Source organism: Podarcis filfolensis (assembly GCF_964270895.1).
Source record: "Podarcis filfolensis genome assembly, chromosome: 6".
Taxonomy (NCBI): Eukaryota; Metazoa; Chordata; class Lepidosauria; order Squamata; family Lacertidae; genus Podarcis; species Podarcis filfolensis.
The window spans coordinates 97,878,508-98,019,702 of NC_139609.1; the positions used below are offsets into that span (position 1 = coordinate 97,878,508).

The 141,195-nt window shown below is 48.9% G+C and overlaps 1 protein-coding gene across 2 annotated transcripts; it reads right to left on the reverse strand.

The window, feature by feature from the left end:
* Positions 1 to 5,067: 5,067 nt before the first annotated feature.
* On the reverse strand, positions 5,068 to 98,333 carry VSTM2L (V-set and transmembrane domain containing 2 like). Of its 2 annotated transcripts, XM_083619208.1 has the most exons (5): positions 97,847 to 98,333; positions 32,313 to 32,482; positions 24,629 to 24,679; positions 7,458 to 7,743; positions 5,068 to 6,571 (listed from the first exon to the last, which is right to left on the reverse strand). In XM_083619208.1, the coding sequence occupies exons 1-5, from the start codon at positions 97,956 to 97,958 to the stop codon at positions 6,564 to 6,566; spliced, it is 627 nt and encodes a 208-aa protein (XP_083475334.1). In that variant the 5' UTR covers positions 97,959 to 98,333; the 3' UTR covers positions 5,068 to 6,563. The 2 variants fall into 2 exon arrangements, with proteins under 2 accessions (XP_083475334.1, XP_083475333.1); XM_083619207.1 differs by having other exon boundaries at positions 5,068 to 7,743; positions 97,847 to 98,331.
* Positions 98,334 to 141,195: the final 42,862 nt, after the last annotated feature.

A 141,195-nucleotide genomic window follows, 5' to 3' on the forward strand; every position in this document is an offset into this window, starting at 1 on the left:
TTTGTGTTGCCGCTTCCTCAGTGCTGTCAACTGTGTGCTGCTGAACTCCCTTCAGAGAGTATCTCTTGGCATCTGGAAAAGAACGATGGAAACATAGAACTGCAGAGTTGGAAGGGACCCCACGAGTCATCTAGTCCACCCCCTGCAGTGCAGGAATCTCAGCTAAATAATCCCTGACAGGTGGCCATCCAGCCTCTGCTTAAGAACCTCCAAGGAAGGGAGTCCTTTCCACTGTCAAACAGCTCTTACCATCTCCTTTCTCGGAAGTTGAACCCGTTGCTCCTGGTCCTAACCTCCGGAGCAGCAGAAAACAAGCTTCCATGTTATAGATGGATGGATGGACAAGCCAGAAAGTACAAACTGCCCTATGATTTTCTGATGAAGGATGGCAGCTGCGTAATAGTCATGTGTTTTGGGCTATGACCTGGGAGACCTGGGTTCAAATCCCCGCTCAGGCATGCTGCTCACTGGGTGACCTCAGGCAGCCTCCCCTACCTCCCAGGGTCACTGTGAGGATGAAGTGGGTAGGAGAACGATTTGCTCCACCTTGAGCTCCTGGGGAAAATAGGGGGTATATAAATGTAATAAATAAAGTAATAATAAAAAAATATATGTATGTAAACTTAATAAGTAAATTATGATGAACAATGTGGTCTGCGTTGCCATACCTTGGGTTACGAACTTAATTTGTTCCAGAGGTCCGTTCTTAACCTGAGCCCTGCTTTCGCTCATGGGGCCTCCTGCTGCCACCGCACATTTCCATTCTCGTCCTGGGGCAAAGTTTGCAACCTGGAGCAACTACTTCCGGGTTAGCGGAGTTTGTAACCCAAAGCATTTGCAACCCGAGGTGCCACTGTGTTTGGGGAGTCTTATACCAAATCAGGTCATTGGTCCATCTAGCTTGGTATTGTCTACACTGGCTGGCAGCAGCAATGGCTCTCCAGGGTTTCAGGCAGAGAGTGAGAACTGAACCCGGGACCTTTTGCATGCATGGGAAGCAGACGCTCTTCCACCTTCCCAGGCTGCACAGGCTGGAACCTGCAACAGTTCCATTTCCCCGGCAGTCAGACTCCCTTCCGAGAGCATCTCCTGGTGCCTGGATTCCAGAGCAGAATCATGGAACTAGAAGGGACCACGAGGGTCATCTAGTCCAACCCACGGCAATGCAGGAATCCTTTTGCCCAACGTGGGGCTCGAACCCACGACCCATGAGATTAGAGAGTCCCGTGCTCTACCAAACAGAAGCGGGAGCAGCCCCACGTTCAGAGAGTGAAGGTGAATAAAGAATGGACAGTACTTCAAGAGTATTAAAAAAATTATTGTGATAACAAAAATCTCCTGGCAGACCTTGTAATCTATAGGTGATAAATAACAGAACATCTTGAAAAGAAGTGGGAGAACAAAAAACAACAACAAGGGAGTGTGTGTAAAATAACAAAATGAGAAACAGTACAATGAGAATAATCAGAAGTTTATTTTATGTATTCCGTGTTTCATTCTTTTCTTTTCTTTTTCTGTATAATATGTGTATGTAGTTTGTATATATTGTATTATTGTGTACTGTTGTGTAAGTTAATGTTGATTGTTTAATAAAGATTTTGAAAAGAGAGAGAGAGAGAGAGCAAGATTCTGCCGAACAGAAGCAGGAGCAGCCCCAAGTTCAGAGCTGCAGTGTGTGGGTGAGAGAGGTCAGCCAAGAGTGCTGTGCATTGTCCGCACCATGTGCCAGCGGTGTGCAATGCTTCTGCACGCGCAGGCTCTTCTCTGTCCGGTTTCCCCCTCCTTGGTCCAGCCAGGGCTGCTGCACCTTGACAGCTACAAGTTCAGGCAGAAATCAAGCGCTCCCCCAGCCCAGAGATGTGGTGAAGTGGGAGGGGGCTTTGCAAAGTCCCTTGCTAGCCTGAGGCTCTGCTTTTATTTGCATCTCCTCACTGGCCAGGCTCCTGTGTCTGGAATGCATCACGGAATTGCTTATTTATTCCTCTTCATTTGGGGGGGGGGTTCCATCAGCCTTGGGCAAACCTCAGCCGGCCCCCACTTTCCACTCTTCCGCCTCTTGCTGGGTGAGACATAAGTTTGCTTGACAGGAGGCATAAGAAGGGCAGACAAAGCGAGAAATCACCATCCGGGGAAGATAGACAAGCGAGGCCTGGGGACGGTTGCAGAGAGGCTGTGTATTTCTTTCCTGACAAGACCGTCAGGGCTACTTATGGAGCTGTGCACAAGTTCACCCCCCCCCTTCTCTCTGTGAGTAACGGGGTGATTGTGGGGCAGAGGAGAAGGAAGAGAGATGGTACTGGTCTACGAGGTCTGAGCCTCTGCCTCTCTTTGGGACATCTGGGGAAATGAAAAATGGTCTGGAGACAAAGCCTCCATCATCATCATCATCATCTTATATTATTTTTATTATTGTTATTATTAATGAATTAATTTAAATTGGAGCGTATGAGGTGTGGGGACATGTTGTGCTCCTTCTGGGGTCCTTTGTCCACCTTTGGTCCCCATCTGTGATGGCTTGGGAATTGGATTCAGAGGCTGAACCTGAGGGATCCCAGCCTGCACAGGAGTCCCCGCCTCCAGAACCATCTGAGCCGGAGCAGGGGCATGAGCCTGAAGGGTCCTCACCTGTGCCAGATCCTCAGGAGCAGACACCAGCTGAATCCGCTCTGGCTCCGGAGGTGATGGAGGACCCATTGCCTGCAGGTGCTCCACTCTCAGCCCCGTCAGAGGAAGCTGAGGTTGCCTCTGGGTCTGGTAACCCTCCAGCCTCTCCTGAGCTGCAGAGGCTCAGGGCAGAGAGGCGGAGGGAACTAAGTTCCCGCAGGAGGAGTGCTCACCTCCAGGCCAGGAGAGGCGAGTCACCTGTGTACCGGGGCCGCCCTATGCCTCGGAGGAGATAAAGGCCAGCCCGCCCAGTCCCAAGTTGTGGGAGCAACATCGTTGGTTACCTGTTCCTGCCGGCACCCTGTCCTGCCTTCTGCCAGAGTTCCTGACCACGCCCGACTCCCTGCCTTGGACCCCGCTTCAGCCTTGGACCAGACACGGACCCCCCCCCCCGAACCAGCACACCATCCTGCACTCAGGTCTCACCTGTGGCTCCTAGAAGCTGTCAGCATACGGCAGCAAACACACCCCAGGAATGGCTTTGACTGGCTGAGGGGATCCAATGGGTCTCAAACTATCTGGGAGTTAAGAACTTCCCCTGCATGCGAAGACAGGCTCCGGAGGATGGGCGAGGCCAATAGTGGGCCCAACTGCCAGGAAGGTGGGTTCTGCCTGTGCTACAGAGGGAAGTGAGGGACACCTGGAAAGGTAGCTCATCTAGGAGAAGGAATACTCTGATCCTAAACTTCCCCTGCCTTTGGGTGATACTTGTGGGAAAGACTTTGGGAGTAAACCCTGAGGGAAAGTCTGTACCCTCAGCCTTGTGGGGAATCTTTGGGAGAAGAAAAAGCTAAGGTTTAAACCCTACACAGGGGCGTGGGTGGCACTGTGGGTTAAACCACTGAGCCTAGGACTTGCTGATCAGAAGGTCGGCGGTTCGAATCCCCGCAACGGGGTGAGCTCCCATTGCTCGGTCCCTGCTCCTGCCAACCTAGCAGTTCAAAAGCACGTCAAAGTGCAAGTAGATAAATAGGTACTGCTCCAGCGGGAAGGTAAACGGTGTTTCCGTGCGCTGCTCTGGTTCGCCAGAAGCGGCTTAGTCCTGCTGGCCACATGACCCAGAAGCTGTACGCCGGCTCCCTCAGCCAATAAAGCGAGATGAGCGCCGCAACCCCAGAGTCGGCCATGACTGGACCTAATGGTCAGGGGAGCCATTACATTTTTAAACCCTACACAAATCCAGAGGGGATTCCCTAAGATGGATGGGTGGCACCTTGTACGCCTCCTCCTGGCAGCTCCTGCAGCCAAAAGTAATTCAGAAGCATTGCTATGTCCAACTGTGGAGGCAGCGCACAGTCATCATGGCCAGTCACCGCTGATAGCCCTCTCCTCCTTGAATTGCTCTAATCCTCCTTTTAAGTTATCCACAGTGCAGACCCACCAACTGTCCTGTTTTAAGCGGGACGTCCCAGATCACAGCAGCCAATCCTGGCTTCTGTTTTTGGTTTGGCTCTCTGGCGTGAGTACCAGACCAAATATGAGTGTTAAGTTGTGGGTGAACATATCAGACGACACAGCGATTCTTCAAACAGCTCTTGTTTATTCACAGGCCAGAACAGAACTGAACTGAAGGGTTCAGCCAGCCTGCTTATATAGAGCTCCAGTACAACGGAACAGTAACCATTTTCTGTAACTATCCAATCACTGAATGTCACTTTCGATCCCTTATTTGCATAACTATCTACAGTATCCCACTGCTGGCCCAGGGTGAGAACTTCAGTACATAACAATGATCACTCTGGCGATCGTCATCATCATCAGCGTGCCAAAACGCCTTCCGGTTCAGGGCTCTGGCATGACTCTGTTGATGATCGACAGAGGCACAGAGGCTTGCCTTACTCTGTGCTTAACCCAAAGCTGTAATGGAAAAGCAAGATCTTGGGGGGGGGGGGGTTAATTCTGCAAGTCCCTCCATTCTATGCTCAGGTTGTGTGTGTATAAAACTATAAATCCTAAAGACGCCGCAGTCTCCACTGAGCTGCATTCCCACACTCCTGGAGTCTCCTGGCCTCAGCAATTTCTGTGCACGCAACACTGGTGTCAGAAGTAGGCTTGTGTTTCCTGGAGAAGGAAATGCAAACCCTTCCATCCCCAACTCAGGTTGTACATACGCATAAAGAAAACCGCAAATCCTAAATGCACCACAGTCTCCGCTGACCTTCTTTCCAAGGAAACTGAACCCTGGGTAAAAGCTGGAGCTGCTGGAAACCCTCACCACTTGGAGATTAGCGAGCACACGGCAGTATATTTGCCTCCTTCCCCAAACCACACACCCACAGACCCACCCCAGTCATGCCTGATGGGCTCCCAGGCTCCCGGTCACTGCTTTCACTTCTTTTCCATGACACTTCAGAGTGTGCCCCAGGCGCGTTTTGACACGAATGAAGACTCGGAGATGGCAAGCCCATTTAAAGAACTTTATTCGCTTCAGCTGGTTACAGACTGGTTTTTGTGGTGCAGGTAAGGGCAGGGCATTGTGGGAAAGCTGCTTGCCTCCCCTCTTAGTGCAGCATAGGGGGCTCCTACCCTGGGCCTGGAGTCACAGAGCTGTAAGGAAGGGGTCATCTCTCGTAGCCAGCTAGGCTGACCCTCTGCCCAGAGGCAGCAGCAGCAGGAAACTGTATTCTTGATGAGACACACATTGACCTCCCTTGGCTGACTACCTTTCCCTGCACCAGTCTTGCCTGCTTCTGCAAACAACCTCCCCCGAGACATAGCAAATAGAAATATATACAAGAGGAATAGGACTGGGGAGGGGGACGAAAGGGGCTTGTGGAACCGGGTGGTTTGGGCGTCTGGTTTTGAAACCCAGAAAATTGGTATTTCTTGTGCAATCTGCATTTTATGCTCTCGTTTTGGGGGACCAGAATTGTTTCAATCAGGAGCCTTGCCATCCCCAGACCCCACTCTAAGGACTGGTTTTGCAGGGCACTGGACTAGATGCTCTTTTGGGTCCCTGCCACTTCTATGTGCCCATGAGTTTTTGCCAAGGCTGGAGTGGCAGCCACCTGTGGGCGTCCACTCCCACAGGGGTGGGGTCCCATTCCCCCCAAAGAAGTATCCACCCAGGTGGGTCTATATTCCTAGGTTGCCCACAAATTTGACTCTACTGGTTCTCCGGCGTGGCCTCCACATCCAACTAAGGTCTGCTTCTTAAGAGATTTATTGTTCTCACTTCCAGCGACTGAGATACAGAGGCTGAGATACAGTTGTGTCCGTGCCACTGCTCCAGGGAGTACATAAAAAAGAGGATCCCAACCTGATCCCAAACTTTTCCCAAATTAAAAAAAAAAATCATAAGAAGCAGTGCTGAGAATTTAATCCGCCACCCACCATTTGTGTGCTCAATAGCCGGTGATTGACAGCTGTTGGACCTGAGCTCCATATCAACTTTTCCAGCTGGCAAATTGTCACCATATTATTGTGCTCTAGAACCAGATTGCAGCATCGCTCTAGAATAGTATCCGGGACATAGATTGGAGTGGAGCGTTTAAAAAAGAACACAGCAATGCATGAAATCACTGTGCAAATTGGGCGTCGTAAGAGACAACCAGTTTTATAATGGTGGCCTCCCATGTTTTTTTTGAAGAAGAAGAGGAGTTTGGATTTGATATCCTGCTTTATCACTACCCGAAGGAGTCTTAAAGCGGCTAACATTCTCCTTTCCCTTCCTCCCCCACAACAAACACTCTGTGAGGTGAGTGGGGCTGAGAGACTTCAGAGAAGTGTGACTGGCCCAAGGTCTCCCAGCAGCTGCATGTGGAGGAGCGGAGACGCGAACCCGGTTCCCCAGATTACGAATCTACCACTCTTAACGGCTAGCACCCCCAAAAATGCATCCTGCTGGTTCTCCACACAGCTACAAAGAGGTGCCACTTGGAAAACTCATGGGGGCTGGGTCAGTGTCCTGGGAATGCAGGAGGGAGAAACAGTCGGTTATATTTACAATATACAGTCATCAACTTCATAGTTACACAGTTTGATACTAGTGAATTAAAACGGATGGTCTAAACGGCATCCCTCCGGCGTCTCATTTTACAAAGCAAGGCGGAGCATCTCCGGGGGGTTCACAAATGGCATAAGAAGCTAGCAATGCAAAGGTGAGGAGGGTCAGGCCCAGGTGTGGCTTAAAGTGTCCCCAGAGCTGGGGGAAGGTCCAGCTTTGAATTAAACCTCCTCACAGCAAGGCAGGTGGCCCCAGGCCCACGTTCGGACACCCTAAACACTTCCAAAAAGACAATCAGAGAAGACAGTCCTGCTTGGACGCCCGCAAAGGTGCCAGGGGGCATCCACAGCTGTGTTCCTTGGGGAAGATGCCCTCTCCTACCCATGTGGACATAGGCAGTCAGCAGGACAGTGTAACCCGGCCAACTGGGCTCCCTCCGTTTAAATCCACCCTGGAGCGGCTCCGTGTCGTCTCCGGAGTCCCGGAAGCAGCCCATTGTCCATTCAAGGGGAGAAATTCATAGTTAGAAAGGAATGTTAAAAATACATATCTATATGACCGAGTGGAAGGGATGCTGACAATGAGGTTCATGCGGACGGGGTGACTCTAGTTTGTGGCATTCGTTTTACATCGGTTCCTCAGCAACCTGGCCCAAATACGGGCTGGCCACTAGGATGTCATGTTCCCACCACCCAGTGGGATGGGGCAGGTGTGTGTGTGTGTGGAAGAGTGGGGGGTGGAGGAGGGAGAAACCCCATTTAGGCCATTCAGTACCACAACTCGCGACGCAACCCAGTCTAGAGGGCACAGGACGCATCGTCCACGGAGCGTTTCTTGAGCTCCTTGCCTGGCTTGTGGTGCTGGTGGTGTGGGTGGGAGCCGCTCAGTTTGCTGTGGTCGGAGAGCTGCAAGCCCAGCAGCTGGGTGTCTTGCAGGTGCCCGGTGGGGGAGCTGTGGCGATGGAGCTCGTTGGTCTCCTCTGGTTCCACCCGCAGGTAGGCCTTCACTTTGTGGTGGCGGGCTTTGCTGTCGCTGAAGTCGATGACGCGACACTCATAGGTGCCTTCGTCCGTCGGTTTGACCCGAGAGAGCCGCAGCTTGTGGGAGATGTTACTGCCGACCACTTTCACGACCTGGAGGAGGTTTCAGGGGTTGGGCAGGGCAAGGGAGAGAGAGCACAGGAATGAATCGACCGCAGATATTCAGGTCCCGACACCAGACTATTCCCAGACTCATCCCTACCCAGCAACCATTTTTATCCACAGCAGTGACAATACTGCAAAAGTCATGTCGGGTTGTATCCAACAAACATCTGCTCAGAATAGACCCAATGAAATTAATAAACCTCACTTCATTAATTCCAATGGGTCTACTATGTGTTGCACTAATATTGCATACAACACAGACTTTAATTGCCTCCAAAAGTCAAGAGGAGACCTTGTTGATGTTTCTATATGCAGAAAAGGCTTTTGACAATAAAGAATGGCATTTCCTTTTTGGATATTCTTAAAGCTTTTGATTTCAGATTTGCAACAGACAATGGATTTAAGCCATTTATTCAGATTCAAAAGAAAGAATTCACACTAATGGGAGTTTATCAAAAAAGGTTAATCTGGCAAAAGGCAAAAGGAAAGGATGTCTGTTTAACATTTCTCTTAGCTTTAGATGCCTAAGCAAGTAAAATAAGAGGAAATAGTGTATAACTGGGGTAAAAATCGAAAAGTAAATAAATATGTGTGGCCAGTGTCACTGTGACGCTAACTAAACCAGGGCAATCCTTTAATGAAATGAAATTAGTAATAACTGAATCTGGTCCCTTAGCTGGAAGGGAAAAACTGAAAAATGTCAAATCAATGTAACTGCTAATTGAGGAGTCGAAATAAAAGAAAAGATGGAATATAGTTGGTGGGTGAGAGCCAGTAAGATATGCGGGAATAAAAACAACAAGACAGAAAATATTTGGAATTATTTATGTGTTTCTAGACAATGTACTGCCCCACAACGGGGAAAAGTTACATTTTTCTTTCCTAGGCAGGATTTCTATAATAAAAATTGTATTGTTGCCGACTAAATTTTCTTTTTCAGCCTTTGCCAATAAAAACATCCAACCAGCAAATAACAAAATGGCAATGATTATTCTTAAAATTTATTTGGAAGAATGGGAAGAAAGAAAGGTTTAACAGCCATATTTTATACGCGGATGGGAAGAATAGGGGAGAACTATCAGCACCAAGCTTAGAGCTGAGCTGCAGCATAAGAGCAAGTTGTGCAAATACAGCCAGTTGCACCAGGTCTGCAATATGGCAGGAAACGAAAGGGTGAAGCAGCCCCCATCGTGGATGGAGGAGCCCCTTCTGCTCAAGAATGTAGTTTCTGTAGCTGCTTTGGGCTGAAGTAAAACCAGGAGACTGAACATCATGTGTGCATATGAACACAGGCAGCTGCCTCACACCAACGAGTCAGATCACTGCTCCTTCCAACTCAGTATGGTCTACTCTGACTGGCAGGATCTCTCTGGGATTGCAGCTGGAAGACATTCCCAGCCTCACCTGGAGATGCCAGCGGGATGGAACCTTCTGCATGCAGAGCACACGCCCGACTTCTTTCCTCTAAAGAAAACAGCACACCGCGGCAAGATAGTGCAATCACAACTTGCGCCGCTTTAACCATGTGTGCTTGAAGGTCGGCTGGTTGAAATAGCTCAACTTAAACCCAAGCGAGGTGTAGAACTTCAAAGCTCATTTTGCACTTGCCAAAGGAAAGAGCTTTTAAGCTCTCTGCATTGCTGGTGTGTGCGTGGGGCGGGAGGCAAGTCCTGCTCAGTGTGCCGGCTCTGGGATGCTCGCACAAAATCTGGCAGGACAACCGAGTTGCCACAAGATCTCGTGTGAGCATCCCTAGCCAGCCAGAGCCTGCACACTGAGCAGGCCTTGCCCAGAAAACAAGGTGCAGAGCTTAAAACCTCTTTTGCAGCAGGCCGGTCAGTGCAAAAGAAGAGCTCTCTGCCTTGCTGGCTGGGAAAGACACACTCTGTGCATGGGCTGTGGGAACATGGGACTTTCTCTTTCTCCCCTACACTCAACCAGTAGCCATGGGGTGGCTCCAAGGATTCTGGAATATGCAATTTTCATGTATGCATAGAATCCTTGGAGCCAAACCCTATATAAGATTCGAACAAGATATAAGATAAAAGGACCCCTGACAGTTAAGTCCAGACTCTGGGGTTGCAGCGCTCATCTCACTTTACTGGCCGAGGGAGCTGACGTTTGTCCGCAGACAGCTTCCGGGTCATGTGGCCAGCATGACTCAGCCACTTCTGATGAAACCAGAGCAGCGCATGGAAACCCCGTTTACCTTCCCGCCAGAGTGGTACCTATTTATCTACTTGCACTGTGTGCTTTCGAACTGCTAGGTTGGCAGGAGCAGGGGCCGAGCAACGGGAGCTCACCTTGTCGCGGGGATTCGAACCGCCGACCTTCCAATCGGCAAGCCCCCCCCCCGCAAGTCTTCCCACACACTAAGGCCTCACGTAACCAATAGCCAATACCTCCACCTGACACCTTCTTACACATTTGTCTCACCTTGATATGACCGGCATTATGGCCAGCCCTCCTAAGGTCTAAGTTTGCCATTAGGGAGCACGCCTCAAATTAAACGATCCTTATAAACAGGATATCCTGTTTATAAGGCTCTGGAGGGCGTGGTTTTCTTTATTGAAGAAAAATATTTTCCCCTGTGTTTTTCTATCTCACACTTCATAATTTTAGCCAGTCCCTCCTTGGTGCAATTTGTGAATTTTCAGGTTTCTTCCATTTGCTTGTTTGCTTAAAGCCATGCTGCTTTAATTGATTTTAAGCCACCTCGAGTGGTCCGAGGCACAGAGGTTATAAATAATAAGCCAGAAAAACCCTAATCACAGGCATTCAGCTAAAGCAAGCCCTAGGCAGGACTCAGCAAACCAGCCCAAGGATTTCTGCTTGCACCGGACTAGATGACTTCCCTCTCTGCCATTCTCTGCTCTCCAGCAGTCTCTTCCCAAATGGTATTGGGGCCCCCACCCCGTGATTCCACCCCGGGGCCCTTCCCCCCTTGCCCCCCTCCATCGCCAGAAGATGAGATCCAGCCCCCTCCAATGCGAGGCGCCCCGAGATCGATGCAGAATCGCGGGAGCTAATTAGCTTTCCTACCAAATTGATTCGCTCTCAGTATTTATCACCTAATGAAATTTAAGACTTACTCACTAGCCCGAGCTGCTGCTGCTGCTGCTGCTGTTATTGGGCTGGGTCAATAAATCAGATTTTATTACCCGCCCGGAGGCTGCTGGCTCTGCTCCCTTTAATCACGCGGGATGCTAAAGGCCGCCCACCCCCTCTCCCCACTGCCCTTGTCTCCATCACCTTTGTTAGCTCAAGATTTTATAGCATCTAGGTAATGGGATCGGGGTCACACAAAAACCCACCGTGTTTCTGATGGGCTAAGGATGTGGAAAGAAGGAAAGATGGGCTGGACTGATCTGAGCACTGGGCAGGTTTATTTGGAAAAGGCCTTTCTTGAAATCAGAGCGGTCAACAGGGGATGGAGAGGAGAACGGCTTTTGGTTCTAATCCTGCAACCGGCCTCAGATACTTTGGCACAACTTTCCTTGCAAGGGGTCGGACTACATGGCCCTGTGGGGCCCTTCTCTGGTATCATTTGATGGTTCAATGCCTCAAGCATCTGTGCCGCATCGGTGAGAGGGAAGCACGTGCATCACAAGCTGGATTGCCGCAATGTGCTCTACATGGGGCTGCCCTTGAAGACGACGCAGAAACTTCAGCTGGTCAAAAATTCAGCGTCCTGATTACCGGCTCGGGTTCCATTTAGATCTCAGACAACCCCTGTTTTAAAAGAACTGCACCGGTTGCCATTTAGTTCCTGGGCCCAATTCCAGGTGCTCACGTTGGTGTTTAGAGCCCTAAACATCTCAGACACCAAATAGCTGAAGGACTACCTCCTTCCCTACAGACCATTAACAGGTAACCTGCCAGACAGGAGATAAACAAAGCACTCAGATTTCTGCTGTAGACTGCCCTTTCTGTGATGGTCTGTGGGGATGGTCTTGGACTGCAGGGCGGGCAATTTAAAATGTCTATATAAGGGCGAACACACCTTGGTTCTGGGTTCCTCCTCTCTCCTGCGGGTGAGGGGAGCACCCTGTTGCAACAGTCAATAAAGATCAGGCTTACGAGCTGCTTTCCTTCTCAATATTCTCTGGTTGGCCTCTGTTATTTTCTCCGACCGATGGAGAACCTACAAAGGACTCTATAAGGGCTCTTGTGTCCCCCATAAGGGAAGAAGGGCAGGTTTTACAGGTATTACAGAGGCTATGTGGCACCTCTAACAGAGCCAGTTCCGTCAAACCCATTATAGGGGGATGGACTAGATGACTCTGTGGTGACTTCCCGTTCTATGATTCATGGGTCCCCCAGTCCAGCAATCATGGGGGTGGGAGGAGGAAACAGGTGGGGGATGAATGGTCTTGGAAGGGGAGGGGGTCCCCCCATTGTGCCTGGACTGCAGCCACTTTGGAAGGGGGGGGACCAAGATTCTGGCTCCTTTGCTCCTTCCAGTGGAGCCACGGGCCTTGGTGGAGACTAGAGAGGGCTATAGTGTGGAGAGCCAGTGTGGTGTAGTCTCCTACCCAGTTCAGGGCTGGACAGTTTAACATTTGTAACAGAACTGCATCATGTACCAGAGCCAGTGTGGTGTAGTGGTTAAGATCGGTAGTCTCGTAATCTGGGGAACCGGGTTCGCTTCCCTGCTCCTCCACATGCAGCTGCTGGGTGACCTTGGGCCAGTCACACTTCTCTGAAGTCTCTCAGCCCCCCTCACCTCACAGAGTGTTTGTTGTGGGGGAGGAAGGGAAAGGAGAATGTGAGCCGCTTTGAGACTCCTTTGGGCAGTGATAATGCAGGATATCAAATCCAAACTCTTCTTCTTCTCTTCTATAGGCAACCGAGGGGGGTGGCAGTCACAGCCTACCTAAAGCTGGAACAGGAAGGCGAAGTCTTGCTGCCTAGACCCAGGCTCCAAAGGTGGGAGCAAACCCACCCGCCTGCCTGCTCTGACAGCAGGCTGCATGTCTGCAATCCTGACAACCACGTGAGCGAGTCTCACAAGTCAACAGTTGTCATTCAGCAGCCAAAAAAAAAAGGTTAACGCAATTCTAGGCTGCATCCGCAGATGTGTAGGAAATAACTGTACTGCTCTATTCCGCCTTGGTCAGACCCCAACGGGAGTCCTGTGTCCAATTCTAGGCACCCCAGATCAGGAAGGGTGCTGACAAGGAGAAGGTGCAGAGAAGAGGGCGCCCAAGACGATGGAGGGTTGGGGCTCTGTGGCGCCTGGAAGCACAACCCCTCAGCTGGCAGGACCTGCTGTGCTCAGCCTGCTGCCCTTCTTGGCCTGCCTGTGCTCTGGAGCCCTCCTCTGCTCCCAGGACCAGGAGGGCCAGGAGGAGAGGGGAGAGAGAGCAAGAGCAAGAGAGAGGAGAGGCCGGGTCCCAGCTGCTTCCCTGCTCAGCCTCGGGAGGAAGGGAGTGAAGGCCCATTGCTGGCTCTATAAATCAGATATATTGCCCATCCCCGAGGTCCCAGGAGCTGCTCTGCTATATAATCACCTCTAGAAGTTTAAGGCCATTTGTCTACTTGCCCCTGCCTTTGTGAGCAGACAGTTTTATGGCATTTTGGTAAGGGGACGATAACAGCACATGCAAAAGAAGGAGAGGGAGGGGGAGGGAGAGAGACGCCAAACTAGACACAGGGCTAAATGCATCACATTAAATGTCGTGGCTGCAATAATGAGTATTTGGCACATGTGCACATGGGGTCAACATTTTCCTCCCCTGCTGCAGTACAGACGAAATTCAAATATGCCCCTGTGTGAAAGCTCTCAGTGGCAGCTTGCATTCTGGGGCTAACAGCTGCTGTGAGGTTGATTTTGGTTTGGGTGATGCAGAGAAGGGTTAACCCCTCCCTCCCTGCATGCAACAGTCCTGATTAAAGCAGGGTGGTGGTGTGGCCTGCTCAGATTGCTATATATAAGAATCTAAGGCTGTTGTCACGCTGCACTTCACAAGACCACCAGCAGGGGGCCACACTGGCTCCAGCATAAGGAATGGCAGGCAGGTGAGAAAGAAAGCAGCATGGATGGCAGGCAGCCAAGGCAAGCTGTGCTACCGGGGGGTGGGGGAGGTGTTTCACATAGCCATCTGTTCTGGGACTACAATTCCCATCATCCCTGACCACTGGTCCTGTTAGCTAGGGATGATGGGAGTTGTAGTCCCAAAACAGCTGGAGGGCCAAGTTTGACCACCACTGAAGCGGTTTAGCCAACTGCTGCCTGAAGAATCTCCCTTTCTTTTAAAAGGGAGGGGCTTCACATAGGGGGAGGGGTTTGAGATGAGCTGTGGGGGGGGGGTTGATCAGGTGGTTGACAAATGTGCAGGCAGAGTTGCTTTGCACAGCAAGCATGGGTGGAAGCTCCTAGTATGAACATACACACAAATAACCCCAACTGCAGTACAGCATCACATCTAGAAGTCTGATGTGTTAGGTCTGTATAGTTCAAGCTATGGTTTTCCCAGTAGTGATGTATGGAAGTGAGAGCTGGACCATAAAGAAGGCTGATCGCCGAAGAAAGGATGCTTTTGAATTCTGGTGCTGGAGGAGACTCTTGAGAGTCCCGTGGACTGCAAGAAGATCAAACCTCTCCATTCTGAAGGAAATCAGCCCTGAGCGCTCACTGGAAGGACAGATCCTGAAGCTGAGGCTCCAATACTTTGGCCACCTCATGAGAAGAGAAGACTCCCTGGAAAAGACCCTGATGTTGGGAAAGACGGAGGGCACAAGGAGAAGGGGACGACAGAGGATGAGATGGTGGGACAGTGTTCTCGAAGAGACCAGCAGGAGTTTGACCAAACTGTGGGAGGCAATGGAAGACAGGAGGGCCTGGTGTGCTCTGGTCCAGGGGGGTCATGTAGAGGCAGACATGACTAAACGACTAAACAACAGCCACCCCAATAGCCTTTGCTGGCTCTTGGGAAGGACTGCAGACCAGTGTAGACAAGCGTTTTCTACTGGGTCAGAGGACTGCTCCATCTTGCTCAGTATTACCTACACGGACTGGCAGTGGCTGCCCAGGGTTTCAAATGGGGGACATTCCAGAACGTGGGACCTTCTGCATGCGAAGCCCTCCTGCATGTGATGGGGTTTGACCCCGGTTCAAATGCTTGCGTCTGCTGCAGCTTGGCCCTGCAAGGCAATGCGTCCTCAGGGCACAGAGCAAAACCTCTTGGGCAGCCTCTGCATGCTGTGTGCCAGTGAGCTAAGGGGCAAAGCACCCCTTACATCCCGTTTTCTCCTTCTATTCCCATCCGTCTTCTGGCTAGCTGAAGGACCGAAGGGTGGGTGGGGGAGAGGAATCAGGCCCCCGTGTTAACTCCATCATACGAGAACAAGGAGTCACTTAGAGAAATTAACAGCCGGCAAATTCGGAGCCCATAAAAGGAAACGCAACTTTGCACAACTCGCAGCTCAGAAAGGGGGTTCCTCCAAGCCGGAGGATTATAAAAGGGCTGAGTAACTTTATGGCCCTTAATAATGTTTGCAGTTATTCAGGCTGGGAGGAAAAAGCAGAACGGAGTTTTATGCTCCATCACAGGGGTCAGGAAGGAATATTCTTGTTATCTTGATGGCACTGTGTGTGTGTGAGACTGTGTTCTTTGGGGTGCAGCGCCCGTCCACATGTGACGAGAAGGCTGGAAGCATTTGCTTATCACTGTTGAGGCACAGCACATCTAAGGGGCCTCCCAGGCTGATGAGGGGTTGCCTTTTGTAGTCTGCAACCCGTCACTGATGCAATCAGACTGCGTTCGTGGTGCATTTATACTGGGCCGTCCGCACCCGGTTCCACTTTGCTAGTTGCTCCCAGTGTTCCTGCAGTATTGCCCAGCAGAGAACATTTGAGGCACGATAAGTCACAGGATAGTAGTAGGAAACTTGGGGACGTGGAGACGGAGCAGATACAACCGTGACGGAAACAGAAGACTTATTTGTAGAGAAAGGCCTTTTCTCCCTCTCTCAAAACACTCAAACTCACGGGGATCCACTGAAGCCGAACATTAGGGGATTCAGAACAGATAGAAGAAAGCCTTTCTTCACGCACAGGGCTGCCATACATCCGGAATTGATGTCCAGGGGGAATTTTCGAAAGGTGGCTCTTTGTCCTGGATCTTAGGTAAGTCAATCGAAAAATTGTGGGCATTCTCAACGACTTTTGGGGTGTCCTGGTTTTTACTTTTTGAAACATGGCGACCCTATTCATGCAGCGCATAGTTAAACTATGGAACTCACCGCTGCAGGAGGCAGGGACTGCCACCAATATGAAAAAAAAGGATTGGAGAAATTCATGGACTTGGCTACCAATGTGTATAGGCTACAATAGTTCTGCTCTGCCTCCATAGTTAGAGTTAGCACTGCTTCTGAAGATCCGTTACTGCTGTGGTTCCCTATTTGATTTTTAAGGGGGGCAATCTGTGAACAAGTTATTAACAGTTAATGGCCTTTTAGGCTTTCTACAAGTGAACGGGATGCGGGTGGCGCTGGGGGTTAAACCACAGAGCCTAGGGCTTGCCGATCAGAAGGTCGGCGGTTCGAATCCCCGCAATGACGGGGTGCGCTCCTGTTGCTCGGTCCCTGCTCCTGCCAACCTAGCAGCTCGAAAGCATGTCAAAGTGCAAGTAGATAAGTAGGTACCGCTCTGGCGGGAAGGTAAACAACATTTCCGTGCGCTGCTCTGGTTCGCCAGAAGCGGCTTAGTCCTGCTGGCCACATGACCCGGAAGCTGTACGCCGGCTCCCTTGGCCAATAAAGTGAGATGAGCGCCGCAACCCCACTGGACTTAACTGTCAGGGGTCCCTTTACACGTGAATAGGAGTTCAATTTTTGAATAATAAGAATTATATGTCACAGGGGATGGGCATCAGGATTTTAGAGATGCTTAGGTGGGGCATGGCCAAAAAAAGTTTGGGAACCACTGCGTTATTGGAAACCACAGGAGGGATAAAGGCTCTTGTGTTCAGGTCCTGCTTGCAGGTTTTGCACAGGAATCTGATCAGTCACTGTGAAAAGAGAATGTTGGGCTGCTTGGGCCACTGACCTGATCCAGGAGGCATTTGTTACGTTCTTACGTTCTGAAATATACTCGGAGTCGAGAGTGGATTTCATGCTCTTTATTCAGCTCACAGTGGTGAGGAGGAATGGAAGTTCCCCCTGAGATGTCTGCTTTATATACATTATTTACACAATGGGCCCCACATGATTGGCTAATTCCAGGATTTTCTTGTAGGCCAATCAGGTTGCGGATTCACTCCCACCTGGAGCTGGATTGGGTGGCTCCTGTGGACTAATCAGACTGCTGCATTCTGGGTCCTATTGTTCTAGGACCAATCAGACTGCTGCATTTTGGATCCTATTCAACTCAGTACATAACACGTTCTTAACCTGAGAAGCAATACCACTAAGAAGCGATTCCTTTCAAGCATGTGCCGCCATCTTCCAAGGTCCATCATGCAGGCACAACCAGTTCACACACTTCTGGGATTTGGGGAAAGGGCTTCTGGGCCAGAGAATGAAGTTTCTCTTCAGCGGCAGCTTGCCATGGTTCCCTGTCATTTCTCCGGAATATGTGCATTTGCATGGATGCATCAGGAGTCCTGCAACGTCTCCCAAATTACTTTAATGGCTATTTGCCTTCTGAGCCCCTTTAAGCGGGAGACGGGCCTGGCAGGCGGATCGTAAGTCTTTCTGAAATGGAGGCATCATTAAAAGACTGGTTTAAATAAATTCCCCTCGTGTCTCTCAAAGCACCTCCTTCATCTCTTTTTACAGCTTCCGGTCCTCTTCAGACTGACAAAAATCTATGTTCCCGAGTCCCTCTTAAACAGGATGGTGCTCAGAAATGGGTCTTGGGGGACGTCAGAGTCTTTTCCAGCACAATTGGCACAAAAGTTAATTTCACCCTTGGCAAGAATTTATGGGTTACTTATCTCCAAGAAGGTTCTGTGTCTCACTCCCCTGGGTCTAGTAAGGCATTTCTGAATCTGAATTTAGGTCTTCTCCAAGAAGGGGGAACATTGATGATTACACGGTTGGCATTTAGACATGTGGCCACACGTCTCTCCACAGCTGCTTGCTCAGTCTCCTCCAACTTTTAAAAGAGCCCAGGAGTTTGGGAAAGTGTTGTGACTCCCAGAATCAAGCACACCAACTCTAGGGGGCCGAAGACACCCCGGCCCCCCCAATGTGTGTTGGAAGGGGCCCAGGGCCCCACATCCTGTGCTGTCCTAAAAGCATAGGAAGAGCTGGCTGCTGGATCAGGCCAGTGGCCCATCGAGTCCAGCATCCTGTTCTCCCAGTGGCCAACCAGATGCCCCCCCAAGGGAAGCCCCCAAGCAGGAGGGGAGAGCAACAGCCTTCTCCCACTCTTGTTCTTGTTCTAAGGTAGACTGGCTCTGTCCATAGAGGCTCCATTGAGGAATAATAAGAAACTAAGAAGATCCCTGACGCCTGCTTCTTGGGAGAAAAGCCATGACAAACCCAGACAGTATCTTAGAAAGCAGATACATCACCTTGCCAACAAATATAGTTAAAGCTCTGGTTTTCCCAGTAGTGATGTATGGAAGTGAGAGCTGGACCATAAAGAAGGCTGATCGCCAAAGAATGGATGCTTTTGAATTCTGGTGCTGGAGGAGACTCTTGAGAGTCCCATGGACTGCAAGAAGATCAAACCTCTCCATTTGGAAGGAAATCAGCCCTGAGTGCTCACTGGAAGGACAGATCCTGAAGCTGAGGCTCCAATCCTTTGGCCACCTCATGAGAAGAGGAGAAGACTCCCTGGAAAAGACCCTGATGTTGGGAAAGATGGAGGGCACAAGGAGAAGGGGACGACAGAGGACGAGATGGTTGGACAGTGTTCTCGAAGCTACCAGCATGAGTTTCACCAAACTGCGGGAGGCAGTGGAAGACAGGAGTGCCTGGCGCGCTCTGGTCCAGGGGGTCACGAAGAGGCGGACACGACTAAACAACAACAAAGAAGAATGCTGCAGCAGCAGCAGGATTAGGCCAAAGGAGGCCTACCTAGTTGAACATCCTCTTCTCACAGTGGCCAATCGGATGCCTGTGGGAAAACTAGTGAGCAGGATCTGAGCACCAGGACTTTCCCTCCTCCTGTGGTTTCCAGCAGCTGGGATTCAGAAGTATTGCACCCTCCAACTGAGGTTGGCTGGCTCTGAAGGCAATATCGGTGTGCCACCCCCCCCCCCCCGGTCGAGGGAACTGATGCCTGCCGAGAATGATTAAAATGAGACAATGTCAGAGGAGCTGCAATTAGAATAAATGCTTTTTAAATATTATTCCGTTTTTAGCATGGGCAAAACCTTCTGCTGTAATGAGCTGGAAGATAATTGACGATACAACTCCTGCAAACCTAACACACACACCCCCCCACACAAATTGGAATGGGAATGGCAAGAGACAGGGAGGCCAAGGCACTGGGGGGGAGGGCGGGCAGAGACACGAGGGGCCGCGGAGATTTGTTTTATTTAACTAATTAGCATATCTCCTCATTCCGTTCACGTGAGCCTAAATGGGGTTTTGGAATTCTAATCTGCTCAGCAAATTAGATTATTACCTCCTTAGCGTCAACTTGTTCTTTAGACGCTGGCAGAAATCGAAGGAGATGTTTCCAGGGATGAGAGGCAGCCGCTTTGCAATGTGGCCTCGGTGGCAAGTGTGTCGTGGGAAGATGAAGTGGCTGGGGAATGTCTCAAAACAGCTGGATCAGGCCAGAGAGGGCACATCACATCCAGCCAACCAGATGCCTCTCATTGGCTGGGCCAAAACTCTCAAGCAAATGGGCATCTCAGTAGAAAAATATTATCTATTCTGCATTGGTCAGACCCCACTGGAGTCCTTTGTCCTGTTCTGGGCACCTTAGTTTAAGAAGGGTATTGACAAGCTGGGAGGTGTGCAAAGGAGGGTGGCCAAGATGACCAAGGGCCTCAAAACGAAGCCTGATGAGGAATGGTTGAAGGAGTTGGGCAGGTTTAGCGTGGAAAAGAGGAGACAGGTGATATGGGGAAGGGAAGATGGAGCAAGCTTGTTTTCTGCTCCCCCAGAGGATTCGAATGACAAGAAAGTCCTCTCTGACAGTTCAAAGATGGGTTTTTGTATTGAAATGGGATGGTCTTTGTGTAGTTCGGCAAGCCTAAATCTGACCTGGCGCTCGCCTTTGTATACCTCTCCTTGTGTTCCTTCCACCCCTTTCACTTTTGGAGCTTACCCCCTTTTCATCGCAACAGGATATTTAGCATCTCTATATGCCACATATTTCAAATCACACAAAATGCAGAGCAACCCTGCAACCCACGGTTTGTGCTGGTCTCCCAGTCCTAAAAATAACAGCCAGTGGGTTCAGACTCAAAGTTTACTTCAGAAGGTGGTGGGCTCTCCTTCCTTGCATGTTTTTTAAGCATCCCTCAGGGATTCCTTAGCTGCGACCCTTGCATTGCAGGATGTTGGACTAGATGGCCCTGTGGGGTCTCGTCTAACTAGTTCTATGATTCCATGACACTTGGAACAACAGGCATCTGGGCAGGAGATGGGAAAACAGGCCGGGCAGCTGATCCAGGAAGAGGAAGCCCCTCTCAGAGAGAGTTTTACTGTGGGCAACCTCGCCAGAGACAGCTACATCTATCAGCGTAAATGGAAGTCAAAGGAAAAGCAGAAGACCTTGGCCCCAGCAATTTATTTCTCACGCCGTCCTTCCTCTGGCAGAGGACTTGGCTATAATTTATCAGCTGGCCACAGGAGGTAAAAAATAGTTGTGGATCCAGCAGGGCCTTGGATAGGACACGCCAGGAAATTTAAAATCCCCACGGCAGCTCTCAGGCACCATCCTTCAGGCGGTTGCAAACGGAGGCTTCTCCAGCTGCCTTGAGACGCTTCCATGGCCAGCCGCTGTCTTAAAAAGGTAAAGGGACCCCTGACCATTAGGTCCAGTCATGGGTGACTCTGGGGTTGCGGCGCTCATCTCGCTTTACTGGCCGAGGGAGCCGGCATACAGCTTCCGGGTCATGTGGCAGCAGGACTAAGCCACTTCTGGCGAACCAGGGCAGCGCATGGAAACGCCGTTTACCTTCCCACCAGAGGGGTACCTATTTATCTACTTGCACTTTGACACGCTTTCGAACTGCTAGGTGGGCAGGAGCAGGGACTGAGCAACGGGAGCTCACCCTGTCGCGGGGATTCGAACTGCTGACCTTCTGATCAGCAAGTCCTAGGCTCTGTGGTTTAGACCTAAAGGTAAAGGTAAAGGGACCCCTGACCATTAGGTCCAGTCGTGGCCGACTCTGGGGTTGCGGCGCTCATCTCGCTTTATTGGCCGAGGGAGCTGGTGTACAGCTTCCGGGTCATGTGGCCAGCAGGACTAAGCCGCTTCTGGCCAACCAGAGCAGCACACGGAAACACCGTTTACCTTCCCGCCAGAGCGGTACCTATTTATCTACTTGCATTTTGACGCGCTTTCGAACTGCTAGGTTGGCAGGAGCAGGGACCGGCAACGGGTGCTCACCCTGTCGCGGGGATTCGAACCACCGACCTTCTAATCGGCAAGTCCTTGGCTCAGTGGTTTAACCCACAGCACCACCCGCATCCCAGCCACTGTCTTAGGTGGGAAATAATGTGAGTCACAGCGCTGGGGGTGGGGGGAGCAAGTGCCAATCAATCCGAAAGGGGAGGGGCTTCCCAGGGCCCCTCTGGAATGATCAGTGCATTCTCAGTGGAAGGATCCCAAGGGTCATCTAGTCCAACCCCCTACAATGCAGGGATCTCCTTGGCAAAACTGACACATAAATTACATGACAAGGACAACTGTGATTTTAAAGACAAACGGGAACCCTTCACAAAGTACTTAAAGAAACAACCAAATGAACTGGTCTCCTTGGCAGGTTTTGAATAACATACACAAACTTTTTATTGGTGATATTTAGATAGATAAATTAAGGATCTGTACAATTCTGGGACATGCAGAGAAAAACCAGAGAGAGGAGCTGAGGGAAGTCTGGAGGTGGGGGTGGGAAGGGGAAGGGGAAGGGGGGGTTCTTTTTTGGGAAGGGTGGAGGGAAAAATGGGGAGGGGGGAAAATGAAGATGATGTATTTTTGATAATTTGTAATGTTAAAATTCTTAATAAAAAATATTCCAACCCCCCCCCCAACCACAATGCAGGGATCTCCAGCAAAGTATCCCTGACAGGTGGCCACCTGACCCTTGCTTAAAAACCTCCACGGAAGGAGAATTCACTACCTTCCAAGGAAGGCAGTTCCAATGTTGAACAGCTCTTCATATCATAAAGTTCTTCCTGGTGTTTAAATTGGAATCTCTTTTCTTGTAACATGAAGCCATGGGTTCGAATCCTGCCCTCCAGATCAGGAGAGAACAAGCTTGCTCCATCTTCTATGTGACATCCCTTGAGATATTTGAACATGGCTCTCATATCTCCTCTCAGTTTCCTCTTTTCTAGGCTAAACATACCCAGTTCCTTCAACCGTTCCTCATCAGGCTTGGTTTCCAGACCCCTGTTCATCTTGGTCACCCTCCTCTGCACACCTTCCAGCTGGCCAACATCCTTCTTAAATTGTGGTGCCCACTCAGAACTGGACACGGTAGTCCAAGTGAGGTCTGACCAAAGCGGAATAGAGTTGGACTATTACTATGATTTCTGGGCAGGTTTTGGCGCCTGAGGTGGACCACAGAGCAATGCCCCCCCTTCCCTGCTGGGGAAGGAGGAGGTCAGAGAAGGTCTAAGTAAGGGACAAAGGGGCTGAGAGAGAGATAATAATAATAATAATAATAATAATAATAATAATAATAATAAAAAAAAATAAAATTTATTTATTTATACCCCGCCCTTCCCGGTTCAAAAGCCGGGCTCAGGGCATCTAACAACAAATTTTAAACACTTAATTGTAAAAGCAGCATAAAATACAGTATAAAAACATGAATAACAATAAAATTCAAAATTCAGAAATCAATTTAGGGGAAATAAGCATTAGATCAACATTGGGGTCTGCTGTCCAGGGGGACGGACCCTGCCGCCTGAGACGGTCACCCCACCTTGTCAGCCCTGCTTCTGGGGTACCATTCTGCAACCCCAACAAAGAATGCAAATGACCGGTGGGAGGAAAGGGCGAAAAGTCGCCATAGGGAGTGCAAGTTGCTCAGAGGCAAATTGCCTTGTGGGATCAAAACGGATAAAGGGACCTGGAAAAAACCAAGAATGCATATTTTTCCTAGTTCCAGAAGCCGCACGGCAATATAAGTGGAGCAGAGACCCTTTTGGGTTTTGGCCAGGCTCACTGTGGGGCCCCCCTTGCTACCCCGGCTGCCTCCTTGCCAGCCCCCCAAGTCCCAGCGCCCCTTCCCTTCCCTCAAATGCACCTGCTAGTACTCGTATTCCTGGGAATTCCTGGGGGGCCCCTGGCAGTAAGCGGAAGCAGCTCCTGGCTAGGCAGATTCAGCAGCAGACGCTTTGTCTGGTCCCAGCTCCTCAAAGCAGATTTTGCCAACCTGGTGCCCTGGAGATGCTTTGGATGCCAGTTCCTTCCAGCCGCACAACGTTGGGGCTGATGGAAGTTGTTATGTACTGAGTTGAATAGGATCCAGAATGCAGCAGTCTGATTGGTCCTAGAACAATAGGATCCAGAATGCAGCAGTCTGATTGGTCCTAGAACAATAGGATCCAGAATGCAGCAGTCTGATTGGTCCTAGAACAATAGGATCCAGAATGCAGCAGTCTGATTGGTCCTAGAACAATAGGATCCAGAATGCAGCAGTCTGATTGGTCCTAGAACAATAGGATCCAGAATGCAGCAGTCTGATTGGTCCTAGAACAATAGGATTCAGAATGCAGCAGTCTGATTGGTCCTAGAACAATAGGATCCAGAATGCAGCAGTCTGATTGGTCCTAGAACAATAGGATCCAGAATGCAGCAGTCTGATTGGTCCTAGAACAATAGGATCCAGAATGCAGCAGTCTGATTGGTCCTAGAACAATAGGATTCAGAATGCAGCAGTCTGATTGGTCCTAGAACAGTAGGATCCAGAATGCAGCAGTCTGATTGGTCCACAGGAGCCACCCAATCCAGCTCCAGGTGGAAGTGAATCCGCAACCTGATTGGCCTACAGGAGAATCCCGGAATTAGCCAATCATGGGGGGCCCATTGTGTAAATTATGTATATAAAGCAGACATTCTGGGGGAACTTCCATTCCTCCTCACCACTATGAGCTGAATAAAGAGCATGAAATCTGCTCTTGACTCCGAGTATATTTCCTAAGTCTTAGTCCCAAACATCTGGAGGGCGTCAGGTTGGCAATGGCTACCTTGTGAGCAGTGGCGTAGCGTGGGTTGTCAGCACCCGGGGCAAGGCAAGTAATTTGCGCCCCCTAACCCGTGGATTTGCGCCCCCTAACCCATGGATTTGCGCCCCCTAACCCATGGATTTGCCCTAACCCCAGATGTTGCGCCCGGTGCGGCCGGCCCCCCCTGCACCCCCCACGCTACGCCACTGCTTGTGAGTGTCCTGGGTTCAGTCCCTGCTGACATCTCCTGGTGGAGCTGGGAGCGACTTCTGCCTGGAACCCTCTAGAGCTGCTGGCAGTCAGTGCAGACAATATTGAGATAGATGGAGCAATGCAAGGCTGCTTCTTCCTGCGTTCTTGGTGCCGCTTCCTTCCCTGGCAAACGGGCAGCCAGGGCAAAGGACTCTCTCAGAACTTCCCAACTCCTTAGCTCTGCACTTCATCACATTTTATTTTTGCTGAAAAACCCCGGGCGCTCCCCACATCACAAGGGAAAAGCTGCAGCTGCCGTGCCCTTGATTTAAAGCCTTCCTGAGAAGTCATTATCGGAAAAACTCACGCTTATTTTTGTCGCCTCCTTCCCGGGTTCTTCCTGTGGAGATGCTTTTAGCTGTCGGGAATGGAAGGGAAAGAGGGAGGGAGAGAGAAGGGGAGAGAAGAACCCATTAGTTCAGCCTGATACAAAAAGGAAAAAAGGGGGGGAAAGGAGGGGGGCCACAGAAAGCCCATCAAAATAATTCACACCTTGGCCTTTAATGCAGTCTTCAAAGGCAAAACTGGGCTGGGAGGGAGAGAGGGAATGAATTGGGGGGGGAATATATTTAGAGAGAAGAAATCCAAAGCATGAAAGCAGAATCAAGGAAAAGAAGTGGTCCAGAAGAGGCAGGTGGCCAGACAGAGCAAGGTGCATGGGATCGTGTGCTTTCCCAGGGGTAACTCAAATAATTTGCGCAGCCCCAGTTCACTGCCTCAATAATATTGCGTGTTTAAAAGCGCTTTCCCCCAAAAACCTCAGAGTCCTTTCTGCTGAGGATAATCCAGACTGAAATTCCCAGGTGTCAGAAAAAGCTATTTATGTACGCTACAACTGTGGCCTGTGTTTCGTTATCCCCAAAATGGAAAACAAGCGAGGTCCCAACCAAAGAAGAATGGCAACTTAAGTTGACGGAATACGCACAACTTGCAGACTTAACATCTAGAATAAGAGAACAAAAAGAACACATGTTTAAAGAAGATTGGAAGATGTTTATTGAATATGCAGGGAATAATTGTGTACACTTGAAAACGTTGGCAGCATTAAGATAAATTCAGTGGTGTGTAAATACGTAAGTTTTGATGGGTGCGATAATGGAATGCTGAATGGTTTAGTTTTTGTTAAAAATGCAGGGATTTATGATATTCAAAAAAAATGAAAACAGGAGAAGGGAAGTCATTGATATTTTAAGGATGCAAAATGAGTAGTTTAAATTGTAAAACGGAATATTAATAAAAAGTATATACACAAAAAACAACAACACAACAAACTTAACATTGCACAGCCCAACACATTTCATAGATATCAACTTAGTGATCCTTGCAAGAGCCTACTGGATGAGGCCAGTGGTCCATTGAATCCAGCATCCTGTTCTCACAGAGGCCAAGCAGATGCCTTAATGGGAAACCTGTAAGCAGGAACTGACCACAAGAACATCTCTCCCCTCCTGGGGTTTTCAGCAACTGGGATTCAGAAACATTGCTGCCTGAGAGACAGCTGTGGAGACAAAGCAGAGCCATCCTGGCTAGCAGCCCTTGATAGCCCTCTCCTCTTCCCTGAACCTGTCCAATCTTCTTTGAAAGCCATCCAGGCTGGTGGTTGTCACTTCCTCCTGTGGCAGGGAGTTCCACAGTTTAACACCGTGCTTTTGCCTGTTGTGAATCCTCCAACGTTCTGCTTTGTTGAATGTTCACAATTTCTAGCGTTCTGAGACAGGGTGGAAAACTTTTCTCTGTCCACTTTCTCCACTGAGAGGGGAGAGACTCCATCAGGCAAGGCCTCCATCCACCTGCCTTGCCCCACCCTCCGGCCCTAGGAGTCCTCATAAGGGAGTTGTTCCTGAAGGAAGAACTGTAAGGGGAGAGACTGCACCAGGCAAGGCGTCTTTCCACCTGCCTTGCTCTACCCTCTAGTCTCTGCTTCTCGATGTGTATTGTATTGTTTTATGTACTGTGGCTTGCCATTGTCTTATTGGTTATAGTTTAAATATAAAAGCAAATAAAACAAAAATCCACACCATTCAAATATATGAAACAGGGTCAAATCACGGAATTGTAGAGCTGCGAGGGATCCCCAGGGGTCATCTATTCCAACCCCCTGCAACAGGTCTTCTGGGTCAGGAAAAGCCTGGGCAAAAAGACGTCTGAAGCCACTGATGGATGACGTATCCGTCAGAGGGAAGGACTGATTTGCATTGTGTGATTGAGGGTCATTCAAATCTGTTTTTTTCAAATAAAGGAATTTAAAAGGAAGAAGAGCTGCAAGGCGCCCGGCGGCAAATATTTAGAACTCGCTAAAATGAAATGATATGTGGACATTTCTTGTCCTTATATTCTTAAGGAACTGTGTTTGTTCTCTTATTTAACATTTACTTTAAAAATCAATAAAGGTATTGAACAAACCAAGACGAAGACGTGGTCTTGGGATGAGATTGCTTTCGTGGGGAAATGTATTTGCAAGGAAGCTATTTTGATGCACTGGTTTGACCCCCACCTGGCACCTCGTCCCTGGGACTGAAAGGGGGCAGGAGAGCCCAGCTGCCCTCCTCCTTCCCTCCAGCCAGTTTGCAAAAGTAGGTATAGCATGTTCTGTTAGCAGTGCTGTACAAGCCCTCCATGCTCAGAGAAATCAGATTCATAGCCCAGAAAAATGGAATAAAATTTGCACATTAAGATCCCTATATCCTTGCTTATTTTGCATGCATTTGCTCTGCTTCTAGACACAAAAGTGCCCTGAATCTCACCTTTCATCAATGCAGTGCATACGGAGGCAGCTAATCTTAGCAGGTAGGTAGCCGTGTCAGTCTGCCGTAGTCGAAACAACATAAAAAAATTCCTTCCAGTAGCACCTTAGAGACCAAATAAGTTTGTTATTGTTATGAGCTTCCGTGTGCATGCAAACTTCTTCAGATACACTCTGAATCTGAAAAACTGTGCATGCACACGGAAGCTCATACCAATAATAAACTTAGTTGGTCTCTAAGGTGCTACTGGAAGGAATTTTTTTATTTTGTTCCGACTAATCTTAGCAGTGAGCTGAGCTCTCTCCATTTGGTTCAGACACCAATCTATTCTGCCTCGGTCAGACTCCGCTTTGAGTCCCATGCCCAGTTGTGGGGGCCTCAATTTAAGGAGGATATTGACAAGCTGGGAGGTGTGCAGAGGAGGGGGACCAGGATGATCATGGATCTGGAAACCAAGCCTTGTGAGGAACGGTTGAGGCAGTTGGGGATTGCTGCAGAGTTTGTTGCCTGGCCAGGCAGCCTTTTATGGGGTGAGCTGGGTACATTTTTAAAATTGGGCACGTTTATCTTGGAGAAGAGAAGACTGAGAGGTGACATGATAGCCATCTTTCAGTATTCGATGGGCTGCCGCATGGAAGAGGGACCAACCTTGTTTTCTCCTGCTCTAGGTAGGACTCAAACCAGTGGCTTCAAGTTATAAGAAAGGAGACTTCAACTAAACACCTGGATAAACTTTCTGGCAGTAAGAGCTGTATGGCAGTGGAAGAGACTCCCTCAGGAGGCGGCGGACACTCCTTCCTTGGAGGTTTCTAAGCAGAGGTTAGATGGCTATCCATCAGGGATGCTTGAGCTGAGATTCCTGCATTGCAGGGGGCTGGACTAGATGACCACTGAGGGTCCCTTCCAACTCTACGATTCTGTGACTAGAAGGGCCATCAGCCTGATCCAGCCAGCTCATCTTATGCTCTTATTGGGGAAAGAAGGTGCATGTGCGGAATGAAGACGAGATAGGATTTCTTCCATGAATCCAGAGAGAGAGAGAGATGCTGGACTGAACGGAGCTACTGGCTGGATCTCTTCTTACGCTCTTACTGTCGGGGGAAAGGTCCTTTAGCAGAAAGAAACGACGTGTGCAACAGGCTTGGCTTCTCCATTCGCACTTGAGCAAGCAGGATCTGGAACACAATGACTCCATGGCCACCTCTCTCCCTATAAACTGACTGACGTCACCATCTGAGGGCCAGAGGCTGTGAGGTCTGGAGGGCGGCAACACGAGAACGGGGCCTTTTCTGCGGTGGCTCCCTGTTTGTGGGGTGTTCTCCCCAGGGAGTCTCATCTGGTGCTTTCACCACATAGTTGTTTTCTCCTTCTCTGGAGGGTAGGACTCGAACCAATGGCTTCAAGTTATAAGAAAGGAGATTCCGACTAAACATTTGGGAAAACTTTCTGACAGGAAGAGCTGTTTGACAGTGGAACAGACTCCTTCGGGAAGTTGTGGACTCTCCTTCTTTGGAGGTTTTTAAGCAGAGGTTGGATGGCCATTTGTCATGGATGCTTGAGCTGAGATTTCCTTCCAACTCTACAATTCTATGACTCTTCTCTGCATTTAAAACAGGTTGCCTTTAAAAACAACAACCTGGTTTCATTGCAGCAACTTCTCTCAAAGAATCTGGGGACTGTCCTTTGGTGAGGGCAGTGAGAATCGTCTGCAGGAGAAGCCCGCCCCCCCCCCACATTCCAGCCCTGCAGGCGTGCAGGTCCTTGGGAGAAAGAACAGGGAAATTAAACCTTCAGCCAATTAGTTCTTGGCTCTGGCAGGAGGATTCCTGTGTGAAGGAGATGGTTCCATTATGCATGCTCCGTAGATTAAAATTGCATTTTAAAAAAGGTGAGAATTAAAACTAACGGAACATATTCTGATAACTGAAGCATGAAACAATGTGCATGTGCCTTATGCGGTCAAATGGGGGATAATAAAAGCTTTCTGCACCCACGGCCAGGCCTGGAGGAGCACAACCAGACTGACCAATGCATTGTACTCCGTAAGTCGCCAGGCAGAGCGGGGCTCCCTGAGGTGGCCCTAGCATACGAGGGTGGGGTGTGGATGAGAGACAGAGATCAGCATTCAGAAAATCATTTCTCCAATGCAGTGATCACTGCTAGAGAATCCCTGACAGGTGGCCATCCAGCTTCTGTTTAAACACTTTCAACAAAGGTGAGTCCACTACCTTCCAAAGGAGTCCGTTTCACTGTCAAATAACTCTTCCTGGTTTAAAGTTCTTCTTATATTTGAAGATGGCTATATCCACATTATGGGACGTGGGTGGCGCTGTGGGTTAAACCACAGAGCCTAGGACTTGCCGATCAGAAGGTCGGCGGTTCGAATCCCCGCAGGGTGAGCTCCCGTTGCTCAGTCCCTGCTCCTGCCAACATAGCAGTTTGAAAGCAAGTCAAAGTGCAAGTAGATCAATAGGTACCGCTCCGGCGGGAAGGTAAACGGTGTTTCCGTGCGCTGCTCTGGTTCGCCAGAAGCAGCTTAGTCATGCTGGCCACATGACCCGGAAGCTGTACGCTGGCTCTCTCAGCCAGTAAAGCGAGATGAGCGCTGCAACCCCAGAGTCGTCTGCTACTGGACCTAACAGTCAGGGGTCCCTTTACCTTTACCTTACAACTTAAGCCTATGATGGAGGAGCCCACAGCACTGACACCCCATGAGGGGCTTGCTTCGCCCATAACTGCAGCTTAGGATTCAAACAGATGTCCCATGCCATGGCCCTCTCTCCAGCTTTCCGCCTTTACCAGAGTGCAACCTGTTTTTCTCCAGATCGTATTCCAGCCAACTCTTTTGAACTGCTAGGTTGGCAGGAGAGGCTTAAGTTGTACAAATGTGCTAATATTGATCTATCCGAAAGACTCCACAGTCTTTGCTGTGCCTTATTTGCCAAAGGAAACACGGACACTGAGTAAATGCGCCTGGAACCTGTGGAATCTTGCACGGCTCGGCTGGGGTGCAACCCTGTGTTCTCATGTGCACCCCCAATGTCACTCTGGAGCAATGGGGCTCAAGCTTGGAGAGCCCTCTCCCTCCCTCCTTCCTCCTTTCGCCTCTCAGGGCCATCGGCTGATGGGACGAGCGCAGGCAGCAGCTGAGTTGCCCAAGCACAAAATCATCACGAAGCCCCATTACCACGGAGGGAGGCCCTCGCCATTGTTTGGCCCTTATCTCTGTGTGAGCAGCGAGAGTGAAAGAAAGAGACAGGTGTTTGCGGAGTCTGATAGCACGGGAGAGAAAGGAGGGAGCGGGAGATGGAAGGGAGGATACGGAGGAGAAGAGCCAGGAGCAGCTGAGAACATTGTGGTGGCAGAGCTGGGGGGGGGGCGGGCGATACACCCCCTGATGGTATCAGGTGCCAGAAGGCAGGGAGGCAAGGAGGCCACTGGGCAACCTGTTCTGCCCTGGGCAAGGGATCTCTTTCGCCTTTGGAAGAGACGGTTTTGCAGAATCATAGAGTTGGAAGTGGGCTGCAAGCCACTGTTTCCCCCTCACCACCCTCAGAAAGATTTGCGAGGGCAGAATATCCAAGTAGTCAGATTTATTGTTAGGGGCTTCAGACAGTATTTATAATATTATTTTGAGACGTCTAGAGAGTGACGTCAAAGCAGCGATGGAAGCAATTTCGGTAATGAAATGAATGCAGTTTAAACGAATGAGAGACAAAACGAATTTGAGCTTTCATAATGAAAATTAAAATCTGCAGATAGTGATAATAACAATTAATAATAATAATAATAAATCTTGCACACCCCCTATTAGAGTCGGTGTGTGTGGTCTAGGGGGTCAGAGTGTCAGACTAGGCCTTTGGAGGGTTCAGATTGCCACTTAGCCACGAGGCTCTCTGGGTGGACCTTGGGTGCCAGTCACAGCCGCTCAGCCTATCCCACCTCACAGGGCTGTTGTGGGGATTAAAAGTGGAATGACAGGACCTTATAGGGCACCGTGAGCTCCTCGGAGAAAAAAGTGGGATATAAATGTAATAAATAAGTGAATGCATAAATATATGAATATGTCAGGGGGCTGCCATCAGGGGAGGGGAGAGAGGCAGGAACGTACAGAGAGCCTCCCCCTTTGCTGAGCAGCTGTGCCTTGTCAGAGTCTGGTGAAGGCGAGCCCTCGGGAGAAACGGATGAAGAAAAAAAGGGGAGGGGAGGCAGAGGCTCACTTGGGCAAAATTGATGCACCCAAGTATACCTGAAGGAGCGTCTCCGCCCCCATCGTTCAGCCCGGACACTGAAGTCCAGCTCCGAGGGCCTTCTGGCAGTTCCCTCACTGCGAGAACCCAAGTTACAGGGAACCAGGCAGAGGGCCTTCTCGGTGGTGGCACCCGCCCTGTGGAACGCCCTCCCACCAGATGTCAAGGAAATAAACAACTATCTGACTTTTAGAAGACATCTGAAGACATCTGAAAGCAGCCCTGTATCAGGAAGTTTTTTTAAGTTTGTTGCTTTATTATGTTTTTATACTTTCTGTAAGCTGCCTGGAGTGGCTGGGGAAACCCAGCCAGATGGGCTGGCAATAAATCATAAAATTATTATTATTATTATTATTATTATTATTATTATTATTATTAACTTGAGCCAGTGATGCCAGCTTTTCAAAGTCATTTACATCTCCAGTGCCATGGCACCGCTCCCAAGGAGTTGGAAATGCCTCTTCCCTCGCAGAGTTTTCGCCAGGGAGTTAAGCGTAAGGAAAAGAGGCGGAGAGGGGTTTTTCCCGGGCTTTTGTGCTGGAGGGCGAACCGGAAGAAACCACTTCCGGAATCTGCTAGTGATTGAGGCAGACATGGATTTTGGACTTATGCACTGTACATAGTTTTTGCACTCAATAAAACCTGTAAAAGACAGGTCGGAGTCCTGGCTGTTATCTTTGTGAGCAACCACACCCATTCCTCACAGAATGCATGAATGAATGAATGAATGAATGAATGAATGAATGAATGAATGAATATTAGACCGCTCTCTAGACCTGCTCTTCATGGCACCAAAAGGATCCCCCGAGGAGGCTTCTGGGGGGCTTGTTCCTGACCAGGAATCTTTTCTCGGAGTGGAGTCCTGCAGAGAGGGTGTCTGCAATGGGGATGTAGCTGCACTGAGCTCTTTGCAAAAAATGGAAAGGTGGAGCTGGAGGTGGAGGTGGAGGTGGAGGCAGGGTGGGGCTGGGGGTGGGGAGGAGTGGGTCTGCCATACCTGGTTGGAGGCCCAGTTCTGCTTGTCCGTCCAGTCTTTGTGAGTGCGCACGTACCACCACTGGATCTCGAGCGAGTACGAAGGGGAGCCGCTGCCACGGAAGGAGCAGGCCATCTCCACGTCCTCACCAGCCCGGGCGGTCATGTCGTGGGGGGTCTCTGTGAAAAACGCTGCGGGGGAGACAAAGAGACACAAGCAAGGCAGGTCACCCTCAGGAGTCTTGAGCTCTGCATTTCACAGCAGGTTGATGCACAGATGCAAGGGCGGCAAGGAGGATGCAACACTTTTCTCATGTCGACCTTTGCGCTCCTCAAACCAGCATACTTTTTGGGTCGCTTGGTAACCCCTTGAAAGCCAGGCTGGCTGGCTCCTGTCAGAAACAAAGCCTTGGATTTATCACAATACTTTGGCACATTGGGAGGTTTAGATTTCAAGGGGGGAGGGTAGTTCTTTCCTCCCCTTCCCTTTTTTTAAACATTTCTCCAACAATTAAAAATCAGAGCTGTCAGCCCATTAACGGCCCTTTAGCTAATTAGCTATCTCCTTTCAAATGATTAATCAATTAGCCAATTAAAATAAATACTACAGTAACTCAATACAGGTGTTATCTTGAGAATATGCAATTAAGATGGCAATTGCTCTTGACTAAATAACACAGACAAGCCATTTATTGTTGGGGAAATCATCTTCGGTGCATTGCTGCGATGGGGAGATGCAGAAAGATTGGCCGCAGCAATCCTGCATGCAGCGGGGAGCGCTGGCTTCCACGCCTGGCTCTGACAGCCAAGCACATTTCCCTCCAGCTCTGGAGAGCACAAGCATACAGACAGGATGTGGTGGGTTTGGGGATGCAGAAATTTATGTATAGGTTGGGGGGTGGGATTGCCCCTCCAGCAGATATGCACATGAAGCCCACTACCAAAATCAGCACCGTCGCTTTTGTGATTTGTCCCCACAAAACACTTCACCACAGTTTCTTCTTATCTATTCAAAGGGCCTCTGCAGCACAATACCAAATGTAAGAATTCACTGATAAATGTATCTATGTACTGGCTCACTGGGAAAACTTCAGAAATTCATATAGACATGTGAGCTCAGCTACTCAGCAGCCCCTCTGCCTGAGTGATAATCCCTGGCATCCTGATACCTGAGTGTCAGACAGGTAGCCATCCCAGAAATAACAATCCCAGATAAACCACAGAGCCTAGGGCTTGCAGATCAGAAGGTCGGCGGTTCAAATCCCCGCGACGGGGTGAGCTCCCGTTGCTCAGTCCCTGCTCCTGCCAACCTAGCAGTTCAAAAGCACGTCAAAGTGCAAGTAGATAAATAGGTACCGCTCTGGTGGGAAGGTAAACAGAGTTTCCGTGCGCTGCTCTGGTTCGCCAGAAGCGGCTTAGTCCTGCTGGCCACATGACCCAGAAGCTGTACGCCGGCTCCCTCAGCCAATAAAGCGAGATGAGTGCCGCAACCCTAGAGTCATCCGCTACTGGACCTAATGGTCAGGGGTCCCTTTACCTTTAACTTGGCTGGGAAACAGGGAAATGTAAATGTCTCTTTTGTTTCACTTGATGGGTGTTTGGTGGAGGTCAAGGGGAGGCATGGGGCAGGGTCCAGGATGCTCAGATTACTGCCACCAGACCTCCCCTTTCATGATGCAACCATGATGTATTAGTGATGTAGTTGGGGGGCGTGTAACATGGGGATTAGCAGCTAATAAAAGTTCGGGTTCTCTTTTGTTCAGGGCTCCCATCCCGTTTCACCTTGTGGCAGGTGGGAGTCCTGTTGCGACAGTCTTCAATAAAGACCAAGCCTACTGGCTGCTGTTTTGCTCTGGTATTCAGATTTCTCCGTTAACAGCCCTCAGATTTCTCCGTTAACAGGGGCAGGGCTGGATGATGCCCTGAGTCCCTTCCAGTTCCTGGGGTCCTGGACCCAGCAAGGGTTAGGATCTAATAGAAGATACTAACTGAAGATTATATTGCTGAACTAGTCAGACAAGCATGTCAAGGCAATGGCCGTAGCTGGCCACTTACTGTATTTTTCGCCCTATAGGACGCACCGTCCCATAAGGCGCACCTAGTTTTTTTGGGGGGAAATAAAGGGGAAAAAATTATTTTCCCCCCAGGCGCGGGGCTGGGGCGGGGGAAGCCCGAGCTTCCCCTGACCCCAGCCCCCAAACAGGCAGCTCTCTGCAAGCCGTGGGAGCCCAGCGCCGGGCTCCCGCTGCTTGCAGAGAGGTGCGCGAAGCCTGGAGAGCGAGAGGGGTCGGTGCGCACCGACCCCTCTCGCTCCCCAGGCTTCAGCGAAAGCCTGCATTCGCCCCATAGGACACACACACATTTCCCCTTCATTTTTGGAGGGGAAAAAGTGAGTCCTATAGGGCGAAAAATACGGTAAGTGTCCTCTTCAACATCCCAAAAGAAAGAGCCAGGTTGCAGGTGCCACAACAAAGGGATGGGGCCCTCCATGTTAATGGGGGCACTTTGCCTCCACCTCCATCACCCTGCTGCTAGGTAGGAGAAGAAGAGCCACAGAGTTGTGTGAGAGCTGAGCTGGAGGGCGCTGGAAGCTGGAGACCCAGAGACCTCCTTGCTCTGTGCTAGCAAGATCTCCTAGGATGTCAATGCCCTGAGCCCCTCCATCTTACGCTCATGTCGCATATCAGGGGCATCCAACCAGTGGATCGTGATCTACCGGTAGATCCCTGGCTGATCCTGGTAGATCGTGGGATCCTTATCATGTACAAAAAGTTACAGGGAAAAGGCTAAAATACTCTGGGCAGCCCTTCCCCCAAAAAGCTCAACAACTCCCCCCACCCCACGCACGCTCCAACTCCCTCCAATGACAATGGGTAGATCACTGCCAGTCTTTTATACTGTGAGTAGATCACAGTCTCTTGGGAGTTGGATATGCCTGTTGTATATAAAACCATATATCCTGAGCAGAATTCAAAGTGTTGGTGCTGACCTTTCAAGCCCTAAACGGCCTTGGTCCAGGATACCTGAAGGAGCGTCTCCACCCCCATCGTTCAGCCAGGACACTGAGGTCCAGCGCTGAGGGCCTTCTGGCGGTTCCCTCGCTGTGAGATGCCAAGTTACAGGGAACCAGGCAGAGGGCCTTCTCGGTGGTGGCGCCCGACTTGTGGAATGCCCTCCCGTCAGATGCCCCACTCACATGCCTGCATCACTCGCACACAGACCTTTTGGGAGCGTGTTGCAGAAGGATACAGAAAGCCTAGGAGGGGAGAGGGCTGCTCTCGTGCTCGGATCCTGCTTTCTGTTGTTTTTTTTAAAAATAATATTTATTAACAGTTTAAAGACTATAAAAGAAAGAAAAAGAATTCAACAAAACAATACAATACAATACAAAAACAAAAACACTACATTACACTAACACTAAAACATTGAATTAACAACACAAAACAAACACAATTTAAAACACATCCAATAATTTCAGTATCTTATCTTTCACTCACTTGTTTCCACGACCTCCTCACACCTCCCTTTTTGTATTCCACTTCAATTAACTGTTTCAGCAAATCCTTTCCATCTTCCTCTGTTTTCTGTCCTGTAATTTATCTTAACTTATTCTAACCTTATTTTTTCCCTTTAATACATTAAAAATTTATTTGTACTTAATTCCTTATAACATTTCTGCTAAAGCCATATACCTTCATTCCAACATTTTTCTAACGTTCATTAATTTTACAGTATTTCTGTAAATAATCTTTGAATTTTTTCCAATCTTCTTCCACCGACTCTTCTCCCTGGTCTCGGATTCTGCCAGTCATTTCCGCCAGTTCCATATAGTCCATCACCTTCATCTGCCATTCTTCCAGGGTGGGTAAATCTTGTGTCTTCCAATACTTCGCGATGAGTATTCTTGCTGCTGTTGTTGCATACATAAAAAAAGTTCTGTCCTTCTTTAACACCAATTGGCCGACCATGCCCAGGAGAAAGGCCTCTGGTTTCTTCAGGAAGGTATATTTAAATACCTTTTTCATTTCATTATAAATCATCTCCCAGAATGTCTTAATCCTTGGGCATGTCCACCAAAGGTGAAAGAATGTACCTTCAGTCTCATTACATTTCCAACATTTATTGTCAGGTAGATTATAAATTTTTGCAAGCTTGACTGGTGTCATGTACCACCTGTAAATCATTTTCATTAAATTTTCTCTTAAGGCATTACATGCCGTGAATTTCATACCTGTGGTCCATAACTGTTCCCAGTCAGCCATCATTATGTTATGTCCAACATTTTGTGCCCATTTAATCATAGCTGATTTTACCGTTTCATCCTGAGTGTTCCATTTCAACAGCAAGTTATACATTCTTGACAAATTCTTAATTTTTGGATCTAACAATTCTGTTTCCAATTTTGATTTCTCCACCTGGAAACCCACTTTTTTGTCCAAATTGTATGCCTCCATTATTTGGTAATAATGGAGCCAATCTCGCACTTTATTTTTCAAAGCTCTGCAGTTTTATTCTGTCTCCATCTTGTTCTAGAATTTCCCAATATTTCGGCCATTTAGCCTCCATATTGAGTTTTTTCTGAGCCTTCGCTTCCATTGGTGACAACCATCGGATCCTGCTTTCTGGTTTCCCAGAGGCAACTGGTCAGCCACTGTGAAAACAGGATGCTGGATCAGATGGGCCATTGGCCTGATCCAGCAGCCCCTTCTTCTGTTCTTCAGGATGGCCTCCACAGGAGACTGTCTAAAGGCACCTGAACTGCCTCCGAGTTCAGAAATCCCTGCTCTGCAATACTGCACAAAGGATGCACATCAAAGCCAGGCTCCGGCTGTGTGCATTGGGCTTGCAGAGTCAGCCCTCGCAGCTGTTGGGAGATGTGCAGAGTTCCCTGTGCCAACCCCACAGAACCCCCCCCCCCGCGCACTGGGATTCCCCCTCCGCCTCCTTCCGCACATCCGTCTGAGGGATAACGCGACAAGCCAGAAGCGGAATACTAAAAAGGGGAGATCGGGATTAATCATAGATAATCTGCCATCTCTGTTCCTGGAGCAACGTCGGTTCCACTTCAGTTCCTTCTGCATCGCTGGAACCTTTCCGGAACGGGCGGAGGAAGCCTAATTGAGATTAGTCACTGGAGCCCCTAGCAAGGGATTCCTCATCATCGCACTTAGAAGAATTGTGTGACTGTTGGAGACTGGAGAAGGGGGGTGAGGGTGGAATCCTGGCGTCCTGGCCGTCTTCCATCTTAAGCCACAGCGAGACAGGACATGGAACCTCCTTACTCCCAAATCAAGCATTTGGATATTGGTGAACATTGACAGCAGCCCCACCCCCCCGCCGATTCATTCCCTACTCAAATATGAAATAGGATTGCCAGACCCCCGAAATGAATGGACTATGCAGAATTAGATAAATAAACAGGAAGGATTCGAAACCTGCGGGATCAGAGATTCTCAGAGGACTGGAGTAAATATGTGAACTATTTGAAAAGCGATTGCAATCAACAGATTATGCTAGTAGGATTGCAAGTTTTCTAAGGAGGAATATGTGAAATATTGCAGAGAAAAGTATGACGTGAACTATCAGTGAAGGACTATTAAAAGTAATAGTGAAATTAATGAAATGCAGATTAAGTGATAAAGACTGAAAAATCTTCAGATGTGGTTGATGGAAGTCCAAAACACTGAATAAGATGAGAAAATATGTTCTTGGTTGTTGTTTTTTTGGAAATTTCATGTAAAAAATTAATATATATATATATATATTTAAAAATGATTGCCAGACCCCCTCCGGGTGGCAGACGGAGGAATTTAAATTCCAGGTAGGCAAGAGAGCTTTTAGTTAGATATATTTAGGTATCTCTAGATATATTAAGAAGACTGTGCTGCAGCTTGAAAGCCCAACAGGAGTTGTCTGTATAGATGCTTTTTTTGGGGGGGGGTCTGCCCTCCTCTGCTCCCCTCTGTCCTCTCCCCCCACTCGCTGCCACAACCATGCTTGCCAAATCGGGAGGTAAAGCTAAAGGGACCCCTGACCATTAGGTCCAGTCGTGGACGACTCTGGGGTTGTGGCGCTCATCTCGCTTTATTGGCCGAGGGAGCCAGCGTACATCTTCCGGGTCATGTGGCCAGCAAGACTAAGCTGCTTCTGGCGAACCAGAGCAGCGCACGGAAATGCCGTTTACCTTCCCGCCGGAGCGGTACCTATTGATCTACTTGCACTTTGACGTGCTTTTGAACTGCTAGGTTGGCAGGAGCAGGGACCGAGCAACGGGAGCTCACCCCGTCGCGGGGATTCGAACCACTGACCTTCTGATCGGCAAGCCCTAGGCTCTGTGGTTTAACCCACAGCGCCACCTCAGCCATGTGTTGATGCCCTTCCAAGGCTGATTGTTATGCACAAGCATCCAGCGCACGGCATCTGTACCACATAAAGCAAACACCCTATAAAACTGGATGTGCGGATCAAATGCCAGATGTGTCTGAGGCCGTTGCCTGCATAGTGCAGCGCTTTTCCTGGGAACAACTTGGATGCCCCAGAAATCTCTGAACTTCAGCGCAGCTGCCGAAAGATATTCATGAAAGGAGCCTGTGGGGTCGGAGACCCGATGTTAACAGTAGCCGGGGTTGTCAAAGTGACTCCCCCTGCAGATTAATCCATCACAGGCCTCCCACCCCCCTTTCCTCATTTATGGGACCCGGCCGGGGCTTCTCAGGAGACCGGCAAGTGAATTTGCGGCCTCCCCTGAGTTTCTGATCCGGTCTGAAAAGTGAATTATTATCAGGCTAGACAGAAAAAGTTAATACCTCTAATGTCTCTCTGTCCCCCTGGATGCCTGGAAATCCCACAGACTTATTGCTTTCCTTTAATCCATTTTAGCAGGGGAACACTGGAAAATACAGAGTGGGGAGCGAGGCTTAATGAGAGCCCCCTCTCCCCGCTGCTTTTGCAAGAGCCTCTTGCCGTCCGTTCAGTCAGAGGACAAATGGAAGGCAAGAGAGTCTGGAGGGAGACGCAAACAGGCAGAAGTTTCTGGAGAGGTTCAAGAGAACTTTGCCAGAGCCTCTTATTATAGGCTGTTGCCACCCAGGGCTGCCTTCAGGGCCATTGCCAGAGGTTCTGAAAGAGGGTGGTCTTGCCCTTTGGCGGGGGTGGGATTACCAGGAGGGGGCACTGTGGGGCAAAGGGGTAGTGGCGGGGGGGGGGGTGCTGGAGATGTAAATGACTTTGAAAAGCTGGTATCACTGGCTCAAGTTAATGATGATGATGATGATGATGATAATAATAATAATAATAATAATAATAATAATAATAATAATAAAAATTAATATTTATTCTGCGCCCATCTGGCTGGGTTTCCCCAGCCACTCTGGGCAGATTACAGAAAATATAAAAACACAATAAAGCAACAAACTTAAAAAACTTCTTGATACAGGGTTGCTATCAGATGTGTTCTAAAAGTCAGACAGTTGTTTATTTCCTTGACATCTGATGGGAGGGTGTTCCACAGGGTGGGTGCCACTACCGAGAAGGCCCTCTGCCTGATTCCCTGTAACTTTGCATCTTGCAGTGAGGGAACTGCCAGAAGACCCTCAGAGGAGGACCTCTGTGTGCGGGCAGAATGATGGGGGCGAAGATGCTCCTTCAGGTATACCGGGTTCAGCGATTTTGCTGAATAAATTAAACTGAATATGGACAGATCGTGAAACTGAGGCTCCAAGACTTTGGCCACCTCATGAGAAGAGAAGACTCCCTGGAAAAGACCCTGATGTTGGGAAAGATGGAGGGCACAAGGAGAAGGGGATGACAGAGATGGTGGGACAATGTTCTTGAAGCTACCAGCATGAGTTTGATCAAACTGCGGGAGGCAGTGGAAGACAGAAATGCCTGGTGTGCTCTGGTCCAGGGGGTCATGGAGAGTCGGACACGACTAAACGACGAAACAACAGCAACAATTGAATGAATGTGTAATGAATTGTTGCCGTTTTGAATTTTACTGTGTGACCCTTAGTGGGTTGTGTAAACTGCTATGCAGACCCAGCAATCAATGCCCAAAGATGGCGAAGTGCAGCTTAGTTCCTGAGAAAAATGTAGAGCCACATTATCTTCCTGAAAAGATGGGGACAGGCAGACAGACAGACAGACAGACAGACAGACAGAGACAGACCAACCATTTCCTAACACTGGGGCATGTTATGACATGAGATGATGCATAGAGCTGTTCCTGTTCATAGCAATTGCTGGAACTTCAACCTGGAAACTCCCCTGGACTTTCCCTCGGCTGAGGTTTTTGAGCAGAGCTTGGAGGGCTCCCTCTCATAGATGCTTTAGCTGAAATTCCTGCACATTAGGGGGCTGGACTACATGACCCCTGGGGTCTCTTCCAACTCTAGAATTCTACTGTTCAGTAGCCCCTAGCTTGGAAGGAAGCTGCGTCCTCAAAGCCCCAATATGTGTGGACCAGCCCAGAACCAGCATGGCTTAGTGGTTAGAGGGTCAGACTGGGAGACCTGGGTTCAAATCCAGACTTGGCCACGAAACTCATGGAGGGACCTTGGGACACCAGTCGCTGCCTCTCAGCCTAATTTACCTCACAGGGTTGATGTGGGGTTGAATGAGGAGGGGGAGAGAAGCATGTTCTCCACCTTGAGTTCCTTGGAGAAAATAAGACTGGGTTGAGTGGAAAGCACTTTGCACAAGCTCAGAGGCACTCTGTAAATTACTTCGCATTCAGAGCTGGGATCTGGAGTGGACAAGCCCCAGATCCAGTTAAATGGGGTGTCAGGGAGATGGTGGTTTCCCCCCCTGAGATCTCCCTCTGCGGAGGGCTCCTCTGCAACCCCCTACGTCCAATGCCCACCCCCATCTCTGCCACCCTCTGTATTTTTCAGGCAGCATCCTCTGCAAAAACAATCCCCTCCAGGGAGGCAGCTTTAATTATCGAGTTTAAGGAGAACACACCGCATCCCGCCGTTGCCCCGAGGTCCCGAGACCGGGTCTAAATTGCTCAGAACACAATTAAAATCCGCTCCTAAAGATTAGAAATTCAGCGGAGGAGCAGAGAAAGAGGCTTGATTGAATCAAACATCTTTTTTCTGTCAGGCTTTAATTGGGAAGCCACGGTATTAATTAACCCCAGGGCCTGGCCTTCTGAATGCAGAGCCAGAGCAAGGCGGAGGGATGTTGCATATATATGTGTACGCGCGCACACAAGTGTGAGTGTGAGTGCATGGTGGCACAGAGGGGCCGATTGCTCTTGGAAATGTTGCCTCGCCCATCTCATGGCTCAAATCCTCACTAGGAGAGGGAGCAACGGCTGGGAGGAACTCCCTCTGGCCCTTTTCCCTCTGCTCAGAGGTGGGGATGTGAATCCGAGGCAGAAGGAGAGCAGGAGGGAATAGGGATCTTCTAATCCCATAAGAAAAAGCAGAGACATCACCTTGCCGACAAAGGTCCGTATAGTTCAAGCTATGGTTTTCCCAGTAGTGATGTATGGAAGTGAGAGCTGGACCATAAAGAAGGCTGATCGCCAAAGAATAGATGCTTTTGAATTCTGGTGCTGGAGGAGACTCTTGAGAGTCCCATGGACTGCAAGAAGATCAAACCAATCCATTCTGAAGGAAATCAGCCCTGAGTGCTCACTGGAAGGACAGATCCTGAATCTGAGGCTCCAAGACTTTGGCCACCTCATGAGAAGAGAAGACTCCCTGAAAAAGACCCTGATGGAGGGCACAAGGAGAAGGGGACGACAGAGGACGAGATGGTTGGGCAGTGTTCTTGAAGCTACCAGCATGAGTTTGACCAAACTGCGGGAGGCAGTGGAAGACAGAAGTGCCTGGCGTGCTCTGGTCCAGGGGGTCACGAAGAGGCGGACACGACTAAACGACTAAACAACAGCAACCCATAAGAAGATAAGAAGAGGCTGCTGGATCACGAAACCAGAAAGCAGGATTAGAGCACAAGAGCAGCCCTCTCCCCTCCTTTAATTTCCAGCTACTGGTTATTATGATGGCTGACTGGGAACGGTTATGGACCACAGGTATGAAGTTCACGGCATGCAATGCCCTAAGAGAGAATATAATGAAAATGATATACAGGTGGTACATGACACCAGTCAAGCTTGCAAAAATATATCACGTGCCTGATAATAAATGCAGGAAATGTAAAGAGACTGAAGGTACATTCTTTCACCTTTGGTGGACGTGCCCAAGAATTAAGACTTTCTGGGAGATGATCTACAATGAAATGAAAAAGGTATTTAAATATACCTTCCAGAAGAAACCAGAGGCCTTTCTCCTGGGCATGGTCGGCCAATCGGTGTTAAAGAAGGACAGAACTTTTTTTATGTATGCTACAACAGCAGCAAGAATACTTATTGCAAAGTACTGGAAGACACAAGATCTACCCACCCAGGAAGAATGCCAGATGAAGGTGATGGACTACATGGAACTGGCAGAAATGACTGGCAGAATCCGAGACCAGGGAGAAGAGTTGGTGGAAGAAGATTGGAAGAAATTTAAAGCTTATTTACAGAAACATTGTAAAATTAAGGAATGTTAGAAGGATGTTGGAATGAAGTTACGTGGCTTTAGCAGAAATGTTATAAAAAATTAAGAAAAAATAGATTGTTAATTGGTGAGAATGTAAATTACATTATATTAAGATAAATTATTAGGATAAAAATAAAGAGGGAAAGGATTTGCTGAAATAGCTAACTGAACTAGAATACAAAAAAGGGAGGTGTGAGGAGGTCAAGGAAACAAGCAAATGAAAGGTAAGTTATGGAAGGATTGATTTGGGTTTTTTTTGTTTTGTCTTAATTGTTTCTATTTTTCTGTGTTTTTGCACTTTTTCTCTTTTCCTTTTTTTCAATTTTGTAATCTTCCAAAACCTTAATAAATATTATTATTTTTTTAAAAAAAATAATTTCCAGCTACTGGTGTTCAGAAACACTGCCCCCTCCAGCTCCCTCCTCCTCCATGAATTTGTCAAACCCTCTTTTAAAGCCATTCAGGTTGGCAGACATGACTGCCTCCTGTGGCAGGGAGTTCCACGGTTCAACACCAGCGCAGTTGCCTTGCGAAGGAGGAAAGGGTGTGGGCATGTTAAGGAAGGTAGGAGAGGATATATTGTTTTGATATGATCCCTCTTCACTCACGCTAGTGAGTAAACAGCAGAGCGCATTCCCTTTGCAACTTATTGGAAGCAAGTCCTGCCCCCTCCCACAAAAATCCCCCAACCCTTTTTATCTTTACAACAGCCTTGTGAGGTAGGTCAGGCTGACCAAGAGCGACAGGTCCCCTGGCTGAGCAGGGGAGTGAACCTGGCCCTCTCCAATACTTTTAACCATCCGGCGGCCAAATGTAAAAATATGCCTGGGACCTTTAGGACATTTCAGTCAGCAAAAGAAACTAGTGTGCAGGATTATTATTTTTTCCCAGAAGAAGAAAGCTTTGCCTGCTCAATTTTTGCATTAAAAATCCTCCCTCTTTTGCATTTGGTCATCTCTCCCCCCCCCCGCCCGCCTGGCAGCAACAGCTGTGATCAGAGAGAGAGAAAGAGACTGGAGGCCAAGGAGGGCAAGGACTGGCAGGAAATAAATCCAGCTCTCATAGCTGCATCTGTTACAATATCTGGGTTCTTTGGAGGCTTAAGGTCTTAAATCAGCTTATTAAAATGAGACTGAGCCCCGGAATGGCCCGGCAGTTGGTGGCGCTTTGAGCCTGCGAGGGTCAGCGGAAGCCAACCTTCCGCCTGGCTAATCCTCCCAGGGCCCTGGGGGACAGCAAAGACCCCCGACCAGGCAGCAGGAGCATCTCTCCCTCTTTTGCATATGAGGTTGGGGTGCTCTGGGGCGGAGGAGAAGGCTGCGCGCCCTCAATTAACCTCCACTTAAGAGGGGCACTCAAGAGGGAGACTCGGAGTTCCACCTGGCTAGGTCTAAGTCAGCCTGACCGGATTTATTTCATGCTATGCAACAAGCAATTTCAAAAGTTGCATGTATTTAAATAAATCAGAGCGCTGCCCCTGCCTTCCTTCAGCCAAGGGGCATCTGAAGGGATCGGTTTCCTCTGAGTGAGGCAGCCTTGGAGGGAAGCTGTGGCTGTGAGCTGCCTTCTGGTTCAGCAGAAAAAGGGCATCTCCATCTTCTCTTCTGGCCAGAGCGAGCGGCAGGGATTTGAGTGTCAAGGTGCCTTGCCTTTTGAGCCCCGTTGCTCCCAGTCAGGAGTCAGGATTTCTCCCTTTGCCCTTTGGGTTTGCAGATGCTGCAGGCACAATCTTAATTCATGCGCCTCTTTAAGTCCCATTGAACTGAGGGCTTGTTGTTGTTGTTTAGTCATTGAGTCCAAGTAAACACGGGTTGGATTAGGCTGGGGGGGTGGGGGGGTTTGGGAATCCAAAGGGTGTACAATTATAATCTGTTTTCTATTTTGTTTTTGTTATTAGTATGAAAATTGGGGAATTCGTGGAAGGGAATTTGGGTCGACTTTAGAAAAAGGTTTTAAGAATGAGCACTGATGTACAAATATTGATGTTTATAAGTTAAAATTGGTTTTTCTAAAATGAATTAAATATAAAAAGGTTAAAAATTGGGGATAAGAACTTGTTGAACTAACAATTTGAATTGGAATATAAGAAGGGGAGGTGTGGGGAAGTCAGGGAAATATGTTATTGAAAATACGGATTGTAAACTTTATGTGTTTTTAATTTTTTTTGTTTTTTCTTTTTTGATTTTTTTATTAAGGTGGAAAATTTTAATAAATATTTAATAAAAAAAAGGATTAGGCTGGGTAAGCAAATATATTGTGAGGTTCTACGATGTAGGCTGGGACATGGGTGGCGCTGTGGGTTAAACCACAGAGCCTAGGACTTGCTGATCAGAAGGTCGGCGGTTCGAATCCCCGTGATGGGGTGAGCTCCCGTTGCTCGGTCCCTGCTCCTGCCAACCTAGCAGTTCGAAAGCACATCAGAGTGCAAGTAGATAAATAGGTACCGCTCCGGCGGGAAGGTAAACGGCATTTCCGTGCGCTGCTCTGGTTCGCCAGAAGCGGCTTAGTTATGCTGGCCACGATGATGCTTTCATGTACTACTGTATCCTGCCTTTCTCCCAAACTGGGATTCAAAGCGACTTGCAACATTTAGAAACACTATTATAGAACGCAAAGTAACAAAAACAAATTAATTCAAAACAATATTTAAAATATGTCAAAACACATTTAGAACCAGCTATTATAGTTAATGTAGTTTGTGATGGGCTTGACGAGGTATTCCCTGTATTCCCTATATTCTATCCTTCCACAGACCCTCGTCTGTGCGCTAGCAGACAAAAGAATCAGCTTATTGCTTGTGTTTAAAAGTGTGGGGCTGAGCAGAGATTGAATCTCATCTCAAACAGTTTAACTGAAAGCATAGGAGTTAGCTCTGAGGCTGCTTTCTGCCTTTGGTCATCCTACTTTTCAGAGAAGCAGGCTATGGACTAAAAAGTAACTTTAAAACATATACTTTACTCGCATTCAGGCATTCATCCTTAGCAGCAACAGAAGTAAAAATAACTGCAGGTAAAATTCTTGTATTTACAGCAAAAACAGCCTTAGGCATGTGCATGATGTTGTTGCAAGCAGACAGAACATCCGCTCCCATGGCTGGTCAAAGACAGAGAGAGCAAGCAGGAACAGGAAATACTTATTTGCTTCTTCCCTCCCAGGAGAGGAGGGGAAATGACATCACACAGAGCCTTTTCTACCAATTACGCTTCTATGGTCCGAGTCTGCCTGTCAGCAGTACAGCTCTATGACCTTAACCCCTTCACATGCTAACTAGCAAGAACATTCACTGTTAGATTGGACTGCATATTTTGCACAGTTTTCCCTGACAGCAGCCCAGCGGTCAGCGTTGTCTGTTTGAACCGGAGGGTCTGAGCTAGGTGGTGGAAGAAAGAGGGAACAAAGGGAAGAAAGAGGGAACAAAGAGGGAGCCAGTCTGACCTCCCTTGGGAAGGAATGCCGCAATATGGGAGCAGCCACAGAAAAGCCTCCGTCTTGCACCATCACCAACCATGCCTTGGATGTGGATGGGACCAAGAGGAGGTTCTCACCTGAGGATCTTAGCCCCTGGGCAGGTTGGTAAAGGGAGATACAGTCTTTAAGGTAACCTGAGCCTAAGCCGAACAGGGCAGGCAAGTGGGTAGCCGATAGCAGAGTTTGCAGTTTATCCTGCAATCAACAACTTGTCCTTTTCAGGCTTGCCATCCTGTGGCTGTGAAAGGTCATGTGGGAACTGCGCCTTATGCCTCTGAGAAAAAGAAACCTCATTAACACCTCCAAGGCCTTTAATGGATAGCAGCCTACGCACAAGAGACAGTTTCATCCCAGGGGAAAGTCATTTATCTCTGGGCAGCCAGCGGCATGGCTGCTTCCCCACTGGAAGCCCTAAACATTGTGGGATTTTTTTTCCATCTTAATGTCAGCTCCTTCGCGCTGTGACACACTGGAGGCTGACACATTTGCTGCAGCAGAAGCTTCTTGCTGAAGTGGACCCTGCCCCAAGAATGCATGGAAGGGGAAAGCTGGATCACAACTGCCAGCCCTAATCCCCACCTCACCGCTGTATTTTTCAAGCATTCGCGTACAGATCTGAGCAGAATTCATGTGAGCACAAGAAAGCCATCTTCAGACAGTTGAGGGAGCTGGATATGTTTATTCTGCAGAAGAGAGACGGAGAGGTGATATGAAAGCTATCTTCAAATATCTAAAGGGCTGTCACGTGGAAGAGGGAGCAAACTTGTTTTCTCCTGCTACGGAGGGTAGAACACAAAACCATTCAAGCCACAAAAAAAGGAGATTCTGACTAAACATTTGGAAGAACTTTCTGACGGGAAGAGTCCTTTCAAAGGGACGTGGTGGACTCTCCTTCCTTGGAGGCTTTTAAGCAGAGCCTGGATGGCCATCTGTCAGGGATGCTTTGGTTGAGATTCCTGCATTGCAGGGGGTTGGACTAGATGACCCTCGGGGACCCTTCTTTTGGGATGCATTCTGGGAGATGGGGGCAATTGGCAGGCCCCCAGCTGGCTCCAGCCCACCGGCCAGCAGCTGGGCGAACTCCAGTTCTCAGAACAGCATCAAAAACTGCGACTCAAGCCTCAGAAACCTTTAGAGACTGAGCATGCAAGCCAGCAGAGATAAGAACTCTTTGCAACGGAAGTAGCGGACAGAGGCATGTCTAAGCATATTTACAACCATTTATTCAGCATTAGAACAAAGGAAAAACATGTCTGCTTCCCTTCATGTTCAAGCAAACAGCAGTGGCAAAAGCTATATACAACGGAAGTTCCCAGCAGGTTCTGCTGGAAGTAAACAGACATGTGACATACAAAAACTCCACGTGCCTGTTCTAAAGGTGGAACGGAAACTCAATAGCCTAACACCTTCCATCTAAAATTTTATGATTCTGTGACAACTGGATGGGCTCCCATCAGCCTCTGCTAGCATGGCCCAAGGTCAGCTACGCCTTTTCTAAATCCCATGCTGCATGGAACCATAAAAGGACCTAGATTCTCCTGATCTGCAAGGTCACCAGAGATCCAATGCACTCCTCCAGGAAAATCAGTTCACATATGCACACGCAGACCATGAGATCCGAGACCACTGTCTCCGCCTCAAATCCCAGCAAAAGGACCTGATTTGTAAAGGGTGCTTGCTGCAGGGAAAGCAATGCAAGCACACGGAGAAATTATCTTCAGATGCTGCAGTTTTTAAGCTGCACACTTAGGCCTTTCTGAAGTGTACACCTGAATATGTCATGTGTGAATGGGCCAAATAGATGCAGAAATATTATACAGCAAATTTCAATATGCCCATTGCAGTTCTTTGGAAGGATACAAACTCAGACCTGGGTTTCTTGCTGCATAGTGTGTGGGGTGGCCAGAGAAAAGCAGCCTTGCCGGGGGTTGGACTAGATGACCGTTTGGGTCCCTTCCAATTCTGTCGTTCCATGATTCTAGCTGGAACCGGATCTCAGCTTGTGATCAAATCACACGGAAGAATCTCAGGAGCAGTAACTACCTGTGGCGTCCTGTGGCTCTTGTCAGCCACAGAGGAATTGATTTTGCTTTCTCTTTGTGGCCATCAATGTGGCAGGTGGGTGAGCTCTGCCAGTTCACGGAGGACATTCCAGGTGACGTTTCCGCGGGGAAAGGAAGCAGCGGAGGAGGAGAGCACCTTGCCCTGCCACATTTCATTCCGTTTTGTTTCACCCATCACAACGGCTCAGTTGCCGCAGCTCCAAGAAGCATCATTGAGACAACCCCCCAAGCAGAGAGGCTGAGCCTCACCCCCCCTGTGAGCCTCCTCCAGCCACCGCATCGCAGGGAGAAAGAGAAAAATCTAAGATTCTGGAAACTGTGAAGCTCTAAGGCACAGATGCCAGACAGTATTCTTCAGCTCCATGTTGAGCAAGAGGCTGGGGGGAGGGGCATCCCTGTGAAGTCACATGAAATGTTCAGAGGTTATTTGTTTTTTTCCACACAGCTGTTAAGGGCAACACGTACATCCCACAATTCCCCAATTGATTTAGTTGCAGCAAGCAGTATTTAAAAAACCTAAGGAGCTTGGTAAAGCTAAAGGTAAAGGGACCCCTGACCGTTAAGTCCAGTCGCGGACGACTCTGGGGTTGCGGCGCTCATCTCGCTTTATTGGCCGAGGGAGCCGGCGTACAGCTTCCAGGTCATGTGGCCAGCAGGACTAAGCCGCTTCTGGCGAACCACAGCAGTGCACGGAAATGCCGTTTACCTTCCCGCCGGAGCGGTACCTATTTATCTACTTTCACTTTGACGTGCTTTTGAACTGCTAGGTTGGCAGGAGCAGGGACCGAGCAACGGGAGCTCACCCCGTCGCGGGGATTCGAACCACCGACCTTCTGATCGGCAAGTTCTAGGCTCTGTGGTTTAACCCACAGCGCCACCCGTGTCCCAAAGGAGCTTGGTACAGGATATTAAATAATACCCAGTAAGAGAACAGTGAAAATCTTGCTACTGTGGCTTGGGAAAATGTCTCCTGCATTCAGCTTTCCAAAAGTTGTTTTTGAGATGTAATATGTATGTTTGTAATATGTATTTTGTATTTATGATTATGTGCGCTTTTGTGAGCTTTCAGGAAAAGCGGTGGCCCAATCCAATAAATAACAAGAACAGAAAGACAGAAAGGTCGTCAGCGAGTCCAGAGTTGTTATTTGTGCAACAGCAAAATATTCTCTCCAGGGTGACCGAAATGGATATAATGGTTTGCTACAAACAACAGTTGCTGTATCATTACTAGTGATCAATAAACACAAAACTGTTGGGCTTAAGAAAACTTTACCCCTGCCCTCCTTTACGATGCCTCCTTCCCCCTCCTTCCCCATGCCAAAATGCCATAAATTTAGCAGCCGGGACTCTGCCCCCCTCCTTGCCCCGCCATAATGTATCTGTGTCCCTAGGAAGCATCATTGATGGAGTCCAGAGGTGGCAGCATCTGAGCAAGATGGAGATGTTAAGCAACAGTGAATGGCAGGCAAGGAAGGTCTGAGAGACAGTTGATAAAATCATCCATTCAGAGGAGAACAACCTGGAAACAGCTATTGATGGAGGTGGGGGGGGAGGGTCCATGTCCTCAGCTCCCTCTCTCTGGTCCTCAACACACCCTGTGCCCCCTCTAGCCCGCTTCCAAGGAGATGTCGACACAGTGGGAGGCAGCCTTGAGCAAGGCAAATTCCATGCCCAGGGGTCCTTCGGAAAGGAAAGGAAAAATAAAACTACCAATATTTTTGTTTAAGGGGAAAGGGACCCCTGACCATTAGGTCCAGTCGTGACCGACTCTAGGGTTGCGGCGCTCATCTCACTTTACTGGCCGAGGGAGCTGGCGTACAGCTTCCGGGTCATGTGGCCAGCAGGACTAAGCCGCTTCTGGCGAACCAGAGCAGCGCACGGAAACGCCGTTTATCTTCCCACCAGAGCAGTACCTATTTATCTACTTGCACTTTGACATGTTTTCGAACTGCTAGGTTGGCAGGAGCTGGGACAAAGCAAGGGGAGCTCACCCCGTCGCGGGGATTCGAACCGCCGACCTTCTGATCAGCAAGCCCTAGGCTCAGTGGTTTAATCCACAGAAGCTTTTAATGTTTGATGTATTACAGTATTTTAATATTTTGTTGGAAGCTGCCCAGAGTGGCTGGGGAAGCCCAGCCAGATGGGTGGGGTATAAATAATAAAATTATTATTATTATTACTACTACTACTACTACTACTATTATTATTATTATATCATAATGCCATCATATAAATCTATGCCGTGGCAACATTTGGAGCACGGTGTGCAGTTCTGGTTGCCTTGCCTCAAAAAGGACATTGCAGTCATTTGAGAAGGTTCAGAAAAGGACAACCAAAATGATCTAGAGGTTGGAGGGACTCCCCTACAAGGAAAGGTTGCAGCGTTTCGGGACTTTTCACTTTAGAGAAAAGAAAATCAAGAGGCTGCACGATAGAAGTTTATAAAAGTATGTGTGGCGTGGAGAAAGGGGGAAGATAGGGGAGATTCTAGAACTCGTGGCATTCAGTGAAGATTCGGGACAGATAAAAGAAAGCCCTTCTTCATGCAAGGCGTAGATAAATCTATGGAACTCCCTCCTGCAGGGAGGAAGCAGCGAGGGCCACCAAACTAGATGGCTTTAGAAGAGGATCAGACTTATTCATGGAGGAGGAGAGGGCTGTCAGTGACTCCTAGCCAGGATGATTATGTTCTGCACTCCACAGATGGAGTAATAATAATAATAATAATAATAATAATAATAATAATAATAATAATAATTAATTATTATTTGTACCCCGACACTCCTTCAGGTATACTGGACCGAGGCCATTTAGGGCTTTAAAAGTCAGCACCAACACTTTGAATTGTGCCTAGAAACGGTCTGGGAGCCAGTGTAGGTCCCAGTACATTATAACTAAGATGGAGGCAGCGATGCTTCTGAGTCCCAGCTGCTGGAAGGCACAGGAGGGGAGAGGGCTGCTCTTGTGCTTGAATCCTGCTTGCAAGTTTCCCTTTGGGTGACCTGCTTGGCCACTGTGAGAGCAGGATGCTGGACTAGACGGGCCATTGGTGTGATCCAGCAGGCTATTATTATGTTCTCATGTTCCCTTCCAGCAGCCCATCATTTTCTCTCTTACTTGTTTCCTGTTTTCTCCCTTCTTTAACCTTTTTTCCTTTTCCTTTCCTTGCTTTCTTTGCTTTTGTGGATTGTAGCTGCAGGCTTGCAAATTTCTGTATTTGAAAGAAGGTGGAAATAGATTTGCTGCTTGCAGGAGGGAGGCCCCAACTGTGCTCCTTTTTAAAATTTCCTCTGTTTGCACAATGCCTTCCCTGCCGATCCGCAGGAAGCTTTCTCAAAGTTCACAGTCCAAGGTTCTCCCTTTTGGCTGGAGACTATTAATAGTCTTTTCCAGGAGAGAGTTGAAGGAAACTCCCTTGGGAGAGATTCAGCTGGCTCTGCTGGCAGAAGGGGCATCTTTTGTCCCACCCTCATCTCTGGGCAAATGGGCTTCTGAAACAGCAGGAGACTTGCAAAAGTCATTTAGCAGGGGCAGAAAAAGGGAGGCATGGCAAGGCCTGACTTTCAAGCTGCTGTCAGCACAATGAGCTCTGACAAAACGCTTCCATAAGCTTCAAGCATGGTCAGTGTGAACCAGGGAAAAGTTGGTTGATGGAGGGTGTGTATTGGCTAGCACCTGTACCATCAACAACACAACACACACACACCAGAGCAATTTCTCTCTCTCTCTCTCTCTCTCTCTCTCTCTCTCTCTCTCTCACACACACACACACACACACACACACACACATACACAAAGATGACAGCCCACCTGATGAATAAGGGGAGAGGTAAGAACACTGAGCGCAAAATATGGTCTGAAGCTCAACATCAAAAAAACGAAGATCATGGCCACTGGGCCCATCACCTCCTGGCCAATAGAAAGGGAAGAAATGGAGGCAGTGAGAGATTTTACTTTCTTGGGCTCCATGAGCACTGCAGATGGTGACAGCAGTCACAAAATTTAAAGACGCCTGCTTCTTGGGAGAAAAGCAATGACAAACCCAGACAGCATCTTAAAAAGCAGAAACATCACCTTGCCAACAAAGGTCTGTGTATTTAAAGCTATGGTTTTCCCAGTAGTGATGTATGGAAGTGAGAGCTGGACCATAAAGATCGCCGAAGAATGGATGGTTTTGAATTCTGGTGCTGGAGGAGACTCTTGAGAGTCCCATGGATTGCAAGAAGATCCAACCTCTCCATTCTGAAGGAAATCAGCCCTGAGTGCTCACTGGAAGGACAGATCCTGAAGCTGAGGCTCCAATACTTTGGCCACCTCATGAGAAGAGAAGACTCCCTGGAAAAGACCCTGATGTTGGGAAAGATGGAGGGCACAAGGAGAAGGGGACGACAGAGGACGAGGTGGTTGGACAGTGTTCTCGAAGCTACAAACATGAGTTTGTCCAAACTGCAGGAGGCAGTGGAAGACAGGAGTGCCTGGCGTGCTCTGGTCCAGGGGGTCACGAAGAGTCGGAGACGACTGAACAACTAAACAAGAACATTGGATGACCAATCACCCAACATGCTTGAATATATGTTTCACTTAGCACGGAAACTAACTTCAGTACGCTGTGAATCTGGGATAGACCAGCTTGGATGTGTGGCTGCATCATTGGGCTTAATTTCCCTCACCTGCTTTTTTGGGTTGTGCATATACACTAACCAGCTCTTTAATTTTCCCTTAGCAGGCAATGGGTGAATTTGCTAACCTTAAAATAAATGAAAGCATGCCAGCAGGGCGGCGGCGGGGGGGGGGGGGAGCTATTGGTTTGCTCCTAGGTAAACAAGTTGGCAGGGTCCTTTAATTGCAACTTTATTGCTCCTGCATCTGGTGGCAATGATGGATCTCAGTGGCCAGAGGCACCCAGCCTGGTCAGAGGCCTTGACTAATTGTCTGCTTTCACATTTCATTGGAAACTCGGCTCAAGCCGGCGTTGCTGAAAATGAGTTTGCCATGTTTTGCTTAATCACTGGTCAAAAGTGGGGACTGCTAGGAGGGAGAAAAGCTCTGGTTTGCCATAGAAATTGCCGCCATATTCTGCGTTAATTAAAGTCCTACCCAAAGCACTCAAACCTTCAGCCTGATTTATGGAAGGGAAGCCTCATGCCCTCTGTAATGGCTGCATTGATTTCTTCAGAGATTCCATGATGGTCTGAAGGATCTACCAAGCATCGAAGGAGCTGTGGGGTTGTGACCTCTATCGTCTGTTTTCTCTTATTCATTAGAAGTGGGGACACACAGAAGAAGACGGAGTAGCATTTTTCTCTTCTGGTTAAAATGAAGGATTGCTCTGCGTTCTGATTCCCAAACACTAGGATGTTAACTCTGCACGATTCTGGAGCTGTGGCTGTGCCGGCTGGTAAGGAGAAGAGAGAGATGAAGGAGGGCAAGAAAATCTACCTGCCCGTCACTACCTGGCAGACCTGCTGACCCTGAGCCCCGAACTCCAATTAATTGGGAATAATAATCTTTGATGTTGCAATTTTGCTTGTTTGCCTTACGATAGAATTGCTGCTTCTTGGCCCTGCTTATATGGTTTTGTAGTTTTTGTATGTTTCTCGCCCTCTGTTTGTTTTCATTACTTCGCTCCCCATTCTGGAATTGAAAACATTAAATGAAGAATGGGCTCTAAATATTGCAGATAATGATAATAAATAAACTGAATAAATAAATAATGCCCTGTAATTAAAGCTGCAAGCCATTTCAATTACCTTGTTTTAATCTAAGCAGGGATATGTGTCTTAGGATGGAAAGGAAATGCTGCAATCAATTAAAAGTGAAAGTACCTTTTAAATAAAAAGCAGCAGCAGAGATATGATTTTTTTAAAAAAATATTTTTTATTTAAGATTTCTTAGTTTACAAAAATACATGCATTGTCTCTTTTTTCTACAGATCAGTTATATTTGTTGTGAGACATTAGTGTTGCGTGCAGTATTGAGTTGGGGGAAAAGAGGGGGAAAGTAGGGAAGGTGAGTGGGGTGGCAAAGCTTCTATTCTTCTACTTAGTGTATATGTGGGGTTTTGTGACACTTGTGTGGGTTCTCTTATTATTCGCTTGTTGTATTTCCTTGGTGGTGAGAGAGGTTGGGGGTGGCCTAGGGTGTGGTTGGTTGTCTTTGGTTGCCTGTAGTGAGATTTGTTTATGTGTATGAGTGTGTGAGAGGGTGGGTTTTTTGAATCAGGTTAGCCAGATTGATTTGTATGCTGTTGGTGGATTCTTGTCATTGTCTTGTGTATGTGATAAAGGGGAACCGTACCGGGGTGAAGGCGTCTTCTTCTTTTTGTACCCGTGTCAATTTCAGTTTATTTGTTAGTTTTTCTAGTAAGGCTGTTTCCCATACTATTTTATACTATTGGTCCATGTTTACTCCTGACAGGTCTCTCCAGTGTCTTCTTCTGGCTGCTGAGAGTAGGCGGGTTATGAGCTCTTTATGAAGCAAAGATCACCAGTGTGGAAGCAATGATTCTTCAACATCAACTTCGTTGGACTGGTCATGTTGTGCGGATGCCTGATGATCGTCTTCCAAAGCAACTACTTATTCCCAACTTAAAACTGGAAAGCGTAATGCTGGTGGTCAACAAAAGAGGTTTAAAGGCTGTCTCAAGGCAAATCTTTAAAAATGTAGTATGAACACTGACAATTGGGAAACACTGGCCTGCGAGCGCTGCAGTTGGAGAACAGCCTTCACCAAAGGTGTGATGGGCTTTGAAGACACTCGAACTCAGGACGCAAGGGAGAAACATGTTAGGACGAAGGCACACTTGGAAAATCCACATTGTGATCAACTCCCACCCGGAAACCAATGTCCCCACTGTGGAAGGACGTGTGGATCCAGAATTGGCCTCCACAGTCACCTACGGACTGATTGTTAAAACTGCATTTATGGAAGACAATCTTACTTGGCTACGAGTGATCGCCAAAGGAAGAAGAAGAAGAAGAAGAAGAAGAAGAAGAAGAAGAAGAAGAAGAGGAGGAGGAAGTGAGTGGGCATTATTCTCTTGGAAGATGTTCAGTAGGGCAGGTTCTGGGGTGACTTCTAATACTTGCTTAGTTAGTTTGCTTATTTCTTATATAACTGGTATCCAGGAGAGTTGGATTTTGGGACATTCCCACCACATGTGGACATATGTGCCTGTGGAGGTGCATCCTCTCCAGCATTTTGGTGAGGCTCCTGGATGTATCAGTGCTAGTGGTGTTAGGTACCATCTGTGAGTGAGCTTCAGGGTGAGTTTTTTCCTTTTCGCTAATATGGATTTAAAGGGAGATTTGGACCACATTCTAGCCCATTGGGTAGAGTTAATTTCATAGCCTATGTTTGCTTTTTTGAAATAATTTTTATTTGACTTTTGTTATGTACTGAGTTGAATAGGATCCAAAATGCAGCAGTCTAATTGGTCCTAGAATAATAGGATTCAGAATGCAGCAGTATGATTGGTCCGCAGGAGCCACCCAATCCAGCTCCAGGTGGAAGTGAATCTGCAACCTGATTGGCCTACAGGAGAATCCCAGAATTAGCCAATCACGTGCCGCCCATTGTGTAAATAATGTATATAAAGCAGATATTTTGGGGGAACTTTCATTCCTCACTACTATGAGCTGAATAAAGAGCATGAAATCCACACTTGACTCCGAGTATATTTCAACTTTGCAAGTATAGAATTATAAGGTTCTCCCGGGTGATCCCTGGCACACGTTTCCTGGTTGGGCCCTGAAATATACTCAGAGTCGCAAAGTGATTTCATGCTCTTTATTCAGCTCATAGTGGTGAGGAGGAACGAATGAATGTCCCCTCAAAGTATCTGCTTTATATACATTATTTACACAATGGGCTGCACATGATTGGCTAATTCCGGAATTCTACTATAAGCCAATCAAGTTGTGGATTCACTTCTATCTGGAGCATGATTGGGTGGTTCCTGCCAACCAATCATACTGCTACATTGTTCTAGGACCAATCAGACTGCTGCATTCTGAATCCTATTGTTCTAGGACCAATCAGACTGCTGCCTTTTAGATCCTATTGTTCTAGGACCAATCAGACTGCTGCGGTTTGGATCCTATTCAACTCAGTACATAACAGGCCCCATCCTGCTCTTTTTGTGCCAGTTGCCAGCGAGGTCAGTTTGGGGCTGGGGCTGGGCTAGGCTGCGCACTTCCTTGCGGCCTCCCTGGCTCTCCTGGTCCTCTCCTACCTTGCTGCAGTGCTGGTGGTGGTGATATTGGCGGCAGGGGAGGTGCTGGTGGTCCTTATGAGCTCTGAAGGGCCCTTGAGCTCTCCATCATCCAAGAGCTGGACAGCATGGAGGATGCAAGGCCAGTCTCTTTGACCAGCCATTTTTACACGCGGAACCAGACTGAGCTGTTGACTTTGCAGAGCAGCCCACTAAAACAGCAGAGAATTCCCAAACAACACACAGTGAATCAGAGATATAAAAAATTGGATTTTGCTTTTTCTCGTTCGTCTGCCTGTTTGGGCTTTCAGCTTGTGGCTGGGAAAACAGACCTTCATCCTAATGCACATTGCGGCGCAGTAAGTTACAGAGAAACAGCTTCCTGATTTATATGCACAAGTGCGCACAGATGCCATATGTACTTTTGTCACCATAGACACACCGCTGCAAACCCAGCACCTGCCTATAGCTCAGGCCAGAGGAAGAAAATGCCTTTTCTCCCCTTCTTCTTCTCCAGGTTCCCTTCGCGTATCACATTAGCAAGCGACAATGCCTCCCAGCATATCGTGGATCATTGAATCAAGGCTGATATGGAAGGGGACCCGCTCTTGAGTGATGAGAGACAGGCAGAGAGATGCTCTGCAGGATAGGATAGCTCTGAGAGGCAGCACGGTGCTATGTGCGCGATAAACAGAGACTCGGGGGCAGGTGGTGAGAGAGGGAGGCTGGAGGAAGGATCGGCGATACAGCAACGCTCTTCAGCAATCCACCCATTGGATCTTGCGGCCCAAAATTGCAGACTGAGAGAGTTAAACTGAACCAAGGTAGACCAGTCCAAAATGCAGCAGGGAAGGCAACCTATGTTTGCACTAGATCATTCGGACGACAGAGTCCACAAATCTCTGCTCTGCAGTAAGTCAATATTTCTAGTACAGTGGTACCTCGGGTTACAGACGCTTCAGGTTACAGACTTCGCTAACCCAGAAATAGTACCTCGGGTTAAGAACTTTGCTTCAGGATGAGAACAGAAATCGTGCGGCGGCAGCGGGAGGCCCCATTAGCTAAAGTGGGGCTTCAGGTTAAGAACAGTTTCAGGTTAAGAACGGACCTCCAGAACGAATTTAGTTCTTAACCTGAGGTACCACTGTACAGTGGAACCTCGGTTCTCAAAAGTCTCAGTTGATGAATGTTTCGGAAGCCAAACGCCAAAGCCCCGGAAGTAACTGTTTTGGTTTTTGAATGATTTTTGGAAGCCGAACGTGCTATGTGGCTTCCGTTTTGAGTTTCCCTATTAAATTGAGCCTTCCGCTTTCAGTTTTTGGTTTTCTAACATTTCAGAAGTCGAATGGTCTTCCAGAACGGGTTACATTCGAAACTGAGGTTCCATTGTAGTCAGAAAGCCTTGACTTCCCTACTTCTTGCTTAGTGCCTGCGGTGGGGAGTGTTCCCAAGGAGGAGGAAATGAGAGAATCTTAGAACTGTAGAGTTGGAAGGGACCCCAAGGGTCATCTAGCCCAACCCCCCGGAGGGCTGGAATCTCAACTAAAGCATGGCCCTAAGAAGAGTTTGCTGGATCAGGCCAATGACCCATCTAGACCAGCGCCCTGTTTTCAGATGCCCATCATGGGAAGCAGGATCCGAGCACAAGAGCTCTTTCCTCCCCTCCTGTGACTGGCATTCAGAAGCATCGCTGTTTCTGACAGTGGAGGCAGGGCAGAGCCATCCTGGCCGCCAATAATAATAATAATAATAATAATAATAATAATAATAATAATTTATTTATACCCCGCCCATCTGGCTGGGTTTCCCCAACCACTCTGGGCTGCTTCCAACACAATATTAAAATACAGTAATGCCTATCAAAGCCTCATCACCCATGAATTATAGAAATATAGGAAGCTCCTGCTGGGTTAGACCCAAAGCCCGTCTCATCAGCTGTTGTCACAGTTGCCAACCAGATGTGAGAAACCTGCAAGCAGGATTCGAGTAGAAGAGCATCGACTCTCCTTACGCTGTTCTGTTCCGCTTGCACCCTTTCTTGATCAAAGGCAAAAGGAGGCCAGCCATTTTGGACCCATCTGTGACCGACCCCTGGGGACTACGCAGAGCGCAGTCAAAACCAAGGCAGTCAGGGAGCTGCAATGGACATCCCTCGATGCATTAGCAAGCAAGTCTGCTTTCAGAAAGACCAGCGTTCTGCTATCTAGATGGGACAGATGTCTAATGACACGGGGGCTACTCACCCCCATCCGATATATTTGTGGGGTTTGTGTTCCTTCTGTTGGAATCCAGCATCTCTGGAGCAAAAGGCAGAGTCTGGAAATGTTGCGTTTTCCTAGAGTGAGACGTAGCTGCTGCATCTTTAAATATTAATTTGCCGCTTAACCTTTCTTCAATATTTGCAAAAGCACGGTAGATCATTCAGTAATGGAGACGGCCCCAGCAACGGAGAGCTGGCCATTCTGCCTTTCGGGAATTTATTTCTAGTGTCTGGGGAAAGCAAATCTGAATCCGTTGCCCCCGTGAAGAGAGCAGCATCCATTTCCATCCGGCTGCCCTGGCCCCTTGGCTCTCGGCTGCTTCTCCTTATCATTCCGTTCTCAGATGCCTTTTCTCCACAGTAATGGGAGATGTTTGCATTCTGAGTGCATCATTTGCCAACCAAAAAACCCCCCGACACCCTCCTGAACCCGAGCAGCCGAGTGTAAAATCCGCAGCCAGAGGAGATGGCACAGTTCCCCGTTGGCAGTCCTCCTCGTGGCAGGGACACTGCTAAGCAGGGTGGGCAGAGTACCAGCTTGTACCAGGTGTGGTGGCACAGAAGGCAGAAGCTGGGACGGGATACATGCCCAGGGCGGCTCATGGGAGCAGGGCGAGTGAGACAGGTGCCATGGAAAGCATGGCAGAGTCCAGAGGGGGGGGGGGGCTTGGGCTAGGGATAGAGAGGTAGTATGAAAGCCATCTTCAAATATCTGAAGGGCCGTCACATGGAAGATGGAGCAGGCTTGTTTTCTGCTGCTCCAGAAGGCAGGACCCAGCCCAAATTACAGGATTCAAATTAATAATAATAATAATAATAATAATAATAATAATAATAATAATAAGTTTTATTTATACCCCGACCTCCCCAGCCAAGACCGGGCTCAGGGCGGCTAACACCAGCTAATAACAATTGATTAAAATACAACTTAAAAACAAGATTAAGTACAACATTAAAATGCAGCCTCATTTCAGTAGAAATTCAAATCGTTTTGGGGATGAAAACGTCAAGTCTTCACCAAGGCCAACTACCCAGACTGGTCCTACGTGGGCCAGAAAAAAAGCCAGGGAAGTCCCCAAATAGGAGTTCCATCATAGAAGGAGAAAGGAAAAAAGAAAGAGATCAAGTTGATTCCAAGCCAAAGGCCAGGCGGAACAACTCTGTCTTATAGGCCCTGCAGAAAGAAATCAGATCCCGCAGGGCCCTGGTCTCGTGAAATGAGATTCCAACAAAACATCTAGAAGATCTTTCTGATGGTATGAGCTGTTCAACGGTGGAATGGACTCTCTTGGAAGGTGGTGGGAGATGTCTAAACAGAAGTTGGGTGGCCATCTGTCAGGGATGCTCTAGTTGAGATTCCTGCATTGCAGAAGGTTGGAGTAAATGGTCCTTGATGTCCCTTCCAACTGTACAGTTCTGTGATTCTATAACCTCAGAAGGTGGTGGACTCTCCTTCACTGGAGCCCTTCAACAGAGGCTGGATGGCCACCTGCCAAAGATTCTCTAGCTGTGATTCCTGTCTTGCAGAGGGTTGGACTGGAAGACTCTCAGGCTCCCTCCCAAGTCTACAATTCTATGATTCAGTGCCAAACAAATGGGAAAACGGAACACAGGGGAAGCATGTTGATCCTTTGTCCTTTGCTATGAAACAAATACAGTGGTACCTCAGGTTAAGAACTTAATTCGTTTCGGAGGTCCGTTCTTAACCTGAAACTGTTCTGAACCTGAAGCACCACTTTAGCTAATGGGGCCTCCTGCTGCTGCCGCACTGCCAACACGCAATTTCTGTTCTCATCCTGAAGAAAAGTTCTTAATCGGCTACTTTTAAAATGAGGCTGCATTTTAAATTGCATTTTAACCTGTATTTTAAATTGGTTTTTTCTCTCTCCCTCTTTCCCCCCCATTATGTTTTTACTGTGATTTTATTGGTGTTAGCTGCCCTGAGCCCGGCTCTGGACGGAGAGGGCATGGTATAAATTATTATTATTATTATTAGCCCGAGGTACTATTTCTGGGTTAGTGGAGTCTGTAACCTGAAGCGTCTGTAACCTGAAGCGTCTGTAACCCGAGGTACCACTGTAAAATGGGAACAAAATAAGTTCAGATTTGCTCCAGATGTTTCTGTTTACCCTTGCAGCAGACACAGAGCAGAAGGGTGGGGAGAGAGAGGGGAATTGGGGTGTGTTTTTAAGTATTTTCAAAAAGAGACCCAGCCTTTAACTTTGGTGTCTTCCACCCAGCCAGGGAGGGCACAACCCAGCCCCGTTCCAAGGGAGAAGACCTGCCAAATTTTTAGAGTCAGCCTTCAGTGAGGACGCCTCAGGCAGGACGGCAAATGGCCGAACCTCCTTCCATGCACTGTTCACGAAACAGAAACAGTGGCAACCTCCTAAGGAGTCAGATACTTAAGGAAGCAGTTATTTCTTTGTATTTTGGGTTTTAAATGTTATATATATGCATTGTTCCTTTCCAAATTATGTTACTGTGCCTTAGGTAAACTGCTTAGGGGTTTTGCATTTTTAAGTGGTATATAAATGTTATGGAGGAGGTAGAAATGCGCTCGGTTTACAGGGTGCCACACAGAGAAATAGTTTCAGTTTGGGAATATTGAAAACGGGGGGGGGGGGGAATCTGCCCTCGAATCAATGCTGTTCTGATGAATCAGCAACAACACAAAGGGTTCTTCTAAAAGTGAAAAAAGAATGGCAGAAGACTTTATGCAATTCATAATGGCAGCCTTAGACATTATCTTGTCTTTTAGGATGTGCAAAGCAGTTCGCACAGATATGATCTGATTCCATTCTGAACAATAACCCTGTTATCTCTGTTGGTGAATCTGGGGCAGGAGGGGGACTGATAGAGAGAGCAGCTTCCCTAAGGCCCCTTCATGATTTTTAGGGTGGGGGCTGGAGATTCTAACCAGTGCCTTCCTGCTTCAGAGCTCAGTCTCCTAAAGTGCAGTCCAAACCCAAGATCCAAATCAGCAAATCTTGGACCATATTGGCAAAGCCCCTGGTGGGAGATGGTTTACTTTGGGGGATCAACGGGGGGGGGGGCGGGGTGCTCATGCCAGATTCCCCAAGAGTCAGGCTTTATTCAGAAGTGCATTACCGACAGAGTCCATTAGCACACACCATGATGTGTTAAGTTGTGGGTGAACATATCAGACGACACAGCGATTCTTCAGACAGCTCTTGTTTATTCACAGGCCAGAACAGAACTGAACTGAAGGGTTCAGCCAACCTGCTTATATAGAGCTCATCTACAAAGCAACAGTAACAACTTTCTGTAACTATCCAATCACTGAACGTCACTTTCAATTCCTTGTTTGCATATGCGGACCTGAGTGAAAACTATCTACAGTATCCCCCTGCTGGCCCAGGGTGAGAACTTCAGTACATTTCACCATGGGTAGGCAAACTAAGGCCTGTGGGCTGGATCCGGCCCAATCGCCTTCTAAATCCGGCCCACGGATGGTCCGGGAATCAGCATGTTTTTACATGAGTAGAATGTGTCCTTTTATTTAAAATGCACCTCTGGGTTATTTGTGGGGCATAGGAATTCGTTCATTATTTTTTTCAAAATACAGTCCGGCCCCCCACAAGGCTTGAGGGACAGTGGACCGGCCCCCTGCTGAAAAAGTTTGCTGACCCCTGACACACAATACAGCCAAAATATGCCCCCTCCTGCCACCTCGGCACCCTACCATCTCTTCATCCAGGGGTGCCAACTGGAATAAAATATAAATAAAAGAATAAAAGAAAGAAGAAGGAAGAAGAAGAAGCCCGACCCCACATAATCGCATGATGCAGTACACTCACACCATTTGAATGGCAATGTCCATCAACTTGGGCTAGGGCAGTCCCCTCAAATATTTTAGGGTGGGGTCAAAGGAACCGCTGCCCCTAGGAGTTGGCTCCTTTGTCTTCATCCAATCGGAATCCTTGGAGCCACTGATCTTTTTTGACTGTACATGCAGAGCCCTCCTTGCACCTTATCTGGAGTTGTTTCTCACTGTAGCCTTCAGCCATTAGGTTCCTCCTAAACTGATTCTTGGGACGCAGGTGGCGCTGTTTCCCACTGGGACGTCTTCTTGGGCACTGTGAGAACAGGGTAATAGACCAGATGGGCCCCCTTTGGCCTGATCTAGCAGGCTGTTCTTACGTTCTTTTGCAATTTCGGCAAGCATATGTTGCGCCGAAGAATGGATGCTTTTGAATTTGGTGCTGGAGGAGACTCTTGAGAGTCCCATGGACTGCAAGAAGATCCAACCTCTCCATTCTGAAGGAAATCAGCCCTGAGTGCTCCCTGGAAGGACAGATCCTGAAGCTGAGGCTCCAAGACTTTGGCCACCTCATGAGAAGAGAAGACTCCCTGGAAAAGACCCTGATGTTGGGAAAGATGGAGGGCACAAGGAGAAGGGGACGACAGAGGACGAGATGGTGGGACAGTGTTCTCGAAGCTATCAGCATGAGTTTGACCAAACTGCGGGAGGCAGTGGAAGACAGGAGGGCCTGGCGTGCTCTGGTCCAGGGGTCACGAAGAGGCAGACACGACTAAACAACAACAATGTTGTTCCAACTTGCTATAATTAGGATTGCTCTGTTAGCTGCTGTACCAGCCGGTTCATAAAAGGAGCTGGTGACAGGAAGTGCCAAAAAGTGCAGATTCCGGGCGCTTTCGGAACAGAGAGGAGTTCTTGGGAACATTTGAAGAGAAAGTGTCGTAACTGCTTTTTACAGCTCTCGGGGTGGGGAGGGTGGGGGAAAAAACCAAGCAATGAATAAAATTTCATCACAGGCGAAGCACCCAAGCGTCTCCTTTTGGAAACAGAGCTTCTGTAATCTGTTATGAAATTATTTTTGCTTTTTTGGTTTTGTTTCACTCTTTCCGGCAGCTTTCAATGATGCAGGCCAAGCAGCTACAGAAGCAAGAAGAAATTGCTCAGTGAGATGGTGCTCAGCTCCCGCTTCCATGCCAAGCGCCTTTCCCACCACGACCAGCTGCTCAGCACCCACACATATGGCCACGGGTGCTGGAAATATGGTGCCCCTTTCCCAGAAGGCAATTCATGCCATGACAATGCCATGGGGAGAGTCTGCTGGAACCATCAGGGGCAAAGCTATTCCCCCTGCCTTGGCCCACCCCTCTGCCAGGGACCCTGGCAAGCAAGAGCCAATGTTTAAGTGCTTAAGTTTTTTTTGGGGGGGGGACACAATCTGTTGCCCTTTTGGCAGGGAAATGAATGTATTTTATTATTTTTGAAATGCTAAGATTTAGTGCGATTTTTATTGTATGGCAGGCACGGGCAAACTCGGCCCTCCAGATGTTTTGGGACTACAGCTCTGACCTGGTCCTCTTAGCTAGGGATGATGGGAGTTGTAGTCCAAAAACATCTGGAGGGCTGAGTTTGCCTATGCCCGTTGTATGGTATTTGCAATGGTATGTTTGGATTTGCATTATTTGTGAGCCACCCTGGGATGCTTTTCTGGTCAGAAGGCAGCATAGAAATAAAACAACACAACACAACATAAAACATAACATAACATAACACCACAATACAACACAACACTGCAGCTAAGGCAGCCTCCCAGTTTCCACCGAGCAATCTGCGGCAGTCAAAAGTCTCCGGCTGCTTCCACAAATACAGGCAAGGGAGAGGATGCTTCTATTTTCCTTGCAAATATTTGTCCTCATGAATCAAAATGAGGTTCCCAAAAGCTCCCTCACCTGTGATTCACTTTCCATGAATGCTTCTGCCAGGAAGATATGATTGCAGACAAGTTTTGCAAAAGCCAAGCCGGGAGGAGGGAGCGGGAGAGCTCCAATTGCAGGTGTGCCGTTAACTCGGCTCCAGCAAACAGCAGGTCCAAATGGAGGTAAATGGAAGAAATTGCCTTGCTGGGCCAGATATGAGCCATCCGCCTCCCTAGCAGTCACATCGTGGACTTGTGAATCCCCTAATTTAATTCTTGTGATGCATTGTGTGCAGAAGGAGGGCTTCACTTCTGTCTCTCCTCCCGTCCCCAGGCTGAATTCTCTTGGGGACCACGTACCAATTCCACTGGTGCCAAAGCCCCTGGCAACATGATACATGTGTATAAAATGATGCCTGGCACAGAGGAAGTGGATGGAGAAAGGTTTTCTCCTGCAACTCGTGGGCACTCAATAAAAACGAGCACTGGAAGATTCAGGGCAGATAAAAGGAAGGACTCCGTCACACAAGGCACCTTTGAAGGTGACCCGGAAACTACAACTAAACCAGAATGCAGCAGCTAGACTGGTGACTGGGAGCGGCCGCCAAGACCACATAACACCGGTCTTGAAAGACCTACATTGGCTCCCAGTATGTTTCCAAGCACAATTCAAAGCGCTGGTGCTGACCTTTAAAGCCCTAAACGGCCTCGGCCCAGTATACCTGAAGGAGCATCTCCACCCCCATCATTCTGCCCAGACACTGAGATCCAGTGCAGAGGGCCTTCTGGCGGTTCCCTCACTGCGAGAAGCAAGATTATAGGGAACCAGGCAGAGGGCCTTCTCAGTGGTGGCACCCGTCCTGTGGAACACCCTCCCACCAGATGTCAAAGAGAAGAACAACTACAAGACTTTTAGAAGACATCTGAAGGCAGCCCTGTTTAGGAAAGCTTTCAATGTTTGATGCATTACAGTATTTTAATATTCTGTTGGAAGCCACCCAGAGTGGCTGGACTAGGTGGGCCATTGGCCAGGATGCTGGACTAGGTGGGCCATTGGTCTGATCCTGCAGGCAAATCTTGAGTTCTCCTCCGCATCCGGAATCTCACCAACAGGGGAGGCACCTGAGGGATTTCTCGAGCTGAAGGGTTTTGTCTGGTGGCTACTGGGAGCAGTCTCTTGTCTGATAACCTGCTTGAGCCTTCTCCAAGGTCAGGGGCATAGGAAGGGGTGGGTGAGGGCTGTCCATCCCAGGTGTCATCCCTGGGGGGGGGGGTGTGTGACAAAATTGTGGGATGTGAAACACAAGAGCAGTCAAGTACAGCATTCCTGGAGTGAACATGTTTACACATGGGGAGGAATGCTTGTCCAGCCAGCAGCTAAACTTCCTGTTTCCTTCTGGGCTGGGACAGACTTCCTCTGCATGTGACTAGAGGTGGGCGTGGCCTCACCTGTGCAGGTAACAACAAAAGCATAGGGCAGGGCTGCCATCTCTCTCCCTTTGACTACATGCATCGAAGAAGCAACATTTGCTTAGCCAAAGAAGCTCTCTTGGCTTCCAACCAAGAGAGGACAAAGGAACTTTGTCTCCTTATGAGATAGTTTCCAGGTGTATGTTACTTTTCTAAGCTAAGTCTGCCTTCTGGGATCCGATTGTGAACAGAATGATGTGTGAGTAAACCTTTTTATACTTTTATAGAAGACTGTGCTGTGTCTTATCTTTTATGAGGGAATAAGGGGAAAATAAAGGGATGCGGGTGGCGCTGTGGGTAAAACCTCAGCGCCTAGGACTTGCCGATCATATGGTCGGCGGTTCGAATCCCCGCGCGGGGTGAGCTCCCGTTGTTCAGTCCCAGCTCCTGCCCACCTAGCAGTTCGAAAGCACCCTTAAGTGCAAGTAGATAAATAGGTACCGCTGTATAGCGGGAAGGTAAACGGCGTTTCCGTGTGCTGCTCTGGTGCCGGTTCGCCGGAGCAGCTTCGTCACGCTGACCACGTGACCCAGAAGTGTCTGTGGACAGCGCTGGCTCCCGGCCTCTAGAGTGAGATGAGCGCACAACCCTAGAGTCTGTCAAGACTGGCCCGTACGGGCAAGGGTACCTTTACCTTTACTAAGGGGAAAATACCAGAACAGTTATTATAGAGGCTTTAGCGAGCCTGAGCAAATGCATCCGCTGCAAGTTTAAAAAGGGGAATGTTACTCTGCTAAATTGTAAACTTGTTAACACAAGTTGGAAAGGCTATAATTAGACAATATATTCTCTCCTGCATCCCTGAACATTCCCACAAAAATCTCCCCAGGCAGATCACAGCGCCGCCCCTCTGGGCGCCAATCACAGCACCAATTACCCCCCTGGACACTGATCACCACACCAATCACCCCCAATGGGCACTGATTGCCATGCCTATTGCCCCCAATGGGTGCCAAGCGCCCTGTCCCAGCCCTCTCAAAGGGCACCGCATGCCCTGTCCCGTCCCTATGGGCGGTTCTCCCTGCCCCTGGCCGCGCCACCCCAGGTGCCCAAGAGGCTTCCTTTGCCACTGCCCAAGGTTAGGGTTGGTACCAGTGGCCACCTCCCTGGATGACTCCGAGACTTCCCCAGGACTGGATGAAGCCTGTTCTAACCCTTTGGAAACTTCTCCAGGAAAAGGCAGCCTCCTGGCATTTGCTCAGAGTAACGAAGAGACCCCCTTCCTTGCTCTGTCTGAGGCTTGCATTTGGGGGGCTGGAAGTGACAGGATCTGTTTGCAGAAGTAATACCCTGGCGGGGGTACTTTTGACTCTTTTTTACTCTTAGGCCTGTCAATCCATCAGGAAACGGAGGGCCTCTGTCCCCCAGGGATGGAAACTCCCTCTGTCTCTCTGACTCGCCTTGGAGCAGCATCCTGCAAGAGACGTGTTTTAATGTATCCCCCTTTTAATTTCTAGAACCAACATAAGGCCTGTTTATTTTTAAAGATTTGAGCTGAGGTTTTTTTAACGATACAGCTGGCTTTTTACAGTCGCTGTGTGCTGTTAAGGTTTCAACTTTTGAGTGTTTGCATTGGCTTTAAGTTGCTGGTGGTTTAAAAATTTCTTGGCTGCTTTAAGCGCCTGGATTATGTTAACAACAACAACAATATGCATTGATAATCCAAACTTGGAGGAATATTGAAGCCTAGGACTTTAGCTTCATTGAACCAGGCACATTTTGGCCTGAGAAGGACTTTTGAAAAGCTGAGGTCAAATAAAATAACGTAAGATGAGTGTGCTGGATCAGGTCAGTGCCCCATTTAGTGCAGCATCCTGTTTTCACAGTGTCCAGCCAGATGCCTGTGGGGAACCAGCAATCAGGATTCAAACACAAGACCCTTCTCCCCTCCTGCTGTTTCTAGCAACGGGTATTCACTGCCTCCTGGGGGAGCGAAGTCCAAAGTAAAACTATGGGCTGTGTGAAGAAATCTGCTCTGAATCTTCCAATGTGGGTGTCCACAAGTCCTGGCATTAAGACGTCCTCCTGGCTGCCTTTCAGGAAAGTCTGTACCCCCAGTTTGCCTTGCCATTTCCTTCCCAGTCCCCACCACCACTGCCACCATCAGCACCAGCACCCACCGCTGCCCGGGCTGCCAGTCCTAGGGGCACCTGCTGAGCAGCTTCTCTTAAACACAGACAAAGCCAAAGAGAGAAAGAGAGAAGAATGGTCTCAGCCTGCTTGCCAGTTTATGGCACTCTCGCCGTCATAAACTGAGAAAATCAGGATGGATAAATCTTCCAGGAAACAAAACTTAGGGGAAATAAAACGAAGTCAGTGGGGAAACACAGATAAACAGAATTGAAAACGCCTGTTGGGACAGCTTGGTGCTCTCATAAACCTGAGATATACCGGTTGCTCCGCTATCTTCCTGCCCCAGAGCCAATATCATCGCTGCAGAGGGAGGCCCATGGCAGACTAGGGCAAGGCAGACTTAACCCCTGCAGGGCTGATGGCCAGTTCCGCCCCATGCCTCCTCCAGAGCGTCTGCAGTCCTCCAAGGGGGAAAAACCCAATGGATACATTTGCCCTTCCTTGCCTTTGGATTTCAGCTGGGCTTCTGGTTGTGTTGAAGCTGGGACTGTGCAGAGAAAGGCAACCAGATGGTCAAAGGTCTGGAAACATGTTGCCTTTGAGCATAGAGGCAGAGCATAGCCATTGCGCCGGCAGCCATCAACAACCCTCTCCTCCGTGAAGTTGTCTAATCCTCTTCTAAAGGCATCCGAGTTGGTGTCCATCCTTGCTTCATGTGGGAGTGGGTTCCACAGTAGAACTATGGAACCTGCATAAAGAAATGCTTTATTTTCTCTGTCCTGAATCTTTGAATGTTCAGCTGATGCCCATGAGAGCTCGTGTTAAGAGAGAGGAAGCAAAACTTCTCTCTTCTTTCTCCCAGGAGATGCTCTGCCACTGAGCTTTGCCTCTTCTCGATAACATATGTAAATTTACGAACTTCTCCAGGTTATCACTTTGAAAGAAACATTACATAGAGAGAGAAGTGGCTTAATAGAAGTTCATAAAATTATGCATGAGATGTGTGTGTTTGTGTGTTTAAGAGGAAATATTGTCTAATGCTAACTGATTAGTTGGTTTTATTCATAAAAATTATATACTGCTTGACTGTAGGGGGGAAAACCCTCAAATCAGTTTAGAGAAAATATAAAACAATAAAATCATCACTGGAAAGTCTGCAGCCATAATTTGAAACATACAGAAAGTTAAAACCACAATAGAACATAGACTAAAAGAAAGCTGATACAAACTTTCTAAATGGATGTTGGAGATGTAATGCTGAAAATCCCTCACTGAGGCATACAATGTGGGCATGTCCAGTGATACATTAACTTAACATATGCAGAATTCATCATGCAAAAGGCTGGGCTGGATGAATCCCAAACCAGAATTAAGATTGCCGGAAGAAATATCAACAACCTCAGATATGCAGATGACACAACTTTGATGGCAGAAAGTGAGGAGGAATTAAAGAACCTTTTATTGAGGGTGAAAGAGGAGAGCGCAAAATATGGTCTGAAGCTCAACATCAAAAAACGAAGATCATGGCCACTGGTCCCATCACCTCCTGGCAAATAGAAGGAGAAGAAATGGAGGCAGTGAGAGATTTTACTTTCTTGGGTTCCATGAGCACTGCAGATGGTGACAGCAGTCACGAAATTTAAAGACGCCTGCTTCTTGGGAGAAAAGCAATGACAAACCTAGACAACATCTTAAAAAGCAGAGACATCACCATGCCGACAAAGGTCTGTATAGTTAAAGCTATGGTTTTCCCAGTAGTGATGTATGGAAGTGAGAGCTGGACCATAAAGAAGGCTGATCGCCGAAGAATTGATGCTTTTGAATTCTGGTGCTGGAGGAGACTCTTGAGAGTCCCATGGACTGCAAGAAGATCAAACCTCTCCATTCTGAAGGAAATCAGCCCTGAGTGCTCACTGGAAGGACAGATCCTGAAGCTGAGGCTCCAATACTTTGGCCACCTCATGAGAAGAGAAGACTTCCTGGAAAAGACCCTGATGTTGGGAAAGATGGAGGGCACAAGGAGAAGGGGATGACAGAGGACGAGATGGTGGGACAGTGTTCTTGAAGCTACCAGCATGAGTTTGACCAAACTGCGGGAGGCAGTGGAAGACAGGAGTGCCTGGCGTGCTCTGGTCCAGGGGGTCACGAAGAGGCAGACACAACTAAAAGACTAAACAACAACTGGCTCTCCGCAGGGAAGGACTTTGGTCTTTCAGATTTCAGGCCAAAATTCAGTGCCCCCCCTACCTATTGCCTTCCATTCTGCTCGGTTCAGTACGTCATAGTTGTGATGCCCTGCGATGCCCACTAGGCTTGGTACCCAGTGTGGTGGAGCTGCCCTAAATCTGCCTCTGCTCTCAGCCTTAACTAATTGCTTCCTGGAAGGAGGTTTCCTCAACCCAGCAGGAGGAAACTGGGATGGCCATTGGTTTAGCTGATTCTTGCATTTCAGGGGGCTGGAAGAGATGACCTTCAGGGTCCCTTCCAACTCTACAGTCTATGATTCTATGAAACAGCAATGCTTCTTCCCAGGTGTGGTTGTGACTGTGTCTTTCAAGGCTGCAAATCCTCTGGCTGTGGCTTAGATCCCTCTAGCCCTCTTCTGCAGAGACGGGAATTGGTTTCTTTCCTCCCTTTCAATTGCAATTGTGCTCTGGTAGAACAGTGCAGCTAAGAAGCAGGGAAAATCAAGCCCGCATTTTTTTTTCGTGGGTGTTGGGGTGTGATTGTGAAACTGACCAGATTGTGTTTCCTGATTAGATCCTGCTGTGCTGACTGCAGAGCTAGCATTCTGCCAGGGCAATCCAGGGGATTAACTCCCCATTCCATAACCATGTTTACTCGGAAGTAATTTTAGCTGCAGTCCTCTTGCCCTGTGCTGCCTTATTAAAAGATGTTTGCAGCTGGGCTGCTTTAAAAATTATAAAGGCACATTGGCAAAAACAAGATGAAACATGGGTACCAAGAAGTATCAGCTTCAACATGTTGTAAGAACTTAAGAAGTTAAGAAGGGCATCTGCTGAATCATCTAGTTAGGCATGCTGTTCTCACAGTGGCCAGCCACTTCCGCCCTACGGAGGAGGTGGGGTTGTGTGCTTCACAGCCCCTCCACGTGCGCGGCGGGCGGAGCCAGCCCTGCACGGTTGGGGGGATCCCTGGCTGCGTCATCCCCTGGCAGGCCAATCAGCTGTCTCGGGGGGCATGGCCTGCCCTATTTAAGGCAGGACACAGCTGGGGATCTCCCTCTTTGCTGGCCCGCCAGCTGTTCCTGTTTCCCACCCTCCCGCCCTATGAGGTTTTCGTTCCTTGACCTTGCTATGGACCTCAGTTGGTCGCCATTGAGGGGCCTGGTAGGAATTTTCCCACTTGGCAAATTGGCACCAGCCACTTGGTTTTTGCCTACCTCATAGCAAATCATCACAACTTTCTGGGTATTGGCGGTTAGGCATTGGTATTGTTCTGTAGATGGAAGACGGGAGGTAGCGCCATCACCTGCCCCACATACTGAAGGGTAGTCCGTTAATGGATTACAGGGGGCGTGGCCCTGTCCAAAGCCTAGGGAGGTGAGGGCCTAAGGCACGCCCCCTAGCGGTGACCCCAGGGGAGTTCCTCGTTGATGTGCACGAGCAGGACTCCCCCTACTGGTGGTTAACCCTTCCCGGACTTCAAGCGGATGGGCTGAAGTCGGAGATAGTCGGTTAGGACCAATGCCTAAGCCAATACCGCTCATCACCTGTAACCAATAACGTTGTGGCCTTATTTAGCCCATTAACCTTAATAATTGTGTCATGTGTCATTATTTCCACCGGGGGGGGGGTCTGGGAACTTGCCACAGAAACCCGTAAGCAGGATTCAAGCACAAAAGCCGTCTCCACTCCTGTGGTTTCCAGCAACTGCAGACCTTCCAAGTGCCCATATTTTCCAGGGATGGTTCTGGATTTACAGAAGCCATCCTGGTTTCTGATTTGATCCCGGAATGTCTCTCTTTTCCTTAGGGTATCTCTATTTTCATCTGAGAAACGTTGGAGGATATGGAATAGGACGTCCCTATTTTCACTGGAGAAATGTTGGCGGGTATGGAGTATTGCGACTACCAAGCCAAGGAGATAGGAAACTCTACCACCTTTAGACGTCACCTGAAGGCAGCCCTGTATAGGGAAGTTTTAAAATGTTTCATTGTGCTTTTATATATGTTGGAAGCCACCCAGAGTGGGTGGGGTATCAATAATAACATTTTTATTACTATTATTATTATTATGGAACAGGACATCCCTATTTTCATCCGAGAAATGTTGGAGGGTGTGCAACTGGTATTCAGAAGCAGAGTCATTGTGGCTGGTAGCCTTCTCCTTCTGCTTCGATTCTCTCCCAAGCCAGTTTTGCTCTGTCCTGCGACTCCCTTCCATCAGGGTCAATATAAAAGAGCATTTTCTCCCCACCCCCCTCTCACTCACACACCCCAAAGTAAGAGGGAAGACTAGCAAGGCCCTCTGATTCTTGCAGTTAACAGCCCAGGAGACTCCCGCAAAAGCTGACTCCTCATCTCAGACAAAGCACAGCACTGGAGGGGAGAGAGAGAGAGAGAGAGGAGGAAGGCAATTTTCCTAACTAAGCTGGCACCATCCGCTATTACCCCGGGAGGATCAGAGAGGGAAGGGATGGCGAAGGCACAGTAATTGCCTCTCCTGCAGCTAGCGAAAGGGTCTCTCCCTGGCCTCTGGTGGACCATTGGAGTCAGAGAGCTCTTTGCCAGAGAGGAATTAAGCCAAGGGCTCCTCCCCAGTTTCAGAGAGGCTTCTCTGCCTTGTGGCTCATTAGCAGCGCTCGTTAAGGCCTGGGGTTGTGGGAGGGCACCTGCTGGCACATTTGCTTTCAGGTAGAAGCCTCTCTCTCTCTCTCTCTCTCTCTCTCTCTCTCTCTCTCTCTCTCTCTCTCTCTCCCTCTCTCCAGCAGCTTCCCGATGCTTCGGTAAGGCTGAAATCCCTAATTTGTAAAATGAGAGGTTCTGGGAACTCAACACATCCACCAGCCTTGACCCCAATCACCAGTTAGCACTCTGTCTGCAGATGTGGCTCTCTGCACATGCTCAGAGCATACCCTCCAACCACCCCGTTTTATAAGGGACACTCCTGCATTCATGGAAGCATCCCCAGCTTCCGTCTGGATCCGGGAGTGTCCTGCTGTCACCCTCTAGCACCGCTGCCACCCAGCTCAGGGCCGAGGGTGAGCTGGCCGGGCAAGCCTCTCCACGGCAGCTTGCTCCATGGCTCACGTGGTCTGAAAGACTTGCCTTTAAACTATGGAACTCCCTGCCACAGGAGGCAGTCATGGCCACCAACCTAGATGGCTTTAAAAGAGGATTGGACAAATTCACGGAGGAGGAGAGGGCTATGGATGGCTACTAGTCAGGATGGCTCCACAGCTGGAGACAAAAGTGCTTCTGAATGCCAGTTGCTGGAAACCATAGCGCTGCTCTTGAACTCAGGACCTGTTTGTGAGTTTCCCATTGGGGCAACCACTGTGAGAACAGGACGCTGGACTAGATGGGCCATTGGCCTGATCCAGCAGGCTCTTCTTATGTTCTTACATTCTTGTAGACGCTCCAAGTCTTACTTCCTTTCACTCCCGCCTTGTATCGCCAATGAGCAATTGTTCGCCCTTCTAGAAACTTAGCGCAGAGAATGCATAGCAAGACCTGTTTAGACAAAAGCGACTGGATGTGTTTTTCATGGCCAGCCTCGGTACATTTTGAGTCCTTTTCTAAAAATAAAATATAATCCTTAAATAGCCTGATTCTCATCACTGCTTAGTAATATTAATGCAGCGCCACAAATTTCAACAGACATTCATGATTACAAGCAAATGGTTCAATAGGCTGTATGTTCCCTCTAGAGATTATGAATAGGACATATTTCTATGCTCCAGGGCATAATACATTACAGATGGGTGGTGCACCTGCTCAGAGAGTGGGAGAGAATAATTCCTCATGTGAGCTTTCTCTCTCCCTGTCCCAATTAAAAATACAGGCTCACCACTGCAGCAATTAAACCTGGTTGACAGGTGCCAAAACCCCTTGTCCCGTTTTGTGGGGTGTAGTATTACTAGAGCAGTCAAGTGCAACATTTTCCTGTTGCCTAGAATGGACACACAGGGGAATGTGGCTCCAGAGTAAGAGGACTTCCTGTCACACCTGGTCTGGAGCTTTTCCTCCCTGGGTGTGGCTAGGTAGATGGGCGTGACCCTAGCTGACCAGATAAAAGAGCTGGTCACGCAGCCATCTCTCTCTTGGACTCTCCCTCTTAACCTCTGGCTCTCCTGGCTCTTAGCCAGCGCATGGCTCAACCTTCACACGGGATGGAGCCCACAAGCAGAAAGTCAAAGATGCAGATCAGACTTCTTTTCACTGTAACCACAAGGTAAAGCCTGCCTTCAGATTACTGCTGCAAACCAAATGTTTATTCTTACTTTTAAAGAAGACTGTGTTGTGTTATTATTATTTTAAGGGGAAACTTACCAGGAACAAGCCAGACTGGACAAGCCAGACAGGATTGCTTAATGAAAGGATTCTAACGAATCATCTACTTGCTTCCCATAAGTTGCAAAGGGAATGTGCTCTAGCGTGAGTGAAGAATGATCATATCTAAACAATATAGTGGAACCTCGGGTTGAAAACGTGATCCGTGCGGGAGGCACGTTCGCAACCCGCAGTGCCGCGTCTGCACATGCACAGGTCGTGATTCGGTGCTTCTGCACATGTGCAAAGTGCGATTTAGTGCTGCTGCGCATGTGCAAGTGCCGAACCTGGAAGTAACCCATTCCGGTACTTCTGGATTCGGTGCAGTGTGCAACCCGAAAATGCATAAGCTGAAGCATCTGTAACCCGAGATACCACTGTATATCCTCTCCTACCTTCCTTAACATTCCCACACATTTCAGGGGACAACAGTGCACAGAGGCAAAAAGCTTTTGCCCACATTTCACTCGATGGAGGAGACTCTAACATGCACTGGGAGCTCACAGTAGGGAATGCAGCTTGACCTTCATTGAAGGGAATGGAGAAAAGACCATGAGAAGAAGATCTGCTGGGTCAGGCCAATGGGGGCCCATCTATTCCAGCATCCTGTTCTCACAGGGGCCAAACAGATGTCTCAACAGGAGACTCTCAAGCAAAGTTTGACCTTGTGGAAAGAAGTCCTTCCTTTTATGTGCACGTCCTAAATCTCCCAACATTCAGCTTTGTTCGATTCCTGCGAATTCTTGTGCTATAAGAGAGGGAGGAAAAACTTTTCTCTAGCCACTTTCTCCATGCTATGTGAAATTTGACAAACCTCTCACTCACTTTTCCTCTAAACTCACGAAGTCCCAAACCCTGCACCCTTTTTTCATAGGGGAGTTGCTCCAGCCCCCTGATCATTGTGGCTTCTGAACCTTTTCCTGTTCTATGGTATCCTTTTTCAGGTGAGGCGACCAGAACTGCACACGCTCCATTCAGAGGCTCCATTTGTCTCCTCCAGCAGGCACTGGGCTCTCAAGTGCTATGCTGCAGATCCTTAACCCCAAAGGCCTGGTTGCAAACAACCTGAGAGTTCCAGGAAGCAGATCTTTAGAGAGGGGCCTGCAAGCAAAATCTCCCCCACCAGGATTCTCTTCCAGAGTTGGGATCAGCCAGTCGGAAGGGTGGTCTGAATGCAGAAGAAGCGGTGTCAGTGCCGCCTGACGGCAGATCGCATATTATGCACAGATATGTTGCTAGGAAAAAAAACCTCTCCCTCAGTCAGTTTCAGGCAAGTGGGAATGGCAGTCTGTCTGCAGAAAGGCGAGCGTGTGGAAGGCGTCTGTCCTCCCCAGAGAGAAAAAAGAGCAGCCTGGTCCGAAAATCTAAGGACAGCAGGCAACGGGCGAGACAGTTAAGCCAGAAGCAGAGATTATGCTCATGCCACCGCAAGGTGGACTGACCTTTTCAGCAATAGTGGCTCACCCTTGGTTACCATTTCTACCTCATCCCCCCAAAGACACTCCCTAAATATACACTGCAGTTTTCTCCTACATCGACTGGGTTTCTAAGAGGTCTTTGCTTTGCAAAATGTTGGCATGAGGTGGTCTTTATTCCTCAAGTGACGCTGCTTTGGGGTTCAAGGAACGGCTGAGTATTTCTGACAGCTTCTGGGGGCTTGGAGTGCACTTTCCGGTGCCTGGGAAACACAGACATTTGTTCTTTGAGGTGATAGAAATAAGTCAAGGGTAGGCAACCTAAGGCCCGGGGGCCGGATGTGGCCCAATCGCCTTCTAAATCCGGCCCGCAGACGGTCCAGGAATCAGCGTGTTTTTACATGAGTAGAATGTGTGCTTTTATTTAAAATGCATCTCTGGGTTATTTGTGGGGCATAGGAATTCGTTCATTTCCCCCCCAGAATATAGTCCGGCCCACCACATGGTCTGAGGGATGGTGGATCGGCCCACGGCTGAAAAAGGTTGCTGACCCCTGAAATAAGTTCTTTGGCCCACTGGCCCCAGTGCATGCAGAGAGCTCTCTAGCAAAATCTCTGGGTGTGGCAGAGTTGCTGATTTATTGAGGGCCAAGAGGTGGCCGTGGGAGGGGGAGAGATGAGGAAGGAGAAAGGAGAAGAACAGCAGCGTTGAGAGGATTAAAATTCCCCTGGAGAGCTGCGGAAAGCGAAGGCGGCTGTGGGGACAGGCTGAACTGAGCAGATGCAAGAATGACATCCTAGGAGGAAATGAAGGGCAGATCTCAATCAAGGCTGTATCAGATAAAGGGGACGGGAAGGTCTTGAGCAGCCGCCAACCGGGCCTTTCAAGGATGTTGCTGCCGAGCTGCCAGACACCCACTCTGAAAGGCGACAGGCAGAAAGGCAAACGGGCAGGCTGTTCGACAGGGGCTGGGCGGGTGTGGAGGACTCCCTGGTCCTGAATGGGGTAACTGTGCCCCTGAAGGACCAGGAGCGCAGCCTGGGAGTCATTCTGGACTCACAGCTGTCCATGGAGGCGCAGGTCAATTCTGTGTCCAGGGCAGCTGTCTACCAGCTCCATCTGGTACGCAGGATGAGACCCTCCCTGCCCGCGCACTGTCTCGCCAGAGTGGTGCATGCTCTGGTTATCTCCCGCTTGGACTACTGCAATGCGCTCTACATGGGGCTACCTGTGAAGGTGACCCAGAAACTACAACTAATCCAGAATGCGGCAGCTAGACTGGTGACTGGGAGTGGCCGCCGAGACCACATAACACTGGTCCTGAAAGACCTACATTGGCTCCCAGTATGTTTCCGAGCACAATTCAAAGTGTTGGTGCTGACCTTTAAGCCCTAAACGGCCTCGGTCCAGTATACCTGAAGGAGCGTCTCCACCCCCATCGTTCTGCCTGGACACTGAGGTCCGGCACCGAGTGCCTTCTGGCGGTTCCCTCGCTACGAGAAGCAAAGCTACAGGGAACCAGGCAGAGGGCCTTCTTGGCAGTGGCGCCTGCCCTGTGGAACGCCCTCCCACCAGATGTCAAAGAGAAAAACAACTACCAGACTTTTAGAAGACATCTGAAGGCAGCCCTGTTTAGGAACGATTTTAATGTTTAATAGGTTGTTGTAATTTAATATTCTGTTGGAAGCCGCCCAGAGTGGCTGGGGAAACCAAGCCAGATGGGCATGGTATAAATAATAAAGTATTTATTATTATTATTATTATTATTATTATTATTATTATTATTATTATTGAATCATGGAACTGAAAGTTCGTAGAATCATGGAATTGGAAGGGACCCCCAAGGGTCATCTAGTCCAACCCACTGCAATGCAGGAACCACGGTTCAAGAATCCCTGGCAGATGGCCATCTGACCTCTGCTTAAAATCCTCCAGCAAAGGAGAGTCTACCACCTTCCCCAGTCGAACGGCTTTTCCCTTCCAACCCTACAGTTCTGTGGTTCCATCACCCAGTAGAAGGTAGTCAGTGGCAAAACTCTGAAGGCCGCTAGTGGGAGGCAGTGGAGAGCGCTGGGCTTGGGGGAGCTGACATGCAGCGCGGGGTGGGGGGGGGGCGTGTTGCTCCGGCTCTGCTATCAATATTGCTCCTAATGTTTCTGGCTCTTTTGATGACTGTTATTATGTGTGGGGCAGTGATGGAGTGCCGCTTATTCTCTGCCTTCCACAAAGCCCCTTGTCATCATTCATGGTTTATTATGGCTCGGTGAGCCGAGGTGCTCAGAGAGACCTAATTGCCGGCTCAGCTCCTCTCCAGTGATGAAGGGCTCCCTCTCTTCCTCCCTGCATGCCTGGCCTAACAACAGGAAAATGGCCAAGCAGGTTGTCAGCGGGAGCTCAGCCTCTTGCAAACTCCTTTACCCCCCCAGTGGATTGGCTCATCCTGGTTTCAGAGGGAGCAGGGAGCCTGAAAGCAAGCGAGGCAGGCGTCTGTTCTGTCCAGGCTGAGCCAAATTCGACTAGGAAAAGGGTGCTGCCATCTCCCAGCTCAGCTTCTTTGTCCACCAGGCCCAGCATTGAGTTGCGTGGTGAGTTCCCCCAGTGGAAATAATGACACACAACACAATTATTAAGGTTAAGGTAAAGGGACCCCTGACCATTAGGTCCAGTCGTGACCGACTCTGGGGTTGCGGCGCACATCTCGCTTTATTGGCCGAGGGAGCCGGCATACAGCTTCCGGGTCATGTGGCCAGCAGGACTAAGCCGCTTCTGGCGAACCAGAGCAGCGCACGGAAACGCCGTTTACCTTCCCGTCAGAGCGATACCTATTTATCTACTTGCACTTTGACATGCTTTCGAACTGCTAGGTGGGCAGGAGCAGGGACCGAGCAATGGGAGCTCAGCCCGTTGCGGGGATTCGAACCGCCGACCTCCTGATCGGCAAGTCCTAGGCTCTGTGGTTTAACCCACAGCGCCACCCGCGTCCCTATTATTAAGGTTAATGGGCTAACTAAGGCCACAACTTTATTGGTTACAGGTGATGAGCGGTATTGGCTTAGGCATTGGTCCTAACCGACTATATCCGACTTCAGCCCGTCTGCTTGAAGTCCGGGAAGGGTTAACCACCAGTAGGGGGAGTCCTGCTGGTGCACATCAACGAGGAACTCCCCTGGGGTCACCGATTGGGGGCGTGTCTTAGGCCCTCACCTCCCCAGGCTTCAGACAGGGCCACGCCCCCCGGAATCCTTTATCGGACTACCCTTCAATATGCGGGGCACGTGATGGCGCTACCTCCCCTCTTCCATCTACAGAGCAATACCAATGCCTAACTGCCACTCGAGCAAAAGGCTTGCCACCGATACCCTCAATTCTGCAACCAATCCCTAATCCCAGAAGTTATATGGCAGGTGGCAAAGAGGGAGATCCCCGGCTGGTGTCCTGCTTTAAATAAGGCAAGCCACACCCCCAGCGCCAGCCAATTGGCTGGCCAGGAGGTGATGTGGCTGGGAATCCCCCCAATCGCACGTGGACTGGGGCCATGAAGCCCGCAACTCCGCCTCCTCGGAAGGGTGGAAGTGGCTTACTCCGGCGGCCTAAGGCCCCCTGAGTCCGGCATCCTGTTCTCATAGTGGTGAACCAAAAGCCAGTTGAAATCCTACAAGCAGGACCTGAGCCCAAGAGGCCTCTCCAGTCCTGCGTTTTCCACCAACTGGAAGCATTGGTGCCTCTGGCCGTGGAGCCAGAGCTGAGCCACCGCGGCTGGTAGCCACCAATGGCCCCCTCACAGGGCCCAATTTACGTATAAGCTAAACAAGCTCTTGCTTAGGGCCCCACTCTCTTGGGGGCCCCCAAAAAAAATTAAAGAAAAAAACCCCTGGATGTACAGTGGTACCTCGGGTTAAGAACTTAATTCGTTCTGGAGATCCGTTCTTAACCTGAAACTGTTCTTAACCTGAAGCACCACTTTAGCTAATGGGGCCTCCCGCTGCTGCTGCGCCGCCGGAGCACCATTTCTGTTCTCATTCTGCAGCAAAGTTCTTAACCCGAGGTACTATTTCTGGGTTAGCGGAGTCTGTAACCTGAAGCGTCTGTAACCTGAAGCGCCTGTAACCCGAGGTACCACTATACATTTCCAAAATATAAGATAAAAAACAAATAAAATAAAACCTACACACAGCAACAGTGTTTTGTGTTGTGTCGGCTCCTGTGATGTAAGTCATGGGCCCCGCCTGCTAGCCTGCTCCCTAAAATATCACTGCTTTGCTCCTTTCTATATAGAGGGTGCCGACATTCTGCATGGTCTGGGTGCATGGCAACATGTGCAAATGGCTTTAGGTCCATATAGCATATATTCAACACAAAAAACAATGACAATTTGTCATTGACAAAGGACAACTGGGCATATAAAGGGCCCCATTTCTTTCAGTAGCTTAGGGCCTCATCAAACCTAAATCTGGCCCTGCCCCCTCGATAGATTGGACCTGGGACCCTGCAGGCCACCCAGCTGCTTTGCCACTGAGCTTTGGTCCCCCTCCCTGCTTTCTGGGTCCTTCCGGCTCCCTGTGACCCACGTCTCCCCTCCTAAATTCCCCCTCGACTAGGAGAATTGCTAAAATTAATTCTGCAGCTGGAACATAGCTGACTTGTGTGTTGGGTGAATTGCATGGATGAAGCCTGGAGAAGGTTCCATATATGAGAACAATGGTTGTGGGACTGAGAAGGGAGCAGAGAATTGCATACTCCGCTTCCTGGGGCCCCTTTCCAAGAGACGACCCGACCCCCACAACCGCCTTCAATGCAGATTCATATCAATACTAGCAGTCACCAAAGCTGACTGTGGAGGCAGCCGCAGATCCCAGTTTCCAATCCTGGACTGAGAATTCTTTAGATGAGATTGCTGCATTGCATAGGATTGGACTGGGTGATCCTCTGAGGACTATCGCTGGCTACTAGTTATGAAGGCTATGCTTCTTGTACCTCCACAGCTGGTGAAGCATTGCTTCTGAAGGCCAGTTACTGGAAAACCCAGGAGGGGAGAGTTGCTCTTGTGTTCGGATTCTGCTTATGGGCTTCCCACAGACATCTAGCATGGGAACAGCATGCTGGACTAGGTGGGCCTGATCCATGAGGATCTCTCACTATGTTCTTATGTCCTAAGTAGACCCTGTCTGCCCTAGTCAGAGGTTGCAGCCTTGGGTGAATATCTACTTTCTACACTGGATCTGGGTAAACACTAACCATTTGCAGCACTGCCTACAGGAAGTAACCCCTTCAAAACCGAAGAGTCTAGAGGCACAACTGGCCACGAATCACAGGCAAAAGTGATGGAGAATACAGGCCAGCCTCTCCCTTGCCTGCGCAGCTGCTTCGCTCTCCTCCACCCGGCCCTTTTTCTCCGAGAGTGCTGCTTGCCCTCAGCTGGTATCTGGCGGGCAGCAGGGCAGGAGATGCTCCTGCAAGCCATCTGGCCTCTATTGTTCTCGCTTTGTAAAACTGGAGAGGGCCCTATCAACTGATGAGCCGATTCCTTCCAGTAATTATGCAATTGCCCTTTTCCACAGATGAAAGTGCCGGCCTTGGCGGGGAAGTGCCGGAGAACGTGCTGCCAGGCACCAGGGGAGGGCGATTGTTTTCCGAGCGGGCGAAGAAGAATAGTTTCCCTGACCCTATTTATTGTCATATTAGTGGCAGAATTATCTCGAATTTGCACTGTAAATTAGAGGCAAAAAAGAGAAAGCCCAGCCAGCTCAGAGATTGCCATCAGGACTGGAGGGCGCCTTGCCAAGGCACTTGAATTAACCTTGAAACCTGCAGGCATTTCTAATTCTCCTCCAGCACCAGCCCGGCGGAGGGGAGGGGGACAGATGGTGGTGGGTGCGTGGAAGGGAGAGGGGCTCTCTGGTTTAGTGCGGTCAGGTGGAGGCGATGCTGGGCCTCTCCTTGAGCTGGGTTCTGCCAAGAGTCTATGAAGCCAGGCAGAAGGGCAGTTTGGAAGACGGTTCTCAATGGAGAAGAAGGTTCTCCAATGCCCTCTGTTATGTGATCTGGACCAGCAGCCATCTGGGTGATTCGATTTCGCTCTGGCTAGCAGGACTTCTGAACCGCCAAGCAGAGGAACAGAAGAAGCAGCCCATCTAGTCCAGTGTCCTGTTCTTCTCATAGTGGCCAAGCAGGCCAAACAGGAGTCGGGCACAAGAGCAGACCTCTCCCCTCTTGTGCTTTCCAGCACCTGGTACTGCTGTCTCCAACCCTGGAGGCAGAAAAAAGGCATCATGGCTAGTAGCCATTGAACAGAGGTGGATTGATTGATACTTGCTGACAATAGCAAGAGGTGGATATAGCAGAGGGCAACCAGTTCGCCTGCGCTGGGTGCTGAGCTGAGGGTGCTGCAAGCGTCATGGCTGAGTTGGGATCTGAACCCAGATCTCTCCCAGGACTTAGTCCAAAACTCTAACCACTACACCACACTGGCATCATGGGCATATAGAAAACCACTCATAGCTCCCTCACAGTTGTGAATTGCCTTATTTCTGGATACTTGAAGTCAGGAGAGCTGCAGATATTTTCCATCTTTGGGGATCCGGTAGGATTTTTATGCCCGGGACAGAAACGGTGCTGGAGATGGGGATAATATGAAAGCTCAGCCACGAAGCTTGCTGGAGTAACCTTGGCCCAGATAAGGTAAAATGTATTTCCTTCAGATTAAAGCAGGAGGGAAATCCCATACACTGCTCCAAGCTCCCTAGTGAAATGGTGGGATGAAAAACTATGAATGGAATTGAAGTGTTTTGTTCCGTCTTTAATTATTGTGCTCCATCCTGGGGTTGATTGGGTTGGAAATCCATGCAAATTAGCTTTGAATGTGTTATTTCAGAGGTCCGATCTGAGCTGAATTCTGAAAGTCTATTTTTAATTCTCAAGTTACTACTTACTTGTCTTGGGCTGCCTCCAATGCGGAGCTTAGTCTCTTAGTGGTAAACTTGTTCTGCTGGTGAAAGGTTTGGCGCCGGTGGAGCTTGTTTGCTCAAGAGAATGAAGAAGAAGGTTGCTGGTGACTTCACTGCACAATAGATACTGCAATCTGTCGTGCAATGAGGTTCTGCTAGTGCAAGTGACAGAACAGCCATATTCAAACTTCTGAAGAGCTGTCCCATGGAAGATGGGGCAAGTTTGTTTTCAGGTGCTCCAGAAGGTAGGACCCAAACAAGTGGATTCGAATTAAAAGAAAGGAGATTCCACTAAACTTAGGAAGAGCTTTCTGACAGCATGGGCCGTTTAACCATGGAATGGATTCCCTCAAAAGATGGTGGACTCTACTTCATTGGAGGGTTTAAAACAAAGGTTGGATGGCTACCAGGCAGAGGTTCTTTAGCTGTGATTCCTGCATTGCAGGGGTTGGACTAGATGACATCCAACCCTAGCCAGTGTGGTGTAGTGGTTCAGAGCTGTGGACTCGTAATCTGGTGAACCGGGTTCGCTTCCCCGCTCCTGCACATGCAGCTGCTGGGCGACCTTGGGCCAGTCACACTTCTCTGAAGTCTCTCAGCCCCACTCACCTCACAGAGTGTTTGTTGTGGGGGAGGAAGGGAAAGGAGAATGTGAGCCGCTTTGAGATTCCTTTGGGTAGTGATAAAGCGGGATATCAAATCCAAACTCCTCCTCCTCCTCCTCCTCCTCCTCCTCCTCCTCCTCTTCTTCTTCTTCTTCTTCTTCTTCTTCTTCTTCTTCTTCTTCTTCTTCTTCTTCTAGAATTCTGTGATTCTATGATTCTGTAAGCTGAACTTCTTGTGTGCCAGAGATGCTCCCAAGGCTCCTTCAACAATTCTGATGCCAAGCTCAGAACTCACAGACTTATTACTCAATTTCCCGCAATGCAAGTCCCTGGCCCGTCTCTCGGGAACACTTGCCTGTTTGCAAAGGGATAGCAAACCTCATTTGCAAAGGCCGCCTTCTGTTTGTTGCTACTTTGTTGGTTTCTAGTGGAGTCTGAGCAAAACACTTTGCATTTTTAATCTGGTGTTACCCACACTGAAATTCCTTTCAGCTGCCAAACAAACCAAAGGTGGCACTGACCAAAGCTGGGTACAAAATGCAACCCCACTTTCACGCCGTTCAGCAATTATTCACATCCCTTTGGAAAAGGGTGCAAAACCGTTCAAATGGGGCTGAATGTTGGCAGGAGAGGGGAAAGTGAACAGATCCCCCTTGCCAAGCTGAGAACCCCCCCCCCACCCTGGTCCTGTATAGATCAGCTGACTAAGTGGGCAGAACAGGGATGCACGCTCCAGATTTATTCCAGTGACCGATGATGAGAGCTGGATGAAGGCAAAACCATTGCTTCACAGAGCTGACAGGCAAGGAAACCCTCTGTGGAACACATCCACCCAGTTGCCTGAGCAATGCGGATATCTTCCTCCCATTTGGAGAGTAAGGCCAATGCTTTGGTGTAGAAGGAGGGGAGAGACTTCCTTTGCCCTGTGACCATATTATACAGCCAAATCTGATGGGCTTCTTTTTTTTTTTTAATGATATTTATTGGGAAAAAGGTTTTTTTTAAAAAAAAGAAAAAAGAAAAAAGAAAATTTCACACACACAAAGAAAAAACAAGACAGAAAAATAAAAAAATAAAATAAAACCATCATTCTCAGATTCCCCACTTTCAATACCTTCTTTCTTTGACCTCCTCCTCCTCCCTTTTCTTGTTTCCTGATTAATAATAATTGCAGCAAATCCTTTCCTTAGTTCATAATATTCTGTCATTACATTACCTTAATTCTATTTTCATCTTATCATATAGAAACCTTAAAATTTAAAGCTTAAATCTTATTTTACCAACTTCTCCTAACCTTAACATTCTTACCTAATTCTTTAGACATTTTTACAAGAGCCAAGTAATTTCATTTCAACATTTTTCTAACATTCATTAATTTTCTAGAACAATCTTAATTATATATAAAAAAGAGCAAAACAATCCAATCTTCATCCAGCGTCCCTTCCTCCTGGTCCCGGGCTTTGTCAGTCCTTTTTAACCTATTAATCTAGCACATTAACCTGGTAACCTTATATCCGAGGCCCTCAAGTCTCTTCCATGTCCCTTCCGCAGCTCTTCTTCATATTTTCCTTTCACTCTCGGGAACTCCAGCTTGGTAATGTTTTGGACCCTTTTCAACAAGTCAGCCCCTTTTCCATAGACCAGACTGGACTCCATATGGTATTTAAAAACATGTTCCAGATTCCCTCCAAAATTGAGAGCCCCCACAGCTCCAGACATCAGACAGCCCACTGCCAGACTCGAAAAGTCCAGATCTCCCTGTAAAGGGGGGTCTATCTAGCCCCCCATTTCCAAACCTAACCAAACTTTATCTTTCCAAGTCTGGTTTTTTCCAAGTTCATTTGTCAACTCCAAAAATTTATGTTCCTGCTGGGCCGCTGCTCCCTCCGTCTCTGGCGCCCAAGATTCAGCAACATCCTCTTCTTTCAGTTGTTCTGTCATGGCACACTCCTGTTTTAGTTCCTGGGTGGGCTCCATATAATTTCCCACTACCTGTTCAAGGGTTCTGGCCGCATTAGTCATTAAATCCATCTTCTGGCTTAACTGATCCAATAGGGCATTTATTTTACAGAAAGCACCCAACAGTGCTTCTGAAGACATTGTCCTGCAAGGTCACAAATCCTTTCCCACGGTTGTAATCTGAGACAGCTCCAAGCTCCCAGGAATTGGTTACAATTTCACAGTCCCCCTCTAGGGGGAAAGCTTCTAGTTGTTCTTTCTTTTGATAACAGTAGCAACAAAGTTTCTTTTTTGTGATATTTTGTCCATATTTGTTCTTTTAAAATGCGAAAGGAAACAATGGAATCACTATGTTTCTCTTCTCTTAACTATCTGTCAGAGACATTTGTTTCTGGTCAATGAGCTTCAAACGTCAATTCTGACACCCCGCTCCAGGATCAGGACGGTGGAAAATTACTTTGCTTTAAACTCACTTCTGCAGGTTTAAACAGCCCCCCAAAAAAGATCCCCCTTCTTCTCCTGCTGCCGAAGGGGGGTTCAGCGATTTTAAATGATGAAAGCCAATCCTTTAAAAGTATTTTCAAAGCTCTAGTTTACGTTGTCTTTGCTTTGTTCTGGCTACAAGGAAACGGAAGGCTGACTTCCTGTTTAGACCTTCCTGTTTCAGTACCAAATTAGTGTAAATTTTAAGTCCAAATTCCTTTCTATTTCGCCAGTTCTTAATTCAAGTCCAATTATTCAGTGCTTCAGTACTCACGGGTGGTTATTTTAGATGCCAAATTGTCCCAGGAAAAAGGCAGCGCTCTCCGATAACGGCTATACGGCTTCGCTCCGCAGAAAAAGCAATTGACTCACAGCACCGCGCCACTTCCCCCTCGTCGCTTCGGAGCCCGTTAGTGGGTTCCTTTGCAAGTTGGGGGCGCGCTAAGGGTGCCCGCTGAGTCCCACGGTCACAGGCTTCATCCGCCTGTGATTTCCAGAAGGGTCCCCGCTTCGCCGTAGTGGAAAAGACCCGTTTCATGCGGAGCTGGTCCCTCCAATTCAGAGGGAGTCTGATGGCGCCACCCCGGAAGTCATGGGCTTCATAGTAGTATAACATGTTCACTATATCAGTGGCGTAGCGTGGGTTGTCAGCACCCGGGGCAAGGCAAGTAATTTGCGCCCCCTAACCCGTGGATTTTAGCACTCGAGTGTGAGCGCCCCCCCCCAGATGTTGCGCCCGGTGCGGCCGGCCCCCCTGCACCCCCCACGCTACGCCACTGCACTATATGAACCACATTTGACTGGGATTCTATACAGAATAATCCCTTAAGAACATCAGAAGAGCATATTATACCCTGCCCATCTGGTTGGGTTTCCCCAGCCACACTGGAGCGGCTTGCAGCACATTAAAAATTGTAAAACATCAGACATTAAAAATTTCCAGTTACAGGGCTGCCTTCTGGTGTCTTCTAAAAGTGAGATAGTTGTTTATTTCCTTGACATCTGATGGGAGGGCTTTCCACAAGTCGGGCGCCACTACCAAGAAGGCCCTCTGCCTGGTTCCCTGTAACCTCACTTCTCACAGTGAGGGAACCAGCAGAAGACCTTGGGAGCCAAACTTCAGTGTCCGGGGTAAATGATGGGGGTGGAGATGCTCCTTCAGGTATACTGGGCTGAGGCCATTTAGGGCTTTAAAGGTCAGCACCAACACTTTGAATTGTGCATGGAAATGTACTGGAAGCCAATGTAGGTCTTTCAAGACCGGTGTTATGTGGTCTCGGCAGCCGCTCCCGGTCACCAGTCTAGCTGCCGCATTGTGGATTAGTTGTAGTTTCTGGGTCACCTTTAAAGACAGCCCCACATAGAGCACATTGCAGTAGTCCAAGCGGAAGATAACCAGGGCATGCACCACTCTGCTGGATCAGGCCAGTGGCTCACCTGGCCCAGCATCCCGGTCTCACAATGGCTGACCAGTTGCTTGTGGGAAGACCACAAGGAGGATTTGAGCACAACAGCACCTCACAGACATAAATAAATGTGGGGATGAATGGAATCAGTTGAGTGTGGATGTGGGTGACTTCACTGCTAATGAGTCTTAAAAGCATCCATCGTTTGCTTTCTATCAAAAATAAGACTAGAGCTCCTAAGAACGAGCTGAAAGGGAGAGGGAGGAGCAGCCTCCGTTTGTTTTGAAGCAGTAAAGAGTGATTGGGCAGATGTGGCTTCTGCCACAGTAAGCAGAGAAGCAGAGAAGTTGCTGGGGGCTGGATCCGGCCCAATCGCCTTCTAAATCTGGCCTGTGGATGGTCTGGGAATCAGCGTGTTTTTACATGAGTAGCATGTGTCCTTTTATTTCAAATGCATCTCTGGGTTATTTGTGGGGCATAGGAATTTGTTCATTTCCCCAAATATAGTCCGGCCCCCTACAAGGTCTGAGGGACAGTGGACCGGCCCCCTGCTGAAAAAGTTTGCTGATCCCTGATCTAAACTTCTCCCTTTACCTCTCTCCGCACAACCTATGAGATGCCTACAAAGCTAAGTGTTGGCAATCCAGATGTTTATTTGAAAAAATGGATTTTAGAATCCTCAAAGGGATAGGCCGTTCATATCAATGTACATACACTACACACACACACACCTCTCTTTCACACACAGAGAGAGCATGTTCTGCACAGATGCCAAGAGATCTAGTATCTAGCAAGAAGATGACCAAAAAGTGCTGCAGAAAAGAAGCCTGTTTCCACAAGAGATACTTCATTCCCCGCCCCCATTATGTACACCTCAGTTTTAAAGCCTGGAAACAACAGACACATTCTGTTTGAGAAGCGTTGGGAGAAAGACAAAGCAATCTGCCTGTGAAAACATCCAGAAGCAGGAAGGGTCCCTCGTTCAAGGATTCACGGAGCACCATTTATAAAGTGGCCTGTGTGCCACACACCCATGAACTCAGATCTACACATAGAAGCGGCTTTCAAAATCTAAGACAGCAGCCCTTCTGAGCACCCGTAAAACTGCAGCCTGCAGAGAGGGGAATAGTCCTGGAATGAATCTTAAAAAGGAGAACACTGAAAAGCTAGTTCATAGGAGCCAGAGGGGTAACAGGAACCATATACGGGACTGCTTTGATCAGCAGAGCTGCCCCTGATAGAGGCATCACATAATACCCATTCCACATTTGCAAGGACTCAATCTCTTAGTGGGGCACCTACACTTTGGAACTCCCTGCCCATTGACACCAGGCAGCCGCCTCCGCTGAACCTTTCTGGGTGCTTGCTAAAAACACATTTCTTTAGACAAGCCTACCCAAATGTTCTAAGGGTCGCGGGTGGCGCTGTGGTCTAAACCACTGAGCCTTGGGCAGTTTGAATCCCCCCAACGGGGTGAGCTCCCAAACCGTCAGGAGTACCTTTACCTTTACTTTACCTAGATGTTTAGAAAGTTGATGCAAGTTTTAACCAGTCCTTAACAGACTTTATTTCAACTTTTAGAAAGTTTTAAATGATATTAATTTTTCTTACTGATGATTTTATTATTTTGCCATTTTTGTAAAACTGCTTTGTGGGTTGCTGTTGTTGTTGTTTTACCCCCAAGTGGTTCCTTAATTGTGTGAAATAAATAAAGCAAACCTATTATTACAGGAGCAAGATTTTAATCAGGTTTTGACGATGGAGGTAATGAATAGGGTAGCAGGTGTGCTGAGTATCCTGCCCACCTTCTGGATGTCACTCCTGAGCCCAGCCCCAGTGAGAAGGCCAAGCTCTTGCCAGCCTCCTCCAGATTGCCTGCCTGCTTGTTGCTGCTTCAGCACGTCCCAGGCAGAGACCGAGGACCACAGCAGAAGAGGATTTCAAGGCTGCCAACTCAACACACTAAGCTACTTCACACACTGAGAAGAGTCTGTTCATTCACAAAACCACCACAGCTTTAGTCCAGGTGGCTTAAGCATGAGTAGTCACCATTGACTTACATAAGAACATGAGAAGACCCTGCTGGATCAGGCCAGTGGCCCCTCTAGTCCAGCATCCTGTTCTCACAGTGGCCAACCAAGTGCCTGTTGGAAACCCGCAAACAGGATTCGATCACAAGACCCCTCTCCCCTCCTGCGGCTTCCAGCAACGGGTGTTTTGTTTCTCTGTCCTGATTTCTATTCATTAGGACACCCACTGCAGTGCGCAGATTGTGTGAGAGGCCTCAAAAGAAGACATATATTTTATTGCAATAAGTATTGGGGCAGGTGAGGGGCTAAAAGATGCGTGAAGCATGGCAGGTCTTGAAAACACCCCACTCCTTGCCACCAAGGGTTAAACAAGAGGTGACGGTGGATGGAGACCCAGCATCTCAAGGGCAGCTGCTGCTTTGCTTGCACAGGACACAAACACACCTCCTGCCAGATATGGTGAAAACATCCCAGGGACCTCATCATCCGCTGCCCTACTGATGTTGCAGCAGGTAACTGTAGACCTAGCAAAGGCTGAAAAGGATGCCGTGCAAAAGACCCCGAAAACATGCTCTTTACAACCCCAGCATCTCTCCAACTGCCTTGTCATGGGTGTGTGATTGTGACCTTGGTTATGCCTGAAACCTGTGGCTGGTGGCTAGCCTCCTCAGTGGGCCACTTGGGGGGGGCGGTCATAGGCAAGAAGCCGTCACTCAACCCACCTGTCTGCCTCCATCAAGCATCGTGAGCTAGAATCCACACTGCAAGTTCTGGTTGGGGCAGTTTTCCTTTCTGGGGTTTAGCCAAGAGAAGGGCACTGAGGGGTTGTGTGTCAACCAGTATGACATGGGGTAGATTTGATCCACAAGCTACCAGCTGCAGACCACTGACCTAAACAGCTGGTTGGAAAATGCTGACTGCTATCTCCTTTCAGCTGCTTTCCTCCTCCTCCCCTCTCAGTCTTCTTTCTGTGTCTTCTTCAACTGTCTCAGCGGCAGAAACCTTATCTGCAAGGGAAAGAGTCCAGGATCATTCTCTGTCTGGTATCTGCAACCTTAGGGTACCACTGCCAGACAGAGTAGACAATGCTGGACAAATAACCTGACTCGGTATCATAGGAACCAAGGAAGCCACATTCCATGGTGTCAAACAGAGCTCATCTCTGCTGAGCAAGGAAAGTGATCGGCTTTAGCTCTTGGCTTTGCTGTCGCACATGTTTTGAGAATTCAAAACTAGGAATGAAATCCTACTTCCCTCCATCTCGGCCATTGCAAACAAGCCTCTCAGGGCCTGGGAGATGGGGTGCAGGGACATTTTATGGGGTGGGGGTGGGGAGTTGTGTCAGAAGCAATTTCACTAGATGAAGTCCTGCATCACAGCAGCAGGAAAAACACAGGTGGGCGGAGAATTCGTCACTGGAAGCTTGAGGAAATCCAGCTGAATGCAAAGTGTTTGCAGGGAGATAATGGAGAGTGTAATCATCAGAGGCTGAGACAAAGGGGAGAGCAGCCAAATGAGGACAGGGGTCCAGCGAGGGGCTCTTAATTGTCTGGCCGCCACGCTAAGTGGTTTATCGATGGAGATTGAAAATGCAGTGGGAAAGGATGGCCACACACCTGGTGCTACTCTCCTGTAGCTGCCTAGCAAAGCATGCCTGTCCACTGTCAGGCTCAGGCAGAAGGAAGTCTCTTGCTGGCAGGGAAGGAGGGCAAGCAGGCGTGGCACCGCTGGGCATTCGCAGACTGCCTGCAATGGAGGCATGAATAATTGAAGGGGAAAGCTAAGAGGCAGGGAGGTAGAGGAGGAGGAAGAGGAGGAAGAAGGGAGCAGGGATGTGCACTGCAGTAAAAACTGCCTCCTGGGGTGCCCTGGAGCCTGGCTAGCTCCTGGACACAGAGAAAGAGACGCCGAGCTGGAGGCTTTGTTTTGCTGCCTGCCTGGTTGGCAGAGCACACAGCCTACATTTCCAGGAAGCTCAAGGGGGGAAAGGGAGGGAGGGAGGAGGGGACTCCATCCACTCCTGCTGACCAATTAAAGAAAGAAGGGATTCCAACTGGCTACATGCTCACTGCAACATTGGGAAATTATGGTGGGTAGAAAGGAGGCCCCGAGACCCTGGCGCAAGGAGGGTCTGTTGGGTAGTTCGCAGAGGTTGTGGGTCAGCCAGAAAAGACAAGAACCAGTGAAGGATGGAAGGTCAAAGGCTGGAGTTTCAGCACAAGGTGTCCTTTAGCTGCACAGGAAAAACCCTGGCAGGGAAATGGGCTGAAACTGAAGCCTCAGGCTGGCATCAGAGGAATTTGGGTGGTGTCTTCTGCAAGAGATATTTGGGTGGCTTAATCCTACTGTGAAGAAGGACACGGTCAGTGCTATGCCAATCTCCACCTGGTCCCAACAACTTTGTCAAGTTAAATCACCATGTTTCATTCCCATCTAATGACACCTTGGTGTGTAGACTGAGCAACTGAAGAACTCCGATGAAAGCAGAGAAGTGATCTTTGCAATACAGTCCCTTGCATGGCGGTGGGCGACCAGCTCCTGTGATCTACAAAACTACCAAGACCTGCAGCCTAACCCAGAGCAAAAAAGACGTCCCTCCCCTAATGCTTTTCCACAGGACCTAATCCAAGCTGGACCTGCACCGAACAGCATTTTGGAAATGAGTTCCTGGGGAGTTCTCGGAGACCAGATGCACAGCTTTCAGAGTGGGCCTCCCAAGCTGTTTGGGGCAGCTCAACTTGAACCCTGCAACAATTTCCTCAAAGCAATTGCATAAATCCACAGGGGACTTGAGCCCGAGAGATGCAATACACCCTCTGGCCATTTGCAGCAGTGGAGCTGCAGAGCAGCAAATATCAAGCAGCTGGTCCTGGAGGTGCAGGGAGGAGTGTGCCTGGTCCCCACGGGCAAGGGAAGTCTCTCCTGCAAGAGGTTGTGGGAACAGCTTGAGTACAGCTCCCATCATCCCCAATGATCAGCCACACCGACTGGGGCTGAAGGGAGTTGGAGTCCTATGATACTTTGAGAGCCACAGACTCTGCCATCCTTGGCTTAAGGAGTTTCAGCTTTATGGTTTTCCTTCTGGGAGCACCCTAGCCTCTCTTCTGCAGCCTTATAGTGTTACTGTTGTGTTTGGGGCAACCCAGTCAGATGGACCAGGTAACAACAACAACAACAATGATGGTAAAGGTAAAGGGACCCCTGACCATTAGGTCCAGTCACAGACGACTCTGGGGCTGTGGCGCTCATCTCGCTTTATTGGCCGAGGGAGCCGGTGTACAGCTTCCAGTTCATTTGGCCAGCATGGCTAAGCCGCTTCTGGCAAACCAGAGCAGCGCATGGAAGCACCGTTTACCTTCCCGCCGGAGTGGTACCTATTTATCTACTTGCACTTTGACATGCTTTCGGACTGCTAGGTTGGCAAGAGCTGGGACCGAATAATGGGAGCTCACCCCATCGCGGGGATTCAAACCGCCGACCTTCTGATCGGCAAGCCCTAGGCACTGTGGTTTAACCCACAGCACCACCCGCGTCCCTTAACAACAATGATAGCCATCTTTAAATATCTCAATTGTTGTCACATGGAAGAGAGAACAAGCTTGTTTTCTCCTGCTCTCGAACCAATCCCTGCAACTTAGAAGAAAGGAGATTCTGACTAAATATCAAGGAAAGCTTTCTGACAGTAAGGGCTGTTTGACAATGGAACAGACTCCTTTGGGAGGTGGTGGACTCTCCTTCCTTGGAGGTTTTTAAGCAGAGGTTGGGTGGCCATCTGTCCTGGATGCTTTAGCTGAGATTCCTGCATTGCAGGGGGTTGGACTGGATGACCCTGGGGGCTCCCTCCCAACTCTACAATTCTATGGTTCTATTACTGGAATAGTAACTGGGCCACCTGCTGGTGCATGTCAGGAATCAGGCCCCACCTGCCCTCAATACCTCCCTGCTTCCTTTGGCTCACCCAGTTTCTTCCTGCTTTCTTTTACAGCGGCTGCCATGAGGCTGGTCAGCAGCTCCCACTGGGCTTCCCCTCTTTGCTCTCTGCTGCTCTTTGGCTTAGATTCACAGCCTTCCTCAACCTGTGGGTCCCCAGATGTTGTTGGACTACAACTCCCATCACCCCTAGCTAGCAAGGCCAGAGCTCAGGAATGATGGGAGTTGTAGTCCAACAACATCTGGGGACCCACAAGTTGAGAACCGCTGGCTTAGAACATAGGGGGCTGCTTTATACTGAGTGAGAACCAGTATAAGATGGACTGAGTAAGTCCATCTAGCTCACTCTTGTCTGCACTGGCTGATGGCAGCTCTCTGGGGTTGCAAGCAGAGTTTTCTCCCAGCCCTTCCTGGACCCTGCCACCTTCTGCCTCCAAAGGAGATGCTCTGCCACTGAACTATGGCTTCTTCTGTTTCAACCTTTCCCAGGCTATGTGCACCCAGCATTTTATTCCAGAGTCAATGGAGACGGAGCACTCTCCCGCCCCCTACATAGCCCCCCAAAACCTAAATCTATTGCATATTTCTTGCCCCCTAAAGGTGCTTCTTGAGAAGCTAGTTTTGTTCTGAAAACAAAAGCTCCCTGCAGACTGATTCTGCATTACTGCATCCATTTGAAAACACATGTAGGTGGTCCCAGAAATTCACGGAGGGGGCATATCCACACCTCCCCAATGACGCTGTGGGTGGTCATACAGCAAGATCATAATCCCCACTTCCTTCTTCATTCGGCTGGAGCACGTGCAGAAAGGAAAAGGCACAGAGAGCCTAATCAAGGGAAGGCTTTTCAAATGTGTATCAGGTAACCCCCCCACACCCATGTGGATGGCAGGATCCATGATTATGCTTGTCATTAATCACCTGTCCTTCACTCAAAGGTCCCAGGGTGGTTTGCAGCATTAAAATACAGCATTAAAAACAATTGGAAACAGCTTACACAGTCATAAAAACATACATCTCAAGGGTCAAAAGCTAGCAGGGTAGATGTGCACGAATGATTCCGGATGGAGAAAACACATGTTTTTATGTGTGCTGCAAAAGGGTTAGCATGTTTGTGGCCCTAAACTCACACCCTTCCTGATCCCACCATGCATTTTGGGCTTCAGTCTTCCTCCGTTTCCACATGGTGTCCTCTATCTCCTGGACTTGTGTGGTGCCTGGAATAGGTTCATGCAATCTCCACCAACATACACATTCAAGGTTGTTGGGTTTTTTTACCTCCTCCTGTGAGACTCTCTTCACAGGTTTGTCTGTGACTGCCTGAAGTCAAACCCATCCCTTTGGTTCACCCAACCTTTGAGCCAGGCCTTTGCCTGAGTCCAGTTCAGGGAAGGTGTCACGATGACGGCCAAAAGGAGGTGTCACTGGTGGGGATTATATAGCCAGTCCCCTTTCTGCCCCTGCCTTCTTTTCAATACGTCACCACCAGCTCTGTGGTTCATGCTCCTTGCTTCCCAGGGAGTTATTGTGGCCTCCGCCTCCTCCGCCTCCCCATCTCGCTGTGCCAGGAGGAAGCTGTTCCAGCAAGTAATGAAATGGCCAATCTCCAATCTGCTAAACAGCCATTGATACCAGTTCCTTGCAAGCTGCACTTTCCTCAAATTGGTATTCACCTACTGATCGCGAGTGGCTTATTATACACGACCCACTTACTCACTGCTCCTCAGCCTCGTTAATAAAGGCTTTTGGTCGTGATTAAGTGAGTTGCTGCAGAACTACTCTTGGTCGCAGGCTCTGCAATACTGGGGCTCTCGCTGCTTCCCCGCTTTGCAAGAAACAAAACACAGCAACCCCTAACAAATGGGTCTCTGACTCTTCCGGACTCAGGAAAGGCAGGCTGGCTCATAGAGCATGCTGGTCAAGCCAAGGAGGGATTGCTGCACCCAGGAAGCTGCCTGGGGCCTGCTCCCTAATGGGCGCGACACTGAAATCCTTCCCCTCTGCCTAAGCCTCACACCACTGCACAGCCAGATATGCAACACAATCCGGTCCAGTCCCTGCCTTGCACCAGGGTGATATTAAACTTCCAGGACATTTCTGCACCAGAGGTCAGTGAAAGCAGCCAGCTCTGTCCCCAGAAGTTGACTAACACCCCCAGCCCCACCAGTTGCTAACACAGCTTGCACCTCTTCTCCTTGCCAGAAACTGGTTTCCTGGGCAAATGGAGGGGGAGGAGTGAAGAAGTGTTATGGAAGGCAAGGGAAAAGAAGCAGGGTGATGGAAACACTTCCCCAAACACTGCCAGCTCAAACTGCTGCCTCTCCTCCAGGGGTGCATCTGGTTCCCACCACATCCAGGGCTGGGGGGGTGTTCCTTTTTATATAGGGTTCCTCTTGTTGTGTTTTCAGCTTGTTGTGGTGCCAGATTTATTTATCTTAAGGCACTCAGCTCATTTGCTGTTCCCAAAGAGGATGCCAGCCTCTTCCTTCTCCCCCAGCTTCTCTCCTGGATTTGTGCCCAAGCTCATCCTAACCTTAACCCCGGCTCCAAAAAGTCCTAAGCACTTTTTCTAGGAGGTCTTTGGACTTTAGCAAGCCTGTGAAGGAAGGGAGTTGTGCCATTCCGAAATCTCCCGCCCCAGCTGGCGCTGGCACCAGGGTGGGTGGAAGGATGCAGGATCTGACCGAGGATCCATGTAATCCAGAGCCCTCCATCCAACAGCAACCAGCTAGATGCCTTCAAGGAAGCCCACAAGCTGGGCACAACACAGGACACTTCTGCCTCCTCCTCCTCCTCCTCTGCTATCTGAGAGGTTTAAGGAAGGCCATTGCGGTGGTGTCTGTTCAGGGCTATTGTCTGGAGACCCTCTCTGCCTTCTCCTGCCACCATGCTGCTTGCAGTCAGCTAAGACCCTCAGGCTCCTGCCTTGATGAAGGAAGTTCAGGGTGCCCCCTTGGCAGTTTCTCTGGGACCAAACCACCCAGGAGGGCACCCAGGTGTTGCTGTTGTTTTTTTAAAGCATCCTGAACAGCTAGGCTTTGCAAGGGGATGCTTAAACTCCACCTGAGTTATTGGGTGTCTGTGTTGGAAAACAGGGCAGATGCTAAGAGCATGAAAAAGCTCCTCTGGGCAAGAGCATCCTCAGAGCTGTGGGACAGGGGCTCTCCTGGGATTCCAGGTGAGGGTGACATCCCAAGCCCTGTGTAGATACTACTTCGGGGACTGAAAGTGGGACCTTCTGCTTTGGAAGAAGGTGTTTCCCACCTTCCACAGGTGAGGCCCACCATCTCCACCCTGCTGACTCCCTATGCACAGAAACTATTTATCACAACATCATGGAATTGTAGAGTAGGAGAGGATCCAAAGGGGCGTCTAGTCCAACCCCCTGCAATGTGGACCAAGATCGTGGCCACAACTTGGGCAGAGAGGAACGAAGGACGTCCTACAGAGAAACTCCAGAAGTTAGAAATAATCTGGCTGTGCCTGTGTACATGCAGTGTGCATGCCTCCTCTCATAGATTCGGTTTTGTGCACAGATCCGGCCCATATGTGAGGTTTCTGACTCTTCCATATGCTTAATTGGGGGCTCTCTCTCCCCCCACCAACAGCCACGCAGCCTCTCTTCCTCCTATACATTTCCTGCTCTGCTGTGCCAAACTGGAGAGCGGTTTCCCTGGGGAGGGGTCTCCCAGTCTTCCTTCCAAACAAAGGGTGGGATTTCGAGGAAAGACACCCCCCACACACACACACCGCATTAAAAAAGTTCTCTTCCTAACTTACGCATATCCTGCCTCCCGTACCGAATCGCCTGGACTGATTTTGCCTCCCTTCGTGGACAGAAAAGAGGTTGCCTCGACCTCCCCCGCGACGCCAGCTCTGCCCTCACAATCGCTTTGCCGCTTACAAACAACCAAGTCCCGGTCTCTCTCTCTCTCTCTCTCTCTCTCTCTCTCTCTCTCTCTCTCTCTCTCTCTCTCCCACCCCAATCAACGCCCCGCAAACTGGCAAAAATTATATCGCCTCCACTTCCCAATCCACAACCGGAGGACTCGCAATTTCCATCCCGAGCAGTTAAAAATGGGGGAGGGGGGCGCGTTGGTCGTAGACAGCAATAGGAGAAGGACCACATTCTGCCTCGCGGTCCCAATTTGGGCAGAGGCACGATTCTGCCCGGACGCCAGGGGGTGCCCGTTGCCACCGCTCCCTGAGAGACCCTATTCGGACTCTGCGCCAACGCTCCGGACTCCCCCCCCCCCGGCAGCAACTAACACGGGGTAACTAACACGCCACGCATGAAAAATGTGGGGGGGGATACGACTTTGTGCCCTACAAAGCTGGGTGTGGGTGGGTGTTTAAAGGGGGGTTACAAAGCGGACTATGCGGAGCGAAAGGATATCGAGCAGTTGATCATTTGGTGCGGGGGCACCCCTAGGACCCACCCCACCCTGCGGCTCAGCACCCCCGCTCGGTCCACTCACCGTTGCCCGAGATCTGGTTCTCCCACTGCGCGGGCCGCGAGGAGGCTCCGAGCTGCAGGTAGAGTCCCACGGAGTGGCAAAGGGCCAGGGTCAGGCCGAAGGCGCCCCCCATCTTCGTCGTCGTCCTCCTCCTCCTCCCGTCCGTCCGTCCGCCCGCCGCCCGTCTCACATCAGGGAGGGCCAGAAGCAGCCGGCGGCCCCCGCCCGATCCGTCGCCCCCGCCGCTGCTCCGGGTGGTGCTGAAGCCGCGGAGAAAGATGCTGAGCCGCCTCTGCCTCGCCTCGCCCCGTCCCGCTCGCCTCCTCCTCCTCCTCCTCCTCTTCCTTCTCCTCCTCGGCTCCGCTCTGCCAGCCGAAGACTGCGGGACTCTTCCCTACGGCGGAGGGCGCCACAGTGCAGCGGCTGCCGCGCGCCTCGCTCGCTCGCTCTGCTGTCCGGCGGAGGGATCCGGCCGAGGGCTTGATTGATCGGCAAAGTTTCTCCAAGGGGATCGGTTTTAAAGCCGCGACGGCGCGTCCCTTGCCTGGGGGGGGGGGGGAGGGGGGAGAGACAGGCACCGTCTTGCAAAATTGGAAGTGGGGGCGCGGGTGAGACCCGCAGCTCCCCAGAACAGGCAGCGATTTTCTCCGCCTTCTATTCTGCTTGGGGTGGGGGGCAGTAAAGATGCTTGACTTTTGCAAAATAAAAGGGGGGCACCTAACATGAGGGTGTGCACGTCTCGTGTATTTAAACCCGTGAAATTTAGTTCGGCAGCGATTCTACTGTAGCCTCCCCCACCCACTTCACTATCTAAAAAGTGGGCGGGTTTTTTTCCACATTTTCTTCTGGTGACAGGGCTGGGGGGGGGTCTGTTCAAGCCCACCTAAGAGCCCACCTTATCCCCTTCGCTCCATGTCGCCCGCCTCAGTCCTTTCCAGGACATGCATCGGCGTGGAGGATTGACCTGACATTGGTAGACAGGAGGTGAAGTGGGAAGGGGGAGCAGCTGAATGCCCCCCTCGCCCTCCCCAGCTGCTTACAAGGCGCCCTACCTTCACTACAGAATCAGACTCTGTGGTGCTGTATCTCTTCGAGACACGCCCGGGAAGTGGATTAGATCTCTCCTGCTTTATTTATCACCATATATAATTTATGGTGTTATTTTTAACAGGAACGCGCCTGCCTGCCTTGAGAACAAAGCGCATTTCTTTGCAAGCTCGTGCATTCCTGAGCTTGGAGACGGGGACTCATCCTGTTCCCTAGTCCCTAACAACTGGGAAATGCTCTGCACCGTTGCTTGCAAGGGGACCTGGCCTTGTCGCTTGAAGGCACCCAGAGATCAGGAGCTGGCCCGGAGCACATGGCGGTGCAGCTGCAAACCGCTTCAGCACCGGCCCGCGGACAGCTCCCGCAGCGCCAGCGGCCAAGGACGGGGGCTTTCAGAACCATGTCTGTGGACAGCGCTCGATTGGCTTCAGCACCTGAGCGGAGGGACAGCGCCCTTTCTCCCCGAGCAAGATGGGAATTCCTTTCCAGATTTGGGTCAACTTTAGGGTCTATTCAGGGACGCGGTGGCACTGTGGGTTAAACCACAGAGCCTAGGACTTGCCGATCAGAAGGTCGGCGGTTCGAATCCCTGCAACGGGGTGAGCGCCCGTTGCTCGGTCCTTGCTCCTGCCAACCTAGCACTTCGAAAGCACGTCAAAGTGCAAGTAGATAAATAGGTACCGCTCCGGCGGGAAGGTAAACGGCGTTTCCGTGCGCTGCTCTGGTTCGCCAGAAGCGGCTTAGTCATGCTGGCCACATGACCCGGAAGCTGTACGCCGGCTCCCTCGGCCAGTAAGGCAAGATGAGCGCCGCAACCCCAGAGTCGGCCACAACTGGACCTAATGGTCAGGGGTCCCTTTACCTTTAGGGTCTATTCAAGCTGTCAGGCTGATGGACTAAACAGGCCCCTGGGAAGAGGGCAGCAGAGGTTTGTCACTACATGTTCCGTTCTTAAGCCACTCTGAGACTGTTGTTGTTGTTGATGATGATGTATTTATTGTGTTTACATTCCACCCTTTTCTCCAAAGAGGTGTACATGGTTCTCTCCTCTTCCTTGTTTAATCCCCACAACGACCCTGTGAGGTAGGTTAGGCAGAGAGGCAGTGACTGGACCAAGGTCACCCAGTGAGCTTCATAGTGGTCAAGTGGGGTATTTGAACCCTCGTCTCCCAGGTCCTAGTCTGAAACCCTAACCATTACACCACACTGGCTCTTAGCCTAGCTACGGAAAGCCTCAGCCCTTACTTGGTCCTCAGGTGACAAGGTCAATGCAAAAGTTAAGTTCTCCCTGTAACTGTGTGAATAATCAGTCTTCCCTGGTGCGGTCATGACACAGCACTGCAGTTACTCAACCCAATTCTTTAAAGTTTTATGGAAAGCGGTAAGATAGAAGACCTCTGCACAGTGCCAGAATTGTGGGAACGAGTCAATATTGGGAAAATGTCACTGGGTTCACACTGACCAAGTAGATCAGGAAAATTCTGAAGAATCTCTCTATGCTTCATCACAGTAACAGGTGGAGAAAACCCTCAGTGGGGTTTTTTAAAGAGGTTGGGTGGCTGTCTGTCAGGGATTCTTTAGCTGTGATTCCTGCATTGCAGGGAGTTGGACTAGATGACCTTTGGCATCCCTTCCACCCCTACAATTCTATGATTCCATTAACAATGGGCAAATAAAGTGCTGGAGAAGGGCTGCAGCTCAGGAGCAGCACATGATCACATGTGATTGCATGCAAAAGGACTCCAGAATCCTCAGGTAAGAGTCTGCAGAGAACCTCACCAAGTCCTCTTTGAGAAGAAAAGTGTGTCACCAGCCCCCTAGCTTTGAGAGATGAATCTGATCTATAAAACGAGGCATCTGAAATCCCTGCTACACTGGCTCACCAGTCCACTAAGGCTATCTGTTTTTCTAGAGATCCCCAGCTGAAGAGACCACGGACACAAAATGAGGCAGCATCAGGCTACACCACAGTGTGCAGCCCCAGTCCAGAGCATCTTCACCTTCACATGCATGTCCTTCAGCTAGGGAAGGGAAGGGCAACGTGCCAACAGTAAGTTGGGCATCAGCTGTGCTTGGGATATATACAGATATCTGTCCTTGGTCAGAGCACAGTTGCTCCAGGTAGAGCTACCCTAGGTCACCTTCTTTGTATCTCCTTTATACATCAACCTGGCCCTCTGCTTGCCACCTCTGCTGTCCTGATCGACTATTCAAAGCTCTCCTTGATGGTGATGAGCCCACAGGGACACAGGAATAGCTATGTTTGATCAGGCCAGCACTTCCTTTGCACAGTGGCCAACCAGATGACCATAGGAAGCCTGCAAACACCCTCCTGTCCTGAGGTTTCCAGCAACTGCAATTCAGAAGTGAAGCTCCAACAGGTTGACTTTGACCCCAAGGGCACACCCTTCCATTGTCTCCTGTGACAGATGGGTGCCAACTAACTGAAGGTAGACAGAACATAGTGATCATGGTTAGTAGTCACTTGCAACTCATTAATTTGTATAATTCTCTTTTAAAGCCATCCAGGTTGGTGGCCATCACTGCCTCACCAGGGAACAAATTCCATAGTTTAACTGTGAAATGCATGGCTTTCTTTTATCAGTCCTAAATCTTCCAACAGTCACTGGAGGTCTGTGAGTTCTAATGTTATGAGAGAGGAGGAAAATTATCTATTCACTTTCTCCATGTCTTGAATAACCTTAAAAACTTCTCTTACTTGCCTTTTCTCTAAGCTAAAAATCTCCAAATACTACAACACTTCTTCATAGGGGAATCATTCTATCCCCTTGATCATTTTGGTGTCCCTTTTTTGAACGTTTTAAAATTGTACCTTTTTAAACCAAAGATTTGTTTAATGTAATTATGTTATCCTCAGCTTTATTTTCAATTCCTTCCCTAAGGATCCCCCCCCCCTTTTTTTACAGCTGCCTCACACTGGGTCATCTTCACTGAGCTGTCTACTATGACCTCCAGTCTTGTTCCTGGTCCATCCCTGGTAGTTCAGACCCCAGGAGTGTATGTGAAATTAAGACCTTTCCCCCCAACATGCATCACTTTACACTTGTTTACATTGAATTGCATTCACCATTTTACTGTCCACTCGTTCAGTTTGAAGAAGTCCTTTTGGAGCAGTTCACAACCCCTTTTTGCTGTAACAATTCAGTGCCCCCAGCAGACTTGGCTCCTTATCTCTGCAGTCTCCTTATTCTCCTTTAGCACACCTTTGACTCCCTTGCCATCCAAACTAACATGGTCTCCCACTTCATCAGGTGAAGATGTGGCTCTCTAATGAAAATATAAAAAACATCACCTTGCCAACAAAGGTCCGTATAGTTAAAGCTATGGTTTTCCCAGTAGTGATGTATGGAAGTGAGAGCCGGACCATAAAGAATCGCCGAAGAATTGATGCTTTTGAATTCTGGTGCTGGAGGAGACTCTTGAGAGTCCCATGGACTGCAAGAAGATCAAACGTATCCATTCTGAAGGAAATCAGCCCTGAGTGCTCACTGGAAGGACAGATCCTGAAGCTGAGGCTCCAATACTTTGGCCACCTCATGAGAAGAGAAGACTCCCTGGAAAAGACCCTGATGTTGGGAAAGATGGAGGGCACAAGGAGAAGGGGACGACAGAGGACAAGATGGTTGGACAGTGTTCTCGAAGCTACCAGCATGAGTTTGACCAAACTGCGGGAGGCAGTGGAAGACAGGAGTGCCTGGCGTGCTCTGGTCCAGGGGGTCACGAAGAGTCAGACATGACTAAATGACTAAACAACAACAACAATGGAAATATGAAGATGCCCAGCTCTGTAATACTGGCCTCCCAGCTATTGGGATTGGGGAGCATACACGGGGCATCTCTAAGTCTGACACCTGAAAGACTTTAGATTGGAGCTCCCTTTAGATTGGAACCAAGGCAAGCATCTTGAGGATGCAAACCATGTACTTCTTCTGTGTGCTCCCACTTCACTCTGGACCCTCCAATCTCACGTGAGGCAAGGATTGCATCTGACATTTGCGGCCCCAGCCTCCCTTTCCTTTTTCCTTTTTGAATACATTTTATTCCGACCTTCCTCTTGTCACATCTGCCTCTCAGCATCTGGATTCCAGAGAAGATCTTGGTTATTTGCCCTTTTTTAATTTAGAAAAAGGAGACATGGGATTAATGATCAGCTGCCTTGCATTTCAATGTTGGTTTTCTCCATGCCCGAGAGGAGTGCCATTTCCCGCCATAGGGAAAAGTCCCCCCTGATTTCCCTCATAGCCTGTCAGTAGTAACTGCTCTAAGATTTGTTCTTTTAATCCAGAATCAATAGCAAATTTCATTTAAAAATAAATTAAAGCCGGCATTGGAAATCATTCACCATGTGGGTTGGGGCTATATGTGGAACCGTCTAAATGGCTCCCTTTGGCTCATCCATCACTGCCACGAGCGGGGGGGGGGGGAGTGTGAGGGAGAACTCAGCAACAGCACTGATTCATGGGAAGCCTATTTAAATGTATCAGCTCTCAACAATGAGTAGAGCAAGGTGTGAGAGAGAGACCTTTTAACATATACTAAGAGGAGCTTATCAAGGAAAGGTGGCCAGTGGCAGAAAAGGGGCCTCTGTCTAGATGGCAGCAGTGACTCCTCCTCTGAGGCAAGGCATCATTTCCCAATCCTGCCTTGCAGGGAGGAGATGGCAGCTGCTCTGCAAGTCCAGTCGAGCAGGTGGGACCCAGCTTACTGGAGGCCCTGTTGGTGATGGGTGAGCTATCACTATCTCAGCTAAACTTTGGTTCCTTCTTTCCAAGGTCCCCTGGAGAATTTTTTGGGGAACCGCAGAGTCTCACCCACCCACAAACACAGCTAAGAGTTCTCACATGCTGGATGAGTTGACTGAAGAAGCAAAGGTGAAGAGGGGTAGGGGGGAATGTGCTTTTCATTCCTCTCTCTCTCTCCCTCTCTCTCTCTCTCTCACACACACACATTCCTTGTCAATTCCTGGGACTAAATTCTGGATATAATAAACAGAATTGTGTCTGCCATTGACACCACAGTGCTCCCACCTCAAAGCATATACAAACCTCTGTGTGCTTCTATATTTAAAGGTAAAGGGACCCCTGACCATTAGGTCCAGTCATGGCCGACTCTGGGGTTGCGGCGCTCATCTTGCTTTATTGGCCAAGGGAGCTGGCGTACAGCTTCCGGGTCACGTGGCCAGAATGATTAAGCTGCTTCTGGCCAGAGCGGTACCTATTTATCTATTTGCACTTTGATGTGCTTTTGAACTGCTAGGTTGGCAGGAGCAGGGACCGAGCAACGGGAGCTCATCCCATCGCAGGGATTTGGACCGCCGACCTTCTGATCAGCAAATCCTAGGCTCTGTGGTTTAGACCACAGCACCACCCATGTCCCTGCTTCTATATTTACTTACAGTAAAATCCTTTGACTCTTTCCCTATAAAGAGTGTTGTGAAACAGGGCAGTGTTCCTGCCTCAACTCTCTCTGGCATATTCTTCTCCCTGTTGCTCTCGTGTGCCTTCAGTTCGACTGCAGATGTTGTGTACATCCCTTCAAGGAGGGACGGGGGTCTGTTCAACCTGGCATATCTCAGCGCCAAGACAAAAGTGTGATGGGTTTTTATCCATAAAATGATGTTTGCCGATGTCACAGCCTTGACAGTGCACTCTGAGGAAGCTCTTCAGAGACTCACCAACCATTTTGCCCAAGCCTGCAGGGAAGACCAACACCTTGGGTCAGGCGTCGCCAGCACTCCACACATGACCACATGCTTGAGGTGGTAGACAATTTTGTCTACCTGGGCTCCACCATAACTGTTGGGATCTGATTAGATGCTAGGAGAGGATCTATTTGCTTAAGCTCAGACTTGCACATTGCTGGCCTGGTGGAGAAGATCAGAAAGAGAGTGTGCCCAGGCAAGGAGGAGAACATATAGCTATGCTCTCTTCCTGTCAGGGCACAAGGGGAGTGTTTTCACAGGGCTCCTTCTAGCAAGTTTAGAGAAAAACTCTGTGAACCTCAGCTCCTTCATGTGCCTATCTGGCAAGAATTGTTGGGTGAACTGCATTTAATATCCCACACTAACCAGCAACCTTTCCATTGATTCTGAGCTGGACAAGCTTATTGTCCAGGCAGCTACAGCAATGGCTCAAAAGGGTATGGGAGAATTTGATGCTAACGACCCACACCAAGATGAAGGTCTACCAGGATTGTGTGTTTAATGTTTTATGGAAGTGAGTCATGGGCAACCTCAGGAGGAATGCCTAAATGCCTTCCATATGCACTGTGTCAGGAAGATTTTGGGCATGACATGGCAGGACAGAATCTCAAAGAAAAATGTACTCTTCCAAGTCCCAATTCCCAGCATGTTTGCACCAGGCCAACTGGCAGACTAACTCTGTGTTGCAAAGTTGTCTGCAAGTGAGACATGAAGGCTGGCAACATCAACCTCTTGTTGTTGTTTAGTCATTTAGTCGTGTCCGACTCTCCGTGACCCCCTGGACCAGAGCACTCCAGGCACTCCTGTCTTCCACTGTCTCCCGCAGTTTGGTCAGACTCATGCTGATAGCTTCGAGAACACTGTCCAACCATCTCGTCCTCTGTCGTCCCCTTCTCCTTGTGCCCTCCATCTTTCCCAGTATCAGGGTCTTTTCCAGGGAGTCTTCTCTTCTCCTGAGGTGGCCAAAGTCTTGGAGCCTCAGCTTCAGGATCTGTCCTTCCAGTGAGCAGTCAAGGGCTGATAGGTTTGATCTTCTTGCAGTCCATGGGACTCTCAAGAGTTTCCTCCAGCACCATAATTCAAAAGCATCAATTCTTTGGCGATCAGCCTTCTTTATGGTCCAGCTCTCACTTCCATACATCACTACTGGGAAAACCATAGCTTTAACTAGACAGACCTTTGTCAGCAAGGTGATGTCTCTGCTTTTTAAGATGCTGTCTAGGTTTGTCATTGCTTTTCTCTGGAGCAGGAACCGGCAAGCTACTCCAGTATCCCTGCCAAGAAAACTCCACGGACAAAGACAACAGGCATATAAAACATCAACCTCACTGTGTAGGAATTCCTTGCAGATGACCACAATGCCTGGAAACAGGTAGGTCGGTTGTGGAGTCATAGCAGTGACCAGAGGATAAATGACCACTGGAAGGAGCACAGAAAGAAGAAAAAGCCAGGTGCCTGGATGCCTTCTTCTTCCCCAGCTGCAATAAAACATGTCTCTCCTTTATCGGTTCCTACAACCACAGCAGGTGCTGTAACTCTCCACTGGCGTGACTTTACCCTGATGGCATTGTCTCTCAAAGCAGACAGATACCAACAAATTTATAAAATGCTCAGTGTAAGAGCTCTCTGCTTAGAATCTCTTGCTGTTTTTTCAAATTATCAGAAGCTGTGGGGTGAGGGATCTGAATCAGATCAGAATTCAGGGGATGGGTGGTCAACTCCCCCTCCCTCTCCTGATTAAGATTGTCCCCTGACCTCAATTTATGCGTATGATTGTTCTGAAAAATAAACGACGTCTGCAATTAAGGCAGTATGTGCTGTTAAGTAAACATTATAAATAATTTAATTTTGATTGTCTGGAATGTTGTAGCAATGTCTGTAAAAAGCAATGCAATAAAAGTCATGCTCTTTTTTACAAAAGAAAAGCAAAAACGTTTGCTCCAGGTGTGCTGGCAGGACCCACCTGAATGTGCCAGGAGTTCTCCCTCCCTTTTATTTTACATATTTTTGCATACAATATTAATTGCATTCATTCATAACAATTTCAATATTTATATAGGGGTTCTTGCCACCCCCGGACTTCCCTCCATCCCTTCTCCGGTTTCTATCTTTTGTCTCTTATCTTTTCTGCGACTAAATACTTTAATCCAATCTCTTGAATCTCCTTTTTCCATACATTTTATCAATTATATTACAAATGCTAATCTAACCCTGCTAACGTTTTTAAATGTTTGCAGTGCTCTTCCATGTAATCTATAAAATTAATCCATTCATTAAAAAAATAAAAATCTTGGTGTCTAATCTTCCCAGTCAATTTCGCCGTTTGTGCAAAGTCCATCAGTTTCGATATCCATTCTTCCTTCGATGGGGTTCTCTCTTCCTTCCAGCCCTGGGCGTATATCATTCTTACTGCTGTCATCACATACATTGTTGTTGTTGTTGTTTAGTCGTTTAGTCGTGTCCGACTCTTCGTGACCCCCTGGACCAGAGCACGCCAGGCACTTCTGTCTTCCACTGCCTCCCGCAGTTTGGTCAAACTCATGCTGGTAGCTTCGAGAACACTATCCAACCATCTTGTCCTCTGTCGTCCCCTTCTCCTTGTGCCCTCCATCTTTCCCAACATCAGGGTCTTTTCCAGGGAGTCTTCTCTTCTCATGAGGTGGCCAAAGTATTGGAGCCTCAGCTTCATGATCTGTCCTTCCAGTGAGCACTCAGGGCTGATTTCCTTAAGAATGGATAGGTTTGATCTTCTTGCAGTCCATGGGACTCTCAAGAGTCTCCTCCAGCACCATAATTCAAAAGCATCAATTCTTCAGCAATCAGCCTTCTTTATGGTCCAGCTCTCACTTCCATACATCACTACTGGGAAAACCATAGCTTTTACTATACGGACCTTTGTTGGCAAGGTGATGTCTCTACTTTTTAAGATGCTGTCCAGGTTTGTCATTGCTTTCCTCCCAAGAAGCAGACGTCTCTTAATTTCGTGGCTGCTGTCACCATCTGCAGTGATCATGGAGCCCAAGAAAGTAAAATCTCTCACTGCCTCCATTTCTTCCCCTTCTATTTGCCAGGAGGTGATGGGACCAGTGGCCATGATCTTCGTTTTTTTGATGTTGAGCTTCAGACCATATTTTGCGCTCTCCTCTTTTACCCTCAATAAAAGGTTCTTTAATTCCTCCTCACTTTCTGCCATCAAGGTTGTGTCATCTGCATATCTGAGGTTGTTGATATTTATTCCAGCAATCTTAATTCTGGCTAGGGATTCATCCAGCCCAGCCTTTCGCATGATGAATTCTGCATATAAGTTAAATAAACAGGGAGACAAAATACAGCCTTGTCGTACTCCTTTCCCAATTTTGAACCGATCCGTTGTTCCATATCCAGTTCTAACTGTAGCTTCTTGTCCCACATAGAGATTTCTCAGGAGACAGATGAGGTGATCAGGCACTCCCATTTCTTTAAGAACTTGCCATAGTTTGCTGTGGTCGACACAGTCAAAGGCTTTTGCATAGTCAATGAAGCAGAAGTAGATGTCTTTCTGGAACTCTCTAGCTTTCTCCATAATCCAGCGCATGTTTGCAATTTGGTCTCTGGTTCTTCTGCCTCTTCTAAATCCAGCTTGCACTTCTGGGAGTTCTCGGTCCACATACTGCTTGAGCCTTCCTTGTAGAATTTTAAGCATAACCTTGCTAGCATGTGAAATGAGTGCAATTGTGCGGTAGTTGGAGCATTCTTTGGCACTGCCCTTCTTTGGGATTGGGATGTAGACTGATCTTCTCCAGTCCTCTGGCCACTGCTGAGTTTTCCAAACTTGCTGGCATATTGAGTGTAGCACCTTAACAGCATCATCTTTTAAAATTTTAAATAGTTCAGCTGGAATACTATCACTTCCACTGGCCTTGTTATTTGCAGTGCTTTCTAAGGCCCATTTGACTTCACTCTCCAGGATGTCTGGCTCAAGGTCAGCAACCACACTACCTGGGGTGTACGAGACATCCATATCTTTCTGGTATAATTCCTCTGTGTATTCTTGCCACCTCTTCTTGATGTCTTCTGCTTCTGTTAGGTCCTTACCACTTTTGTCCTTTATTATAGTAATCTTTGAACGAAATGTTCCTTTCATATCTCCAATTATCTTGAACAGATCTCTGGTTCTTCCCATTCTGTTGTTTTCCTCTATTTCTTTGCATTGCTCGTTTAAGAAGGCCTTCTTGTCTCTCCTTGCTATTTTTTGGAAATCTGCATTCAATTTCCTGTATCTTTCTCTATCTCCCTCGCATTTTGCTTGCCTTCTTTCCCCCGCTATTTGTAAGGCCTCATTGGACAGCCACTTTGCTTTCTTGCATTTCCTTTTCATTGGGATGGTTTTCGTTGCTGCCTCCTGTATAATGTTGTGAGCCTCCATCCATAGTTCCTCAGGCACTCTGTCCAGCAAATCTAAATCCTTAAACCTGTTCCTCACTTCCACTGTGTATTCATAAGGGATTTGATTAAGATTGTATCTTACCGGCCCAGTGGTTTTTCCTACTTTCTTCAGTTTAAGCTTGAATTTTGCTATAAGAAGCTGATGATCTGAGCCACAGTCCGCTCCAGGTCTTGTTTTTGCTGACTGTATAGAGCTTCTCCATCTTTGGCTGCAGAGAATATAATCAGTCTGATTTCGATGCTGCCCATCTGGTGATGTCCATGTGTAGAGTCGTCTCTTGTGTTGTTGGAAAAGCGTGTTTGTGATGACCAGCTTGTTCTCTTGACAGAACTCTATTAGCCTTTGCCCTGTTTCGTTTTGATCTCCAAGGCCAAACTTGCCAGTTGTTCCTTTTATCTCTTGATTCCCTACTTTAGCATTCCAATCCCCTATAATGAGAAGAACATCCTTCTTTGGTGTCACTTCAATAAGGTGTTGTAAGTCTTCATAGAATTGGTCAATTTCAGTTTCTTCCGCACCAGTAGTTGGTGCATAAACTTGGATTACTGTTATGTTAAAAGGTCTGCCTTGGATTCGTATCGAGATCATTCTATCATTTTTGAGATTGCATCCCAGTACAGCTTTTGCCACTCTTTTGTTGACTATGATGGCCACTCCATTTCTTTTGCGGGTTTCTTGCCCACAGTAGTAGATATGATGGTCATCCAAACTGAATTCGCCCATTCCCGTCCATTTTAGTTCACTGATGCCCAGGATGTCAATATTTATTCTTGCCATCTCACTTTTGACCACATCCAACTTACCCAGGTTCATGGTTCTTACATTCCAGGTTCCTATGCAATATTTTTCTTTACAGCATTGGACTTTCCTTTCGCTTTCCTTTCGCTTCCAGGCATATCCGCAACTGAGCGTCCTTTCGGCTTTGGCCCAGCCGCTTCATCAGCTCTGGATCTACTTGTACTTGTCCTCCGCTCTTCCCCAGTAGCATGTTGGACGCCTTCCGACCTGAGGGGCTCATCTTCCAGCGTCATAACTTTTATATGCCTGTTGTCTTTGTCCATGGAGTTTTCTTGGCAGGGATACTGGAATGGCTTGCCGGTTCCTCCTCCAGGTGGATCACGTTTGGTCAAAACTCTCCACTATGACCTGTTCATCTTGGGTGCCCTGCTCGGCATAGTTCATAGCTCCTCTGAGTTCTTCAAGCCCCTTCGCCACGGCATACATAAACAGGACCAAATTTCAGGAGTTCTTATTCCCCCGCCCTCAGTTTGTGGTTGTGGAGTCCTGTATCACCAGCAAAGCAGCACAACAAGCAGGTACAAGAAAGGTGTGCAGCTTGATCGCCTTGATGGAATCGCTCTTCACCTGCTGGCATTTCTTTTGATTAGAAAACCCAGATGGTTAGAAAGTTTTGATTTAGTTTTAGTCTATTGTTATTTTGACTTTCCGAATGTCTTAAATTATTGCTGTTCTTTTTCCTTTTTTATAATTCTGTCTTTTCCATAAATTACTTTGAGGTGGGTGGTTATTTTTTTTGTTTACAATCAAGCAAGCGGTGTATAATTTTTTATATAATAAATCAAAAGTCAACAAGAGCTCCTTGGAGAGTAGGGGGTTAACAAGGCCTCCCTCCCTTTATGCAAAGCAGCAGAATTGCATCTGGCTTTGGGCAGATCACACTTGCACAGAAGCTCATTAACCACGCTGAGCTGGGGGGGGGTGGACTTTGAGGGGGGTGGGAGGCTTTTGATTCCTACATCAGCTGAGCATCAGGAGAGGGCCAATTCTGTATAACAAGGCAGAGATAATTGCAAGCTTTGGTACCGTCCCCAGGTTCACAGCACAGAGCTGGATGCATTTAGGAGGGATCGCTTTCTGGGTGTAGATCCTGGCACATGCACAGCTGAAAGTTGGAAATCCCAGGAGCTGGACACATAGCTGTCAGCTTTTCCCTTTCCTTGCGAGGAATCCTATGCGGAATAAGGGAATTTCCCTTAAAAAGGGGAAAGTGTTGATAACTATGAGCTGGAGAGAAGAGTCAAGGTGGAGGAGAGCAGTTTGGGGGCTGAGCACAGGACTGGATCCTCTGAGGGAGGACTGGGAGAAGGAAAACAGTAGAGAATGGAGCTGGCCCAGGACAACAGAGCCTTCCAGTCAGGGCCGTCTTTTCCATAGGGCTTAGTGGTGCATTGCGCCAGGGCGTCAGCCTCTCAGGGGCACCCCAGAAAGTGGGGGAGCTGCGTAGCTTTTCCAGCGGCCTCCCCTTTTCCTGCATGCCCACCAGCTGCACCCCGCCAACCATAAGGTTGGATCGCTCTCCTGCAGCGGCATGGGGGAGAGTTGCGCCCCCCCCCCCGATGACTGGCAGAGCACAGCTAAGGCCACCCCAACACTATCCATGGTAATTTGGTGGCGTTGGGCGGCTATTTGCACCCCGGTGCCGTATCTGCTTCCCTGCTTCCAGTGTCCCTGTTTTCAGGAGACAGTCCCTGATTTAGAGAAGCCATCCCGGTTTCTGATTTGATCCCTGAATGTTCTGGTTTTCCTTAGGATGTCCCTATTTTCATCAGAGAAATATTGGAGGGTATGGAGTTATGTGACCCCTGAGCCAAGGAGACAAGTAGCTATTCAACCTTGAGAAGAAATCTGAAGGCAGCCCTGTATAGTTTTTAAAGTGTTTAATGTTTTATTATGTTTTTGTATACCGTATTTACTCGAACATAATGTGCACTGTTTTTCACCAAATTACATTGCAAAAATTAGGGTGCACATTAGATTTGATGGCGTGTTGACCTTAGCCAGCAAATACTTTTTTGGTTTCAAGGCTTTGAAAATTGAGGTGCGCATTAGATTTGATGGTGTATTATACCCACTTTGGAAGAATGGCAGATGAAGGTGATTGGCAGAAATGACTGGCAGAATCCGAGACCAGGGAGAAGAGTCGGTGGAAGAAGATTGGAAGAAATTTAAAGACTATCTACAGAAATATTGTAAAATTAATGAATGTTAGAATGATGTTGGATAGAAATTAAGTGGTTTCCAGCTGTAATGCTTTAAGAGAATATGAAAAAAGGGTTATAAATAGGTAAAAACATAATGGTAAGGATTTGCTGAACCAACAATTTGAGGTGGAATACAAAAAAGGGAGGTATGAGGAGGTCTGGGAAACAAGCTAAAGGAAAATAAGCAATGGAAAATTTGTGTGTTTTTAATTATTTTTATTTTGTATTTTTGTTAATTTTTTTTATTTTATTGTAATACTTTAAAAAACCTTAATAAATATCTTATTAAAAAAAAAAGATTTGATGGTGTATTAGATTCACGTAAATATGGTATGTTGGAAGCCGCCCAGAGAGGCTGGGGCAATCCAGTCAAATGGGTGGGGAACAACAACAACAATAACAATAAAGTGGTACCTCGGGTTACAGACGCTTCAGGTTACAGACTCCATTAACCCAGAAATAGTACCTTGGGTTAAGAACTTTGCTTCAGGATGAGAACAGAAATTGTGCAGCGGCAGTGGAAGGCCCCATTAGCTAAAGTGGTGCCTCAGGTTAAGAACGGACCTCCAGAACGAATTAAGTTCTTAACCCGAGGTACCACAGTAATAATAATGGAATAAGATGCCTCCTATTTTCATCAGAGAAATGTTGGAGAGTATGGAACATCTGTGGATGGGGTGGGCAGCAGGGTCACCAAGAGGGGAAGAAGATTGGGGAAGGTCTTCAGGCTTGCAGGGAGGGGGAGAGAAAAGGACAGGCGCAAGAGGAGGAAGAGGAGTGGCCATCAAGTGAAGAAGAGGGACTCCCAGAGGAGGAAGGCAAGAGGGCACTCGCAACGCCAGTGAGCCAGAGGTGGTGGAAGGGCCATGGGAGACCCTGCTTCACAGGTGGGGGGGGTGGACCAAGGAAGCAGATGGCTCCACAGTGAGGGGGCGTTTGGTGCCCCTTCATCTAGAGAAGGTGTGGGGAAGCTCTGGCACTCCAAAGGCTGCTGAGTGACAGCGCCCATCAGCCAGGCAGGGTTCGGGAGAGACTCCTTCCTGAACTCCTGGAGTGTCATTGCTTCGGTCAGTGTAGAGAATACTGAGCTAGATGAACCAATGACCTAACTCAGTATATAAAGATTGTCTATTGTGCATGTACATGGTCATCGTGTTGCCTAGACATTGCTGACGTTCTCTTTGCAACACAGGGATCTGTTTTGCTAACTCAGCACAAGGCATCTTCCTATGCGCCCATGTGCTTTTCCTTGGTGCCCTGTGGCTGGAGCAGGTGGCTCTCCCAGCCCTGCAAGGGGGGGGGGGGAGCAGAGGGTGGAGCCTGGCAAGGACTTGAGGTGGCTGAGTTGCGTTGTCTCATCATTCTTTTATTTCTCTGTATAAATAATTTACTTTCCAGCGAGAGAGAGAGAGGGGAAGGCCTTCCAAGCCCGGCCCACTCCTATAAACCACCCAAATGTAGAAAACACAGGCATCGGATTTGCATAGATTATTGCTCCGCGCTGGTACAGAGTAGGTGGCGAAGCCTTCAAATCTCGTATTAGAGACTATTAAGCTTTGATTTTATTGTATCCTCTTATGAAGGGGAACTCGGCAAAGCGGTGATTTGCGATGTGCTTCTCGCACTTTGCAGGGAGGGGGGACACGAATTCTTCTCCCTCAATATGTTGCGTGCATAATGTATGCAAACAGCCTTGCCTAATGCAGCATTTATGGGTTCTCACCATTTATATTTCATGGCCCTCACTCTTGCATTTTACTTTCCCCTATTAACAGAGAGAGATTAGACCACTTAACCAGAAAATCAGGGAGAGCAATGAATGCATTTTTAATAACGATAAATGTGCGTCCCATCCCAAAATAGGGAAACGGGGAAGAAATAAATTTAGGGATTTAATCTGACCTTTGTATATTAAAAAAAGTCAGCATCCTTCAAGCTCGGTGAGCAGTTGCGGCATCAACGAAGTCAAGAACCGACAAGTCCAGGGAGATCTTGCAGCCCAACCTCCCTCCTCACCGGCCTAGGAAATTAAGGCAGGAGATTGCTATGTCCAGCCAAACAGAATGTATAAATTGGATTCATATAAGCTGAAATAATGTGCAAGGCAAGGTTTGCTTGCTGGCGCCTTAACTTCCTCTTGCAATCCTCTGCTCTCCAATAATTTGCAAACCGCCCTTTGCTTGGGATGGTTTGTGCATCCTCCTTACATCTCAGAATAAAAGGGCCACACAAGGCCACCAGGTCTGGGTCTGGGTCTAGAGGGAATTCCCCAGGCATTCCAACTTGGGGGTTCCATGGCAGAAGGGGCAGAAGAGGGGTGGGCTATAGACTGGGCTCCCCCCCCCAGCTGGAACTCAGTTCTGGCACCTCTCATAGAATCATAGAATCATAGAACTGTAGAGTTGAAAGGGACCCTGAGGATCATCTAGTCCAACCCCCTGCAATGCAGGAATATGCAGCTGGTCCATACAGGGATTGAACCTGCAACCTTGGTGTTATCAGCACCATGGTCTAACCAACTGAGCTATCTCAGTTGGGTCCCAGCCCCTCTCAAGGGGGCACCATGGCCTTTCTAAGAGAATGAGGGAGGGGTTCAGAGTGAATTTTTTCCTTAAAAAATAGCACTGGCTCTACAAATCCACGAAAATTAAGAAAATGGAGGGCAGGATAGCCAAGTGGAACCGAGAAACCACGGGGGAGGAAGTTCCCAAAGACAGCAAAAATGGGGAAGGGCCACAAAAACAACTATCTTATTTGGCTGAATTTTGAATAAAAATTATTCAGGGTCTCTACAAAGAAGAGCAATCAGCCCTCATGTAGCACGCCATGTGGTGCAGTGGTTAGAGTGTCAGACCAGGACCTGGAAGAGCTGTTGTTGTTGTTGTTTAGTCGTTTAGTCACGTCCGACTCTCCGTGACCCCCTGGACCAGAGCACGCCAGGCACTCCCGTCTTCCACTGCCTCCCACAGTTTGGTCAAACTCATGCTGGTAGCTTCGAGAACACTGTCCCACCATCTCATCCTCTGTCGTCCCCTTCTCCTTGTACCTGGGAGAGACCTGGGTTCAAATCCCCACTCAGCCAGGAAGCTCACCTTTTGGATCAGCCACTCACTCTCAGCCTAACCTACCTCACAGGGTTGTTGTGAGGATAAATAGGAACTGCATACCACCTTGAGCTCCGTGGAGGAAAGGTGGAATAGAAATGCAACAAACAAACAAACAAACAACTGTGTGGGTCCCATGTTTTTTTAAACTTCCATTGGGGTTTGGTGGTAGTAGAAGCGCCCAATGGTCTTTCGTGGCACCAGGCAGTTCCTTCCATATGCTTCAACCCCAAAAGAGACCACTCAGCTGCATCTGCCCACTGGGGCTCCCTCATTCATCTCTCTCTCTCTCTGCTAGACAGTAATTCATAAGTGATGCATTTTGCATCTGGCAGCAGGGAAGGGGGCAGCTGCAATTAGCCATAACTATTTCATTTTAGTCAAGCGTCCCATTATAATTTGCATTTCACCTTTTAATTGCATGGTGGAGAAGATGGGAGCCGGCTGCCTACCAGTTGCAATGAGAGAAATATGCCGGAGCTATAAAAAGCCAACGCCTGGAGAGACCAGCCCAGAGAACTTTATGGGGAGATTTTATTTACTGATGTAAAAGCTAATCCGGCTTCTGTGTCTGGGCTGCCTTTGTGTGTTGCTCTTTCCCTTTCAGCTGGGTGAGCACCTCTGCCTGGGCTCTGGATGAAGCCTGAGCCCCTGGGTTGGGGGGGGGGCAGAGACACAAGAACCAGAAGGTTCCACCAAGAAGCAAAACCAACCAATTGCCAGTTCCCCCACCCAGATCACCCTGAACAGGCCAGAACCCTGAGGGTGTCCCAAGCAGGGAACCAACACAATGCTCCAGCCAAGACTAGCCCAGGAAGATGCGCTTTTTGGAGGCAAAACAGAAAATGCTGTCTGTCCCCCCACCCCTGCCACCATGAAAAGTGGGGGGGGTGGGCAGGGTCAGAGGAGGAAACAGGGCCTGTATCTGCCTCTCCTCCCAACCAGCTGCCCTGAGGCGACTGCTTCCCCAAGCTTCCTGGGTGGTCCAGCCCTGGCTTCATCAACGCTGATTGGAGGGACGCAGCGCCTGCTGTGCTTCGCTCAGTTCTTCCGAGGGGGAGAGAAATCAATATGTGGCTGTTTGTTTTGCATGCAGCAAAGATTTATTTGTTTCATTTCATTTACATTTCACTTCTCATTGAAACATCCTGAAGCAATTTAACAGTAAATAGCAAGTGTACATTCCCAAATCAAATGGGATTCAGGACATTCTAGAACAAGACGTTTTTGGTTCATAGCGTTGCGATTGTCCCGGCTGCATCACCTTCCGATATAGTTATTCGCAACCCAGAAAGGCACAGACCCAGCAAACATCTCATTTTCCCCACATAGAAAAGAACCACTCAACCGGCTGCAAGAAAGACCAGTCTCTGACCCACTGACCCACAACTCTCCATGGCAGGTGATGGGCTAATCTGGTTGGAGGCAAAAGTTCTTCACGGCACCCATAAAGAGTAGAGCTGAAAATGAGCAAAATCCACCCACCGAGCCTTCCCAAAGGAGACTGTTGGGTTGTATCCACTGCTAGTACTACCCAGAGTAAATCTACTAGATGAGTGCCATTAATTTCAATGGGTCTGCTCCAGGGAGATTGGATTGGAGGGCAGCTCAGGGCAATGCCCAATGAGTATCTTGGCCACAATCCAACGTGGTCAGGCAATGCTCCTCTGCCAGTTGAGCCCCAAGTCTTCACACATCACTCTTGTGCCGAATCATTTGTGGCAAGGAGTAAGAGAAATGCATGTGTGAATGTGATCCTTCCTGCTGCTGAAAGGTGAGAACAATTTGTGCATCATGTCACACCAGGACATGTAGCTCAACAATGTAGGGCAGCCTCCCCCAACATGGTGCCCTCCAGCTGGCAGCCCATCCACCTCAGCCAGCCTCAGCCAACGGGGGTTGTCACCCAACACAGCTGGAAGACACCGCAACTTCCACCGGGCAGTTCCAAAAGCGCAGCATTACTCAGTGAGCATTGCAAGGCATGGTGGGCTTCAGTGAAGTTGGCTACAATATCTGACAAAGTGTTTGGCTTCAGTCCACAACCCTGGTCTGTCTTCCTTGTGGCAGAACGGTCCTAGATCGGGGATAGCCCTGCAGATGTGGCTGAACTACAGCTGCAGGAGGGGAGAGGGCTCTTGCAGTCAAATCCTGCTTGTGGCGCTAACTAATGCTATTAGTTTGCTTGTGGTGCTAACTAATGCTAATTAGTTAGCTTGTGGTGCTAACTAATGCTATTAATTACTTGTAGCATTTCACAACAAATGAAAACTCAGCTGTGTGAGCCTCGCTTGGTTCAAAGTGTTCATTAGCTACAAAATATGAGCACCCTCCATCTTGTTCCCAGTGGTGATCAGTCAAAGGTTCTGAGCAGGTTTGGTTAGGCTATCGTGATGCACAGACTTCTAAGGCACGTTGGTGATTAAAATCCCATTGAAATCAGTTGACCCACTGAGCTTGAAGGACAATGAACTTTCACTAGAATGGGGCCAATAATGACTCTTTTTTTTGCAAGCTTTCAGGAGCCCCTGATGTTCTCTGCTCTCTCTCACCAGTGAGCTAAAACTCAACGTGTGCTCAGAGTTCAGGACACGCCATTAGCCTGACAATGCTGCCCGCTTGTGTGGGCACCAGACCACTGCTGAATGTGCCATCTGGATCTCAGCATGAGGGTGCATGCAACAAGAAGCAATCTGCTCCAAGGGCAATCCTCACGCTGAGCCATCTCCACCCACAACATCTGGAGTTCCACACCACCACCAGCTGCCAGGAGAGGCCACCAAGAGCAGTCCTTACCAACTGCAGCTACAAAGGCTAAACAAGGGGACTGTCAGGAAGATGGCCAGCCAGGCATGTGGCAGCCCCTTTGTTTATCTGCGCCTTTAAAATGACAGTCCTGGATAAGGCCTTCCAGAATTTGCTGGTTTGCAGCTCCCATCACCCTTAAGCATCAGCTATGAACATAAGAATAGCCTGCAGGATCAGGCCAATGGCCCATTTAATCCAGCATCCTCTTCTCATGGGGCCAGCCAGATGCCTGTGGGAAACCTGCAAGCAGGATTCGAACACAAGAGCAGCCCTCTCCCCTCCTGTGCCTTCCAGCAACTGGTATTGTTATAAGAATTTTAAGGTCTTAGATATGTTATAAATGTCCAGAAATGTACCAAGCAAACACGTACATAAATATATAAACCGCATGTCTGAAAACCCCACAGAAAAAAAGTCCTGAACAAATTGGCCTCAAATATTTCTCTGCAAGGTCAAAGTGGGAAACCTCCCCATTGTCTCTTTCCTCACAAATCCTGTCTTAAGGGCACATTAGAGCCTGTGACCTGGCTCAGGAACTAAGTAATTATCATTACAAAAGACTGGCCAGGCTCCCCAGGGTATCCAATCAAGTAAGCATTAACAGGTAACCAGCCAGACAGGAGATAAACAACGACAGGAGATAAACAAGGCAGTCAGATTTCTGTTGTAGACTGCCCTTTCTGTGATGTAGGTATGAAGTATCTGGGGGTGGTCTTGAACTCCAAAGCGGGCAATTTAAAATGTCTATATAAGGGCGGACACACCTGGGTTCTGGGTCCTCCTCCTTTCCTGTGTGTGAGGGGAGCACCCTGTTGCAACAGATCAATAAAGATCAGTCTTACGAGCTGCTTTGCTTCTCAATATTCTCCGGTTGGCCTCTGTTATTTTCTCCTACCAATAGGGAACCTATGTAAGGACTCTATATGGGCTCTTGGACACCCCGTAAGGGGAAAAGGGGCAGATTTTTGTTTACAACAGTATCCCAAAGCATTGCTGCCTCCAACTGTGAAGGCACAGCACAGCCGTCTATAGCCTAATTCTCCTCCATGAATTTGTGAAATGCTCTTTTAAAGCCATCTAGTTCGGTGGCCATCATTGCCTCCTGCGGAAGCGAGTTCTGCAGTTTAACTGTGAGCTGCGTGAATAAGTTGCCATATTCAAGTTGCCCCTAAAAGTTGCCCCTAAGCTTGGGCTGCCGCCGTTCCCGCTTGCCTCCTGCCCTCGGTGGGTTTCTGTGTCAGGCTCTGCCTGCCTAGCAGCTGTGCCACGCAGAGGTAGCAGACGTATTAATGATCTATCTCTGGGATCCCGGTGCCGATGTTGCATAATTACATTTAAATGGCTGAAACCTGCTAAGAACTTTTATTGCATAATCAAATGTGCTTAAATCATGCTAGGTGGGAGCAGAGGAGGGCATAAATTGCGCACAAAGTTAGGAGCGTCTCCAGGTGGGGAGCAGGCTTGCTCCCCATCCATCTCCGTCTCCAGAAGATTTCTGCCTCCCCAGCCGGAGGGCAAATGGGCCCGTAAGTCATCCATGGAGGGTTGACTCTGAGGCTACAGCAGCCAGGCAGGCGGCTGCAGAGCTCAGCATCCTCTGCCCAATGATGAAGACCTTCTGTCATCCCCTCCTATCATACGAGGGAACGGGATTCTGCAGAAGGGGGAGGTTTTGGTCCTTGCAGGGGTTTCATTCACCCCGTGAAGAGGCAGAGGGCTTACGTTTGCAGACAGTTCTGAGGGTTATATTCAGAGTGAATTCAGAAAGACACTGATGCAGAAGGACAGGACACCACCCCCCTACACACGTCCAGGAGCTTGTGCATTTGCAAGAACATAAGGAGAGTCTGATGGAAACTGCAGACTATAGTTCTCCTTCCTAGCAGCTAGGTGTGTGAGATGGGAGGGAGCCCCCCCCCCATTTTTTATGGCACACAGCAACTTCTTTGGTGTACAGATCTGTAGGCGCAGACCATCTCCCGACTCAAACTAGTTCATTAAGAAAATCCCCAAACTCGGTTCCGTGGGTGACTCTGGTTCATCTCTCTGCGGTTGCGTATCTTAAAGTTTTAAGTGTCTATACACTTATCGCATTTATAAATTTTAAATTTATTGTTGCACATTGTTTTAATTGTTTGTTTTTCTTCTGGGACTGTACCCCCAAGTATGTTTTATAAGTTGGTCTCTGACCGTAATAAATTATCTATCTATCTATCTATCTATCTATCTATCTATCTATCTATCTATCATCTACCTATGTATCTATCTTGACAAACTTAGACAGCATCTTAAAAAGCAGAGACATCACCTTGCCAACAAAGGCCTGTATAGTTAAAGCTATGGTTTTCCCAGTAGTGATGTATGAAAGTGAGAGCTGGACCCTAAAGAAGGCTGATGACCGAAGAATGGATGCTTTTGAATTCTGGTGCTGGAGGAGACTCTTGAGAGTCCCATGGACTGCAAGAAGATCAAACCTATCCATTCTTAAGGAAATCAGCCCTGAGTGCTCACTGGAAGGACAGATCCTGAAGCTGAGGCTCCAATACTTTGGCCACCTCATGAGAAGAGAAGACTCCCTGGAAAAGACCCTGATGTTGGGAAAGATGGAGGGCACAAGGAGAAGGGGACGACAGAGGATGAGATGGTGGGACAGTGTTCTCGAAGCTACCAGCATGAGTTTGACCAAACTGTGGGAGGCAGTGGAAGACAGGAGTGCCTGGCGTGCTCTGGTCCAGGGGGTCACGGAGAGTCGGACGTGACTAAACGACTAAACAACAACAACAACAGCTCTTCCAGGTCCTGGTCTGACACTAAACAACAACAACAATAGATCTATCTATCATCTATCATCTATCTATATCTATCTATCTAACTTCTTTGGTTCTTCCAATCACATTGGGGCAGCAAGTGTGAGTTTTACCTTTGCACAGCAGGTTGCTTTCCACACATGCAACCTGACATGCTTGCCTGTCCTGCAGACAAGCGAGCAGGAGGCGTTGTCAGAGGCCAAGGTCAGATTCCAGCCCCAAAGGTGGGTGTGAAGCCAGACTGGCAAGGGGGGTGGCCTGGGGAGAGACGGTGTGGCTGGGAAAGGGGTGAGGCCTCGGGAAGAGCCCCAAGGGCCTGACGGAGAGGCCTGGAGCGCTGCATTTGGCCCCCAGGGCTGAAGTTTCCAAACCTGACCTGGCAAGACTCTCACGAGATGACAGTTCTGTGTTGGGTGCCTTGAAGAACTGGTCTGGATGCTGAACCAGATTTGTAGGGGAAGCAATACGAATTTTGCAGAAGTTATACACGACATCTCCTGTTTGCCTTTTTTGGGTCCCCATCTGATTTTGGAGGACAATAAATCCAGTCTTTGCTCCTCCTGCCCTGCTGTGTTGGGGTGTGTGTGTGTGTGTGTGTGTGTGTGAAATGATTAGATGAACCAGGGAACGAGCTGAGCTGAGCTGAGGCCCAGGCATTTTTATTTATTTAATATTATTATTTAAAAGACCTCTTTAGAGATGTCCACGGCCTTGGCTGATCGTCTAAGGGGCAAAGACTGTCTCCCCAAGCCTCCTGCTTCCTATCTGCAAGCTCAGAGTCTCCAGGGAGAGGTTTGGTGGCAGCGACAGCTTGAGGAACCTTATGCAAAGGAGCCTAAATGCCTTCCTAATGGGTTCTGGGAAAAGCTCAGTTTGGGCAATGCAAGCGCTCCGGTTTTGATGTCCCACCAGCTGCCGGGAGCGGCTGAGAGGGTGCCCCGTGGGGCAGCTTCACCGAGGTGCGTATCTGCTCATCTCCTCTTCTGATCCCACCTGAGCGATGCTCTGGAGCCTCGGAGCAAGGAGGAAAACGAGCCAAAATCAGGAGTGAAGAATAATTTTTGGCAGCCTTCGGACGGGGAGAGGAGCAGGGCCAAATGCAAAGAGACAACCGTCACATTCGGGGGACGGAGGGGAGCGCAGGTTTTCACAAACACAAATTCTCCCTTCTCCTGCCATTGCTTCCCCTCTGCTTAAGATCTCCGTGGCAAGGAATGTTTTATCCGAGGCCGAGGCAAATAAAACAAAGCGAGGCAAATCGGGCGATTCTTTTCAGGTTTTTGATTCCTGCCCCCTGAAAAATCGATATGTGAAATTGTCACAGAAATAATCCTGATCTGCGGTAATGGGGCGTCCTCCGCAGGGAGGCTGTCAGCGAAATACAATGCAGCGGAACCAGCTAAATAAAGGGAAGCGAGGGGGGCAAATTATTCAAAGCAAACAATCTTTTCACAGAGAAGCGGCTTGGACAAAAAGAAAAGGGGTGGGGGGCACCGTGAGCTCAGTAGGTGTCTTTGCCGCATCAGATATTATTCACACAAAGCGTGAGATAAGCTTCATCCCGCAGATTTCCTTTGCCCAGAAATACTCTCAGCTTCCAAATTCTAAAACTCAAGGATTGTAGAGTTGGAGGGAACCCCAAGGCTCATCTAGTCCAACCCCCAGCAATGCAACCCTTTCTCTCCATCTCTGTGCAACTCCACATCTGCCATTTGTGGGATGTGAAACACAAGAGCAGTCAAGTACAACATCCCTAGAGTGGACATAAAAGGGGATGTCTGGACCAGCCAGTTGGAACTTCCTGTTTCTCCTAAGCTGGGACAGACTTCCTCTGCATGTAACTAGAGGTGGGCGTGGCCTCACCTGTGCAGGTAACAAAAGCATACGACTGGCCGCCACTCCTCTCTCTTTGACTACTTTCATTGAAGAAGCAACATCTGCTTAGCCAAAGGGACTGTCTCCTTATGAGATAGTTTCCAGGTATATACTTTTCTAAGCTAAGTCTGCCTTCTGGGATCCAACTGTGAACAGAATGTGAGTGAGTAAACTCTTGTTATACTTTTATAGAAGACTGTGTTGTGTCTTATCTTTTTATGAGGGACTAAATGGGGAATTACTTATTTAGAGGCTTTAGGGAGCCTGAGCAAACACATCCGCTGTAAGTTCAAAAAGGGGAGTGTTACTCTGCTAAATTGTAGAACTTGTTAACACAAGTTGGAAAGGATGTAATCAAACAATATATCCTCTCCTGCATCCCTGAACATTCCCACGCCATTCTGTTGTTCTCCTCTCACAGAACTCCATTTCCGTCTTGGGCATTGAGGGTCAGGGTGAGAAAAGCCGGTCCTTTTTAGCCATTCTGGCAGTCATCTTCCAGAAGCGTCCCCAGCTATTTTGCACCCTCGTTTACCTAACAAAGAAGATATACTGCGCCTGGCTAAGGATATATAATTGTTGGAAAGAACTGGTTAGGCCCCTCTTTTTTCTCCAGACCCCAGAAGGCATCCATCTCCCCTCCAACCCTTAACAGACTGTTTCCAGATGTTTCTCACACTCATATTGGACCCCTCTTTATTATTATTATTTATTTATTTATTATTATTATTATTATTATTATTATTATTATTATTATTAATTATTATTATTATTATTATTATTATTATTATTATTATTATTATTATTATTTATACCCCGCCCATCTGGCTGAGTTTCCCAGCCACTCTGGGCGGCTCCCAATCAAATGTTAAAAACAGTACAGCATTAACTATTAAAAACTTCCCTGAACAGGGCTGCCTTCAGATGTCTTTTAAAGATAGGATAGCTGCTTATTTCCTTCACATCTGAAGGGAGGGTGTTCCACAGGGTGGGCGCCACTACCGAGAAGGCCCTCTGCCTGGTTCCCTGTAACTTGGCTTCTTGCAGCGAGGGAACTGCCAGAAGGCCCTCAGAGCTGGACCTCAGCGTCCAGGCTGAACAATGGGGGTGGAGACGCTCCTTCAGGTATACTGGGTTGAGGCCATTTAGGGCTTTCAAGGTCAGCACCAACACTTTGAATTGTGCTCGGAAACGTACTGGGAGCCAGTCTAGGTCTTTCAAGACCGGTGTTATGTGGTCTCGGCCGCTCCCAGTCACCAGTCTAGTTGCCGATTAGTTGCAGTTTCCGGGTCACCTTCAAAGGTAGCCCCACGTAGAGCGCATTGCAGTAGTCTAAGCGGGAGATAACTAGAGCATGCACCACTCTTAAGGTATTTAGCCATGATGTGGGAATCAGCCCTGAGTTGTCTGAACTCTTCAGCGGTTCAGTACAAGGAGCTGCTACCTGTGGATTCTTCTCAGAGGTCCAACTATCCCATACGCCTCTCTTCCAGGTTCTGCAGCAAAGGCATTTTCTCCCAGACCTGCTGCATCTGCTTCTGGTTTTGGGTTCCTTCTGTAAACATTAGCAGTTAATTCCTTCAATGTACAGATTGCCACATCCCCTCACAGGCCCTAGGAGATGCCTTGACTTATATCTGGGGTACCAGGAGCCCCTTCCCCACCCAGCTGGATCTCTGCCTCAGCCCAGACACCCCCTCCTCATCTCAGTTCCTTTACTTACAGAATGAGAAGGAAATCTGTGCAGGTGTGAAAGATGACAGACACACACACACACACACACACACACACTCATGCGCACACACAAAACTGCAAATACATTTGCAAATGAAACACTTTACATAAATGAAGGGAGCTGGCATTGGCCACTTCCTGCAATAGCACTGAGGATGGAATCAAAGAACGGAATTACATTGCAGGGGGTTGCGTGGCAGGGAGGCTGGACTAGATGACCGTTGAGGTCCCTTCCAACTACAGCTCTAGGATTCTATGAGTCTAGGGCAGGGGACAGAGAAGCAAGGAAGAAGCCAAAGTTTGCTGGGCCTTTGAGGAAATACATGACATCCTATCACGGTAAACTAACCCAAGAGAAGGTGATTGCAAGTTCATTTGGCGTTGTCATTGTCAAGAACATAGGAGCGTAAGAGGTTTCTGCTGGATTAGACCATCTAGCCTATCATCCTCTTCTCACAGTTGCTGAGCAGTTGCCTGTGGAAAGCCAGCAAGCAGGATACGAACACAACACCAACTATCTCTCCTCCTGCGGTTTCCAGCAACTGTGATTCAGAAGCATCGCTGTCTCCAGCTGTGGAGTCAGAGCAGAGCCACCCTGGCGACGAGCCTTTGACAGGTCTTTCCTTTCACCTTTCCCCCCAGCAGCCCAAGGTGATCCACGTGGTTCTGCCCGTCTTCATTCTGTCCTCACAACAACCCTGTGAGGTAGGTTAGGCTGCATTATAAGTGGCACTTCATATCAGCACATGGGACGCGGGTGGCGCTGTGGGTTAAACTACAGAGCCTAGGACTTGCCAATCAGAAGGTCGGCGGTTCGAATCCCCGTGACGGGGTGAGCTCCCGTTGCTCGGTCCCTGCTCCTGCCCACCTAGCAGTTTGAAAGCACGTCAAAGTGCAAGTAGATAAATAGGTACCGCCCCGGCGGGAAGGTAAACGCCGTTTCCGTGCGCTGCTCTGGTTCGCTAAAAGCGGCTTAGTCATGCTGGCCACATGACCCGGAAGCCGTACGCCGGCTCCCTCGGCCAGTAAAGCGAGATGAACGCTGCAACCCCAGAGTCGGCCACGACTGGACCTAATGGTCAGGGGTCCCTTTACTTTTTTATATCAGCAAAAGGAAAATCCAGGCCTCTGCCTCCAAGGAGCTTACAGTTTACATTTCAACGGTGGGGTGAGAGGGAAGGGAGGCCACAGTAAGAAGCCTCTGCGGTTTCCATGTCCTTGGGCTCCTATTGCCAGCGCACAATTTCCTCCCCCCCCCCGCCCCTCCAGCCCCCCCTTTCCCGAAGTCACCCAATCCCACCGGCGTTTAAATCCATCTCCAGCCCGGCATTATTTCTCCCATTGAACAGCTCTCCCTGCTAGCGCTGCCATAAATCCTTGGCACAGCCTTCCGTTTGATTATTCCTTTTATATCTAAAATCTGCCCTTAGCTGTCTCCATGGAGCTGTTATCGTTCTTGTAACATGCTTGTGTAATAAAACGCTGCCTTTTGTTTGATCGCTGGCTGCTGGTAATGCCATCTTGTGATGCACACAGATCTCCGGGAACAAGAGGGGGGAGGGGACACCCCCCGCTTTGGGTGCAAATGCTTGGGGGGGGGAGTCATTCAGTAAGATGAGGGCGGGTGGCATCAGGTCAGACATCTACAGTCACGACAACTTGCCCTTGGTGTCTCGAAGAGGCAGAAAGAGCAGCAGCTGGACATGAGGGGCAGCAAAAGGTTGGTGTCCTCTTGGACAGTAGCTCCTTATCTGCACAGGCCCAAGGAGCAGACCACAGCCTTCCCCATCCTGGTGCCCTCCAGATACTCAGGGCTGCTGCAACTCCCTCCAATATCCGCCTCCACAGTCGTGCTGGCTGGGGCTGTTGTTGTTGCTTAGTTGTTTAGTCATGTCTGACTCTTCCTGTCCCCCTGGACCAGAGCACGCCAGGCACTCCTGTCTTCCACTGCCTCCCGCAGTTTGGCCAAACTCATGCTGGTAGCTTCGAGAACACTGTCCAACCATCTCGTCCTCTGTCGTCCCCTTCTCCTTGTGCCCTCCATCTTTCCCAACATCACGGTCTTTTCCAGGGAGTCTTCTCTTCTCATGAGGTGGCCAAAGTCTTGGAGCCTCAGCTTCAGGATCTGTCCTTCCAGTGAGCACTCAGGGCTGATTTCCTTCAGAATGGAGAGGTTTGATCTTCTTGCAGTCCATGGGACTCTCAAGAGTCTCCTCCAGCACCATAATTCAAAGCATCAATTCTTTGGCGATCAGCCTTCTTGATGGTCCAGCTCTCACTTCCATACATCCCTACTGGGAAAACCATAGCTTTAACTATTCAGACCTTTGTTGGACTTTTAAAACTTCCCACCATACCCCAGTATACAGTTTGTACAGCATCATTGCTACATCACTGACATGTCACGAAAGGGGAGGGGTAGACAGGGGTTACACTAGTTCAACCTTATCCAGACAAGTCCTTGGTATGATATTAGCATATGGGCAAGACCCAGGTATAAGATTAGCATAGGCAAACACCTCTGAAGTCCCACCACCCAAAGTACAATAGAACTTCCTTTGCATATCTGGACCCCTAGGCAAGTCTGGTGATGGGGTTAGGCTTTCCTTGGCCAACAATCAGCTCAGCAATTGTCACCTCTGGGCACTTCCTGGGGTAGGAGGTGTGTATTCATGTCCTCACACTTGGGGAGCTGGAAGGGAAAAGAGTCCTTTTTCCAAGGGCAAAATAGGGCTGAAATGGAGGAAACTGGCAAAGGAGTTGATTTTACATGATTTATAAAGCTAGGTATCTTTTTTTTTTTAAAGTAATATTTATTAAAATTTTAAAGGTTACAAAAAGAAAAAAGAGAAAACACCAAATTGAACAAAAACAGTACAATACATCATAATAAGAAAAAACAAAAAAAAAGAAAGAAAAAATAGAAACAATTAAAAAACACAACGAACCTTCCCATAACTTATCTTTCATTTGCTTGTTTCCTTGACCTCCTCACACCTCCCTTTTTTGTATTCTAGTTCAGTTAGCTATTTCAGCAAATCCTTTCCATCTTTCCCAATTTTTGTCCTCTAATTTATCTTAATATAATGTAACTTTACTTTCCCTCTTTATAATATAATGTAACTTTACTTTTAACAATCTATTTTTACTTAATCCTTTATAACATTTCTGCTAAAGCCACATATCTTCATTCCAACATCCTTCTAACATTCCTTAATTTTACAATGTTTCTGTAAATAAACTTTAAATTTCTTCCAATCTTCTTCCACCGACTCTTCTTCCTGGTCTCGGATTCTGCCAGTCATTTCCGCCAGTTCCATGTAGTCCATCAACTTCATCTGCCATTCTTCCCGGGTTGGTAAATCTTGTGTCTTCCAGTATTTTGCAATAAGTATTCTTGTTGCTGTTGTTGCATACATAAAGAAAGTTCTATCCTTCTTTGACACCAATTGGCTGGTCATGCCCAGGAGAAAGGCCTCTGGTTTCTTCAGAAAGGTATATTTAAATACCTTTTTCATTTCATTATAGATCATCTCCCAGAAAGTCTTAATCCTTGGGCATGTCCACCAAAGGTGAAAGAATGTACCTTCAGTCTCTTTACATTTCCAACATTTATTATCGGGCAAATGATAGATTTTTGCAAGCTTGACTATAAAGCTAGGTATCTTCCCTGAGCTGTCAAGTCGAAAGGATACATTCAGGTGTAATATTTGTAACATTTAACAACTTTAATTTCCATAACAGCGTGTTTGTGTGTGAGCACACGGGCCTCTTATTTGTCGCTTTAGGCCTAAATTTGTGGCTTACTCAAGAAAAAGGCAAAAACTCCTAGAGGCTGCCTGTTTTGGATCCGAGCCCTTCCAGAACCACCCACTCAATGTTTAGTCTAGACCTGGCAGACGGGCCCTCTGTTCGAGAGTCTGGCACTGGAAAGGAGGTAGACGAGTCGTCTGTAGCTGCCTCCGCTCCCGCAAAACAGAGCTAAGCCTTCCTTTGCTGACAGGGAGGCTTTGCTAAGCCAGTTTGCCATGGAGATTGGAACGCGCTGTTCCACAAATGTTCAGAGCTGGAGAAGGAGATTCGAGCATCTGATTGGGGCCAAAGGATACAGAATCATAGGACTGTAGAGTTGGAACAGACCCAGTCCATCTCCCTACAACAGGATGGAAGGCGTTAATAACTTGTCCCTTGATGCTTTTTGGCAAGCAGAGTTTCCTTGGTGAAAGGCACCACAAGAGAAGGCTAAAAGCAGTGACAAGGCAAACACTCAGCTCTGTTTGGGCTTGTTTTTAATTTTCTCAAGGCAGTATGATGATCACAGAGTCAATTTTTTGTGTCTTGCTCAAAGACCACCAAAGTCCCAGCTATCCAAAGGCCAAACCAGCCACCCCCATCGACCCATCTAACATCTCTCTCTCTCTCTCTCTCTCTCTCTCTCTCTCTCTCTCTCACACACACACACACATACACACAGAGAGAGAGAGCGCCTAGGCAGCCTTTCTCAAACTGTGGGTCCCCAGATGTTGTTGAACTACAACTCCCATCACCCCTAGCTAGCAAGGCCAGAGCTCAGGGATGATGGGAGTTGTAGTCCAATAACATCTGGGAAACCACAGGTTGAGAACTGCTGGCCTAGAGTGAGATCCCATGGTGCTGAGGAACTAGAGAGGGGCAGGAGAGAGGTGCACCTTTGGCCAGCCTTTCCCAGCCTATTGCTCTCTACAAATGGTTGGACTATAGCTCCTGTCTGCCTTGGCCAGTGTGCTAAACATTGATGGGAGCTATAGTCAGACTACAGCTCGCTGTAGACTTTTGCTGACCCTGGTCACTGCCCAAGAAAGACAGAGGCTGGAACATGAGGGGAGCCCTGTGCCATCCATTCCGTGGATAGGCATGCAAAACTGAAAATCCAGCAGTGACTGCATGTGTTTACCTTGAACTAATTTTTTTAAGGGGACAGTCATGTTATAAAGGGATGCGGGTGGTGCTGTGGGTTAAACCACAGAGCCTAGGACTTGCGGATCAGAAGGTCGGCAGTTCAAATCCCTGTGACGGAGTGAGCTCCCGTTGCTCGGTCCCTGCTCCTGCCAACCTAGCAGTTCGAAAGCCCATCAAAGTACAAGTAGGTAAATAGGTACCGCTCCGGCGGGAAGGTAAACGGCATTTCTGTGCGCTGCTCTGGTTCGCCAGAAGCGGCTTAGTCATGCTGGCCACATGACCCGGAAGCTGTACACCGGCTCCCTCGGCCAATAAAGTGAGATGAGTGCTGAAACACCAGAGTCGGTCACAACTGGACCTAATGGTCAGGGGTCCCTTTACCCTTTACCTTTTACATGTTATAAATGTGATCATTTATAAGCAGCAAGAGCTGGGATTTTGCAGCCCCTGTTGTGTTCTGCATACTGGAGCCCTTTTTCTCCTCCTCCTCTTCTCCCATCGCTTCACAGAGGGAGGGTCTGCAACAAGAGGGTTTCCAAATGCCCCCCATTGCCCCCCAAGCAAGGGCAACAGCTGCTGTGCAAATGGGCAGGAGCAACAACAGTGGCCGGGCCACTTCCCTCCCTCCCTTGCCTTCCGCTTCCACACCCCTAGCCTCCAAATGCTTCGATCAATCATGCTTCCACTAATTAACTTCTAATTTACCTCTTTAGTCAAATCTGCTTACAACTGGAGACAAGAAAATATGGCCCCAAACAAAGAGGCAATAAATTGGCTCCTTCCCTTTCTCCAGTCCAAGCCCTGCAGGGAAATGGAGGGAGATGGAAGGTGCTCAAGTCAGAGGCTGGCTCTGTCCCTCCCTTGAATTGCTGTCATTCCCAGGATTTGCTTTTCGAAGTGAGAAACAACACTGGTGTTTGAAGGAGGGCAGACATGTGTGCACCTGGACACTAAAAAGACACCTGCATCCGTGCCCCAAATTGGCATCCCTGTAAGATGCTAAATAAGAATGAAAGATTGTTGTCCCTGGAGTATTGTAACCTGCCACCCCAATCTCTGAGCAGTGAGAGACTCCAGGGGTTCCAGACACTTACCCAGGTTGTGTGGGATGTGAAACACAAGAGCAGTCAAGTACAACATTCCTAGAGTGAACATGTTTACACATGGGGAGGAAGGTTTGTCCAGCCAGCAGGTAAACTTCCTGTTTCCTTCTGGGCTGGGACAGACTTCTCTGCATGTGACTAGAGGTGGGTGTGGCCTCACCTGTGCAGGTAACGACAAAAGCACAGGGCAGGGCAGACATCTCTCTCTTTTTGACTACATGCATTGAAGAAGCAACATCTGCTTAGTCAAAGATGCTCTCTTGGCTTCCAGCTGAGAGAGGACAAAGGGACTGTCTTCTTATTAGATTATTTCTAGGTATATGTTACTTTTCTAAGCTAAGTCTGCCTTCTGGGATCTGATTGTGAACAGAATGATGTGTGAGTAAACCTTTTTGTACTTTTATAGAAGACTGCGTCGTCTCTTATCTTTTATGAGGGAATAAGGGGGAAATACCAGAACAGTTATTATAGAGGCTTTAGCCGCTGCAAGTTTAAAAAGGGGAATGTTACTCTGCTAAATTGTGAACTTGTTAACACAAGTTGGAAAGGGTATAATCAGACAATGTATCCTCTCCTGCATCCCTGAACATTCCCACAGGTTGGAGCGAAGGTCAGTGGAGAATGCGGTGTCTTCAGAATAGATGGTTTTATTTGCAACCTGAGTATAGGATGGCAGGGTCTCAGCATCAACACCCCAGGAGATCTTCCTTCTCTGTTCATCACAGCTTTGGATCCAGCCCAGAGCAAGCTGGTCTCTGGGTCTCCAGCTGCCAGCCCAGCTCTCTCTGGCACTTGTTCTCCTACCTAGCAGCTAGGAGAGGGTGGGAGGGGGGAGGAAAGGCCCACCCATTAGCTTGGAGGGCACTGCCACTCCACTGTAGCTCTTGCAACCTGGCTCCTTCTTTTGGGATGCTGATGCAGACACTTAAGGGGCCAGCTAAGGCCATTGCCTTACAAAAGGAACTTGCCTGACCATCTCAGCAACTTCCTTTATTACAGTCTAGCCCTCCCCAGGTGGAGGGCCCCAAGCCAGATGGACCCTCACAACCCACAACAGTGTCAATACCATCACAGACGCTGAGTGCTGAGACACACATTTGTGGGGGACCTCAATGAGAGGATGGAGTGAAAGGTCTTCTGAGCTCCGCGGGTCCCTGGAAGTCAAGCCAAGGTGAAAACTGGCAGAGGTGAGCTCCTTTAAGTTAAGCTCATAATTAGGTGAGGGATTACAACTTTTGGCCAGGGTGGGGGGTGGGGGGGAATTGTCTATGGAGGAGGGGAGTTGTTTTTTTCCACCTCACAATGGGCATTGGTGTTGTTTAGCTTTGTGTGTGTACATCTGGAACAAGAAAGAGGGGTCCTGTGGTCTTGATGGGGGGGTGGAGAACAACCCCATGAAATTTTGGGGGGAAATGGGGGGGAAGCACTCAAAGAGGGAAGAAACTCCTAGAAATGGGGGGGAAGCACTCAAAGAGGGAAGAAACTCCTAGAGACATATAATCATTGTGTAGGAAGGGACCCCTGAATGTCATCTATTCCACCCTCTGTCAGAAAAGACATCCTCATGTCCAGTTGCAATCTCCTTTTTTGAAATTTGAATCCATTGGTTCAGGTCCTCCCCTCTGGAGCAAGAGAAAACCAGCTCGCTCCATCTTCCATGTGACACCCCTTTGGATAGTCAAAGAAGGTTCTCCCATCACCTCTTAGCCTCCTCTTTGCCAGACTAAACATACCCATCTCCTAAAACCAGCTCTGCTGGCTGTTGGCTTCTGGGGCTTGTGCCAGGTCACATTTGACTGGGAAGGTTTCTTTTCCCGGCAAACTGTGCTGTGCTTGTTACATAACCGAGCATTGTTTGCTGGACGGATTCACATTCCGAACCGGAATCTCATTGCAAATGCAGGCAAGAGCTCTAGTCAGAACATCGGAGCAGGAGATAGCCCCGTTTCCCCAGCAAACCCTCCTTCCCACTGGATGCAAGGCAGCAGATCTTCGCTTGGAATAACTTGCTCTGGGGCCTTTGCTTAATGAACTTGCTGGGGAATTAGGCAGACCAAGCCGGCATGCTTGCCCCAGCGGGGGAGAGGAAAGCTTGGCTCAGCCGCCTTCCCTTCTCCATGCTCAATTAGCAGCAGAAACAGCCAGTGGAGGAGGAGGAGGAGGCACAGCAAAGGCCTCTTCATTTGGCGGGTGCCGTTGCCTGGCAGGGTGCCAAGGAGACAGCCTAGTTGTGGAGAGGCAACAAACACAAAATTCAAATAATGGAATTGTAGAACTGGAAGGGACCCACCAGGGTCATCTAGCCCAACCCCCTGCAATGCAGGAATCCCAGCCAAAGCATCCATGACAGATGGCCATCCAACCTCTGCTTGGAAACCTCCAAGGAAGGAAAATCCACAAACTCCTGTGGGGGACACTTCCACTGTCCAACGGCTCTCACTGTCAGAAACTCTACCCTTCTGTGATTCGATGAAATTGTTTTGGAATCTACATGGCATGGCTTCAAGCTACAAGAAAGGAGATTCAGACTAAACATCAGGGGGAATTTAAAGGTCCGTATAATTAAAGCCTAGCAGTTCGAAAGAACATCAAAGTGCAAGTAGATAGATAGGTACCGCTCCAGCGGGAAGGTAAACGGCGTTTCCGTGCGCTGCTCTGGTTCGCCAAAAGCGGCTTAGTCATGCTGGCCACATGACCTGGAAGCTGTACGTCCTTGGCCAATAAAGCGAGATGAGCGCTGCAACCCCAGAGTCGGTCATGACTGGACCCAATGGTCAGGGGTCCCTTTACCTTTACCTTTACCTTTATAAGTAAAGCCATGGTTTTCCCAGTAGTGATGTATGGAAGTGAGAACTGGACCATGAAGAAGGCTGATCACCGAAGAATGGATGCTTTTGAATTATGGTGCTGGAGGAGACTCTTGAGAGTCCCATGGACTGCAAGAAGATCAAACCTCTCCATTCTGAAGGAAATCAGCCCTGAGTACTCACTGGAAGGACAGATCCTGAAGCTGAGGCTCCAAGACTTTGGCCAACTCCTGAGAAGAGAAGACTCCCTGGAAAAGACCCTGATGTTGGGAAAGATGGAGGGCACAAGGAGAAGGGGACGACAGAGGACAAGATGGTTGGATAGTGTCCTTGAGTTTGACCAAACTGCGGGAGGCAGTGGAAGACAGGAGTGCCTGGCGTGCTCTGGTCCAGGGGGTCACGAAGAGGCGGACACAACTAAACAACAACGAAGAGCTTTAAAAGAGCGTCACACACATTTGCGGAGGAGAAAAGGGGGATCAATGGCTACCAGCCAGGATGGCTCTGCTCTGCCTCTGAGGAAGATATGCTTCCAGCCCTGAAAGACCTGCATTGGCTCCCAGTACGTTTCTGGGCACCATTCAAAGCGTTGGTGCTGACCTTTAAAGCCCTAAATGGCCTTGGTCCGGTATACCTGAAGGAGCATCTCCACCTCCACTGTCCAGCCCCGACACTGAGGTCCAGCTCCGAGGGCCTTCTGTCAGTTCCCTCTCTGCAAGAAGTGAGGTTAGAGGGAACCAGGCATAGGGCCTTCTCGGTAGTGGCTCCTGTCATATGCAGTGCCCTCCCATTAGATGTCAAGGAGATAAACAACTATCTTTTTAAATACATCTGAAGGCAGCCCTGTTTAGGGAAGTTTTTAAATGTTTGATGTTTTATTGTTTTTAATACAGTGGTACCTCGGGTTAAGTACTTAATTTGTTCCGGAGGTCCGTACTTAACCTGAAACTGTTCTTAACCTGAAGCTAATGGGGCTTCCTGCTGCTGCCGCGCCGCCAGAGCACGATTTCTGTTCTCATCCTTAAGCAAAGTTCTTAACCTGAAGCACTATTTCTGGGTTAGCAGAGTCTGTAACCTGAAGCGTATGTAACCCGAGGTACCACTGTATTCTGTTGGGAGCCACTCAGAGTGGCTGGGGAAACCCAGCCAGGTAGGCAGGGGTGGGTAGGTATGTATGTATAAATAAGATGATGATGATGATAAATGTCTGGATGGGAGAGTTGTTCTTGTGCTCGGATCCTGCTTGCTGGTTTCCCATCTTCTTGGCCACTGTGAGAACAGGATGCTGGCCTGGCCTGATCCAGCAGACTCTTCTTTTATTTTTATGGGGTGGGTCAGAGAATCCGACCAAGAAAGCCCTTGGGAAGGAGACTGTGTGCAGGTGCCTCTATACAGAGTTTTCTTGGAAGTGGCGCACACTCTTTGTAGAACGGCACTGCGATGCGGCTGGTTTTGTTGCCCTCGCCCACTGGCTGGGCTGCGGCCTCTTCCTTGCACTATTGCACAAGCGAACAGGCAGTGGAGGAGCCTCTTCCCCCCCCCCACCTGCCTTTCCAGAAAGCCCACTTTTCCCTCCACTCTGAAGGGATGGCAGGTGTTCAGCCCTTGCTATGGGTTTAAAGGCTTTAATCCTCCCAAGTCAGTCTTCTGCATTCATCCACTAATAGGTTTAAGAGGAATTACACACAAAACTTGCTCCATGCATACAGGAGATCTTCGACTCTTCTCTCTTGGCAGGGAGGAGGAGGCTGGATTGGGACCTGTGAAGGAGGGCAGAAGAGGGGCCAGGCAGACCTGGCCACGAGCGCCCATTCTGGCGTTCTTCTTCTCCACCAACCCTGCTGGAATAACAGGAGGATAGCATAGTAGAGTTGGAAGGGACCCCTGAAGATCCTCTAGTCTAACCACTGCAATGCAGGAATAGCTGATGAAGAATCCCTGTTGGATGGATCAGTATGCAGATGATACCCAGCTCTGCCTCTCTTTCAAATCAGAACCAGTGAAGGCGGTGAAGGTCCTGTGTGAGTGCCTGGAGGCGGTTGGAGGATGGATGGCGGCTAACAGATTGAGGTTGAATCCCGACAAGACGGAAGTACTGTTTTGGGGGGACAGGGGGCGGGCTGGTGTGGAGGACTCTCTGGTCCTGAATGGGGTAACTGTGCCCCTGAAGGACCAGGTGCGCAGCCTGGGAATCATTTTGGACTCACAGCTGTCCATGGAGGCACAGGTCAATTCTATGTCCAGGGCAGCTGTTTACCAGCTCCATCTGGTACACAGGATGAGACCCTTCCTGCCCGCAGACTGTCTTGCCAGAGTGGTGCATGTTCTAGTTATCTCCTGCTTGGACTACTGCAATGCGCTCTACGTAGGACTACCTTTGAAGGTGACCCAGAAACTACAACTAATTCCGAAAGCAGCAGCTAGACTGGTGACTGGGAGTGGCCGCCGAGACCACATAACACCAGTCCCGAGAGATCTGCATTGGCTCCCAGTACGTTTCCAAGCACAATTCAAAGTGTTGTTGCTGACCTTTAAAGCCCTAAATGGTCCAGTATACCTGAAGAAGTGTCTCCACCCCCATCATTCTGCCCGGACACTGAGGTCCAGCTGCAAGGGCCTTCTGGCGGTTCCCTCCCTGCGAGAAGCCAAGTTACAGGGAACCAGGCAGAGGGCCTTCTTGGTGGTGGCTCCCGCCCTGTGGAACACCCTCCCACCAGATGTCAAAGAGAAGAACAACTACCAGACTTTTAGAAGACATCTGAAGGCAGCCCTGTTCAGGGAAGCTTTTAATGTTTAACAGACCACTGTATTTTCATACTTTGTTGGAAGCCGCCCAGAGTGGCTGGGGAAACTCAGCCAGATGGGCGGGGTATAAATATTATTATTATTATTATTATTATTATTATTATTATTATTATTATTATCCTCCCTCTCTTTAAAAACATCCAGTGAGTGCTGCTCCAAAGTGGACTGGGAAGGTGGTGGGTGGTTGTTAAGCAGAGGTTGTGCGGCCACCAGTCAGGGATTCTCTAGCTGTGATTCCCGCATTGAGAGGGTTGGACTAGATAGCTACTGGGGGTCCCTCCATGAGCCAGAGCCACGCTTCCCCGCTGGAGGTCGAGGGGATGCCACGGCAGGTGGTGGCTCTGCCCCGAGACGCAGGCGAGGGCCCAAGGATGAGGCCCGCGGAGGCAGCGAGGCAGGCAGCCGGCCCCCGAAGCAGCCTGGCCGGAGATTTATGGCCCTCGCGCTGCTGGAACGCTGCAGCTTCCTTTCCTAATGAATTTTTACTGCATGTGGGAAGGAGACGCCAGCCCAGCCCAGGCACTGTCCCTATTTAGTGATTACCGTTATTTATGGGCTGGCAGCTCCAGGACCGCCTTGCCAGACACACGCTACGCCACGCTGCTCTTTCCGGAGCATCTCTCTCCCTCCTTCCCTCCTGCATGTCCTGCTCAAGACCCTTTCGGTGGAGGGAAAAGGCCTCTCCTCTCTCATACAAGCTCCAGCATTACTGGCCTGCCTGCACCTTCAGCTGGCAAAGCTGGCTGGGGCGCAGTGGTGTGGCGCAGTGGTTAGAGTCGGACGAGGACCTGGGAGAGAGCAGGGTTCAAATCCCCACTCAGCCACGAAGCTTGGGCAAGGCACTCCCTCTCAGCCTAACCTACCTCGCAGGGTTGTTGCTGAGGTTAAAATGGGAAGGAGGAAGGCTGCGCACGCCACCTTGGAGGAAAGGACCTCTTTCCCCCATAGCAGCAACCAACACGGGGCAAGTGCTGAAATAATGCCAAATTGTTCTAGAAGGAAAGGAGGAGGAGCTGAACGTGACCAGTGCAGAGTGAAGCTGGAACAGGCTTAATCGTTTCAGGGGGAGCAGGGTGCCTTCCTTGGAGGTCTTTAAAGAGAGGTTGGGTCTGTGGGGGGTGCTTTAGCTGTGATTCCTGCAATGCAGGGGGTTGGTCTAGATGACCTTAGGGATTCCTCCCAACCCTGCAGTTCTGTGATATTTAGCATCCGATTGCACTGAGTATATTGCTGGAGACCCCAGGAGGGGAGAGTGTGGCTCTTGCACCCGGGTCTTGCTTGGGGATGTCACGTTGGCCCCTGTGAGAACAGGATGCTGGACTGGATGGGCCCCCATGGGCCTGATCCAGCAGGTGCTCTGCTTATATTCCTATTGCTTTTTCAATTTTTGAACTGTGATGAAGTGGTGGGTGAACATAAATCATTCAGCGAACAGATGCTAAATCTATGCTGGAGGAGGGAGAGATTTGCTCGTAGCCTGAACTCTGTGACCTGATCAGTCTCGCCTGTTTCCCGGGCTTGTAGTCAACCACTTGTCCCCTGTTCCTCCCTTCCAGGGTGGCCTAGTGGTTAGAGTGTAGGACTAGGACTTGGGGGTCCAGGGTTCGAATCCCCACTCATTGGCCATAAAGCTCCCAGGGTGTGACCTTGCTCTGCTCACTGCCTCCCAGCCTAACCTACCTCTCAGGGTCGTTGTGCGGATTCAATGAGGAGGCGAAACCCTGTATGCCCCCTTGAGCTCCTGAGAGAGGAAAAGGTGGGTTATAAATGCAATACATAAACAAAATAGCAATAAATAAGTTTGGAAGGCATCGGGATTGCAGGAATTTAGCAGCGTTGGTTAGTGACAGCCAGTCCTGGCCCAGATAACAGGAATTGTGTGCTTAATGCCTGCAACATATGGAGCCTCGTTCAGCATCCATCACAGGGACGAGATACCAAGATTGCTTTGTACTCCGATAAGCTATGGCATTTCAGGTTTTTTTTATAATCCCCTCAAACATTTCTTTCATTTGGGAGAAGAAACACAGAGAGGGGGCGAGGAGGAAGACAACAAGCAAGAATTATCTTTGCAGGCTGTGGGCGGGGGGAGCTCCCGCTGTTCTTTAGAGCCTCCTTCAATGCGAAGGGAAGCACTTTCATCTTGAAAGGTCGGTGCAAAGCACTCCGTGTCCAGAGATCTGGCATGTGAACTCCAAAGGTCAGAACAGGTTCTTGACTCATCCTTTCCATTGCAGGGGGTTGGACTAGATGGCCGTTGAAACCCCTTCCGACTCTGCAATTCCATGACTCATTGGAGTTTCTTTAAACAGGTTAGATGGCCACCTGGCAGGGATTCCTGAACTGTGATTCCTGCACTGCAGGGGGTTGGACTAGATGACCCCCAGGATCCCTTCCAACTCTACAATTCCATGATCCTTAATGAAAGCAACTGTGTCAAGGAGGTCCCATTCCATAAAGCTGGGCTGTGGGGCAGCCCTTTCCTCTGAAAATCTGCCAGGCATCTCCCATTGATCCAGAAGCCGACACGTCTGTCAACAACTTCCGGGAGCAGCTGCACGATTCCTTTATCTGCAGCTCAAGAGAGCAGCAAGCAACACATGCATGTGGGCGGTTTTTTTTCCCTGGGGTGTGTGTGTGTGTTGTCAGTCTGGATGATGCCCTGAGTCCCTTCCAGTTCTTGGGGTCCTGTACCCACTGAGGGTTAGAATCCAATAGAGGGTTCTGTTGTTGAGCTGGTCAGGCAAGTCTCTTTGTGAGACAATGGCCTTAAAGGTAAAGGGACCCCTGACTATTAGGTCCAGTCATGGCCGACTCTGGGGTTGCGGTGCTCATCTCGCTTTACTGGCCGAGGGAGCCGGTGTACAGCTTCCGGGTCATGTGGCCAGCTTGACTAAGCCGCTTCTGGCGAATCAGAGCAGCACACGGAAACGCCATATACCCTCCCGCCAGAGCGGTACCTATTGATCTACTTGCACTTTGACGTGCTTTCGAACTGCTAGGTTGGAAGGAGCTGGGACCGAGCAACGGGAACTCACCCCGTTAGGGGGATTCGAACCACCGACCTTCTGATCAGCAAGTCCTAGGCTCTGTGGTTTAACCCACAGCACCACCCAGTTAAGTGTCCTCATCAGTATCCCAAAAGAACGAGCTAGGCCAGCTAGCAAGGTCCTACCGGCTGGCGCTGATGGGAGTTGTAGTCCAAAGCAATCTCGAGGGCACCGGGTTGGGGAATGCCAAATCCAATTTCTATGTGTGCGTTAGGGCATTTTCAACTATTTGATCTCCAAATACCCCTTAGCTTGGAGAGAAGTTGGAAAAAATGCAAGTCAGTACAGTATGGCCACATCTTACACAGGGGTTTATGCTTCAGATGGCGCATATGCTCAAACCGCCCTCACGTGAGCATCCCTAGTGTGCTGGAGACGGTGGCACGAGAGAGACTTGCCCCCCCTAGACCAGAGAGCTCAAAAGCTCCTTTTGCGCCAGATTTTCCTGGCAGGAAAAGCGCTTTTCAGCTCTCTGCCTTGCTTGCATTTAGCTGGTGGAATTTCAAGCATTCCTGCTGCTAATGGTTGAAATCAAGTGAGCTTAATGCATTTAAGACGCAATTGTTCTGTACAGTACTGTCTCTCTCTCTCTCTCTCTCTCATGCACAGGTACTCATTCCATATTAATCAGTATTTTGCTTTTCTGGACGCTGTTGCTTGACATGTCTGCAACATCTCAGAGTGGGCAAGACGCAACCCACGCAGAAATGCACAATACGGGTCCACACCTCCCCACCATCTGGTTTTCTCGTGGTTCTGGAAGGAAATGAGTTGCCTGTGGCCTCATTCAACGTGGTCCCAGGTTCTTTTGGAGCAGCTTGCAGCTGCCAGTAAACAGCGCTGCGTGGGTAGGCCACGGGGGTCTCTCGCATGGACTCCCTCCAGCGCTCCAAAGAGTGGAGGGAGGTTATTTGTACAGAAAGCGGAAGGAGAGAGGCAAAGGCCCCCAAGAGCCTCCTTGGAAATGCTTCCACTGCTTTTCTCCAGCCAGTGGGCTCTGCAGATCCCAGGCTGATGACCAAAATAACAGCCTCCCGGCCTGCGATGCCAACAGGCGCCTCTAAGCTTCCCTGACAAGGCGTTTTTTTGCAGATAAGGAACAAATGCTGCCAGCATGTAAATCTCTCCAAATGAGGCCCAGCCCAGGACCACGGGAGAAGATGCGTGGCTTTGTGCCGATGGACAGAGACAACGCCGTGAGAGTGGAGAGCCAGGAGGCAGCCGCAGCACATCCCCTCTGCCCCACAGGGGCACCTTGAAGTGAAAGGCACAGGAGGACCCACACCCAGGAAGGAGCCCCACATCAGGAGCAGGACTCTTTCCCCACCCTGGAGGAAACAGGGCAGGATCAGAAGCTCAGGTTGGGCAGGAAGGTCAAAGCTCTGAGTGGAAAAGAGAACTCTCTATGGCAGCCTTTCTCAACTGGGGGTCCCCAGATGTTGCTGAACTACAACTCCCATCACCCCTAGCTAGCAAGGCCAGAGCTCAGGGATGATGGGAGTTGTAGTCCAACAACATCTAGGGACCCATTGGTTGAGAACCGCTGCTCTATGGGGATGATACGAGCCTTGGGGGGTGGAAAGCAACTCCAGAAAAACCAACTGCAGCAGGGGAAAATGTTGGTTTGGCTCTGGTCCTCAAGGAAGTTTGAATCATAAGAGTCAGAAGTGTCCACAAGGAACATCCTAGTCTAAGCAGCTATTACCAAAGGAGCAGCAGACCGTATAGCACAATCACATCTTATGTGGGACTCTGTTCCAAGAGTTCAGCATATGCACGGAAAGTGTGTGTGCCAAGACCCTTGGAGCTGTCCCCGTGGCCAGCGGTTGTGGGGAGAAAGAAACCTCCATACTTCAGGAGTCCGCATACCAAGGAGGTCTTGAAAGCTCTTTTAGCCAGGTCTGGCCGGGGTTACCCAGCACGTAAAGAGCTTTAAGGCTCTCTGCTTTCCAGGGAGTGGGGTGGGCAGGGCTCGCTCTGCATGGTGGCTGGGCGATGCTTTCGCCAGACCTTGCCAGGGCCATCCAACTTCTGGGAGAGCATCCCAGGGCAGCCCTCGCCCGCACCAGGAGGGCAGAGAGCTTAAAAGCTCTTTCTGTGCTCAACTGGCCACTCCAACCAGCAGAACTGGTGCTGCTACAG

Excerpts from the sequence above, each read along its gene's own strand:
- VSTM2L (XM_083619207.1), bottom strand. The coding sequence starts at position 97,958 with ATGGGGGGCGCCTTCGGCCTGACCCTGGCCCTTTGCCACTCCGTGGGA. Across the intron at positions 24,680-32,312 it reads AGAACTGGGCCTCCAACCAG|CTAAAAGCATCTCCACAGGA; the intron begins GTATGGCAGACC and ends CATTCCCGACAG. Across the intron at positions 7,744-24,628 it reads AGGAGGCGACAAAAATAAGC|GTCGTGAAAGTGGTCGGCAG; the intron begins GTGAGTTTTTCC and ends AACCTCCTCCAG.